General features: G+C 39.4%; 5 protein-coding genes, 2 long non-coding RNA genes and 1 pseudogene across 10 annotated transcripts in view; 2 read left to right on the top strand and 6 right to left on the bottom strand.

The window, feature by feature from the left end:
• LOC146481035 (U4/U6.U5 tri-snRNP-associated protein 1-like) overlaps positions 1 to 17211 on the top strand; it is a 36337-nt gene extending 19126 nt beyond the window's left edge. For both annotated transcript variants that reach the window (XM_085108742.1, XM_085108741.1), the window contains exons 13-32: positions 53 to 99; positions 964 to 990; positions 1931 to 1990; positions 2717 to 2773; positions 4334 to 4392; positions 5283 to 5380; positions 6778 to 6859; positions 7820 to 7865; positions 8454 to 8514; positions 9016 to 9078; positions 9720 to 9769; positions 10436 to 10534; positions 10778 to 10859; positions 11728 to 11818; positions 12295 to 12330; positions 13332 to 13373; positions 14259 to 14349; positions 15033 to 15122; positions 15705 to 15829; positions 16991 to 17211. In XM_085108742.1, coding sequence (XP_084964868.1) covers positions 53 to 99; positions 964 to 990; positions 1931 to 1990; positions 2717 to 2773; positions 4334 to 4392; positions 5283 to 5380; positions 6778 to 6859; positions 7820 to 7865; positions 8454 to 8514; positions 9016 to 9078; positions 9720 to 9769; positions 10436 to 10534; positions 10778 to 10859; positions 11728 to 11818; positions 12295 to 12330; positions 13332 to 13373; positions 14259 to 14349; positions 15033 to 15122; positions 15705 to 15829; positions 16991 to 17015 — 1331 coding nt within the window. In that variant the 3' untranslated portion in view covers positions 17016 to 17211. The remainder of the gene's footprint in view (positions 1 to 52; positions 100 to 963; positions 991 to 1930; positions 1991 to 2716; positions 2774 to 4333; positions 4393 to 5282; positions 5381 to 6777; positions 6860 to 7819; positions 7866 to 8453; positions 8515 to 9015; positions 9079 to 9719; positions 9770 to 10435; positions 10535 to 10777; positions 10860 to 11727; positions 11819 to 12294; positions 12331 to 13331; positions 13374 to 14258; positions 14350 to 15032; positions 15123 to 15704; positions 15830 to 16990) is intronic.
• A 2516-nt stretch (positions 17212 to 19727) lies between these two features.
• On the top strand, positions 19728 to 24870 carry LOC146481034 (uncharacterized). Its single transcript, XM_085108762.1, has 3 exons — positions 19728 to 19981; positions 23180 to 23339; positions 24305 to 24870. Exons 2-3 carry the CDS (start codon positions 23202 to 23204, stop codon positions 24542 to 24544), a joined length of 378 nt encoding a protein of 125 aa, XP_084964888.1. The 5' UTR covers positions 19728 to 19981; positions 23180 to 23201; the 3' UTR covers positions 24545 to 24870.
• A 2201-nt stretch (positions 24871 to 27071) lies between these two features.
• On the bottom strand, positions 27072 to 31401 carry LOC146481033 (uncharacterized). Its single transcript, XR_014864525.1, has 2 exons — positions 31171 to 31401; positions 27072 to 27681 (listed from the first exon to the last, which is right to left on the bottom strand). It is a non-coding gene; the product is annotated as an uncharacterized LOC146481033 (long non-coding RNA).
• A 3803-nt stretch (positions 31402 to 35204) lies between these two features.
• LOC146481031 (regulator of G-protein signaling 7-like) lies at positions 35205 to 71953 on the bottom strand. Its single transcript, XM_085108748.1, has 17 exons — positions 71486 to 71953; positions 62714 to 62810; positions 62176 to 62226; positions 61287 to 61393; positions 60475 to 60526; positions 59849 to 59913; positions 58974 to 59050; positions 48521 to 48602; positions 47718 to 47798; positions 44738 to 44809; positions 43963 to 44024; positions 43214 to 43327; positions 41966 to 42091; positions 41574 to 41648; positions 40474 to 40585; positions 39751 to 39851; positions 35205 to 36847 (listed from the first exon to the last, which is right to left on the bottom strand). The coding sequence occupies exons 1-17, from the start codon at positions 71552 to 71554 to the stop codon at positions 36793 to 36795; spliced, it is 1398 nt and encodes a 465-aa protein (XP_084964874.1). The 5' UTR covers positions 71555 to 71953; the 3' UTR covers positions 35205 to 36792.
• Positions 64037 to 66042, bottom strand: LOC146481032 (uncharacterized). Its single transcript, XR_014864530.1, has 2 exons — positions 64980 to 66042; positions 64037 to 64614 (listed from the first exon to the last, which is right to left on the bottom strand). It is a non-coding gene; the product is annotated as an uncharacterized LOC146481032 (long non-coding RNA).
• Positions 71954 to 74625: 2672 nt separating the features above from the next.
• On the bottom strand, positions 74626 to 107218 carry LOC146481030 (mitogen-activated protein kinase kinase kinase 3-like). Of its 3 annotated transcripts, none has more exons than XM_085108744.1 (22): positions 106975 to 107218; positions 106658 to 106803; positions 102810 to 102913; positions 101166 to 101209; positions 100401 to 100500; positions 98774 to 98995; positions 97288 to 97325; positions 94649 to 94844; positions 93169 to 93207; positions 90771 to 90830; positions 89762 to 89826; positions 88320 to 88405; positions 87960 to 88043; positions 86782 to 86991; positions 85707 to 85768; positions 84147 to 84233; positions 83770 to 83895; positions 82932 to 83061; positions 82342 to 82412; positions 81749 to 81852; positions 80950 to 81114; positions 74626 to 79551 (listed from the first exon to the last, which is right to left on the bottom strand). In XM_085108744.1, the coding sequence occupies exons 2-22, from the start codon at positions 106659 to 106661 to the stop codon at positions 79470 to 79472; spliced, it is 2079 nt and encodes a 692-aa protein (XP_084964870.1). In that variant the 5' UTR covers positions 106662 to 106803; positions 106975 to 107218; the 3' UTR covers positions 74626 to 79469. The 3 variants fall into 3 exon arrangements, with proteins under 3 accessions (XP_084964870.1, XP_084964869.1, XP_084964871.1); XM_085108743.1 differs by having other exon boundaries at positions 87960 to 88046; positions 106975 to 107217; XM_085108745.1 differs by having other exon boundaries at positions 87960 to 88046; positions 94649 to 94832; positions 106975 to 107217.
• A 3012-nt stretch (positions 107219 to 110230) lies between these two features.
• On the bottom strand, positions 110231 to 111528 carry LOC146481029 (uncharacterized; annotated as a pseudogene).
• Positions 111529 to 118126: 6598 nt separating this feature from the next.
• Positions 118127 to 142855, bottom strand: LOC146481028 (uncharacterized). Its single transcript, XM_085108717.1, has 12 exons — positions 142640 to 142855; positions 137112 to 137999; positions 136580 to 136688; positions 135319 to 135861; positions 134285 to 134641; positions 133126 to 133356; positions 131425 to 131676; positions 128964 to 130657; positions 128330 to 128566; positions 125898 to 127389; positions 122579 to 122911; positions 118127 to 119586 (listed from the first exon to the last, which is right to left on the bottom strand). Exons 2-12 carry the CDS (start codon positions 137886 to 137888, stop codon positions 119300 to 119302), a joined length of 6312 nt encoding a protein of 2103 aa, XP_084964843.1. The 5' UTR covers positions 137889 to 137999; positions 142640 to 142855; the 3' UTR covers positions 118127 to 119299.
• Positions 142856 to 144179: the final 1324 nt, after the last annotated feature.

Below are 144179 nucleotides of genomic sequence, written 5' to 3'. Positions count from 1 at the left end.
ACTGTATATTAAAGTTTGAGTTTCTATTTTCTAATAAATAATGTATTTTTAGGTTCCAGAGGAGAATATGACACATCAAAGGAGAATGAAGTGAAAAAGGTATGTACATTGTGGAAATTAATTCTAGTTTCACAGCCAAAGAAAAAAGCCATCATTACAAGCTACTTAATAAGTAGTTGCAACCACAACAGGAAACGCTATTCACGTTGATGGAGAAATTACATGTTTGATTTAAAAAAAACATTGTTAATAATTAATTAAACATTAACCCTCTAAGCCCAAATATCAACATCAATAATCTCCTTATTGTGCTCTCCTCATTTCTTATTATACCTACTAGTAGGGAGAATTTGTTGAAAATCAAGACATGTCCTTCTTGGTGATCAAATTTTGTAATCTGTATGTTTGACCAAGTAGTGATGAAGGAGAAATTAGATGCTGACCAGTCACTAGTTATTGGGGCAATATGGGGAGTGTTACATGTTACATAGCATACATGTATTTTAATTAGTACCTCGAGTTTACAAGGACATCATTTTTAACCTTCATTTACCACAGAAAGTGGACAGCTGTGAGAGTAGCCTGAGTATCAGGCTTTTCGGGGGGGGGGGGGACCTCCCTTCTCTAAGAAAGGCCTGATACTCAGGTTACTGTGAGACGGGCCCACTAATACAAAATATTAATTACCATTGAAAATTGATTTGAATGAAAAAGATGAAGCTTCTAAAATAAGCAGTTGCATATAGGGAATTGCTGTAGTTGCTCGGGGAGGCTAAGCTGTTTTCAGAGTGCTTTCCTTTGTTTTCATTCATCTACATTGAACAATGCGCTGGGAAGCAGTTTCTCTTTCAAAGTAATTTCCATCAATCAAAGTTGCTAAAAACCAGTGTTTACGTTACTTAAGACTATTTTACTTTAGACCGTTTCATTTAGTTAATTCACTGTGTCGTTTCTTTTCAACAGATACAAGCCAAACTTAAAGCACAGATGGTATGTATCAATCTGATGTAAAAATAAAGTATTCCTTACTTCATTAATTTTGTCTTACAGCTAGTTTTAGCCAAAGGAGTTGAAAGGTTCCTTGGCGCCAGAGAAGCATCAGTGATGGCTTTTGCCAAACAACTTGAGAAAAAAACAGCTTCATTAAAATTATATACGTAATGTGTTTTGATCCATAAAATATTAATAATTATATTAAATTATTTGATTATTTCTTTTTTTGGCTGAAGACTGAGTTTGACAACCAATTCTCAACCTCATTAATAATTCATCAAAAGAAAACAAAAAAATCACTACCGTGACCGTGGTTTGGATATGTGATCATAATTACCATAAAATTTTGCCAACTTTAGCCTTGAATTTTTCCAAGAACTATTGATCATTTGAGAAGCCACATCTTGAAAGCACTTGAAAGAGTGTTTCATCAGATATCCAAACACCTTGAAGTCGTTTAAAAAAACTTGGCTGCGCCTCGTTTTTCCAACCTACTTCTCAGTGTTTGGATATCTGATCAAACACACTTTCTCGTGTTTGATATATTACCTCCACAATAGTGTGCAGATCATTACTGGTTTTTCAAAGTCAACAGCTACATGACTTGTATATATTGTGATTAACCCATGCAAAGAAAATTCACAGACTTTCTTTTTCTTTACAGTTCTTTGTATTTCATGAAGGAAGTTTGTGTTAATTACTCTAACTGACTATTAACTCATTTTATGGGAACATTTCCTTTACCATTTTCTAATCATGGACCAATTCATGATAAGTGAATTAGAAATACCTAAGTCTTTACAATGCAGTGAAATTTACCAGAAAGATGGTAATCCAGTATATAGCCCAGGAAAGTGTCCACTAACTTAATGTGTTATACACAATGTAAGCCGAAATATATGAAGTAAATTTTTCCTGTCTTGAACTTGGTTTCCAGGTGTCACTAGAAATGGCAAAACCTCAGTTGGCAGCAGAATATTATACTCAAGAAGAAATGGTAGGCAGTGTTTTGTTTGTGGTAATGGTTCTGATTTTTACGAAGCACAAACTCCAAATTCTTTATAAAATCAAATTTTCAAATATTATTGTTTACAAATTAGTACATGCAATTTAAAAAGGAGATAGGTGATTAATGGAGAATATGATGTGAAATCTGCACATGACAGCCCAGTATCTATGTATTAATGATTTCAATTCACCATGCACTCAACCTTCAAAATGGATCTTTACAACGTACATGTATACTATGTACAGTTACAAGGTAATCAGTTCTGTCTTACTGTCTGTCAGCACAATTTTCATGTGGGTGTAGGTTTGAGAAACACCACTAAAGTTCATACACTTTTGTCGTTGTCAATCAAATTAATTTTTTAAACATTGTGTTGTTGTTGGGGAGGTTGTAGGGTTTGTTTGGACAGGTACATTTCTGTGTATGAGTTTTGTCTGGTTTTTTTTCCAGCTTTTCAAATCCTTGGTCTCTCAGAAGACTACAGAAGGATTTTGAAATTCCAGGGGGTGGGGGCGGTTCCAGGCCCAACAATTTTGAAGAAATGTATGAAGCTAAATTGGAATTTCCAGAAGGGTAGGGGGTCTTACAAAAAAATCCCTTCTGTTCGCGGAGAGGGGAATTAATGTTTTCTGGAAGTATACAGGTACATTTACCCCAAGGTTATTTTCTCCTGTATAAAATGTAATTGTACTGACTTTATTTCCTCTTCAACAGGTGACATTTAAAAAACCCAAGAAAAGAAGGAAAATTAAGAAGAGAGAAACATTGAAGGTGAATGTCATGAAAACATAAGGTTCAATTTACAGTCTTTTTAAACCAGTAATTTGTTCACAGGCAAATCTGTTACCCTATTGCGTTTTCCTTGGGATTGTGAAGCAGGGCAGTAGGGGTACAGGAGGTGGGGGTTCCCCTCCTCTCTCACTCCCAGGGTATTAAAGTTATGGCTAATGAAACTTCAAGGGTGTACAGTATACTGTATTATGTCTAAAACTGTTTCCTTTTAGATTCATCGAATTTCAACCTACCATTAAATTTATGCTCACATGGCTTCCTTGCATTATCAGCGTGTAAATAGCCTTCTTAGTGGGAGTGAATGTACATTACTTGCAAAAAACTTCGGACGATTTTAATTCCGGACAAAAATAGTGTCCCATAATAAAACCGTCCGAAATTTTTAAGCGTCCGAAATTTTAAGTGTCCGAAATTTTTGCAGTATAGTATAAAACTTTAAAAGTACTCTCTGGGCGACGGCATCACATATTCAAAGCCAATATATATACATGATTTGGCTAGAATTCGGATTAGGCGGCTTTGCTCAGTCGTTCTTTTTATCACTGGAAAGTAAAATATTTGAGACACTGCTTGAGGCATAAGCTTGATTGAGTTTGTGTTATTTTCTTGTTGGTGTATCCGGCTGTAAAACCTTGAAGGTACAGTAAAACTATCATTTTCACAGATTTTATTTCAGTCTAATTCATGTTTTTTAGTCGTAAATTTACTTTAGGCATGTTTCAGCTCAGTGTCCGAAATTTTTGTCCGAAAATTGTCCGAAATGAGGGAAAAAGTGTCCGAAAATTTAACGTCCGAAATAAAACGTCTGAAATTTTTTGCAAGTAATGTATAAGGGAAATAAATAAGTGAGCAAAGCGAACGGTGCAAAGCAACTGAAACAAACTGAGGGCGCGTTCTTTTTGGGAGCTATTCCGTTTTCGGAATGAACGGAATATCATTCTGTTCATTCTGCTGCCGATAACAGAATGAACAGAATGGAAGCTAGGAATACGCTTTACTCGGTATAGACAGAATACACGTTCTTTGGGGAAACTTTTGGCGGGAAATTCTACGCGGCCGCTCGCGCGCGCAGAGATAGTAGTTCTCAGGTCACCTCTGCTATGGGTATTCTGTTTCCAGATTTAGGAGCGTTCTTTTCGAAATTGAAATTTTGTGTATTCTGTTATTCCTAAACCGGAATAAGAATGGCTGGAATAGCCCCAAAAGAATGCACCCTGAGTAGGCCTTAGAAATCTTAAACTGACTTTTTAACATTGCTGATATTGTAATACCAAAAACAATTCAAGTACCTGTAAAGGCTGTCAAAAAATAAGCTCCCCTTCCCTCCCCCACTCTTGAAATCGCAGTCACAGAGATCTTTCCTAACAACTCGACCATCTGTTTTTAGGCTTCAAGCCGTTTTTTTCAAGCTTAATCCATTTCAAATTTAAAATACGCAGCACTAATAAGCAATGACAAAACCTCTCCAATGAATATTAGCCAATGGCTTATATTTCAATTTTATGGGTTTAACTTTAAACATTTTGTTTTTCTCCCTAGGCAGATGATCTTGAAGTGTTACCAGGTCAGGCAGACTTAAGAAGTGATCGTGGTTCAAGGTACAGTGTGCTTCGTTTGTCCCCAATCTTGAGTGAAATGGTTGTATTAATTTCCATTCACATGTAAATGGATACATAATTACACTAGAACTTACGGAGCCATTGACAATAGATATGCATGCGAACAGTTTGATGTAGACACTTCTTAACATGGAACATTGCTGGTGTTGTTATAATGTCTTCTAGCACAACAGACTCTGTTCCTTATTGTCTCTCTTTTCCAGAAAACCATTTTATTCAGGGAAAATCTAATAAGCGTTGTGCATCTGATCACCCTACAGTGAACTACAATACTCATCGTAATACTTACACTTTACTAAGTATGCGCCTCAGAATACACTAATGTAAAAACACAGCTTTCACTTCCCCTCGATATTGAACCAAACAGTTTTTGTTTTTGTGAAAGAAATTTGATGTTTTTTTTATTATGTTTTTTAAGCCTGGTGAAAAAGTGATATATAAAGTTGTCAGTCAGTTACACACAGGTATACTTAGAAAAGTAAAAAACCGAGTTCATCCAACTGAACCAATCCGAACCGGTAAGGTTCGACTCCTGTTGGGAGAACTCGCATTCCTTTTTTTTCCGAGTATGCCTGCTGAAGAAGATACGTCAGTTTTGGTGTTGCGAGTGTTTGTTATCATTATTGGGGGAAGATAGGAAAAGTGTTCCAGCAAATGTACAGGACTTTAACATCACGTTTGGGAAAAATGAGTCACTTCATATTCAATAAACCAGTGCTCAGACAGTGGGCAAAGAGACTGGACACAAGCTTTTCCTCAATGTACCGCCTATCTACCCCTGCCCTCCCCTCCCCTAACCCCATCTCTCCTCACCCCACCTGATTTTACTTTCCTTCACCTCACCCCCACCTTATCATATTTACCGACAGAAATGTCAAGTCAATCCTGAAGAATGCACCAAAGAGACAGGAACAAGAAGACGCCGATGACATGATGGAGGTTGCTCCACTGGAGCCAGATGATGAAGGTCTGTTCTTACATTTTTCTTTTCTTAAGTCTCAAGTGAGCGCCGTAGACCAACCATCAATAATATCTTAAAGTTAAGGTCCACTGTGAATACTAACAGTGCAGCAGTCCACACAGACGGCAGGTGAACGCAGCAATTTTAGGATTAGGCACAGGGTGTTCAATACAGCAATTGATAAAATGCTGGCCCACAGGCATGTTTTCAGTATGAAATTGAACGGTTCAATGCATAACCGACTTATAGTGCTTTAAAGTTTTCTAGTTTTTGTTGCTTTAGCTCTAATTTACCGTTTCTTTCTGTTTATTATTTTCCATGCGGTCTTCAGTTCAAATCCTTCAGAAAATGTTGCCCCAATGTTTCACCCGTTTCTTTGCGCTTCGTTTGCAATAGAAACCCATGATTCTGGGCAAGATTTCCGTTTTTATCACAAACGAAGCGCAAAACTGCGGAAAAAACGTTTGAGCAACGTTTCTTGAATTCAAGGGCACATCTGAGCTAAAACAGCCATAAGCGATCTAAGAGCACTAAAGGTTGGTAATGCACCGAACTCTTCAACTGTAAAAGCCTGCAAGGTGCTTTTCCATGAATTTCGCAAGAAAGGGCAAACTGTAGGAATCTGAATTAAAGATTGGGCAGGTATTGCACTTGAACACTAGGCCTTTTATGGCTATGAGGCCACGTGTATATGATATTACCAAAAGAATATCCGAAATGGAAAAAGCACTTCTTCAAAATGGCCAAGAGATAGCCTCTTGGACAGTAACAAATGGCTTTTTATGATGGGTTGAATACGTTAAAATTTTAAACGATGCGTAAGGCAAAAGTTTCCGAAGCTTAAGTCCCAGCTGTTGCCATGCCAAAAAAAAAATAATAATCCTTTGAGTTGTCAAGGGCCCGGTTGTTTGGAAGCTGATTAACGCTAAGTCACGATTAAATGTTACCGAGATTTTCATCCGCTCGTCAAAAAGTTATTAAGAGCTAATTTTAAGCTAAAAGTGAAGGACATAACTCTCTTTGAAGAATTTTTTATTGACTTTAAACTGAAATCAAAGTTCACGCTAACCCAGGATTAGCTTAATCGGGCTTTGGACAACTGGGCCCAGAACTTCAAACCGTTGCAAAAGCTGTCTTTAACATCATGCACCTAATTTTCTTGTGCCTCGGGCGACTTATTGAATGTAATATTGTGAGTTATGTAGCACCGTGTGCGCTCGTTCTACAGTCAACTCTCGTCTTGCGGACACCTCGCTATTATGGACACCCCGATGATACGGACAGCAGCTGAATCCCCGGACACTAAGGACACTAACTCGTGGTCCCGAGGGTGTCTGCAATAAAGGGAGTTGACTGTATTTAGTGACAAATGTACTAGCACTGCTTCTTTTTTTCCACTTCAGAAGTCCTTGTGGCTGACACAGAAAACAGTGCGATAGTCGAAGAAGACGAGGCTCAGCTGGAACTTCAGCTGGCGTTAGAGAGGTGAATAATTCATTTGGTCAATACTGGATGTGTGAAGAGAGTGGAATCACAGAGATCAGAGACGTTTTTTTCCAGATGGCCTGTATTGTGTGACATGCACTACCAACAAGTGACATAAGCTTTCCTCTTCCTGTGCAAAAATGGCTGACATTTTAATATTCTTTTGTCTGCATTCAAATTGGCCTCACTGGCCTCGTTCACGAGTTTTTGAACTCAAGAACGAGGTTAGTTATGCTAATTTGAATGCAGGCAAAAGAATATTAATATGTCAGCCATTTTTGCGTAGGGTCTATAACGTATTTTGGAAAATCATAGTGACATATGTCTTAGCTGCAATTTATTGGTCCCATTAAGCGGCATTTCAGTCCCATCCGTTGTATTTGGTCTCCAGAAAAACTGGCAAAATCGCAGTAAACTAACGCAATAACCACAAAGACAACAAGCGATACAACGGGTGAATGGCCAAAACGTCGTACAGAGTGCAGATTGGATTCTGATCTGTCTTGGATGTGTCTTGAATGCGGCTAAAATGCGACTACATTACGTTTAAGACTCAACATGTGTGGCAAATTATGCAAATTATGACATTAGAAAGAAATGTGGTGTCATGCTTTAAGCCGGTGAATAAATGATGGAGGGTTTTTTTATTTTTGCCAGTCAGTTGTGCAGGCACACTCGGAAAAAATACCCGCTGTATCGAGATGACAGTTTTTTGGCTGGGCAGGTGTGTCATGAATGAAACAATGAATGAACTCATAGAAAGGACAAACTTTATGTTTCAGTGAGCGCTTCAGACAAATTTGTTGGTAACAATTGCAGAAATGTACTTCGTAATTGCCAAGTCATCATCGCATGACGTATAACATTATACTAAAGTTTTAAGGTTCAACTGGGTAGAGAAGTGCCTGAATAAGCGAGGCATTGTAGTTATCTGTCCAGTGATTGGTATTTTTTCTTTAGATCGCGTCGTTTGAAACGGAAGAAAGAGGCAACAGGCGTAGAGAGGGTCTGTATATATTCCATGACTGAGAATGACTATGTATTCCGTAAAGGAAAATGTTTGTGTGTTGAAGCCCAAACGGTATGTCCATTGGCCATCCTCCGGCCCTGGTAGAATTGACCCCATTTTAGAGAGATGGCCGGCTTAGTGGGGAGGGGAACAAATCAGCCAGTTGGGAACCAAATCGATGCGACTTGTGTTGGTATTTTGGAAGCTTTCATTGCTGATCGTACAAACATGTGAAATGATTATTATTGTGCTTTGTACTGTAGAGATAATTATTTTACATGGGAAGAAGGTAAATAAGAAATACCTAAGAAGCAGATCTACGAAAGAACCCCTTCCCCCCCTCCTAAGAGGCTAATTTGTTTGTTTGTTTGTGTTTTTCAACATTTGTCCCTCACCCCCAGCCCCCTTGTTGGTCTGCTCCCCACCCCCCAACTTCCAGTAAGAAAAAGTCGTAAGTGAACCCAAGTGGTTTCCCAAAACCTGCTTGCAATTCCGAATTTTGATGATATTTAGGAAAAAAAATTAATCGTAAACTCCAACGATTTGTAATGTTATAATAATTAAGACTTAAATTATGATTTGCAGGTCCTGGAGACTCTTGCAACCGTTGTAAAGCAAGAGAAGGAAGATGAGAATGGAAACAAGGGCAAGTTTATTTTCTTGTTACAGTGGTGCTCTTTGCCACAGGAATAATTGCCATGTACTGAGACCTTTTTCATAAATGGCGGCCGGTGTCTTATTCCTTTGGAAGTATGTTAATTACAGGGTTTGTACGGGTTCTGGAAATCCTGGAAAGAACTTGAATTTTAGTCAAGCATTTTCCAGGAGTGGAAAGTCCTTGAAAAAGGTACGAGGTCCTGTAAAATCCTGGAAATCAGTTAGTTCAAGTACTAAAATGTTCTTGAAAGACATGGAGGAGCAGCCATATGGGAAGATCCAACAACCTTGAAATACTTAACGTGCATATTGAGTACTGAAAAGAAACCTTACTGTGGCGTGGAAAAGTCCTGGAAATTTGTTTCTGAAAAAAAAAAAAATAAATAAATAAATAACGAACACTGTAATTATCTAAACTAACCTCATTTGAGCTTGTCAAAGCAGCTGTTTCTCTAAGTCCAAAACTAATGATCTCGCTTATGAATTTCAGATTCTATCATCTTGAACTCAACATCCGAGTTTTGTCGTACGCTTGGGGAGCTACCGACCTTCGGTGAGTGTATTGTGCTGTTTATATAACTTTTTATTTCTGTGTTGATCCTTAAAGGCGATACATACACAAGAGCTGAACTCGATGGCTTGTTATTCACTCTGTCATTCTAGTTTGGTTTGAGATTGAGAGTTGTTTGCATGTAGTATTTGTTGTGTTCCTTTCGTGAGTTTTTCCACCGTGCAGTGTAGACTTGCTTACAAAGAAGAGTAGCTCATTCTTTGTTCACTTCACAGTTGCTCCCCTAGAATGATTGCAAAACAGATTGCCCCTCCTCTTAACAATGTTGTTTATCGAGAGAAGGGCTTTTACTTGGGAAACACAACTTTTTGAAGGGATTTTTTTGTCCGGGTGCAATTGATTTCTTTACAAAATAAAATAAGAATTCGTATTCTTATTTCGTTTCTTTTAAAACCGTTGGGTTATATTAACCCCCCCCCCCCCTCCATCCATTGTACAAAATATTCAAAAAACCTTTTAGTTATTAACGATGACCGTTACAACATAGTTAGTAGAGGGAGACTAATCTACTAACCTTGTTTACAATATTGATTTTTTTTATTTGTTGGTTTGTTTTTTAGCCTATCTGATTGCTTTATTTAACGCTGCTTTCCTTTAACATTTTTTATGTTTTATTTCTGTAGATGCCCCTGGCGATCAAATGGAGGAGGAGGATGAGGAGGATGATAACGAGGTATTACAAGCGCGAGAAGTTTGGGCTTAACATTTATTCTCCACCCATAAGTGAAATGGGTTACACACTGTGTAGTGCCATTAATATAAGTTCCGTTCAATGTTAGAGCTTCTTTGTTCGCTGATATTTACTGAGGATGCTCAAGCGTTTTGGCACTACTGTCCGTTCATTGGTTAGACTGAAATATCTGCTTGTGATGTTTCGTTGCTTCGATAGCAGAAATTTCGGATATTTCGGAAATTAATTGAACTGGGTGCCGGCGCCAAAATGCTGCAGGTAACCTTTCGATGGATAAGCATCTCATTCTGATTGGCCAAGAGCTTATTAGAAGCTGTTTTGATAGAAGATTAAATTTGTAATGTAGCTTTTTCAGGTTCCAGTGTCTCTAGTGTCTTCCAGTGTCTCCTGTCAGGGAGACTGCCCCTATGAAACATCGTTGATCCCCCCCCCCCCAAAAAAAAAAAAAAAAAATTCCCCGTGGGTCGCGTACATGTGGAGAGACAGGTTTGAAAAAGAAGCTATGCTCCCACCCTACGTAAACAACACATTTTTCTCAAGCAATAGCTTAGGAAGTCTCCTTGTTTTTCATGTCTACAAAACTCATTACTAGAAGTCTCGTTGCGCTGTGATGTCATAAGTGTTGATTAGTGGCTGTTTGCTTTGCAGTGGCGCATGGATGTAGAGCGAGAAGAAGAAGCTGAGCCACAAGGAGGCTGGGAATGGGTCAAGACTCAAGAGGAGAAAAGGAAAAAAGAACGAGAAGAGGTTTGTGGCTTTGTTTACCTTAAGGACGGTGCCAATTTTGACTGCGCATACTGCCATGACTTCTGCGATACCAGTGCAGTGCTCTACCAACTGAGCTATCAAGCCAACTGGGAGCTGGTCATTTTGTGAATTCGTAATATACCCGTTCATTTCACTTGCAGTTTGATTGAGTCTTTTTCCTTTTTTTCGCCTGCATGTGTAATGAATGCTGATGTGGTGGTTGTTTTTTCCTTTTTTGATCAGGAGACAGAGAGTAGCATCCTTGAGGCCGAACCTTTGGTTGGAAAAGGAGTGGGCGCTGCCTTATTTCTTGCATCTAAGAAAGGTAGCGTATTGCGAAAACAAGTTATGGTTGCCGTAGCAGTTTTAATCTGGGCAAGGTTCGCCAACCCTTACACTTCACTAGGTAAATTAACCCTTTTTAGAGGTTCAGCTGGTACGCGGTGCAACCAAGGTCATCGGTTTCTTCTTTTGAAAACAGTCATCTTTTGAATAGACAGGTAACGGGTTAGAGCGAAGAGACTCGTCAACTGGGTGACATTGTCTTCATGCACCATCAGATTCAACACTAACAGGCAGCACACACAGCCAAATCTTAACTCGGTTTTTGTAGTATAAAACAACTAGAAGGCAGGATAGTCCATCGCAGGGTAATCATTGTGAGTAGTTTTCGCCTGTACCTCACTGGTTGGGGAAAAGTCAAGAAAAACAGATTCTTTTCAAAGTCAGTGAAAAGTCAGGGAACTTTCTTTTTGTCCAACCACAAGGTTTGCAAAAGAGTTTTATTCTTGGCCAAGGTAATGTGTCAAAAAATATTTATGAAGGAACTGATTACTGCGACCTCATCGTCAGCTTTATTTGCAAAGGGTTAGTCTTGGATGGATGGTGAAAATTGGTTTGTGTTCAGTAAATAATCAGGGATGAATGGCAAACTTGAACAGGGTGGAGAACAGTTTCTTGGTTTAAGAAAGAACACGACCTGCGGCAAGGCACCAGCTCGAATGGTCGGTCCCAGATCAAACGTCTGGGCCTCCGGTTACTATATTTGTGTTATTATTAAAGTGATTTCACTGAGATTTTTATATGATTTAAAGTATCCAGATTCGGCGATTCTGAAAGGCGACGTACGCTCTTCAGTCTGATGGAAACATTTGCTGTGAAATAATAGCTCTCTGCCTTTAAATTCCTGTCAGGTTTATTGGAACAAACATCGAAGGCAAAGATTGAAGGAAAAGCACTCCCTAGCTTACCCTCAGTTGGTGTTGTGGATGAGGAAAAAATGCGGTGAGTAGAGTTTAATTTTAACCGGTAAGTTTAAGCAGAGGCATGGAAGAGCTTTGTTCCATACTTACGTAGTATTTTTTGAAACGTTGGTATTTTATCTTTATTTGGACAAGTTTTTTTTTTCTAAGAGAAAGACTTGAAAAATTAAGATTTCAGGATTTGAAAGTCACAGATACTGGGCGTAAAATTCTGGCTTAACTTGTTTAGGGCTGGAGCTGGGTCGGCCCATGTTATGTGTACCATTTTCCAATCCTGGACACACTTGTTCCTTGAGATATTTGTTAGTTGTTGTCTTGCTTCTTCCTCCACAAAATCCAGCGTTTGCAGGTTCGAGTTACGTAAGATACAGAGGGCCTATATAACACATTGCTTACAGTTGATGTGAAGTTCAGCTCTTAACGGCTAAATGTCTAATATATTTGTTTTATTAAATCGTCGTCGCTTTAGGCTGATCATGTTCTTTTTATTTATTACAGCGAGGAGGAGAGAGAACGCGGCGGCCGACCATCAAGGTGAAACTTTCATTCCATTATATTCACGTGATCTGTATTTGCTATTTCCAATTGTAGCAGACACAGGAAGTAACTGATTGGATTGAAAAGTGTCCAAAACGAAAAAAATGAAAAATAAAATCTCATGTTTCGTATATATTGGGTTTACTCCTAAACTATAGCTTAAGTTACAGATCTCAGAAGGGGTGGTTAATCATGTCTCGAAGAGGGCGGGGGGGGGGGGGATTTTATGGCCTCTCCAAGATCAGTTTGGCGTCCAAATTTTAACCAAGTTGACCCCATATTGAGCGAAAATGTCGCGCCCAAAGTATGGAACCGACTCCCTTTGGAAATCAGACAATGCCAATCATTGAATACTTTTAAAGTTTTACTAAAGACACATCTTTTTAAATTAGCTTTTTATTAGTTCTCTTATTAACTCATATTTTAATTTTATTGTTTTTTCCGGAGATTGTAAATTATTGTTGTTGTTATTATTTAGATTAGCCATTTATTACTTCATATTAAGATTTTGTAATGCGCATTCGATCATATCTAGCATGTTAGACTGCGCAATATAAGAAATAAACATTATTATTATTGTGACGACTTCTTACTGGCGTGTGTCGGACTGTCTGTCGACAATAACATTGAGCTATTCGACTCATCAAGTAAGCAGTAATGAATGAAACCTCAGTAAAAATTTATCGTGGCTTACATGACCAACAATGTGAACAAAATTGCGTGGACACGTTACTGGGCTCGATTATCAGCCGCTGTTCGGAAAATGAGCCCGTGTTCGCCCCCTTCCCCCCCCCCTCCCCCCCCCCCCCCGAAGAGGAAAGCCGGACCCGAGGGAGCGGAAATCGAGCCTAACAAATTACTTGACCTTTCCTTCATTTCGTTGATCAGATCAAGCACAACCCCTGAAATAAGAAGCACATTGTTCAAATTCGCGCGAACCGAATTACGATTTTACTTTCAGAGGAAAGGCTGAAAAAGGATTTTTTTTTCTCTTTCAGGGATTTTGACAGGGACCGTGATCGAGATCGCGATAGAGACAGGTAATTACACACTGCGTCCATAAATCGGCGCCCTTGTTAGTTTGTGGTATTTTTTTTCTTCACTCTTTCTTGTTTTCCTATCTCATACACATTAAAAAACACATAAACTGTTAGTTTAACTGCAGTCAAACGCAAAAAAAATAAGAAAAGTCCGTCAAAGAGAAGGTTTTTACTTTGACAGTTTACGGATGGTGCCTACTTTTGTTACTGTGCTTACGTTCTACGCATCTCGAGATACTCGGGTTACCTATGGAAGGTGCTTACTAATGCAGGGACATTTTTACGCGGTTTAAAACTATGCGGAGAAAGCAGAACTTAGCAAGTGCTCCTGGTATCCAAAAAGAAAATTGGGGGTAACCATGCATTTTTCAGAGATAATAAATCTTCAATATGGAATAAAATGCCATACATTGATTTGTATTGTACGGCTTTTTAGAATAATTGTTGCTCGATTATCTTTGAAAAATGCGTGGTTACCCCCAATTTTCTTTTTGGATTCCAATAGCTCTTGCTAAGATCTCCCTTTCCCACATAGTCATAAACCACACAAAAATACTTCGGTATTAGTAGGCACCGATCTTAAAGCTCAAAGTGTTTTGTGAGTAAATCGTAAAATGATTATTAACCTCACCTAAAGGTAAAAAATTAATCTTTAACGGAGGTTTTTTATTTTTTACGTTTGACTGCGATAAAATGTTAGCTAACTCATTTCCAAGGTTAAAATACAAACTCCCTCTACTATACGGATTTCCATACTTTTGTTTAAATTTTGGTTGCGATATCTTCAGTGGATAATATTCTTAATTCTCCTTACCTATCCTTGTCACATTGTATTGACATATGTCGGGCGAAATAAGTGTCTGATCGTTCGTTTGCGTTTCCTAGATATGGATCATCCAAGAACAAACAGGACTACAAACCAGATGTTAAGCTGGAGTATTACGATGATAACGGCCGCTCTCTCACGCCTAAAGAGGTACTGTAGGTCAAATGTAAGGGCTGTTCACACAGGCGATGTTATTGCTTTTTTAGCAAAGGCAAACTGTTCACACCAACGCTCAATAGTTAGTTAAGTCTACCGTGTATGGATGGTCTCTGTGGGGATTTCATATCTTGTTAGTGGCAGTTTCAGGGCTGGTCGGCCAGTTCTAAGACACGGAAAGCACCCTGTTTCTGACTGGTGTTTCTTGTTGCTGTCTCCACTTTTGTCCAGAAATGCACTTAATCCTGAATTTGGGTACTTTACGTAAGACAGACCTTTTTGTCATTTTCGTATGACTTCATGTTTGACCAAATTATTTGTGTTTTAGTAAAAATTTAGGATAGAGGACACCTTGTGATGTCTATCATACAGCTCATGCATTTCATTAGCGTGCGATTCTGGGTATATCTCCACTGCTGGACCCATCCCCTTGGTCTCTTACAACAGACCAATGTATTAGCTCTTAGATGTGACGCAGTTAAATAAAAAGTGGAAATGTATTGCCCTGCGTTGCGTTGCGTTGCGTGTCGTTGTGTTGAGTTTGTTGATGGTTCTCAACTTCTCTTAGTGCTTTTTCCAGTAGTGCGCTCGCGTTCGCCCCACTATTAAGAATGCCAAGCGTGAAGCCTGATATCCTCGCGCGATAACAACACTTGACATGTGCCTTCCTTCAACAGGCTTTTCGCTATTTGTCGCACAAGTTCCATGGTAAGGCATCAGGCAAGATGAAGTCAGAGAAACGGAATAAGAAACGGCAGGACGAGGTGGTAAGTGAATAGTGACAGAATATTTTACTGTCCTCTTTCAAGGTCCAAAGATTTGGAATTCTCTACCCAAAGATATCGCGCCATCTGAGACAATATATGTATGTATTTATAACATCAATAGTATGAACGGACCAGCAAGCCGCCTTTCTCAACTTTCTGCTTGTGACTCGCTTTTCTCGCTGGTATTCATCACGTTACATCAACGCTAACGATTGTCAGGCTGATGGAGCCTTATTATGGGCAGTCCTGATGTCACACGAGATAACTTTTAACGAAGATTTTTAACGCAACATAGGGCGCGGACGACTTTTAACGCGCTTTGTGTTGCGGGAACGTGTTACGTAGTTTTGAAGACAGGTAAAAGGCTTGCAACACAATTGTTTCGTTAAAAGCTGTCCGTGCGCTGTTACATGACAACATTAATAAGGCAACAATATTACGTAAAAGTCGTCCCGTATAACGTCATCTTTAGTGTGGTCAACATTGACCCTTTTCTATGTATTTATTTATTTATTTATTTATTTATTTATTTATTTATTTATGTATTTATTCGTTTATTTGTATGAATCTGTCTCAACACAGGCGCTTCAGAAGATGAACTCAGGAGACACGCCACTCAACACCACCGCGCTACTAATAGAAAAACAGAAAAACGCACAATCACCCTTCGTCATCCTCAGCGGAGGAGGACAAACATTCTCCACAGGGTGGGTGACAGCACTATTTTGTCCAATTCCACCTCAAATGAAAACTATACCTTCACAACAAATAAACGTGAATTGTTGGACGTTCTAATAAGATTGAATTTAGAAAAACGGTTGTCGCACATTTACTTTTCTGTATAAATTATCTTTTCTGTTACCGGCATTCTTTACTTGATAATGGTGCCAGTGCCAAGATGACAGCAAAACGTCGTTGCGTTTTTTCACTTATTTTTGTAGTCAACTGTATTGTTGGAAGTAATGTCTAATTTCCAAACTTCAGTTGAAGAAATGTGAATACCGTATAAGTGTACAAGACATAAGATGTGGTTCTCCTCTATTTTCGCGTTTAACCTTCTCGCGTGCCGCCATTTTGAATTTTTTGACGTCATACCGTTGCTGCTGTTGTCAGGAAACAGAAAATAATTGGGTGGCCGCATGGCGTCCTGAAAAATCCAAAATGTCGACGCGCGGGAAAGTTAAAGGCAAAATAGGCGATAACAGGGTTGCCACACCCAGGGAAAGCTAGGAAATTCTGTATCAAGTCAGGGAAATACTAAATTTCTACCTCAAAGTCAGTGAAAAGACAGGTAATTTTATTTTTTAGGTAGCCATTAGGTTTGGGAAAGGGTTTCCTTGTTGGCAAAGGCAATGTTGTTTTAAAAGACATTGACGAAGGAATTGATTTCTGTACCTTTTTTGCTGGCTTTATGGGCAAAGGATTTGTCTTTATGGTCAGTGAAAAGCCAAGGAACTTAAAAGTCAAGGAATTTTCATTTTCGTGATGAGTGGAAACCCTGGATAATCACAACTTAATATGTCTGACACTGAAATATCAATTAGCCTGTGTTTCCACCAATTTAAGGTCAGTTTATTTCAAGAGTGGCGGTTTACTTTCCCAGTTGTCCTTGTTATGTAGAGATTAAGCGTCAAACGTCAACCTTGCTGTTTGAAGTGAAGTGACACTTGCCAATCAAAAGTGGTCGTCTTGGAAATGTTTTCACGTTCCTCCATAATTCTCGTTAGCCTCTGTAAAATTGACATTCAAACGACAATTTATGTTTTCTAGTAGTTTTGTCTTCATACTCGTGTCAAGGAGAGCGAACGTTTGATGAGTCAGTGAATGTCTTCTCTGTACTAACGTGCTTCTTTTCTATTTTCTTTCAGGACAACCATTTCGAAACGAAAATAACAATATGGACAATGCCAGACTTGCGCGGCCGTGTTAACACGCGCGCGTGACTGAAGCTAAGAGCTCGGAGCTGGCCAGCGAGGGAAGCTGAGAAATTATCACCTTGGAATCGATCGTAATGAAGGTTATAGCTATCTGTGCCAATGGTACTTGTTTGATAAAAATGTTACTTCAATAAAAGTCTTTTTCAAACAAAGCGATGGCATTGTAGTGTTTACGGGGAGACGCAAAAAATATGGCGCGCAGAACTGCGCGAAGGAAGAAAAAGCGCTTGACTTCAGAAAAACCTGAACCAGTTTGCAAGCCAAATACCAAGTCAGTTATTCGTTTTGCATAAGCCATGCGAACGTTTATTCGTTTCGCTTTCTGAGTTTAGTTTTTTTTTTTTTTTTTTTTTTTTTTTCAGAATTCCAAGTAAGGTCAACTCGGTCCCACGGAAACTGGTCTTGTCTCCTAGGTGCGATATCTTTAGTCCATTATCTCGCTCCTTATCTCTTTCCGTCATCTATTCGTGCTTGAGTTAATGGTTGGTTGCTTCTTTTGGGACGAAATTATTCGTTGGGCTTAGCGTTGCATAAAAACCGCCTCAGGAAAAACTGACCAAGCTTGTGGTTTATCGGAGGGACTTCAACGTGGGAGATTTTGGGAACTTATATTCCGAGGCGGGTTAGGGGGGGGGGGGGGATGGGAAGGGGGCTTCCGCTTGGTTCTTCCGTGAATTGAAAACGTTTTTCTGCTAATGACGCGGGAAAGTTGGGGCGTGAGCAAACATGAGAGAGGCGAGGAGGGAGAAAATGGCCTGGATTACTCGTTCCGCCTCTCGTACTCCAAAAAATACTTCTAAACAGGCCACGAAAAACGTCCTGTTTGTAATTCAGTTTGTTATGCCTGGCCTCCCTTTTTAATCCAATTCCTATCACGGAGCCAGTATTGTGAATGTCGAGTTGTAAACTATCAGTTTGCCCCCTAAAACATATTTTGAAAAAGGCAACGTTCTGCGCTTTTCTTCAGAAAAACAAAGTAAAAATAGCGTTGAAACGGTTATACAACCCAACCGTCGGGCTCATTTTCCGCTTTTGTTGGGGCACGTATGCACGGCGTTGTTCGCGCGAACAGACGGAAAAAATACCGTGGCTGACGCCTGTTTGGCCCTTGTTGGGACTCGTTAGCGAGGTCTAGCACGCACAAAGGGAATCAATGACACTTAACCTATCCCATATGTACCGCCAAGTTCAGTAGTCAGTTTTGGAAGAACTTAAAAAAAAAAATAAGAAAAGAAGGTAAGAAAGAAAGAAAGGAAAAAGCTGACAGTGCAGATCGATTATCAAGCACGCCACAACTGACTTAAAAATATCTGTGATGTGTGCAAAAAAAAAAAGAATCGGGTTATTGATTCTTCCCCTTCCTAATAATAGCAACGGGAACTGATGAGACATAATTACCCACGCGTTTATGCATGGTTTTAATAACACGGAACTTTTCTGGAAAGTCCTGCACACGGACGCCGTTTTTCCTGTACAGCTATATCCAGTTAGTGGTGAGGAAAGGTCGTTCAAAAAATTAACCCTTGCGAAATGGCACTAAGTTTTTGGTAATAAGTTTTTGTGAAGATGATTTGGAGGAAAGCCGATTTGAGTATTTTAAAAGTCTCTTCCTTACAACTTCCCCACAGTCAACACCTGTCTTTTAGTTATTAACAACATGGGTTTATCCCTGCGATATACTCCCACCTAAAACTGTGATTTGCCCCAACACGGTTCTGCACTCCAGTAGAGAAACACCAAGGCACGCCCTGAAGTCCTGAGCGGCAATTATGCCCTGTACACTGAATGATCAGTAATTCACTTCCTTTGTGGTCTCTAGCCATTTTGATGCCAGGAGTTTTCTGAATGCCTTTTACGATTTTCTGCCTACTCGGCAGTATGGAGACACGATGGAGGTCCTCTGGTAGCAGAGTCCGGTGGTGGAGGGGGGGGGGGGGGGGAGAAGGGGGCACGGTCTGCATAAGATCCCGTCAGAAAGTGCGAAGAGAAAGGTTGTTAGTTCGAATTTAGGCTACCTAATAGGGTACAGGTTTTGGGAGCTAGTGGTGTTGCCGTACTCACCTGCAAAAAGGGGAAAGCTTAACTTTTTAAAAAGAGGTTTGGATCTTGAGCCCTTGGTCACCCACCCACCCCTCCCCCCTTCTCAAATATTGAGAGTTCCGCCGGAAACCATGGGGTAATAAAATACGCATATTTTTTTCTCTTGACATGAACTTGCCGTAAAAATTAATTTATCATTTACAAGTCGCTGGACTCCTTTTCTATTTCAGTGCGTGGCTGTTGTTTTGCTGAATATAGATACGGGTAGAGTACCAAGGCAACGAAGATTGCTCTGCGAGGCAAAAATAAACTGCCATCTCGTAACGTGACACGCTGACCCACTATCAGCTTTTAGCTAATTGCTTTCAGTTTTAATAACTAATGAAATGACATTTAGTGTTAAATATTGCACGAATTTGTGCTTTGCAACTTTGACAAGCCATTTATTACCTTAAAGTAAATTGCCTGACTAAAAAAAATGATTCGTGTTAACTCCAAGTGTTTTACTCTGCCCACAACTCGGCAGGTATCCAGTTAATCTTATTTTTGCCATTTCCATAATTAATTTGAGGGCAGACAGATGAGAGGTCAGTGAAATACGAACCCGCGTTTTAGACAAGTCATTAGCTTTGTAATTAGATATGTAGACTACGGGTGAACCGGTAAATTTGGAAAGTTTTAAACGGTTTTAAACATTTGGTTGACAACGGCAGCACAGCTATCCGCGTGAAGGCGATCGGCTAAACCAACGCACAGAATAATTTGAAAAGATTTCACGACTGGGTTTTAAAAGGGAACCATTCCTGTGATTTTCAGGTCTCCTGGAGCTACATCAACTTGCTGCAAATTTATACTATCGGAAACCGTTGAAGTTTTGAAAGTGTAAGTATTTCATCATTTTGTCAAATTTTAAACTGCGTTAATACTGTCCTTTCATTCACATGGTAGGCCTCGTAGTACTACGGCTCAAACACCCTTTAGACAATAGCTGTCTTCTTGTTTGAACTCCAGGGCCATGTATTGTACGGAAATTTAAAAAAGCAGTTAAACACATTCGTTAATCGTTACTGTAAAAGGAAAGGAGAATTTTATTAATTAGGACCTGGGATTAGAAAGATATTGAGCAACTAACCCTCGATCTTTAAATGTATTTTATTTTCGAATTTGTATTTCTCGTATTTCTTGACTACGCAGTATCGCGAACTGCACGACTGAATGCAAGACGCTTGTCCCGAGGACACGCGAGGGGCTCGCGCGAGGAGAGAGGAGAGGCGGCGCGCGCCTTTCCCCTCTCGCAGGTTCGTCCGAACCTCCAACATACTCAACTGCATACAAAAATAGCAGCTCCTAATTTAAACAAAAAAAATGCAAGGAGCGATTAGTTTTCAGAGCTGTTTGCTTAAAACAATAAAAACAAAACGCCAGGCGACCAGTTGTACCAAGCATTTTGTCGTTGTGACCCTGTTATGGCTTTGGTAAAGAGAACACAAAGCTTTTTTGTTCTGTTTGTTTATTTTGTTCGTCAGTTACCGTATTTTATACAACCCTTTGCCACTAAAGTAGTCATCGGCATTGTCGGCAACAAGGTTTCCTCTTCAATGGCCTTGAATTAGTATTGAGAGAGAGATACACACCCACGTGCGTGGATCCCAGCCTCGAATCTCGTTTCGTGCTAAACGTAAATATTAGAGCGATTGAGAATTACGCTTATGGCAAACGGCAAACAACAAAAATAACCCCGCAACCATGTTTACCCTTCCTTTGCCGCTCGCTGTTTTTGGTTTCTCAACAAAATTAGGAAGTTTTTGTCCTTTTTTTTTTTTTTACGTAAACATAAACGCGAATCTCACGTGCCGTTTGCCGTAAACGCGATATAAATGTCTTTATTGCTATTTTAAGCGACGATCAAAGTTGGCAACTTTTCTATCTCCGGACGATTTTGCGACCATTGACTGTAACGAGTTTTCGGCCGGTTTTAAAACGATCAGGCAAGTATTTTCATCACTATTTTAATGACTTGTTACGGTTTAGCGAAATCAGTTAAGGAAGTATTAAATTGTTTCTTAAATTAGACTACAGGTGCCTTGCGTGGGATTCATTGTGTTGCCAGGTTGAATAACACGCAAATGCGTTATGTAATACCCAATAAGGGAAGTCCATGGATTTAGGAAACTTCCTCTGAGTTCTTCAAATTAACAATTTATTTGGAATTTTCATCCTTTCTGGGCAGAATGCTCATGTTACATGCACTTATCCCTAAATTGGCTTAATTAGTTGTGGTTTAAATACCTACTCAGGATCAAACACAGAATAAACAGGCGATGATTTTCGTCTTCCGACAACTCTCAGCTTAAGAACTGCTTTATAATTGGATACAGAGCCCACAAAGCATGTGAAGCCTCACGGAGAATGTTCCCCATCCGAAACCTTTTGAGGTTTGAATTTTCGAGGACAATGAGTTGTCTTGTGTTTTTCAGTGAAAGCTGATTTTTATAATCAGTTTACAATTTTTAAGCAACGTATTGGCAAGTTTGAGCGAAAATTTCACACCATCGGTGCAAAACGGATTTTCAAATAAAATATTTATCGGACGTGGAAAGTTGCCGGGAGTTTCGAGAAACGGTTCCCTTCGAGAGACTGCAATAGCAAGAATTATTCATGGTTTCAATAATCTCTCTTACAGGGATTTAAAAACAGGATTGTCCCTACTATATAACGCGGTCATGAATAGCGGTGTTGCCTGTATCAAGAAACTGACATGAATTTATCTGTATTTCATGAGGGCTCTTCGGGAGGGTAAAGGGATAATATTCACTAAAAGAAAGCTAACTACTTTCGTTTAATAAAACTCAAAACTTGGGTTTGAAGTGAAATTTGCTGAAAACAGGTAAAGATGTTCTGACGAATTTAAAATACTACTTCATAAAAGGGGTCGTTGTCTTTGGTAATGGCTGCAGTCGAATGAACTTTGTACATACTGTGGTCTACTGTCAGTATCAATACCTTACGCTTAAAGTCCTGGGTTCTACTTGGCAGTGTGTTCAATCATCTTTGACACATCGACAGACTGTTCCACACTACAGCTGGTCGATTTCTTATGAAATCCCTAATCATGTTATCGTGTTCGTATCGGCCTAAGTAGAACGAAGTCTAGTTCCTTCTCCTTTCTCCACGTATGTTAATCTCAGCGAATAAATTTTCAAATTCAGAAAAAGTTTAATCTCTCACGCATTTAAAAACAAACTTAATCAGCCTTTCTTTCCCCCAACCGGTCTGTTCCCTGTCGCATGGGAGTGTCCCATGTTAGTTTGTATGTTTGTATATGATACTTCCCTCGCGTGCAGCTTTTCCAGATTGTTCTAGCTGCACAGTCCTCATACCAGCAATGTAACCCATGCGTCACAGGTGGCAAAATAACTTTGGTACAAACTGAAACCTCGAGCTGCTTTAAACGCAAGAGGTTTAATGTGGATACAAGAGGTACTTGGCCCTCATTTTTCCCCGCCTTGCACTTTGTCAAAGTTTTCGCGCCCCTTCTACCTTCAGCTTGCGGGCATGCATAATATAATTCCCCCACGCAGATTAAGTTTTATATTCTCTTAAAAACCCGCAAAGAAGTTCTTCCTAACGGCGCAAAAAAGTAAATAAATAAATAAAAATGCGATGCAAAAGAATAATAAAAGCGAGAAGACTTGCGAGAGTAGGCCACCTCTCCCCAGTCTCTCCCGTTCGCACGCATCGCAATTTACGTCACGCCGCTCTCTCCACTACCAAAATAATGTATTCAACTGTACTGTCGGCCAACTTGTTTGGGTTGAAAATAACTACCAAATGAATTCAACGTCGTATGTCAACTTTGAACAAACCAAAACACTTTTTGCTGATGACATTGTTTTCCTTAAAGCTGAATTTCGCCCGCGTGCGATTCTCTGGCCGTTCTTTGGATATTTCACACCTTTCCGTCACGTTTTTCGCACGAAGCATGCCAGCCTATCACACGCTGTTACTTGTAATCCAAATATACAGACCCTGATACGTGTCAAATGCAGAACTGTAAACTGTATTTTTTTTTCTTTTCAGTTTCTCGCTCCCAAAGCTACACATGGCAAAGAATTCCAGAATATTTTTCATCCTCTCCATAGTAATTGTGTCTTCACTGCGCAGGTCAGAGGCTGATCCGATGCAGGATGCACTCAACAGCGTACATTGCGTGGTCAAAGGCTATACATTCGCCGTTAAGGTTATTTATCTACTTATTAACTCATTTATTTATTTATTTATTATTATTTTTTTTATAGTTGTTAGCTATTTGCATATATTACATTTTCATCCATTGCTTATTATCGATGACATTTTCCCCGCTCTTCTCAGAGCGTCTTCGGAAAGTTACTGCCAAAATGCACGTCAAATAAGCGCCCTTATATGTCCTCAACTATGAGATAAGTTTATGTAAAGTGCTCAAAGTATTGGATGGGAAACGTTGTCACATTGAAATAGGTAGTCCATTGGCGTGTACATGACAGATTGAGCAAAATCTCTATTTGCATGACCGAAATAAAAACCTGAAGGTGGTTCTTGTAGTGCGCCTTCCTTCTACTTCACAGGGAGCCCAATGATTCCAAGGGTCGCGGCGGTGCAATTAAGCATTCCTTTGTATCTTGCACCATTTCTTCTCTCCCTCTCTGTTTGTTTGCCTGTACGTTTGTCGCTATGTCTCTCTTTTATTAACTGTCTCGTTTGATCTCTGGCTCTCGTGCGCTCGCATAAAATTTAACACTCGCTAAAACCGGCTCTGTCTTTGCGCTCCAAATCTTTGGTTTTCTTACTGACTCATTCACTGAGTTTGAATTAACTGGTCAACTATTGCTTTGGCTTGTTCTCCCCAGTCAAAGAGTTTCAATTTTCGTCACCGTCTAGCACTCATATTGATGGTTTGCATGTGACGTCATGGGGGCCATGTTGGTGTACAGGAACAATAAAATTTTTCTCCTCTGGGACTAAACTTCCATTTTTATGCAAACCATATGAACAAATTTTCTTTTGTTTTGTACCCCAACATGGCGGAAATGTAAACCACCTATCGTCCCCTAACTCTCATTTACTCATTGAGCCTTACACGTTCTTAAACACCTTGGACCCTCGTCCTCTCACCGACTCTTGTTCCCAATTTATCCAGGTCTAACAGTTTATTCTCCACCTTTTAAGGTTGCAGGATGTCAGGAACGCTCAGTGACTATCAACACCTGTCTGGGGACCTGCCTGTCGTTTTCTACACCAACCGGTGCACAATATGAGCAGGTCGAGTCATGCACGTGTTGTCAGCAGATTAAAACCCAAAAAGTAGACGTGGGGCTCTGGTGCCAAGACACAGCTGATCCATCCAAGCTTGTTATGCATTATCATCCAATCGAGACCGTCACCGAGTGCGCATGTACCTCTTGTTGACACTGCTGACTGCAAACATTGTAAACGTTTCTGAACACGCATACATTCCATGAAATGACTAGCTACCGGTTCGGTGTATTTAATTTTTTGTTTTCTTAAGTGAACTTGAGGCTAAGACTGCGACCCTTTGTATCAGTGCAATGATGAGTTACATTTTTATTTAGGAAAATCTTGTTAAACATCTAAGCAAAAACAAGTAACCAGTTTAATGTGAAATACTTTGAAATGCAAAAAGGACCTTTCTATGTATATATTGTTAAGTTGCAAGCAAAGTTGTGAAGTAACTAAGACGTTTTAAAAATAAAACAGCCTTTCCATTAACTAAACAGTTGTATCCTCTCAGCTACGAGGAGCACTCGTCTTGTTAACGTCTTCAAATTTAGATGTAACAGATGCCACTCATAGCGGATTTTGCGGCTTCTGTCGTCCAACGTATCCCCAGATTATCCGCGAAGCAAATCTACTCAATCCTGGGATTACATCTAGTCGTTCCAGGAACTTGGATAGCCCTCCCACACAGCCGTTATTTGACTTGTCACGCAACGCTTTTCACGGGAAGGAGCATTGCGTGACGAGCTGAGTAGGAGACTAAGATTTGGGAGACTGATTGGCGGATGGGTATTCGGGATGGGGCTTATACTTGAAATTTTATGGTAAAGCTCCAAAAGTAACGAATATCGTTACTTATTGATTTAACAACCCTTTACTTCTTTATGTAACAGCTGCAGATTCAGAATTCTTGGTTTTCACATGACGTCATAAAAATATGAAATTCATAACTAAACACAATTTTGGGTTTTTATCTTCATCACATATAAGAAAATCTAAATTTCCATCGGCTTGCTTGTTTTCAGCAGGACAGCATTCTTTGTTTTGAAAATAGAGCAGTTTGAATTTTAGATTTTTGCGCAGTGCGTGACAGAAGGATCATGTCACGTACATGAAAACATCGATTCGCCTCGTGTTTTTTTTAGGTCTGATCAGCTAACATGTAATAGAAGCGTTAATGTCAATGTGTGAAAGTTCAGCAGGGAGAAGAAAGGCTTTGAAATAGCCAAGGTAAACTCCAGATGTTTTTGCTGGTTTCCGGCCGCCATGTTGGTGCCCATCAGACAGGGCACCAACATGGCGTCCCATACTAAACTCTGTAATTTTCCGTGGTACATTTTCTCGAATAACTCGATTAGGAGATATCGCACAGCCCTGTAGCTTTCACACGTTGTTTATGTATCACTCTTCTACAACATATCAATTTCTTGACTTTATCTATTGAATGGTTGAGGATTTTATTTTTTCACTTGCGTGACGATGTGTGTGGTGAAAACCACCTATTCCACGTGAGATGGAAGACCGAACTTCGCTCATAGAAAAAAAAAACCTCCTTAGTCCAAACATCCTTAAAGGGGAAGTATCACGAAAATTTGATGTCATTTCAAAACCCAAAAATGTTTGTCTGACAACAGAAACAAAAAATAATTGTCTTGTTTTGTTATAAATTATCATCCCGGTGCAGTAAATCTATCAATTAGTGCCTCTGGCCAGAAATAGACTAGGTCGAAATGGATTGAAACTTGAAAAATGTTCAGGCTAATGTTTTTCAAGTTTTCGTATTTTTGTTTCCAAAATGCGCTAGAACAGAGTACGAGTTGCTCCTGTCAAGAATTGAGTTGATTTCTTTCCTCTCGTTGTTCTAAAATTGTTTTGTAGCTATGTGAAGGTCTTATTTCACCATTTTAACAAAGAGGTCAAAAACCCCATGATACTTCCCCTTTAAGATCAAACAATTGACAGGTCCGTCAACAAACTTTCTGAACGCTCAGCGAACCAATCACAATGCTCCTTGACCTCGGCCAGTAAAGGCATAAACCTTATTCCAAAATGACTTCTATTTTAATATTCCTTTGTTTGTATTCAAGAAAGCCCTGCTTGCCGCGTTAGAGGTAAACTATTCTTTTGATTTATAAGCTTAAGAAAGAGACAAGAAGGGCTAATTTAAATCCCAACAAAAGAATATTGAAAAAGTAGCCATTTTAGAATAAGGTCTACATATAGAATAAAAGCATACAGTAGAATACCGATTTTTCGAACCTTCTAGGGAAACTGAATTTGGTTCGAAAAATCGGGAGTTCAAAAAATCAGGCGTAAAAATCTGACCGAAGCAAATCTAAGGGAAACAACTTTTTGTTCGAAGAATTGGAAGTTTCGAAAAAGGGTCCGACCCTTGGGGCCAGAAAAAGTGCCCGCTTAAGAGAGGTGTCCGCTTATAGGAGGTTAAAAATGCAGCATTTGTATGTAGCTGAGAACATGACCAAGTGTCTGCCTACGGGAGGTGTCCGTTAGCGGAGGTTCGACTGTAGTTCGAACTGTATTTTCAAACTTTGCTAAATCGCTGGTCAGCGGCTACAAATTCTCGTTCCCAGGGCTTCCCTTCATCTTGACAGGAAGATGAGAGATCCTGGGAACGAGGTTGCATCTAACAGACTTTTGCAGATAATTACAAATACAAGAAAAAGATACAGTGGAACAATTTTATCTATTTCAAGCGTTACGTATATTTATTATGGCTTCAAATAACTCACGTCTTGTGTGACACAAAGATGGCGTGAAATTAATATTGATGTTGAAACTGGTGGCGTCACTATACAAAAAATTCTGAACTGTGATTTAAACTTCAATTCTATTTGCTTTACACGCTTTTATGTAATACAATCAACAATTCATTCGTCTATTTATGATGCTGTTTAACAAGTTAAATGTCAATCATCTTTTATCAATTCACGTGCATCCCATACATTTGCAGTTCACGGCAGATTCCACTTGTACTAAGGGGGAGGTATCTGAGTCGCAGTTTTGCAGACTAAAAACCTTCCATCGGGTACTGGATGGCTTGCAGCATTCGCACACTTTCTTGAAATAAGGCGGGCGGTCCAGCGGATGCGCATACGACGCGCATGTGCCGAGGCAGGCTTTTACCCGGATGTACTGCGAATCGCAGCCTTTTCTTTTGACAAGTTGATTGTAAACCTCTGGTTTGCAATAGACGCCGAACTGGTCAAACGGGTTGTAGGACTGGTTTGTCTGGACAAGGGTGAGAAGCACAACACAACAGCAAACTGCTACCACGCGCATGATTGACACTGGAATAAATAAAACAATTTGCGACTTGAAATTCGTCATGTATCGTCCCTGTATTTGTTGTTCAGGATGCAGACACTAAAGTACGGTCTGTGTTGGGGGCAAACATGGTCAATTATGGTCCAACGCAATCACATTAATTTATACGTTTTGTGTAATACAGTAATTCGATACGGTATAGATATCTCAATAAAAGCTGAACAAGGGACAAAATAAATTCAAATTATTCTTTTGCATAATACAGCAATGAAACTGGTAAGTTTCTTTTGAAAAAAAAAAAGACACTTACAAGAACTTTTTTGATCTCAAAGGAACAGTTTGGGAAAGTTGGAAAGAAGAAAACACGAGTCTAGCAATTACAGAGCTGTCTTCGAAACAGTTTAATACGAGGAAGAAATTGTCTCTACAAGTGGTTCAAAAATTGTAAATGAAACTAAGACGAAACCCCGGAACAAAGGTGAAAAGAGGCGATGAATGAATAGTAATCCCATGTCTGACAACAGAAATGATAACACTAATAACTATAAAGCGTGTACATAGCGGAGGCTACTTTAAGCACGTAAAGTTGCATAGAACTCAAGGTAGTCCATTTTGTCCAGTACCTACAGCAGGTGTAACTAGCTGCCTCCCCCCCCCCCCCCCTCCCCTCGCGGATTGTGTAACTGTTCGTCATGGGGTTACCGGCCCCCACGATAGCTTCACGATATTTCACCGGTACCCATTTATGCACCTGTAGGTAAAAACCCCATTTTACACGACATTCGTTTTGGGTCCAGCGCACCTAAATTTTGGTAGGCGGGCCCATAGTTTAGGGTACGGCCCGCTTGATTTACATGACACATAAATGGTCGGTTTGTTTTTTCAATGTTCATTTCTGAACCGGCACCCCTGAACTTGTGCGCCCCTATGCATATTTAACAGCGATTCACACGACTTTTCTTTGTTCGTTGAAAGTCAAAATGACAGATACTCCAGTTCAAAGAGCAATTAAATGGATTTACACCTTGAGAAAAAGAAAACGACTAGCAGCACAACCTCGTTCCCAGGGACTTTTCCCTAGCTTGGGGGGGGGGGGGGGGCGAGCCACACACAATCAAAAGCTCTTCAGTGTGTTGGAAGGGACTTTAAAGGGACAGTATCACGCTATTTTTAGTAACACATCGAAAGTCGGAAAGACGCTATTCGGTTGATAGCAGCCAAGATATAATGACAAAATTCCATTAAAAGACTATCAGAATGCAAAGAAACTATCCAAGGATATTTTCGCCGGCAGATGACCAAGAAGATAAAGAGGGGTTCAAATTTGAAAACGTCTGGCGGACGTTTTCAAATTTCGCTTTAGTAACGCACTAAAAATCGCCGGTTATACTATATTTTGGTTCAACCTTTCGTCTTAGAATCACTATTAACATTTCTTTAAATTAGCGATTAAGAAATTAATTAACACAATGTTCAAAGTTTAAATTTAGTGAATTTTGGCCAAAAATCACGATATCTCCCATCGATCTGCCCCTTTAAGAAAGTCTAAATCCAGCAAGCGCTGCATAAATGAAGGGAAGAAACATACGCTATGAGCCAATTTGAGGAATAAACCCTGAACCTACTATCTATTTCATCTACAGCCTAATTCAAACCTAAACGACCAAACAAGCTGTACGCTTCGGACTCGGCTTTAGCTTTTATATCATTAAAGGGACAGCGATCGCTCTCCTGCCGAGCTTGAGAGGGTCTCGTGTTTTCGGATGTAACTGTCATGTGTTTTCCAACCACTAGACAATTGTGAACAGATTATTGCGGAATAGTCCAGAAGATTGATCCGGATTATGCGCACGCGAGAACAACATCAAAGGGTTTACAAGTTCGTCAATGAAATGCATTCTGTATTTTGTGCCAGTAATCTCTCAGTTTGGCAAAATGTCAAACTTAGATACTAGGTTGCATACAGCGCAACGTTTTTTAGAAACCGTTGAAGTTTGCTCAGAAAAAAAATTGAAAATATATCGATTAAATAACAGAAAACTGACGCACAGTTACCGCAACTATTTGCTTTAGCGAGCCGTTATAAGAAATTTTTTATACGAAAATAGATAGGAAAACATTTTCCTCAGTTTTAAGCTAACTCAGCTTTCATAACACGAGAAGCGAGCTCTCAAAACAGTTTTCCCCCGAGGGATTGCATATTTTAGCTCCTTGTGTGGTGTATATTAAGCTTTGTTTATTTTTTCCACAGGTCTATCATAGATATATAATTGGATATTTCCTAACGTTGACAGATTTTGAGGCACAAAATTATGCTCTTTATTTTAAAAAAAGGCTTCTTTGTGGCCGCGACAAAGGTCAACTGCAAAAATGTGATGGGCTATCATGATAACCTCTTCAAAATTTAAAACAAAATATTTATTTAAAACTTCATGATGGAAAGTGAAATAATGAGGAACTTTAAAGTGGAATTTTAACGGATGATTCTAGCTAGCCTCCCACACATAAATACGAGTCCCCTAAAAACGACTGCGTGGGAGGCTAGATTCTAGCAGACTCTTATAAATCCTTCGGTTTGATTCATTTCGAATCTTGTCAGCAAATTTTGATGTGGTGCAGAATTGATGTTATATCTCTGTACCAAAGCGTAAAATATGTTATCCTCCGCGCAATTGCCAAGAAAGATAATAAAATATTTCGGGAAGTTTAAAAATGATACTAGTCTACTAGTTAGTAAAAACGAGTGCTGAAACGATGGGAAGTATACAAACGGATGATGTAAAGTATTCTTATGTAGCACGCGTTTAAACAATTCGCTAATAAATCATGAAAAGTTTACATAGTTTGCTTGCACCCACAAAGACAAAAATTCATTGTCTGGCTTCCTATGTAACCTCTAAATATTATACAGACGCGTTAATAAGCACATTTATGCCTCTCAGTTCGGCCAAACCACGGTTTCGCGGTTTTCGAGTAACCGGGCGCCACCGCGTGCGATCACACGGCGACATACAACAAAGGAATCTTCAAAAGAGCTGATGGCAGATAATTCGATCCCTGAAGCGAAGAGAAGTGGTACAGTCCACAGCGCAAAGTGCCTATTAAATTATATAATATTGACTGTCTCCCATACCCCAGTAATCTGGATAATTGCTCAATTATTTCGTTACCGAGATAAATTTGAATTTCAAATGAAACGGTTCTGGAGTTGTTTATCGTGACGATAATGGGTTTTTGTAAAACATTTCGGCGAAAAGTTCACATGGCTTTCGCATCTCCACTAGAGAATTGAACAGCTGATTCAAGGAACAAAACTGTTTTAAACTACCGGCATTGAAGAGTTCAATTTTGGCGGGCATCGCGTATAGGATAGTATGACCGTTTGTCACACACAACTGTTGCGCAGCTTTTAGTCAAAACGAACAAACAGGCACAAACAAGCGAGTCTTCGCATGGAACTAATCGAGTAATAAAGCAAAAAGAGCGTGTTGTTGACAGCAGTGCCTACTCACCAGTATGAAGAGCTTGCCTGAAAAAGGAAAATTCGTTTGATAACCACGCTTATATTGCGATGCCGTCTGAAAAGCCCGCTGATGACACTTGATCCTTTAGTTTGCCTCAAGTGAACCTCTTAGCAATACGATCCTTGAAATCCTACTCCCCGGCCCCCGAGACGGGTAGATGTTTGGGATTCCTGTTTAGGGGTGATGTTGGGAAGTACCTACCTAGTCCGGAGTGTAACCCCGGGTAACAACTACCGGGGCTTATTGTCCGTGTGCTGTGCTGTCTTACGCCTACCCGGTCCGAAAGGGATTATTGTATTATATTATAATCCTGGAATAATAACTGAAATATCCTGTTCGTTCTGCGTTTATTTTTCAGCAAGATCAATATTTTGTTCGAGTGTGGGGAGGGTTTAACAACCCTTTTACCAAGTTTATTGATTTTTTTTTAATTCAGCCGTAACGTGAGCTTCTTGGAAGCGTCTGGCAAAATCTTAATTGTGGCTTCAATATTGGCCTCATTAATATAACCACCGGGGCAGCTTATTAAAAAAAAAAAAAAAAAAAAAAAAAAACTTGTCATAAAACAAAAATGTCTCTGAAACTTTTACCGCCAGAATCTTACTTTTGTCCCCAGAATTGTGGAAAGCAATAATTCACTCACTATTACTGTAAAATTTACAAGCCATTAGGTACCCTTCTATGCCCACGCCCTTTTGTTTCTGCAGGGTTTGGACTTCTCAGTAGAATGAGCTGGTAAAATTTCAGGGCAACATTACTAACATTTACATAACTCGCTGAACTAAAGCGAGAACAACCTGATTTACACGAGACCAGCTCGGAGTCGCGTGGAAAGAAGACCGGCTCGAGTCTTTGCGTCGCGTGTTCACACCGCTGATAAATAAAATAAATCAGATTAAAATAAATAACAGTTTATTCACCCTCGGCAGTGTTTATAGCACAAGTCAGTAGTGGGCCGAGCACTAAACTTCACAAAGAAATGATTTAAAAATCCCAACTGGCAGAAGGCAGACCAATTGGCTATTTACAACCTCGGGGCTACCAAGCAACAACTCCAGCTAGCGGTCAGAGCGGGACTTGAGCTTGGGGAAAGTCCGGTGCCTGATGATGCTTCGCGTTTTCTTATGTGTTGAATCGCGCACAAAAACTGAATCGTTTCGAGTTGAAAAATTGCTCAAGTTAGCACTGGTGGATGAGACTACAAGACGTCTCTTATTTTGCTCGGGGGTGTTTGAGCGAGTTAGTTGCATTTTCTATCCGCCTCGACGGCCCTCGTGAGTCACGCGTCCTCGCGTGTGTCAATCGGAGGGGTGATTCGCTCGACCACCCCTTAGGGAAATAATGGACTACTTGCGGATTTTTTTTAAACTCGGAGCGTACAACTCCCATACCAAGCGTGTGTCAAGGTAAAACAAATAATCTAAAAAAAGAGCAAGGCTGATTTCATGGTAAGGGAAGTATATTTTCCAATATTTCGAAAGCCACGGCCTTTCTTGTTCAGGGTATGTTTAAGACTGACCCTGTGGCAAGAGACGTTACAATTTTAAAATTAAAAAAAAGATTAAAATTTAACAATTTTAAAATTTTTATTTTTAGGTAGTTTTTAGTATACTATTTTTAGCGAAAGTTTAAATTCCGGTCCGCATAAGAATTAGCTTCTGTTTGGTTTACAAACCAGGAACTTCATTCTAAAAATAACAGCTCCGTGGAAATGTCATGATATAAATACAGCATCAGCAGTTGTATGTTCTGTTAGTGGACTCTTAGCCTCTCGACTAACAGCTTCATTCACACTGAATCTCAGTAGACATTTTGGACTATCAGACACTGAAACAATCAAACGTTTTCCTTCTACATTATATTACCTTATCCACGCCGCGCTTCCTGTGCACGCCAATACGGAAGTCTTTGAAAACAGATATTTTTTTCCGTTTTGTCCTTCCGCCAACGAATTTTCCTTAGTCACCAAAACGGGTTGTCATAACAAAGGACGACCTTTTCCTGTCCACACTGAACCAGGACAAATGTCCTTACCCTCTCCCCACAGGGGCGACATCTTCGTAAAACAAGTTCCGTTTTTGGTAACTGAAAACGCCGTTTACCGGGAGCGTGGAAGGAAACGAAAACGAAAAACATCAACAACAAACTGCTGTGCCGTTTGTCGCCAATTACCGAATTAGTGTGGACGGCTGTACCGCAGTTAAAGAGTTTCAGAGGCGAAGCGAAGCTTTGAATTATAATACTGTATGCTTGTTTCATAAAACATCCACCTGTTTTACAAGTGTCAGCATTTTTCATGTAACTTCCGTTACCAGAACAGAATGACTCCAAATTGTAAATCTGATCGAAACTACAGCGAGCTTATCTATACAAGTAAATTATATTATTGACTTTTTCACTGCATAGAACAGCAGCAATTCCACCTCTGTGTTGCCAAGATAAGGATTTGTTAACGGGATTCGAAAAGGTAATAAACTCAAGAGAGAGCCATGCAATCGGGTTTTTGCTATACAACATACATGGTCTTTAAGTCTATTAAACGTTTGAAATCAGAGAAAAATTCCGTTGCCAAACATTCACAGAATGTTAAAACGTGGGGTAGTTACGGATATTATGCAAATGGTCCTTTGCAACTGAGTTTGAAACCCGTCTTTTACTTTTACCTGGCCATTTTGAAAGAGTTTTCCAATGGTGTAATGCGTCGCTTGCGTGAAAGGCCTTCTTTCCTAATGTTCTGAGGAATTTCAAAAAACACCGCAAACAATTTGAATACAAAAATACTTTAACAAAGGGAATCATAACCAGTTTTGGTAAACTGTACAAATGAAGTCATTTGCCGGCAACAAAATTAATAAAAATTTAAACTCTACGATCTACGTACATCACTAACCGAAGTTCCATTCATGAAGGGAAGTAAAGAAACATTAAACCGCCATTTTAGTAAGACTTGCACGCGTATGCTCAATGCACTGTGTTTTATGCTGGCTCAAGGAATTTTGTCGAGCATCAGAATTCGATCAATATACAATGCATGTTACTTGGATGGAAGAGGAACAATAATCTGCTAATTTTTAACAGTTTAATTTTCATAAATTTGACTGCCTAAAAAAGGTTTTGTACCGGGAAATTAAAGGAAAGGCTGTAACTTTTTCTCTGATTAGAAGTTTGCTGAACAAACAGATCTGAAACTCTCAAAGTTGAGTGATAGTTGTTCTGGGCCAAGGTATTTGGTTCCTGGTTTGATGACTTTGATCAGTTTGTCCCGAAGTCTTGATCCCAACTGTTACCCACCTCACGAGTAATGGAGGCTGAGTAGTGTTTTTATTACTTAACAAACAGAAGACACGTATGTATGTATGCATGCATGCATGCATGCATGCATGCATGCATGCATGCATGCATGCATGTATGTATGTATGTATGTATGTATGTATGTATGTATGTATGTATGTATGTATGTAAGACACATTCATGTTCCCATACTTTATAATATGAGTAGAATTTTGTGAGAATGAGGAAACATATAAGGAAAAGTGATAGTTAAAACGTTTGTCTGGTTAAAAATATGTAAACGTAAACAAAATCATGTTCTATATAACCAGGAGCCCATCCTGGTAACCTAACCTTTCGGCCAAAACTTTATCAGGGAACGTGAAATCGTGGATACAAGAGTCACAAACAGCATGTCTCAAACTTTTTGCCAACTTCAACAAATGCACGTCTGTTAAATGTCTGTATCAGAGATGGCTTTCACTTGTTACACCTGTATTATCTATTATCTCATTAGTATTTTGGTTTTCTGTGCTACTTTCTAATGCCACTGCACAGACTTACCATTCCGCTTAGTTTGTGTGGTGTGCGGACTTTCATTTTGTTTATAAATGGGGGTGGAGTAGGGGTCCTCATCCAAAGAGGTGTTGGGGGTAGGGGGTGTGGAGCTCTCAATCCGTCACGCTGCGATTGAGCAAGGCACATTCCTTACCCGCTACAATGTTTGTATTTTATGGAGAACAAGCAAGGCGTACTTAAAAAAATCGTTTTAATTCAATTCAGTTAAGAATATTTCTGGTAATAAATCACTCTGTGTTATTCCAATAAATTTTATGTGTCAGTTAAATAACCAATTTAATCACTTCAGTTCGAGAGCGTAGCGTCATCCCGATAGTTTAATAACTATTAATACAGCTTCAAATGTTTCCATTCACTTTTTAAAATTGTACAATCATTATATTAATCTCCTAACTAGTAGGGAATGCGCTATTAAACCTTTTGAAGCCGGTTTGTAGTGCATCACGCTACACTTCCCGTGACCACCAAAATAACAGGCTTCGGAAAAATGAAGAGAGCGCAAACTATTTACAATTATCAAGCATCGATCGCGATACAAAATTAAAGGAACTAAAATTAATTAACGATAGAAGAACTAGCTTCCTATGTTGCTTTCAAATAAAACATTTCGCACTAAAGATTTTGCTCTGAATTGCTTCAGAATATCAAGGATATAACATATAAGTATATAAGTATATGATATTCAGAATTCATATGATGACTGTATTAAACGGTTTGGAACAGTTTCTGAGAAAACCGACAGAAAATTCATTCAAACAGCAATTAACAAAATCTAGAGTCAGCTTCTTTTCCAATCGAGAACTTCCGAAAGACAACTGAAGGCAAATTATAAGAAAACCAAATTGAATATTAATGCCCATAAAAAGACTCGAATCTCCCCATCTCTCAGATGATACACTGACATTTTCAAAGGTCCACATCAAATTATGTCACGCAACGTTTGTCACGCAAATAACTATCATACGTCCAGCGAAGTCACGCAAACCATGGCAAACTCCCTTGCCTTGTTTGTAAGCTTATGTAACGTAAAAAGTAAAATTGCTTTTTCTTCTAACAACAGAGGGGCCAACGGAACGGAAACTTAAAGCAATTTTCCATTCTTGCACTGTGTATTTGTTTTATCCGCAAAATAATTTTGATTGACTAAACATTTTTTTAACCGATTTCTTCAGTTTTGAAAGAATTTAGCTATTAAGTGAGGTTTTATAAGAAACTGAACCAATGGAAAACCAGGTTGTTAAATATACCAACAACTTGGCCACCGAAGACAAGTTTTCTTCCATTATTTGTGCTAATAAAACTTGAATTTGCCGTATTTGCGCTTTAACATAAAACCGCTAAAATATTGGTCAAAACAACAGCTCCTTCAACGATTTTCTCGTTAAAAACCCTTAATAGTTTTGCTTCTGTGTTTTTAAGCTGTTTGGGCCTCTTACATTCAAAGACGGGGTTTTTTACCCAAATTTTTTTTAAACCCCATCACAAAATATGTAAATTCATTAATTAATGTGATTTGGCTCTTGAAAGTAACATTTTGTACAACAGAAAGGGCCAAAAAATAAAGACCCTGAGACTTGGAAACATTCGACAATAGTACTGGTTCATATATCGAAGACTATCGAGAATTTCAAAACATAACATAAAACAAAAACAAAATGTGAAAGAAAAGAAGGCATACGCGCCTCCATCATGTGCATTTCACGAGGTTCAAATTTATCACGTATTTGAACCCCGCGTGAATTCAGAACTGTAAGCGTGACGTCATGTCTTGCCAGCAATCCTCGCCAAATTTTGCAACGGTTTTGTGGGTAGTGGACTGAAAAGAAATGAGATCAAGTCGCGTAAGAGACGAATATTAAAACAAAACATGATAGAGCGGTTTCCAATTGAGTGTCGTAAAACCAAACCAAAGTAGTTACTCTGACCAATCGTAACAGATGTAAACAACACAACGAGCCAATCAGAATTGGAAGCAAATGCATGTAACTGGCGCCAAGCGCGGGAAAAACGCGTGCGGCGAAAACACAATTGGTTTTGGTTTGGATTCCCATTGGCTGAGAAAGTGGCGTGTGTTTTGTTAACCAGTCGCAGAGCGTAGTAATGCAAAATCAAAGCAAACGCAGAATTATTTTCGACACTCAATTGAAAACCGCTCTAATGACCTTATACTCTACACTTATTCTTCAGATACAATCAACATTAACCAATACATCCCATCCCAAGAACTAAAGACGGCCTTAACCCCTTAAGCTCTAACAGTGATCAGCATCGAATTTCTCCTTGTAATATCAATGCTTATTCAACCCCTGAGGTCATGAGAATTAAGGACATGATCCCCCAAGATGAACTTTCTTGATATCTTAATAACTTCTCCCCAGTACATTCATAAGAAAAACATGGGGACAAGATAGGAGAATTTGTTCTTTGGTACATGTATAAGGGGTTAAAGGGCTACCCACGACTTTTCACATGCTTCCACAGGTTAGTTTCTAGAGAAAATGTTCTACTGCCAATTCAGACGATTTTACGAAGTAAACAGCACGCAGAGTCATTATCCTTAACAATCGATTAGCACTGAAACTAGGTTTCCACAGTAGCCACAAAAATAAACTGAGCAATCAGAATTTACTTGGGGGTACCCCTCGGTCGTTTTGGTGGGGTACAGTAAAAACCTGCAACTAAGAACCTACACTTTTGGGAAGTAGCCTAAACAGGTTCTTATATAAATGGTAGTTAACACAATTTTAGGCTACTTACGCTAAATAGGTTCTTGTTTATAGGGGGTATAAAATCCAAATTTTAGGCTAACAGGTTCATAATTTTTAGGTTCTTAGTTGCGGGTTTTTACTGTATGCCCTCCCGGATGCATGTGGCATGTGTTAGCAAATGCGTATTCAGTGGTAATCGTGGGCAAGTGATGGATGTAATTCTCCTTTCTCTCACCGTAATTTGAAATTTTGATGTAAGCCGGGAAAAGATGGCGGCTGTACATTTCACCACAATACCTTCCGAACCTAACACAGCCAATAGGCACATAGAAAGCCATATTTTCGCGAAATTCCTCCCTGTGCTAACAACATTGTGTATGCTAGGTCTAAAGTTTTAAGAACTTTTCTGTAATTTTTTATGAGCGTTTTTAAGATTTTCGTACGCTAAGAATCATGGGTAAAGGTACCATTTGCCATCTCTTTCAGAAGGGTAGATTGACACTGCCGGGAAGAGCAGCTTAAAATGAGTAGAAAGGACAAGTTTGAAAGTCTCGTCTTTTAAAATAGCGAAGATAAAGTGTCGAAAAAAAAAAGTCTGAAAAATTTATAGACGTTTGTATGGAAACGGACAACTTTTGTCCGTCTTTACACAAACGACTGCAACAATTCCTGAATTTACGGAACTACATCTTCGTTGTTTCAAAAGACACCCCTCTAAAACTTTTTTTTTTTTACTAATTTTACTAATTTTAAGGACGGTGCCTACTTTTATTACTGCGCTTACGTTCTGCGCATCTCTAGATACTCGTGTTTCCTATGGATGGTGCCTACTAATACAGGATATTTTTGAGCGGTTTAAAACTATACGGAGAAAGCAGAACTTAGCAATTGCTCTTGGTATTCAGAAAGAAAATTGGGGGTAACCATGCATTTTTCAGAGATAATTAACCTTCAATTTGGGAAAAAATGCTATACATTGCTTTCTATTTTAGCACTTTTTAGAATTATTGTGTCTTAATTATCTCTAAAAAAATGTGTGGTTACCCCCCAGTTTTCTTTTTGGATTCCAATAGCCCTCGCTAAGATCTGCTTTTCCCACAGTCATAAAACGCGCAAAAATACCTCTGTATTAGAAGGCACCGTCCTTAAGCTGCTCTTTCTTGCAGCGTCAGTGTTTCTTCGTTATCTGACCTGCATCAAGATTTCAAATTACTGTGATAAAGGTCTATAACAGCAATATTAGGGAGCTTAAGCAACAACAACGGCGACGGCAACGATAACGCCGCAAAATAGGTTTAATGAGCAAAAACAATCGCTCTGCACGGGCGTTTTACATTTTGGTACATTTCTTTGCCGTCCTTTGCAAACAACAGGGAGTTTAAGAAACGAGGACGGCAACGGTAACGAGAACGTCATTTAAAAATATAACTTCTCGTTTTTGTAACTCTTGCGCAATCATTTAAATTTGTTTAACTTGGAAAATGCTGGTGAACTCTCCAGGAACTAAATTAGTATGAACGACGTCAAAGTAAGGAAAAATAAAGAAGATTTTGCGTCATACGTTCCCGTTCTCGAGAAAACCTAAAATTTGGTCAATTCACATTGTTGTTTTGCAGAGGACGGCAAAGAAATGTACCAAAATGTAAAACGCACGTGCAAAGCGATTGTTTTTGCTCATTAAGCCCATTGTTTTGTGGCGTTCTCATTACCGTTGCCGTCCTCGTTTCTTAAACTCCCTAACAACGTGAAATGACCACATTTAAGGTTTTGTGGAGAACGTGAACGCACGACGGTAAATTTTTCATTTTCTTTCTTAACTCCTACCAATTTTGAAATAATCGCGAAGTAGCACAAAGGAAATAAAGATATATTTTCAGGTGACGTTTTCGTTGCCGTCGTCGTTGCTGAAGCTCCCTATTGTTGGCAGTCTTCAGCGCTGATGAGGAAACAAGCTGTATACAAGGTCACTCAAAATTTAGCAAAGCTTCTTTAATTCTCATTAGAAACCAACCTTTTCTGTTTATTCGCAGGAGCTTTCAGAAGTTCTTTATACTGATCACAGCGGATGAAACGTCGATAGCTGTCTGACTTCATCAACTGAAAAATGTGATCCTAACAATCAACCAAAATTAATTATCAGTAAAGAAATACACAACTTAAACGAAGGAAAGATTTCTCAGCGACGCCTTACTGCAAAAGAAGCAGTTCATTTTCAGAAGTTGTTGTAACTCCATTTAAACGAAATGTGAGGGAAAAAAACCCAACAAAAACAGACCGGTTTTGATTAACTTTTTAAGGGTTAAAACGGCAAAGTACACATGTAAACACTGTAATTAAGATAAACACACTAAATAACTGTACACCATACTAGCACCAAAATTAAAATCAATCAACGTTCAGCCAGTTTAAAAGACCCAATCAAATAATTATTCATTCTAACCGTCCACTATCAAGCAGCGGGAAACGCCGGGCGGCCTACCATTTCAAACCAATCACAACACAGTGAAAACAATGCGTCAATTGCACTCGCCACCAGCTGGCGGGAAATTATTTGAACAGTTTATTTTATGAACCAATCAAGTTATAGATGATTCCATGCTTGACCAATCAAAAGCTGTTTCTCAAGTGTGTACCTAAGAGGGACGAAAACTAACTATTCTCGTCAACCGGCTCTTTTACACAACAGCATAGTTACAGTTAACAGGAATTGTTTCATTCTTGTTTGGTGGCGTACCTGAGCGGCGTCAAACATATATCGCCCCGGATGTTTCAGATTTAATTCCACTTCTTCTCTAGTCTTGCAGTCCACGTTAATTGGAGACGTTGCACTTTCAGATAAGTATTCACTAAAAAATACGAGAAATTTCGATCAAAGGATAAAAACTAAGTTTTAAAGTTCTCCTTTCTGCACAATGATTACTGCTAAAAGGCAGAGAGTAACGTCAAACTAGCTACAATGAAGAGAAGACACGTTTCTGTTCTTACTAACCATACCCACCAGCACAGGAAATAGGCGTGAAGCACCTACTCTTTCAGGGGGGGGGGGGGGGGGGGGAGGGGGTATGCTTACATGTACTTTCCCCTCCCCCTCCCAATTCACCTTTTAAACAGTAAACAAATGTATTCAGGGTACTCCAATGGTTCAATTCGGTGGATATCTGTTTGGAAGGCTTTAATCCCCTCAGAAATTCGGATTTGAAAGAAAATCTAAAGTTTTCATCGGCAAAAATGCCAACTCAAAATTTCGTAACACTGAAAAACTAATTCCTTTCGCTTTTGGAGAGGGAAATTCGAAGTAAGATCAGCTAGCATTTTCGTAAAGGCAACAACCTGCGTAAATTCGGGGAATAAGATTCCGTCCCCCAAAACCTTCCGCGACTTACATTATCAGCTAAACATCCCAACAGATCAAACTGTGTTAGCTTCCCCACATATTCCTTTAAAAGGCCTCCGAACGGACATGGAAACACAGGAAAGAACGTTTAAAGTGTTTTACATGTTCTCGTTGGGTGGCCGACTTTTTAAACTACGCTTATAATTACAGAGTTTGAGAAAGGTGGTCGAAACCAGTCGTAGGCAGGTACAGCATGACTACCTATAATCATTTGGAACTCTCCTTTGAGCTTTGACACGAGGCTGTTGTATTCTGTGGCTCTTCCAAATATATTCCCAACATTAAACTCGATTTACCTCAAACAAAGCCTTCCTTCGTAGACGTATGTTTGAGTAATCGCCTTTCTGTCTTTAAAGAAAATCCTAAGTACTGACCATTTTAACAGAAGACGTAGAACTGTATTCTAATGTAGTGTAGAGCTCGTTTAAGATGAGACTTACTTAAATATTTCCTGAGCTTTACTCGGCACATTACGTACGGGCGTTGCTTTGAGCTGCTCGCAAGCTAACCAGAATCTGAAAGAACAAAACGGGTTTGAACTTAAAACTTACAAAGTGCATGATACACCCATACAGTTCGTTTAGAAATGGTGGGTTCTAATTCTAACAGTAAACCCAGACTATCTGCGGTCAGAGGCGCTCATTGGCAGTTTTAGTACACTAGCACCGGGATGGTAAGTTGTAACGAAACTGAACCACTATTTTATAGCTTTCTGTTAATAGAAAAACGTTTTGAAGTTTTGAAGTGACAACAAATCCCCAATTCCCCTTTAAAGCCGCAGTATTGAGGGCACATATTAAATACTGTTATTCAACACAAATACATTTCTCACCCTAGATTTTCAGCACTAATTTCCTTCTCTAAAAATCTCGTGAAGTGCCTTCTCCCCAAAGGATCGGCAAGAAGTTCCGATAAAGAAAATCCCCATTGTTTGACGCGCCGCGGAGGTACGTAATGTCTGGAAGGGAAAACAAGAATCTCTTGTGAAACATGTAACATCACAAACAAGTTACAACTATTCAACTTTTGTTTGAAGATGAGAGGATTTCCAAAGCGATTTTTCACCATTTTCCTCTGCTGCTACCTCTGTAGGAAAAAAGACGACGACAACGGCAACGCCGCAAAACAATAGGTTGAATGAGGAAAAGCAATCGCCCTGCACGTGCGTTTTAAATTTTGGTCAATTTTTTTGCCGTTCTCTGCAAAACAACAACGTGAAATGAGCAAATTTAAGGTTATCTGGAGAACGTGAGCTCAGAACCGTAATTTTTTTCCTTTTCTTTCTTATTTTGAACGCCGTTCCTACAAATTTTGTTCTTGGATTGTTCGGTCACATTGTACAATTTGAACTTGTTGGAATAATCGTTACGTAGTTGAAATTGCGTGGAGTTACATTTTCAAGTGACACTTTCGTTGGCGTTGCCGTAGGCGCTGCTTAAGTTCCCTTGTATCGGTGGGTGAAATCTGCCCAGTGCAAGGTGCTTCTAATTTGAGTCTGGATAAAATCCGTAAGTGTAAATAACTCAGATGAAAACTACTGAGCAGCATTCTTCCGGGACACAGTTTGTTGTCCTTTACAAGGTGGTTCTAAATGTTGTGCCTATTGCGGAGCGCTTTCCTAAGCTCTAAGTTATGTTGTACAAGGCGGTTCTCCTTTGGAGTCCGTGGATGAAATCATTAAGTGACCATTCGAATGAAAGCTAAGCATTGTTTCTCTGTGGTGCTGTTTACGCTTTACAAGGTGGTTCTAACTCTTGAATCTGTGGATACAGTCCTAAAGTTTGACCATTTAAATGAAAGCTATCAAGCAGTGCTTTCCTGTGGTGCTGTTTATCATGTTGTACAAACTGGTTCTAACTCTTGAGTCTGTGGATGAAATCCTAAAGTGTGGCCATTCAAATGAAAGCTACTGAGCAGTACTTTCCTGTGGTGCTGTTTATTATGCTGTACAAGGTGGTTCTTAATTTCAGTCTTCGGGTCCAATGAAATCCAAAGTGGTAGGTGTATTGTTCTCCTGTGGTGCTGTTCACTTGGCTCTACATTTTGAGTCTGTGGATGAAACGTAGGCAAAACAACGTACAAGCTCTTATCTTGTTCCCAAAGAGTAATATCATCTGTAATCCATGGATTTGAAGGCTCTGGAGACCAAATGAATGCATCGTACTCTGCATACTGGTCACATCTTTGTATTAAACTGCAAAGAGAAAACAGAAATATTATGTTTGAGCCAACACTGGAATCTTTTCCACTTGTACCCACATCCTCTGTAAGCTATTTGGAGAGCAACAGGCCCTGTGATGTGGTGGTTAGCCTGTTTGATTCTCAGTCAGACATTTGGTCGGTGGTCAGAGGTTAGATTGATTTCTGCATTGTTGCGTGTTTCCTTCGACAAGAAAACTTTTCTCCATATTGTCTCTTCTCACCCAGGTATAAAAGTGGGTACCGGCGATATATTGTTGGGCGTTACCCTGTGATGGACAAGCATCCTATCCAATTGCTTTATGCTGCAGAAACCGGGTAAAGCTTCGACCCTGAGAGCCGCGTAGGCTCATACAGGCTGTAGTGCGACTTAACTTTGACGACAAACATAATATTCAAAAGTGCAAATACACAAAAAAAATTGAAGCGAAGGGGAAAGTAAAATTTCCAAACGTCGCTTTTAGTCACGGCAAAAATCATTGATGACTCCAAACGCATTTTTGTCTAGAAAACGTTGAAATGAATGTTGATGAGAACAGGAACTACAAGTAATTAGCAAGTATAAAATTTACGCGGATTTTTTATTGAATGAACCGTTAATTTCGTATAATAGAGCATGTTGTTGCCTACCTCTCTGAAGCCTGCGAAGTCTTCATTCGTCTTCTATGGAGCTGCTCTCTTAATTCTTTTACCTAAAAGGCAAAAAAAAAAAAAAAAAAATGAAACAACATCCAACAATGTGTTGCAAACTCAATGGGTTTACTTTGCTTTAATTTGTATTTTGTAAACTCTATCACAGTTCCAAGCCAAACCATGCAAAATGATATATTAAAGGGGCTATGCCAATTTTTGGGGGGACACTTCGAAAACTCAAAAGTGACAGTAACCTTGCACCAATGCAAACCTAAAGATAACCATCTAGTTTTGTGAAAAGTTGTTATTGTAGTGCACTCAAACCAAAGTGTCTTTGGCCACGGAGGGACCAGATGGAAAAGTATTGCAACTTGAAAAAACTGGCCATCAAAGACAAGTCCTGTCGTTGTGTCATGCAAAAATCGCTGAAACTTACCAAGGCTTGTTCCTCCTTCAATAATTAAGTTCTAGTAATCCCCCTCATGGTGATCTGTGAGTATTTAGCATGTGAGGAAGGGTGCATAGCCCCTTTAATGAGAATAAGCAGTTGTGGATAACAAACTGTGTGACAGGAGTTACAGGTTCAAACCAAAAATCCTTCCATTGGAGGAGGCTGGGAGGGAGGTATGGAGATTTTCTTGTCCCAATAAGCAAGGCTTGTGGAGGAAAGGTTATTCTCAATCCGCTCCTAGATCAGCAGATACTTGGTAGTTTGTTTGAGTTTTGAGGGGTCAGGGAAGAAAATAGACAACAGCCATTACAACAAGTTTACCTCCTTCTTGACGCCATCCAAAGCAGTTATTGATGACGAAGATAATGGAGATTCCTCATTCCAAAAGTTGACCTGTAACAGAGGGGTAGCAAATCAGCACAACAACAATGACAACAAAGTTTTATTTACAGAATCACAGTACAATCTGTCAATTAGTAAATCGGGAAAACAATTCAAAACAAAGCACAGCATTTATATCAACAAATACATGAAATCAATTGTCACACTTTCTATGACAGTTACAGTGCGATGAACTCAACCGGGCTCACCGAAAAAAAAAAAAAGCCAATAGTTTGAAATTTAAAGAAATTTTCTCATTTTGATTGGTTTACAAACTACCAAAGCCAGACTCCTTTGTTGTAAGTGTGACCTGTGATTGGCTGATCAATCAGTGGGTGGTCCCGGTTGTGTTCGTTGCATTGTAAAATCTGAACAAAATATGAAGTGGAAACTAAACACACTAATAATGTAAAATATAATCATCTTTAAATCGGTATGATTTAGCTGAACTAGAAAATGTTTAACTGTCTTTCTAAAATTTGTCTGTGATAAAGAAAACAAAACCTCTAGGGACAGATGTAACCAATGATGATAGGCACTCAAGGTTTGGTCCAGCAATAATAATAATAATAATAATAATAATAATAATAATAATAATAATAATAATAATAATAATAATAATAATAATAATAATAATAATAATAATAATAATAATCTGAACTAGTAATTAATTTGAAGAAGTAATAATTTGAAGTAGTAGCCTGAACATTGCCAGAACTTTCAAACTCCTGTTGCATCCACCTAATAGCTAGATTAAGCGTAGACTATTTTAAGATTTTTAAAATTTAAGTTTTTTTTTAGAAATATTTTTCAATTGATTTTCTTTGGTTATCACATGATTTTACTGTAAATTTAGATGCAGGGCTAGCCACGGGTTTCCGCCTAGCTCCTCGTGTGTTTTTTATTTTACATCTGGCATTCAGATGTTGATATACTGTCTTTATAATAATTATGGTGTCAATCTTCTAGCTAGCCTATAATTGGCTTATTAATCGGGGACACTATCCTAATTAAAACATACAACAATCCTTAAAATTTGCAACAATAAAATCCTAGGCTACAATAACTATAATTATACAATAATAAAATACATATCCAGTAATTAATACTGACTTAATTCAAATCTGTATCTATAAAATTTACAATCTACAGGCATCTAAAACCTAGCAACTACACGCGGGGCAGTTGCTGTTACAAAAGCCATTCTCCGCCAAGCTAGTGAGATCTCTTTTCCTAATATTGGCCATGAAGGCCACTAACGTCTGTCTCTCTCTGTCTCCTGGGCTAAGTTTGGACCAAAGTCCTGGTCCGAAGAACTTCAATGAGTGCTTCCCATGCCTGATGCTGTTAAATCGTGGGATATACATGTATTTCTTGAAGTTTTGCTACAAAAATGTAGACTGCAAGCAGTCCCTTTCTGGTCAGTCGAGATGGTGCGCTCACAGCGCAGCGAGACTGGAGCGAGGAGAAATAAACGAAAAGAGACTGGGGGAGAGAAGGAAAAGAAAGGGACTGCGCTGCTAACTGTAACAAACGCGTTCGAATTTCCCGTCGCTCCAGCAACGGAAAATTCCGATTGGTCTATAAACAATAGCTGCTGTCAAACAAGTTTGATGTGTAATTAACTTCTTCACACGTTTGATGTCAACACTTCAGATCACTAGGAAAATGGTTTCAGTCGTGAAAGAGAGTAGCAGCGATGTCTTGGTAAATTTAAGCGATCAAGTCGGCGGCTTAGTTCTCAAAGAGGGACAGAAGCTAGCAGTAGAAGCGCTCTTGTCGGGAAAAGATGTAATAGCCGTTCTTCCCACTGGTTTCGGGAAATCCATTACATATCAAAGCTTTGTAATAGCGAAAAACTTTGCCATCACGGCTTCGATCGAGGTTGTTGTTCCGCTTCGCAGTGTTATCGAAGACCAGTTGCAGTCAAATGACTTTGGTTTAAAAGCAGTTGCTTTCGACAAGATCACAAAATTATTAAAAGACATTGGTGCCAACTAGTAAAATGTAATTTTCGCATTCGCGGAACAAGCTTTGTCGGCAGATTTCACCGCAGGATGCTTACATATGATATTAACAACAGCTTTCCAATTGTCCTGTACCACGTTCTTAATTACACTTCGGGCGTTTGTGTGGTCGATTTCTTTCACTCTGGGCCTCGAAGAAAAATTCAAATGCACCACAACTTCTAGCGATTTTGGCTTTTCAGAGATGCTTGGATCAATGCCCAAGCTCGGCGATTCTTCCTCTTCGCTCCTATATTCTGGTGATTGAATAACAATGCGGAGTTGTTATTCAGTTAATTGGATTTTGGATTTTTAATGGGTTTAACGAATTGTGGGCGGAGTTACCCTGAACGCATCTGTTACAGCTAAGAGCGCAGTCCCTTTCTTTTCCTTTCCCCTTTTTCACGCCTTTCCCCAAGCCCCCCTCCGCTCGTTTGCTCCAGTTTTTTCGCGCTCGGCTATTTCGCGCAACCTCTCGACTATCCAGAAAGGGACTGCTTGCAGTCTAACAAAAATGCTTTACCAGGTATCTTAAGTTATTTGACAACGGCTGCTGGTTTTTCGGTGCCTTGCATGTTTGCTGCAAAAAGGTCTATTGCTTATCAAAATACGATAACTCACTATTTGTTATCATAAATAAATACTATCAGGCACTAACAGAAGACAAACATGGTAAAAAAAATAAAGATTCAAGCTTGAATAAATGTAAATCACATCATCATTGCAAATACAAGCAAATAACTTCCAGAATGTCTTCAAAATTGGCTGTTTCAGAAAATGCCCATAAACACACCCACCCCCTCTGCCACCATGGAAATTCTAAGGGTAGGGAGGGCTCAAACCCCAAAACACCTCCTCTGGGAGGGGTTGGATGTTTTTCTGGATCTCATCAACACAATAATTCCAATGGTTACCTTTCTTTTACTAGTGGGTGATGCATCAACTGCTTTGCAGGCTTTTTTAATGTCTATTTCAGTTACAGACACACAACCTGGCTAAAAAATAAACAACAATGGATTTAGTAGGCATGGCCAGCACAAGTTCAAGAAAACACATTTTACAGCCTGTCACAATGGCAAAACTTTTCTATTCAAATGTTCAAAGCAACCACATTAGAGGGAAGTTCTTGCATAAATCAATGTCAATCTAAAAATTATCTCAAACTTTATTTATTCCTTCAAAATATAGTATAGCACAGCTCTACCAGCAAACACGCAAACTCAACTGAGTAAATTACTTGAATGTGTATAAGTCAATTTCATTACAGGGCAACAAGCAAAAAGGATGAAAATATGCCAACTTAGTTTCTGAGCTTATAAGAATTTTAAATATTGTGTAGTTTCAGAAAATATCTATTTCCCTCCTCCTTCCAAGAAATGATCGTAAATTCCAGGGGATACGGGTCCTCAAAGGTCAAAAACAATTAAAGGAAAGTATTATCCAGAGGGTAGGGTCTCCAAGAAAATCCCTGCCACGGGGGTGGTATGAATACTTTTTTCTGGAACTACACATGTTGTCTTAGTTACAAGGTATAGAAATCTTTCTGACCAAGTGTGGCATACACACTTTGTCAATTTCCAAAAAGTGGCACAGAAATTAATTTGTACTAGTGGTTTTTCTTTGTTGGGCAGGAATTTTAATACCATAAACTATGCCTTTTGTGAATTTGCCATTCAATATCATGCAAACTAAATGAATCACTGTAATGATGTCTTACTGGTGGCCTGTGTACATTCCAAAATGCTCTTTCTTGACTGTCTAGTATTTGTCTCTCCATTTTATCTCTCTTCTTATCAACTCTGTCAGAGTGAAAAAAACATGACAAGATAATACCTCATTAGGTTCCAACAGTGACCAGCATTAAATGTATCATGTGGCTAAATGAAATTTAGGCTAAGTTAAGCTCGAAACAATGCGGGTCAGCAGTCTTCCCTCACAGTGGTCACAGGGGCGGCCCAGGAGTTCTAGCAGGGACACGCTGTGACGCTTTCATGCAGTTGTTTTCGTCGCTTCGCTCGCTCAAAGGTCATTCGCTGTTTGCATTTGCTCCGCTGCAGTTAGCTGTTTGTCTGCTGCTGTGATTTTGCTCGATCGTTCTTCTGCGTTTATTCGCTCTGTCTTTTCTTGGAGTCATGCCTTCTACTCGGACCACGAACAACAGTTTGTCCAGTGCGACCTTTTCTCCAGAGCCTTCGTCGTCCGCGACGACATCCTCTCTGGCGTACACGTCGAGCGCACCTTCGCCGCCATCTTCGGTAGTGACACCTTTGGGTGGTGCGAGCGCGGTGGATCCGAACTTTTTGGCGGCTGTAGTCGATGCCGTAAAACTGGCTCTGTTGCCTGAGAGCTCCTCGTCCTCGTCGCTTCCTGCTACTGTTCCTGGAGTCGCTGTTTCGTCCGCTACGGCTCTGCCTTTGCCGGTTCCCGGAATTGGGGGCGTTCCCTCCCAAGCTGCCAACTTGGGAGCACGTGCGACGGCCTTGTTTGCCTCTGGCGCGGGATTTTCATCTCCTTTTGCCTCTGCTGCTCCCACAGCGTCCCAAGGTAGGCCTGCTTTTGTAGTTCCTTCCTTTGTGACCACGTTTAGTGCGCCGCTTAACTCAATTACGACTCCCGCGACTGGTACCTCTCACGGTTCGTGGCCCGTCCCATTGGGGAATGTCGCCTCCTCGTCTAGTCTTCCATCAGTACCCATACTTAACCAGCCTTTTGTCGTCGGTCCCGGTTTTTCCCCGATCCCTGCCAAGACTGTGGGGCAAATTCTGGCAGGCAAGTTTGTCGACCTGAGCGATTTGCTGTCGGCCAACATATCTCAGGCGGAACCGGAGGGCCAAGTCCTGCTCGACGGGCGTTTAGTGTTTACTCCCTCGACCAAAAAGCAGCGTCGTCGGGTGGAGGATATTGTAACGTGGTCCGAAGCCTTCACAATCTATTCTATGATTGTTGCCTCTCACTTCCCTCATCGCTGGCAGGACCTTACACAATATAAACTGTTGATTCTTCGCACCTATCGCCAGTTCAACGGTCGCGTTTGGCTCGCCTACGACCAGGCTTTTCATGAGCATGCTGCGGCTGTGAACTTGACAAATTGGTCTTCAATCAATGTCCAACTTTTTAATTTCCATGCTGCGGGGGCATCAGTGCGTGGCGGACAGGGCTCGCTCGCTCGCGATGCCACAGAGCCTTCTGGTTCCTCCACTTCGCAAATCATTTGCAGGTCGTGGAACGCTGGGCGTTGTTCTGCGTCATTTTCATCTTGCCGGTTTGCTCACCGCTGCAGCATCTGTGCAGGATCGCATCGTTCTTCTTCATGTTCTGAGCGCCCTGAGAGTCGACCCACGCGTGAGTCGAAACGCCGTTCAGCCTCCCCAGCTCCATACTCTGCATCCCAAGCCAAGTCCAAGCGCTCCTAGGGATTTGCTGACGTCAACTGTGACGTGACTTTGTTTTTCGCCTATCAGTTCCGTTTTCAGCCCGTTTCTGCTGTTGCCTTTAGCATCTCGTTAGTTCGCTGGCGTACGTTTCTTACTGGACTAGGGCGGGCCCCCGGCTTGGCTGACGTGGTCCAGGGCTGGTCGTGGGCTAGTCTTGCGTACTGTAGGCTCTTATTTGGCATTTCGCTTGCCTTTGTTGCACATTGTTTTGTTTCCCAATTGCCTGCGCTGCAGTGGTAGCTTTTGTCACTTTGCAGTGCCCGTGTGCTCGGCACTTAAGTTTACGCAACGCACATTTATTCGTGCCGTAGTGGTTTATGTTTAGATGCTCGTAGTTCCATAGCTTATTAATAAAGTCTTTGCTTTCATGGTTATTGTTGTGAGTCATTCCTGTACCGATTTTTCTTTTTTTTTTTTTTCTCTCTTGTCTCCCCAGCCGAGGCCATCTTGCCCCCAGTGTCCATGGTGTCCCCTCTCAATGTGGAGGAATTCGCTCGGGAATTGGCGGGTCACCCCATCCAGCAGCTGGTCTCCTTTGTCCTTCAGGGTCTTCGGCGTGGCTTCAAACTGGGCTTTCATTCCTCCCAAAAACTCAGGTCGGCCAAGAAAAACAAGCCATCAGCTTACCTCCATTCAAAAGTCATTGATGAATACTTGGCTACTGAAGTGTCAATGGGCAGGGTTGCGGGCCCTTTCAGCTCCCCTCCCCTTTCTAGGCTCCATATCAGTAGCTTCGGGGTTATTCCTAAGAAGGGCCAACCGGGTAAGTGGCGGCTGATCGTAGACTTATCCTCTCCCGGGGGCTCCAGCGTTAACGATGGTATCGATCCTGACGAGTTCACCTTGCAGTACATTACAGTTGACCAAATCATTCAAATGGTTTCGCGCTATGGGCCTGGAGCCCTCATGGCGAAATTTGATGTTGAATCTGCCTACCGGAACATTGCCGTCCATCCTGACGATCGTTTTCTTTTGGGCATGAAATGGCGGGGGCAACTTTATGTGGACCTTGCTCTTCCCTTTGGCCTCCGCTCGGCTCCGTTTATTTTTAATTCCGTGGCGGACATGGTCGAATGGATTCTTTTGAACCGTCATCCTGTTTCTGACCTGTTACACTACCTGGACGATTTCATTACCGCTGGTCCTCCACATTCCAGTCAGTGCCTTGTTAACCTCAGCACTGCCTTATCCGTTTGCAAGCGGTTGGGTTTACCCCTACACCCCAAAAAGTGCGTTGGACCGTCCACGTCTCTAATTGTCCTCGGCATTGAGCTGGATTCCCTTCACCAAGTTGCGCGCCTGCCAGCAGATAAGCTCGCCGCTCTTCGGGATCTGATTCGCTCCTGGCGTCCTCGTCGCTGGTGCAGAAGGAGAGAATTGGAATCCCTCATTGGGCACCTGCATCACGCGGCCAAGGTGGTATGGCCTGGGAGAACATTTATTCGCCGCATGATCAACTTGTTGTGCTGTTTTCGTCGGGGTGACCATCCCATTCGCCTCAATCAGGAATTTCAGCTTGATCTCCAATGGTGGCATGAGTGCTTAGACTCTTGGCACGGCGTCCGTCTTTGGCTCTATCCTGGCATGGATTCAGCTACTGATCTTGAGGTAACTTCAGATGCAGCCGGCTCCGTTGGCTTTGGTGCCTACTTCCGGGGTATGTGGTTCTATGGCGGATGGGCTACACCCCAGGTTCAGCAGTCCATCGCTTACAAGGAACTTTTCCCTGTTGTGATCGCGACTCACCTGTGGGGTTCTCAATGGACCAGAAGGCACGTACTGTTCCGTTCTGACAATGCCACCGTGGTTGCGATACTTTGTGTGAGGTCTTCAAAAGTCCCAGTTTTAATGCATCTCCTTCGTGAGCTCTTGCTTTGCGCTGCGTGTTTCGGCTTTACCTTTACTTCATGTCATGTCCCAGGCCTACAAAATAAGATTGCTGATGCCCTTTCCCGTTTTCGTTGGCAGGAGTTCAGGCAGCTTGCCCCAGAGGCCCAGCCATCTCCCTGCCAGATTCCTCAGCCTCTCCTCGACCGCTTGATCTCAGTCTGCTAGAGCAACGGTGCTGTGAATTTTTTGGGCACGGCCTGGCTCCCTCGACTCATCGGACATACGCAACTGGTCAAAGGAGGTTCTACACCTTTTGCTGCCAGGCAGGGAAACTCCATGCCAATGGTTCACCCTGCCCAGCCAATGAGTGGACACTGTGTTTATTTGTGTCTTTTTTGGCGGACTCGGTACAGCACTCCTCCATTAAAGTTTACCTTTCCGCCATTCGTTCCCTGCATATCGAGCAAGGATTTCCTGATCCGTTGCAGAACTGTTTGCGGCTACAGCGGGTCCTCAGGGGGATTAAACGGGTACAGGGTTCCCCTGTGACACAGCGCCTCCCGGTCACAGATAGCATCATGATGGTCATTTGGAAGGCCCTGGACATGTCCTTGTTTGACCACTGCATGTTCTGGGCTGCTTGCACCCTGGCTTACTTCGGTTTCCTTCGTTCTGCGGAGTTCACCGTCCCTAGCGTAGCTAGCTTTTCGCCTTCTCTGCACCTGTCAGTTCGTGATATCGCGGTCGACTCCTCCTCATTGCCTTCTTGTATGCGGGTGAGAATCAAGGCCTCCAAAACAGATCCGTTTCGCAAGGGGTGCGCGATACATATCGGCAGAGGTAGTTTCCCTTTATGTGCTGTCCATGCGATGATGGCGTACCTTGGCCTTCGTGGCAATGCACCTGGTCCCTTGTTCCTTCTCCAGAATGGTCAGCCTCTGTCGCGCGCCAGGTTGACTGATTGGCTTCGTCAGATACTCTCGGCAGCGGGCATCTCTGGGAATTTTTCAAGCCACAGCTTCCGGATCGGTGCAGCCACTGTCGCTGCTCGTAGTGGCCTACCTGATCATCTGATCCAGGCACTTGGGCGCTGGACCAGTAGCGCTTATCAGTCTTACATTCGTACCCCGTCAGAAGCTCTCGCCAGCCTGTCAAAACATTTGACTTAGCCGCCTGGCCATCTCAGCATAGGGGTTGGCCCCCGTAAGGTTCTCCATATGTGTGGTAAGTTTGGGGTAGGCTTGCTCAGTTGTGCGCTGGTGCTTGGGTGGGTGTGGAGTAGGAGGTCCCATTTCCCCCTGCTTCTCGGGTCCCTCCTTTTCCAAGCACCTCTGATGAAGGAGGGGTTGGGTGGTGGCCGTTCGCAGGGTTGCCATGGATACCTCCTTGCCGCCAAATTTCAGCCTGGCTCCACCACCTTTAGGCACCTGTTCCCAAGCTCATCTATTGATGATGAGTTTAAATGTGGCTAAATGAAATTTAGGCTAAGTTAAGCTCGAAACAATGCGGGTCAGCAGTCTTCCCTCACAGTGGTCACAGGGGCGGCCCAGGAGTTCTAGCAGGGACACGCTGTGACGCTTTCATGCAGTTGTTTTCGTCGCTTCGCTCGCTCAAAGGTCATTCGCTGTTTGCATTTGCTCGGCTGCAGTTAGCTGTTTGTCTGCTGCTGTGATTTTGCTCCCGCTCCCTCCCTCCCTTCTCTATGGTAAGTTTTAGGTAAGTATTCCACTGATTTATTCAGTGTGACGGTGCCGGGTGGTGGCCGTTCGCAGGGTTGCCATGGATACCTCCTTGCCGCCAAATTTCAGCCTGGCTCCACCACCTTTAGGCACCTGTTCCCAAGCTCATCTATTGATGATGAGTTTAACTTATAATTTTCAGCTGCCTGATCAGACATTCTGGTTATGAGTCAAAATAAACGAAGTGATCACCAAAGGCAAAGTGCCTTCATGTTGATTCTTAAACAGCTTCTCCCAATCAGTGCCTTATGGAGAACAGTCAGGAGAATGTCCATTTTGATCTTTGGGCTCAAAGGTTTAAGTGGACCTTATTAACAAGCATAAATAATTATAGGACGTTCCTATGGGGTTTGAGCCAATGACAACATTTCTGTCATCTACATGTATCAAGGAGGAGGCTAATAATAATAATAATAATTATAATAATAATAATAATAATAATAATAATAATAATAATAATAATAATCTATGTCACTGCATGATATTATATAAAGGAAAATATAGGGAGATGTAAAGAATCAACCATGCAGTGACCTAGGTTGGTTGGTTGGAGGCTCCTTCATGGGCGAGACATTTCTTGCGATTAATGTGACTGCGTGATGCAGTTAAGCCTTAATGTGTTGCTTGTGATGGACTACGTGACCGCGTGATGCAGTTTGTAAGTCCAACCCACAAAAATGACCCTTGCTCGCCAACGAGTCCTCAGTAGCTCAGAAGTTAGAGCATCTGATCTAGAACACGGAGGGTCGTGGGTTCGAATCCCATCTGGGGCTCAGATTTTTTTCTGTGTCCTCTTACAGTGTATGGTTGATTCTTTACATCTCCCTGTATTTTCCTTTAAAGTGCCTATGAACCAAAAATTGTTTTCATTTAGTTTTGAAGTTTACCTTTAAAAATACAGGTTTCCAAAGTTTGAGAACTGTAGACTTAAAAATGACGATTTTACAAGCCTTTAAAGTCGTGCTATTTTACTCTCAAAAATGGTATTTGAATCGCGCAGTCAAAATACCACGTGATCTCAACCTCTGACGTCACTTTGTTGCCACATTCGTTCCCGCAATATGGAGTAAAAGAGGCAGCGAGGGCGGTATTGCGTTGCTGGTACGCCAAACCAGCAAAGCTGCCAAAACAGATCGTTTACCCCGGGTATACGAATGGACCAATTTCCCGCTGATCCGGCTGTGAGGGCCAAATGGGTCAAGCTTGTCCGTAGACATAGGCATCATTTCAAGAACCCAACGTCAAAATACACTTCACTCTGTTCGGCTCATTTCGAGGATTCGTGTTATGAACGCAATTTATCCATTCTAAGCAGCATGGAGGCCGCGGGGATGAAAGTAAAGTATTGCCTGAAAAAGGACGCGATCCCAACGAGGGATACTACTACTCCACCAGGTCAAGAAGAACTTAGCGAGCGAAGTAAACGACAGGTGAGACAAGCCTCATGCTTCTGTTTTTACACCTCATGGTCATTGTTTCACGACCTTCTCTGCGATCGCCGTCACCAATATTGTTGGGAGAAAGGTTTTTGTTTTGATACATGTTTACAGGAACTCTTTTCTCATATCGCGCTTCCAGCAATGTTGGTGTAAGGCCATCTTCATCTAATTCTTCGTCGACTTCGATTTCCTCTCCCGTGTTCTTGTCGCCAGTGTCAACTTGGGCCAGAGATTCGTCTTGATATGGCGTGATTTCGCTATAAATTACATCATAATCTTCATCGTTTCCCTCTTCGACATCTTCGTCCTTGGGGTTACCGGACATATCTGAAAATTCGCTCATTTCTGAATCGCTAGACATCTTTCCTTCCAAGCTCGCTCACTTCCCAACAAGGCACTTTGACAACGCAAACAAACCCCTGGCAACAAAGTGACATCACGGTTTGGTGAATTTGGAAAAATCTCGGCCCATTCCCCTGACCATTTTTTAGGGTAAAATAGCACGACTTTGAAGGCTTGTAAAATCGTCATTTTAAAGCCTAGAGTTCTCAAACTTTGGTGACCTGCATTTTTCAAGGTAACCTTTAAAACTTAATAAAAACAATTTTCGGTTCATAGGCACTTTAAATAATAATAATAATAATAAAAATAATAATAATAATAATAATAATAATAATAATAATAATAATAATGATAATAATAACATGTAAATTTACCCAGGATAACTGCATCAGTTATAAAGAAAACTGCTATCAATGCAGGTCCTGCAAGGTATACAGACTATTTACAAGTCTTACAAAACCCTTAGACAGGGCTTCTGATATTTCACACGGTCGTGGAGCCACAAAATTCAGGTATATCCGCGAAATCCCGTGAAATTTACAAAAACACGCGTAATACCGCAAAATTCGCTAGAAATCCTACCAAATACATATCGGTACAACATATTTGAAACTTTTCTTGGCTACTGGGGCTGTTTACTTGCCATAAACTTGCAAATTTATCTTGAAATTTCGTCACTGCCACAAGTAAACATAACGTACCAAAACTACTAGGCGTTCTTAGATTAATGTTGTGAAAACCTGGGCACAAGAAATGAGAATGAAAAGACTTTTCGTTGACACTATACGGAGTGGGAAAGGAAACTGCTGTGTGTAGTAATGCAGGCACATGTTTAATCGTGCGTGCAGGACACGATCGAAGGCCCAACAACGTTTTGATTTCATAAATGGATTTGAACCTTTGATCACGAACAATCTTGCCTTGTAAACTGCAAAGCAACACAAGAGAGCGAGGAGAGAGAAGAAATTTATTGCGTTGCTGCGTTCAGCTCTAAATTGCAGCTGAGAAAGGAGGTTAACCGGCCGAGTGTTTTGGTAAAGCTTATGTTTTTCTTGTAGCTTGAAACAAGTACAAACAAAAGTACTTCAAAACAAGTACAAGTACAAACAAGTACTTCAGAACTGTGTTGGATAAACTTTGTGTTTTTTTTTCTTGCCCTGAACTTAACATCCTTCCAATATATATTTTTTTCTGGAATCTTTCTTCTTGCTTTCTTCTTTGTTTTTCAGTAAAATTTGCCCTGAAAATTCCCATGAAATTCCCGCGAAATTGGCCGTTTTTTCCGCAAATTTGTCTCTGCAAATGCCGCGAAATTTGACTTTTTTCCGCAAATTATCAGAAGCCCTGCTTACATCATTGGACCAAGGATGGACTGAGGGTATTGTGAAACCAACAAAACAAGGTGGAAAAGTCTACAAGATTCACTGTGAATGAGGCAAAGTCTATAGTGGAAGATTGATGCATGGCTCGATTAAGGTACACAACAGAGAGTCACACACTCAGCTTCCACAAAACACAGACCTCAGCTGTTTCAGAACACGTTAAAGGAACTGGACACTATCTGCTTTGGGACAAAGTTAAGTGTATTGACCACAACCCACATTGGTACATGTACACCTGTAAGGTTAAAGAGGCCATTCACATATAAAGACTTCACCCTAACCACATCAATAGGGATAATTTGGAATTAACACCCTAGAAACATGGATTGCCATAAATACATACTAGTAGTAATCAAAGATTATAGAGTGCGTTCGACAGCCCTAAGTTGTGCGATTGTACGGCCTGCTGCGTGACTTTTTTTAGGTAGCTCTTTCGTCCTTTTATATCTGTACGTAATGTGTAACTACCAAGGTGAAATATTTGCAATAAACGAAGCTGAGTTTAAAATTTCAGCGGCTACGTTGTGGAACTTTTAAAAAAGAAATAGAAAGTATTTTCGGTCTGCCTGTTGCGTGACACTGTCGAACTTTAAAATGATGCACATCATTTTCGGTATAACGCTTATAATCTTTGAGAAAAACGAAACTTACAGGCCAGCATACTATTTTGGTCTTCTACTCAAAAGGTATTTTACCAAAATGCCGCGAAACTTACGCGTCTATAAAGCCGTAAAAATGTCGAACTGAAGCGAACTAATTTGCATACAGTTTTGAAAGACATCTCAGGGCCAAGGTTTATATTCAAAGAGCGGATAACTCTATCCAGTGGATAAAATGTTCTCCAACCAATAGATTTTATTCGCTGGATAGCGAATTATCCGCTGGATAAAATAATCCGCTCTTTGAACAACCGGGGCCTGATGTCAGTTTCTGATGTGTGTATATTTCAGATATTTTTGTATTTTGATTTTATACTAACGTAATACGTGACTCGCAAAACCTCGCGAACCTTGGGCTGGGTGAAAAGCCCTCTTTACTCGTATTGTAGCATCAAACGAAGAGATTAAAAGGTTTCTGAACATAGCAACGATTTTGATGGGCGTGGTCTTGTCGTAGTTCCAGAGGCTAAATCTATTTCTGACACGACGAAATGTACAACAGGTGCGCAGCGCTGTCGTGTTCGATGAATTTATTTCCCACGGAAAATTATTTTACCGCGGCCACAAAACGTGTAATTTCTTCAATGCAATCTTTCACAAAAAAGATTTCTGGAAGAAAGGGAAAAGATTCTGTAGAGATATTTCCATCCAGTGAATATTGATGAACATTGCAGTTGAAATGTGATCCCGTACACTGAATGTAAAACTTTTCCGATGTATGCAAATTCAGGCAATGGCGCGAAAACGAGGGGGCGACTCTTATACGAAAACGAGACTAAAAGGATGGCTCTAGCCCGAAAACGAGGTCAGATGTCGTCATAAGTTCGCACCAGTTTCCCGGCCGACACATGCCCCTGCAAAACTCAAGCGGGGGGGCCATTTGGGTGTCCTTACAGCAATCTCGAAAAATCCTGCATAGCCGTACACAGGCACACCAACTCGAAAGACACAAGACCCAAAAACGAAATTCCTCCTTCGTCGAACGCAATAAACAACACAACAGCTGACCAGTACCACAACAGATCACTAGGGGAACAGCATCTAGTCTACTGATGCTACACAGCGCTACTTATGATGACACAAAGCCAGTTGACACCATCGCATGATAAGGACCAGAAGAACACTAAGTAGAAACATTAAAATTTACAGCAAAGCTAAGTGTATTGACCACAACAAGTAAGTTGTGAGACAAATGGTTCACTAATTAAAGGTGCCATTTGAATCAGATATAGTACAAGACCACTGAGTAAAACAATTTAGGACTACAAAGAAACAACCCCAAGTTACCAAAAAAAAAATAATAATGCAGCAATAAAGTACAATGGATTGATTAGTAATCACTCACTTTGCTTGTGCTTCTGCTTGCATAAATATAAATTCCCATTTCCGTGACAGTGTTCTTTGTAGCTTGGCTAGATTTTCCTGCAATAAAATAAAACTAAAAACTTTAAACAGAGCAAATTCTTGTGTACTAGAAATAACATTTCTTGCTTTAGAGCAGGATACAGTATGTGACTGTTTTTCCAACTAGTTTTGATCAGAGATCTACATTATAAAGTAATGATTGACTGGACACCTGCCAACACAAAATGTTTTGTACAAAAGTTAAACATGACTGTTATCATTTATAATAATAGTTATATTATACCAGATATTTGCAAATGCAAATTTATGAGCAAGCCCAACTTGCCTGTTGTGACCACTTACAAGTTTTAACTCAATCAAATCAAGTTGAGACTGAGAGTGTTTTAGTTACCACAAAATGACAAAGAAAGGTGACCGTATATGCAATGTAGTTAACCAGATAGTCAAGTTTTGAAGACAAATGATTTACAATAAATATGTACCCGGTAATATTGATATGTATACATGTTTTGAAGCAAATGATTTCTACCAATACATATTTAAATTGTGCACAGGCTCAGTGGCTACTCAAAATATTTTAAGCCAATGGTTAAAAATGCCAGATGGCCAGAAGAGCTTACACACTCAAAGACACAACCTGAAGAGACGAATAAAAATATCAAAACTACCAGTATGGCATTCATAAACATAACACTTAACAATTCAAATATTGCATTGCGTTGTCATGAGCAACCTTCATCACAGACGAAAAATGACAACATTTTATAGAATTAGGGGACTTGGGTGGGGCAAAACAGCCTGGAAGAAAAACCCCAGCCTTTCAGCTTCCTTGTATTCAACAAAATCAGAACTTACCGCTTCATAGTCATCTAATTCTAGTCTTGATTTATTTTGCATAGTTCTTTTACACAAATAGACAGCTGAAAATCAAAAGGAGAATTGAAAAGGAAGAGTTTATAAAATGCAGTTCTAAAAAATGGTGTACCTGGTCCAGCTGTACAGTTGGGCTCAATATGCGGAAATCAACCGAATCAAAACTACAGGAACTGTAGGAAGAGTACACTACATTTACGACACTGTTAGTTAAACCTGAGAATGGGTACAGATACCTGAGAATGGGTACAGATACAATAATCAGCCCGGGAGGGTGATTAATAAATTCAAGAATGTAACACAGTGAGATTGACAGAGATGTTTTTTGAAAGGCAAGACTGAGACTTTGGAGTAAGAAATATCCTACAATCCTTGAAAAAAGTAGACTCCAAGATGGCTTAGTGAAAAGGTCAAGACTACGAGACAGAAAACTACCTTAGTTTGAAAAATGTCAAGACTTCATGAACAGTAAAATTTGACCACAAGTTTCTGAGGGCTTTAAGCCTTATGTTGCTCTATGAGTAAAGACTAAATTAAGCCATTTTATAAGTACAGTAAGTCATATTTTATGAAAGACCTCTGAATTGTTTCCCCTCACAATGTCTTACCATAATCAACATTCTCTGGTTCCCAGTTGTTTGACAACCAAAAGAAAGGAGTCTAAAAGAAATAAATGTTGATTTAAATAATTATACACTGTAAATATCAGTAATCATTTCACTTCAGGGCATAAGAAATACCATTGGTCAACATGAAATTTTTCAAGCCAGGGGCTTTTTTGAATTACAGTTTGGTGGTGTTGCATTTTGCAGGTACAATTTTGGAAATACTATGTTTTCAGCAGGGATTGGTTGACATTTGCTATACCAAATCAAGTCAAATATGTGATTTTGAAGACTATTGCAGCTAATAATTTTAAGCTCTTTTCCACGCTGTTGAAGTTCATGATTGTGTTCTCTTGTATCAAGTGAGACATAATTTTGGCGTAGGACTGTGGAATGAGATACTGCATCGTACAGCTGTATAAGAGATTTACCTAAGAACGAATTCAAAGGAGAAATTCGCCGGCTTCTCCTCAATTTTTGGGTAAATGAAAATGACTATATTGAAACACCTATTATACTACAGAAAATAGGTCTCACCAATATTAGTTATTATTAGTATTTTTTAATATTATTAGTTGTAACTTGTTAATTTTTGTTTTTTGTTAATTTTACTTGTGACTTCTTCACCACTCCTAAATTCCATTTGTTCTGTCTTTGATTGTAATAACTGTAATAATATTAATTTTATCCTTAAACAGTTGTGTGTCTGGACCGCCTAGATTAGCTCTTGCTACCTGCGGGCCAGTCTCTCTTTTTTGGCCAAATTTTTGAATTTTTGAAAAACATTGAAACTTGAATAAACTTGTGAGACACACCTGAAATCTGTAATACGAAGCATCATCTTTAACCATTAAATGGTGATCAGCAATGGAAAAAATATATCCATAAGCAGCAAGAAGAGAAGCTAAATGAACCGCAGCACCTGTGGGAAAAACCAGGGAAGTCTTTAAATCTGGCCAGTTGGCATATTTTGCAGAATTGGAAAAATGGCCCAGGGCCTGGTTGTTCGAAAGCCGATTAAAAGTTTAAGGAGGTTTTCATCTCGCTTGTTAAAAATGTTTTTAAAAGCTAATTTTAAGCTAATGATAAAAGAAATTATAAGTTATCCTTCATTGATTGTTTTCAGTTTTGCACATACAGAGGGTGTCATCACTGGTTTGAAAAGGCTGGAGACACCAGGGCCCGTTTGAAACCGATTAATGCGAATCCATGATTAAACATTAATCGAGGTTTTCATCTTGCTCCTTAAAAATGTTTTTAAAAGCTAGTTTTAAGCTAATGGCCAAAACAAAAAAAAAAAACAGTCTTAATCAAAACTTAGCCCGGGCAAAAATCTTCTGGAATAATTTTTATTGATTGGTAGCTCCACTCAAAGTTCACGTTAACCCAGGATTAGCTTAATCGGGCTTTGAAAAACTGGGCCCCAGATGTAGGAAATTGATCTGTCCTTCCATTTCAACCTAACGACAAGTGCTTGACAGAGTGTAGTATTTATGCTCACTGTAAGGTAATTAATTCCGAACTAAAATAACCCCCCCCCCCCCCCGCGGTCATGTTTACTACCGATACAGTGTACATAAAACATTTGAGATTGAATAAACATGGCAAGAGCCATTTTGAAGAACTTCTCCTTGATTAATCTCTACAGTATGAATTCACAAAATGACACTTTGTTCTTCAGTTAACAGTCCCACATACACATACCTCTGTCTTCTATTGAAAGGTTAGTCATGACCCAGTCAACAAGATCACTGCCTAAAAAAGGACAAATTAGCAAGCAATGTTAACTTAAGGCAATGCTAATTCTCTTGAGATTTATTTGTTAAGGATTTTCATAACAGATTCTGGCAAGTGAGGCTCAATTTCTACTGGTCCATCTGGGCTCATCCGAGCAGCTGGTACCAATGCGATACCATGAGAGCTCTGTAATTCTTTGGAGGCTTATCACAGAGGAGGGTGGGGGCTGAATTATTTCAAATCATAAAATTATTTCCCTGAAAACCAATAAATTTATGGATTTTTCTGGGCATTGCACTTCTTACAGTATAAAAGCCGAAGAAATAAGCTGTACTGTACCACAAATACAAGACCCTCTCTTCCTTGTGCAAGAGCAGAAAACGATCATGTAATACAATTTTATTACTGTGTTTCTTTCATGTCATTTATTACAGTTAATAGTTCATTAAATGCTTGATAAAAATTCAATTAAAATTCATTTGATATCATAATTTATTTTGATCACCTGTAAACACACTAGGAATCTTGGACATAAAACCCTTCACTGTTCTGATGAGCACTCCAGACTTTTCATCTTGCATCATATGGATAAGTCTCTCCATCTGCACAAAAATAAAACACTGCTTTCACATAATTATCTTAGTGTTTAATACTTGACCCTGTATGAAAATAACAGGGGTTTCTGCTATGTTGAGAGCAACTTATTTACCCACAAAGGTAGCCTGTAATTGAAGCCCACACCCAACGCTACACCCAAGGGATGCTGACCTCTAGTAAGTTCCCAAAATCTAAAGCTAGATCTCAAGATCTCAAGTTTATCAGTTTAAACTGTACCTTACAGACTGTGACATACATTGACAGTAGGAGTTATAAATGCAGGGTTGTTTTGGTTCTGGGAGGGTGGGAGGGGGTGGGGGGTTAACCTCCCACGCAGACGTCCTTGAGGAAACGCGTGACGAACCCCTAAGGACGTCTGCGTGGGAGGCTCTTTTATATAAGTTTAAATAGGTCTTTGTGGGGTATTGAGCTGTTTCTGCCTGGGTATAGATTTTAACTTTTTTTTAAGTCTGAAATCTGAAGGCCTCAAAACGGGTGAAGGAAAAAACACTGTGTTTTCTTCAGGTACAGTATTGCAGTAAAATTTTACTTGTAAATCAATATTAAAATTATCAAAGGCTCCTGTGAGACAACTCATGAATGCAGAAGGGAAAAGTGGTAAACATAATGCAGTACTCGGATCAAACTATGTTAAAACTAACAATTTGTGGACGACATGCGGGAATGAAGTGTAACCTGAAAGGTAAAAACATTGTTTGCATTCTGTTAGGTTGGCCCAGGACTCAAAATATAAATTGTATTTAAGAAGTTTTAAGAAAGTTTAAATTTTGAAAATTCTTTGGGGCCTTTTGAGTGGTTGGCTTCTAAAGGCTTTTGACATGTACACTGCCGTATGAAGGTTCAAACCGGGACCCTCAGCAAACCTTCAGTTTCAATGACCACACACCACATCACTGCGCCACACGTGTACACTTTCCAATGCACTGATTAATTTTTGTATTTATTACATGTTTAGGTTGTCTAACTATCTAGCACCCGTGGCGCAACAATTTTAACAGCCAAATGACTTTGGACTGCCAAAGAAGAATAAGCAAATGAGCACAGAACACCCTCAGACATTTTCCCATCGTATTTTCTGTCTCCATTTTGCGTGAAATCCCTGTTGACTTGGATGACCATCTTGATCTCCTTGAGTGGCATTCAACAGTGCACTTTCCTCACCAAAATATAAATGTATGAAGATTTTATACATTGGTCAAGTGTTCTTTAGTTAATTTCGAACTCCAAAAAACATGAATTTTTATAATTGAAGGAGGACAGAACCTAAAGCAAGCAGTGAGAGTACTCCACATTTGAAAGTTTAAGACCAGCGACCAAGTGACATTTTCCCCACATTATAATAACTCGTTCATTGTGCATGCATGAAATTTTAAAACAAATCGACCAACCGATTGATTGAGTGACATTTCCCCCACATTATGATAACTTGCTCATTGTGCATACATGAAAGTTTATGACAGATCCACAGACCGAGTGACATTTCCCGACATTACGATAACTTGTTCATTGTGCATGCACGCATTCACAAGTTAAAAATGAGTAAAATCGACTAATATATACATCTCACTGCCTAACTAATAAACATACTAAACTATCAATAAAAGAAATTATAATGCAACTGCTTTACAAGGAAACCATGTGTAAAACAAACAAAAATATCTGTGAAAGCAGCTACAGTGTATGATAGCTCACCAAAGAATCATGATTTTTTAGCTTTGCTTTAAATGCATTAAAGGAGAGCATGGGCCAAGGTATTTGAAAACTGAAGAAAGGGACTTGTAACTAAGACTTACAGTCAACCCAGGTCGCGCGTGAACAGTATTTCCAAGAATGAAATGAACATTCGAATTTCTCTTTGTAATGTCCGACGTGTGAATGGAATGTTGGACATTTCTCTGGAAATCGTTCCGAAAAAGACGCATTAACTGAAAAAAAAAAAAAAAAAAGATTCAAAATACTTGGGAAACAATTGTTATTCTTGAAATATTCAATTTTGCAGTGTAAAGAAAAATTCATAGGTTTACACCGTCAATAAGCTAGGGAAATTTATACGGGAACTCTGAAATCTCGTTGGCGATTTTCAAAACTGACATGTAAATTTCAAAACTCCGTTCAAATTTCAAAAATATCGTTCACGCGTGACCTGGGTTGACTGTAAAGAACTAATGGTATGGATTGTAGACCCTATATTTTTATATGACTTGTCTGAAAATGGGTACAGCTGTATTAAACAAAATTTTTACAGTGATAAATTTTTAATAATCATTATTTTAGTTTGAAACAGGGTAAAGGTGTGCAGAAACCAGACAGCACCATCCCACCAAAAATCCTGTGGGGTGGCCATTAGCACCCACCATATATCGTTGGCAAGCTCAGCAAAGATGCATGACCAACAAACCATACTTTAAAACACAGAGACTAGGTACACTGTAGTCAGGTTGGAAACGGTGATTCCTATTTTTCTATTCCTATTTAATTATTTAATGTGAGAAAACAAACAAATTGACCAAAATAATAGCTACATGTAACTTAATGGATAACCAACCAAATGTATTCAATAAAATTAAAATACTATTTCATATTAAAAGCTGCTTTTCAAGGATGCCATGACATACCACTTTGATTATGAAATCATTCAGTGATGTTGGCAATTGCAGTTTAGAAGATAGGCTGGCTCCACTGTAAGAGAAACTTTTTCTTTGCATAATCACTACTGGGCTCTGCAAGAGCCAGAGCGAGTTTAATTTCAGCATTCCTTAACCAATAAGACGTCACTTCATCTCTATAAACACCAATCTAGTTTTCCAGTATAGTATTCAAGAGTCTGCCCATGTAAAGTTTTATACATCATATGGCTTTTGATTCCAATCTTTGATGACTGAGTTTACATCACCTTAATACCCGGAACAATTCATCGACACTGCAATTATAGAGCTCTTAAGACAATAAAACGCAGGCTTCAAAATTTTGTCCATGGTCCAGACCTGTATAAGATTTTAATCCACAGACCCAAAAGGTGGAATCCTTTACGTTGCACAACAAACAGCACCACAGGTTAAAACGTTCCGCTCAGTAGTACCCTATAGGATTTCATCCACAGACTAAAAAGTTAGAACCCTTTTGTGCAGTGCAATAAACAGCACCACAGGTAAGTTCTGCTCAGTAGGCTTCATTGAATAGTCACACTACCTGTATATAGGATTTCATCCACAGACTCAATTAGCATGATATTATTATGAACAGCATCACTGACAAGAAAATACTGCTTAAGGTTACCGTATACCTTTAGAGGTGTCTTGCGTCCAAGCGATGTAGCGCATCCGGTTTAAACTGTAGATAGCTAAACCTCTATGTCAAATTAAAACTTACAGAGCTGGCTATCAAACTACCAGTATACCAAGAATTTTGAAATAAAATGAATTGTCGAATTTTTCACGACTTCTAAATGCGAGTGTCCAAATCGCCTTCTGAAAGCTACAAGTCAAAGTGAATTTTGTTTTTCGCTAATTTAATTTGCTCCTCAGTTTCCGGACCCAAAGTGCTAGTGTCTGCATTTTGGCATATTCAATTGCAGAAATAAAGTTACAGAACATTTTCGAAACAGGGTTATAAAAATGTGGAGTGATTGTACAAAAATCGCCCTCAAAGAAAAAATATTTTTAAAGACAAAATTTGCAGAATGAGGTACTGTTCAAATTTGAAGGCAAACGAACAAATTCCCTTCAAGTGAAAAAATTGATTCGAGAAAACAGCGCCAAAAATTCGACAATTCATTTTATTTCAAAATTCTTGGTACAGTTTGATAGCCAGCTCTATAAGCTTTAATTTGATATCGGGGTTTAGGTATCTACAGTTTAAACCCGACGTGCTACATCGCTTGGTCGCAAGACACCTCTAAAGGTGTACGGTAACCTTAATAGCTTCATTTGAATTGTCACTCTATCAAAAGTTAGAACCCTTTTGTGTAGTACAATAGACAGCACCACAGGAAAGTTCTGCTCAGTATAGCCTTTACTGAATGGTCTCGGTATGGGGAGGATTTCATACACAGACTCAACTATTAATAAAAGTTCTAAAGAGCTACCCTGCATGGCATATTAATCAACAGCACCACAAGAAAATAATGCTCAGTAGCTTAGTTTGAAATGCTCACACCATAGGATTTCATCCACAGGTTAGAACCACCTTGTACAGCATATTAATAAACAGCACCACAGGAAAGTTCTGCTCAGTAACTTAATTTGAATACTCATACATGTACTATCGGATTTCATCCACAGGCTCAAAAAATTAATGAGAACCACTTTGTACAGCATATTAATGAACAGAATGAAGACAAAATTATTTCAAATCAAATCAGCTCACACAATGTGAACAAACATGTACTGTATGATGGAATCATCCACTGGCGGCATGGGTTGTTATAAACATGGCACAGATAAACGCATCTCAAGACAAGTTTTTTTTTTTCTCATGAGAAACTTTAGTTCGGTAATATTCCAAAATTGCGGCTTCAGTGACTCTTGCAACAGTCAGAAGTCAGAAGACAGAAAGACCCAAATGTTTTGCTATCAAATAATTTTTACTTGATATAACAGCACAGCTGTGAAATAAAGAACAGGATACGGTAACTTATACGTGTATTTACAGCACAACTGTGCTGGTATAACATTTCACTGACACAGCTGTGGTTAATAATTATTGTTTTATACTAGCTGTGACTGTTGCCATCCAGTGGACTCTGAACTTACTGAGTCTAGTGAAAGCAAACTTCTGTCATTTTCAACACATGCATACATACATGCATGCATGACAAATAAAACAAAAACTACTAACAATAATGCAGGCATGGCAAACTGGATAGCAGAAAAACAAAAAAAAAATTACTTAAAAAGGGGACCCGTTCTTTTTTTCTCTTCTGTGGAAAACACTTAAAAAAAGGGGCTAATCAATGAATGAGTGCTAAAGAGACAAGGTGATTGATTATGGTTTTCCTGTTTTTTGTTTTGTTTTGTTTTGTTTTTCCAAGCAAGGTTAATGTTTAAGACTTCGAACAAAGAAACTCTGGAGTACTTGTAACGCATACCATTCAGCATTTATTAGGAATTTAGAGACAAATAAAACAAATTTGCCCTGCCTAATCACTGATTTTTTAACACAGCTTTTGCTACACTGGAGTAATACATGTACAGTACGTGTAGTTTGTGGAATGGCCTTCAGCTAACGTCAGAGCAACTACATCTTAAGATGCTTAAAGATGAGAAATTTTGTTAATGTCCTCCTTGCACTCCCAAACAGCAAACACGTTGATCAGTTTTACTTTCAAAATCTGTTTTGCAACTTATGTTTTCACCATGTTTTAAGTTCAGTACGTACTACCTATATAAGAATATTGCTTCTTGATCTGGTGTAGTAACTATGAAAGTTAACATTGATTGAAGTTGGAGACTGGGATCCATCAAATAGCAGAAATTTACCTATAAATAATTTAAATAGCCCAAAGTTCCATCCTACACTGTACAGTGCAGTGACTTCCAACCATTCCTCTTGAGTGCTTCGGATGCAGATGAATGAGCAGTGTAAGATATACAAATGTACAATTACACAACTATGTTTTGTAGAGCCTGCAATTCACCCACAAATAATATGGTCACAGTCAAAGAGTGGTAAAATAAAGCTATTCAAAAGGAATTCTGCCATCTAGAGGGAGGCATGACTTAATTTCCCTTATTGTAAAGCGCCATGAGCGTACGGATATGGCGCTATAGAAATCCTTAGCATTATTATTATTATTATTAAATGCACCTCAGAAGACCTAATTTTTTACTGATTTCGGCATGAATACAGGGATTATATACACTTTAATGTGGTCAAACCAGGTGAAATGACTATTTATTACAATGTCCAGTTACTGCCTTTTATAGCTGCTGCATTCTGCTTAGTGGGAATGAGAGTTATTAAAAGGTTGTTTCTTATGTGTCAAAAAACTGTCAATAACTTTAAAACAGTCTGAAAACCTTCACAGCAGAACTGGTAAAACTTTCGAGTGACAGCAGGATGTGGCACTTCACTAAAGAGCAGTTTGCAAGCTGTTATTTTGGGTAACAGAGTCGATTTAACAGGAAATGTTTACAAGATACCAATAGGATTTTATTCCGGTACCAGTGTGCTTGTTTCATTTTTCAACAAAATAGTTGAAACTGAAAGGAATTTGAGACAGTCATCATAACAGTTTAATCACATGACACCAACTGGAGTGGGTTTACACCTGTACAGCTGTAGCAGTGTGTGAATCACTATCCAGTACATCTCCTAAGGTGAGCTTGCACCAGAATGACTCATACTCAACTGATATCAGATTTTGGATTGGTGACATGGAAACAAATACAAAGCCGCAGGAGAGAACTGCAATGAACCCATACATCTACCAGTGTGAAAATCATATCAGTACTGTACCATGTCATGAGACCCTAAGAACTCTGAAACTAATCAGAAATGAGTGGAGAAAAGTCCAAGCCTTGCCAATAATTATTCATGTAGTGTGATCTCCCATCTGATTGCTCTGAGTTCAACTCAACACATTCATAATCAATTCAATAGTGAATACATTATTCCTTCTCCACATTTGGTGAAAGGGTTACCGTACACTGTGATACACTGGCAGGTTACAGTACAATGAAATGTCAAAAACACATACTTTCCATTTTCTTTGAAATTCAGACAGTTAGGAAACCTTAATTTAGTGAAAGCTTGGGTAGAAGCTGATTTCACAGCTGTCAGAAACTTGGTTACATAGATCTTGTTTCCACAAAATCAGCAGGGAACAAACACGTTCCAAAACTAAAGTTCTTGGAAAATAATATTATAGTGTTATAGTCAAAAGTCATTTCATTTTAGTCCCCTTTTTCAGACTGATACGCTTGACTGCAGTCTGAAGGTTTCTGAGAAGCTGCTAAGTGGGAGTCTCAACTTGTTCGCAAAGCTGTGGAAGTTTCATTAATCTGTTGTACTCAATTCTACACTAGATTGTTTTGAAAGTCTCCAGTGCTGGTGCTGGTTCCACCTTGCATTTTAAGGAGGGCAAAAGTTTCAGGCTACCAGAGAAAAGTACTGACCAGTGTTACCATAGATCTCACAGTCTTGAATTCAGTATTCACTAGTGATCCCTAGTAACATACTTCTTCAGCCAAAGCTGCACTTGTATTATTACCATAATGCCACAAAACCATAGAGAAATTTGTTAATTATATTTTAATGTTAAATATTCATGCATTCTAATAATGCAGCCTAATAAACGTACATTACTCATTCAAGGTTGTATACATTACTGATTTAATTAACCCAAGGGTTTCATTAGAAACTAATCCAGCCAAAACAAAGGAATCACAATTAATGAAGATATTGCTGATGTTAACAGTCCAATTATCTCAACAGACAACAGCAACAAAGCACAGTGGTTGTGAAATCAATACATTATAACGACCTAATCCCAATTCTAATAAACCAGAAAAAATAAAAGCCGTGATGTAAAATGTAGTGCGCATTAAAGTGGGACATTCAGAGATGGGTTTCCCCTAAAACAATATCACTCTAGCTACAGGAATTGAATATCGATATTTAAACGCGCGCCTTATTAGTTTATTGGAATGCAATTGCCAAATAAGTCCTCTTCCAGTTCGAAACATTTTCACGATCTACAAAGATTTCGGTTTCCACACTGCAAAAGAAAGGCGAAAGTTTATTTCAGATTTATCCACACTGGAGTTGACTTCCGATAACGATTTAATCTAACACGCTCATTTTCTCACTTTGAAAGGTTGAGTATGGATAACTAAAACAATAACTTGAGTATCGTCGACATGAAATGATGGCGCGCACGAATGAAAGCATATTTCAATATTAAAAAGCTTAATGTTAGGCGACTGCAACACGCAGATTAACAGGTCTGAAAACATTAACTGAGATAAGAATTCTACCAAGCTTCGTGTAGATTTTTTTAAACGCTTTTGGGTAAAAATATTGAAGCAACAACCGAGGAAGATCGCGTTCTGTGCTTTCTGTAAACTCTGTCAAGGCACATCAAGATGGATGTATATTGCCCAATGCAGTCACTCAAGCCATTGCCCTCAAGTTACTGAAAATGTTCGTACAGGAAAAGAGAAAAACTAGGAAATTTATAAGACGAGACCGACACGCGTCACTACATATTTTTCTTCGTTTCTCAACCGCGATTGAATCGAAGATTTCAATATCCGCGATCTTAACTTGGAAACCGAAATATTCACAAAGGTTCTCGAGTGGAAACCACCAAAGGTACGCGTTTCTCTGACGAAATTCGGATAACGCCAGCTCAAGAATTCCACGTACAGGCACCTTTAAAAACAACATGATGCTTTAACTACGAAATGTCAGTTACCCAGTTCTATGTAAGACCAATCTTTTATAACAAAAAAAAAATGGATTGCAGGACGCGAGACAAAAGTCAAGTCGGGAAGTCGACCAGCGGAAAATGAAAGTCATGTGGAGGCTTCCTTTCTCGAGGAAAAAAAATATTATTTTTTTTACAAGGGCGAGCCACTGGATAAATAAATTATTTAAAGCATCAAGTTAAATTCCCAGATTCCTGCCTCGACTGCCATAGAAAAATAAAACTGCCCACCTTTTTGCATACTGCTGCATGGTGTGGTTGCTCGTCGCTTATAACCCCATCGGAGGTCTGGTCGTCCATTTTTGTCAAGAATTTCCGAGGACACCATTCATTCCAAGCCGGCGTTAGCGAGCACTAAAGCGTCCTGAGTGACCAAGAGCATGTCCTAGTTGAGTTCTGCAGTCTCGTAAGCGAGAGTAAACAACGATGTCTAAACGAAAAGCGTCTTTATGTTGACAAGAATTCCCTCGCTCCGGTGCGGGCCGATGTTGACCAATGACCACATCCGTATGCAAAGAGGTCTTCGTCAAAACAAACAATCCGTGAATCGAACAGTTCGATTTCGAAATATTAGATAGTTTGGTTCACCCTTTTGGTGATTTTCATTAAAACTCTTGGTCCTTTACTTGCAAAGCGACAAGAACAACACGCGAGAGTTTGCAAAGCAATGGGCTGACTTCAAGATTTTGTTTACTAATGAACCCGAATAGGCACCTGGGAAATTGACTCAGAGTTCGCGCGCGCCTGGGGCGTATCACTAATTTTCTTCACGTGGGGCCCTTCACGTGTCATATCATGGTCTGCCTGTCATGTCACTAAAACCCGTCCATACACCAAAAGTCTCATCCCAGTACATTTTTGTTTAACCTACTGCTGTTTTTAATTTTACGGGAAAAGAAACAAAGTTATGACTCAAGCCGTAGTCACCCAAAACCTGGCTTTTAACAGGTGGCTGACATTGGTTTCCAGCACTTTCCAGCACTTTACATTTTGACGGATCAATACTACACTCTTTATCAGTTGATACAACAATAATGGGATCGAGTTCCGGTCGTTTTCTCGACATGATATGCCACCATAGCAACAGTCTAACCTGCTAAAAAACATCCTTTATCAGTTAGCTTTTAAAAATTGGTTATAACCAAAAAAGGAACTTCGTGATCCCTTATTTTTTAATTTAATTTATTATTTTATTTTTTGATCAATGAACTGCGATTAGCATGTTCGAGTACGAATCTTAAAAGTTAAGAGTAAGAGTCACGTGGCTTTTAAAGGTACAATGTCGTCTGCACATGCGCATAGAGACCAATTTGCATACAACTCGTCGCGAGATTTTTGCTTTTCCGCCATTGCTAAACCTTTAAAAAAAATCGCAACAAACAGCTTCTGTCATTACTAAAGAACGTATGTAAATAAAAATTTCAGCCAGCTTTCCGAAGTTGAACGCGATTGTAAAGGATAAAAACAGATTCCTGAACTCTCCGACGGTATTTAAAAAAAGTTGGACCAAGTGTGGCCTGCGAGCAGTCCTACTGTTCTCTTCAGATCACGCGCGGAAAGCGACGGCAAAATTATGCAAATTAGAAAAGTGATCGGGAGAGGGAGAAAAATTTGAAATCGCGCGATCCTGGCCAGGACTGGCCTATTTCTCGCAGAATAGTAAGCTCTCATCCAGAATAAGAATATATTTTTATGTAAAGATCTAGCCATCCTTTTTCAGGCGCCATTCGCTGTCAGTGCTGTGTTTGTGACATCTGAGCAGTGGTTGCGTGCCACAAACCGAAAACAAAAGTCAACTTCTGGCCTAAAAAGTAGTCGCGGTCGCTTCTTAAAAAGTTTGAGCAGCGGTCGCTTAGGAGAAAGCTTTTCAAACGATGGCTTGAGTGAGAAGGGTGAAAATAGCTATCCGCTTACGAGAGGTGTTTCTAGGGGTTGGGAGAGGGGGGGGGGGGTCTGCATGTATAAATAAACATGTGATACACCCCCTTGATTGAAGGTCATTGTATTTCAAATCCGGTGCTCAATATCCCGGATTCTCTATTCCCATTATCTTATGGTATCTCAATACCGGTTTTGTCAAATATCCTGTTAACTGTTGGATCATGCAGTTTCAGAGTTTTTCGCTGGTTTTAGCGGAGCAATTATACCACCCCTCCCCCCCACAGACAAAAATGCTAAGTGTCCGAGATAGTTGACGTAAGGAAAAAAATATCCCTTAATCAGCAAGATGTAGCGATATTTTGTGATTGTTTTTAATAAAGCTTTTATTCCACTCGCGCTTGCTGGATATGAGATGATTGTAGCAAACTCGGCGATATGCACCCCCCTGGATATCTTTCATCTCGTGAAATAATTGTTAACTATACAATTTGCATTTTAATTCGTTTACAGGAGTTTATGCATGATTATAGTTTGTACGAACTTACAAATGAAATCGTAAAATTGTACCCAAGAGGATTGTTAGGCGCGCTGAAATCTACACTAAATTATCTGACGACGATTTTGAGAACATTTCTAATATTTTTGCGGGATAGCCAATATCAAAAAAGATTCCAGTTGGCCGTGCGTCTGCACTCTGATAAACCCAAAACATCAGCCTTAGGTGGATTGCATTGCCGCCATATTGGTGGTAAAAACAAAAGAAAATTTGCTCACGTAGTTTGCATAAAAATGGAAGTTAACTCCCAGAGGAGAAAAATTTTGTTGTTCCATACCACCAACATGGCCGCCATGACGTCACATGCAATCAATACTCCAACCTTGTTCCCTTGAAGGAGGAAAAGAGAGAACCCTGGGAACGAGCATTTTTCACCTTGTTCTTACCGCGTTGTGACGTCATCTGTGCATTATCAGTGTATACACGCACAGCCCAGTGGAACCTTTATTCGTTAAATAGGGTCTGGTACTGAATGAGTCGGAGAGATGTCAGATACCTTTTGAAGTCTCAGCCCACCAATAACAACGAGAGCAAGCTACCAGTAAATAAATCACTAGACAAAAAATAAAACAAAAGAAACAAGCAAACCCTGCGCGAAAAAAATACAGCTGGTGAAGGCAGCAGAAATTGAGAAAGGAAATCAGAGTCACTCATGCGCGGGAAAAGAAACAACCGATATCGACCATCGGGCTGATGTAATTTATGTGAAGCGCGAGATATCTGGGAGAACCTGCAACCGGCGTAAGGCGGGAAAATATGCAACCACTGTCCAAGACGGGAAAACACGTGGTGTTAACTTTGTTTTGGATTGTAAAGCATTCTGCACCACAAACGAGCTCAGAGGTTAATGCCCAGAATCAGATGACTTTGACCAAGAGCATCAACTCTTGTTTTGACACCCCATCCAACAAACCAGTATCAAAAGACCACACTATTTCAATTTCCATACTTTATTTATTTTCTTTCTTCTTCTTTTTGTTTTTCTAAAGATGGCTGACAATATATTTTAGCTTCTCAAGCTGCTTGCCCAAAACCAAAACGCAAACGAGTATCGGCCCACAGAAATTCTACTTTCCATATACATCTCTTATTGAACGAAAAAGGCTAAAATAGGACTTTTTCCGGAGAAGTAAGACAATTTATGGCTCGTTACCACTTCCTGAAATTTTCTCTTAAGATTATGCTTGCATGGGGATGAAATATTTATAACGGATGGCTTTTGAGTTATGCTTCCTTACGGTATTGTTTATTATGCTTTACAAGGTGATCCCTTCCTTTCAATCTGTGGATGAAATCCTAAATACAGTCGAACCTCCACTAACGGACACCTCCCGTAGGCGGACACCTCTCGTAAGCGGACATTTGGTCACGTTCTCAGCTATATACAAACACTACATTCTTAACCTTCTATAAGCGGACACCTCTCTTAAGCGGACACTTTTTCTGGTCCGGAGGGTGTCCGCTTACGGGAGGCTCGACTGTAGAGTGAGACCTTGCCAAAGAAAGCACTCAACAGTAGTTCCCTGTGGTTTTTGCTACGTTGTACAAGGAGTCAGTGGATGAAATACTTAAGTATGATCATTCAAATGTATCTACGGAGGAGTAATTTCTGTGGTTACATTTATCCTACTGTGAAGGTCGTTCTACCGTTTGGGTATGGTCTGTGGACAAAATCCTTAAGTGTGACCATTAGTATATGAAAACTAAATGAAAGCGTAACGAGGAGAAAGTAAAGCCCCCTTTCTTCACTTTTTCAGACGCCGTGCTTTCCATTCGCTGTACAACGCCGTATATGCCGCAAGCTCTGTGATACCTTGACATTAGCTAATTCAAACTGACCGAAAAAAAATTCATCTAAGGCTAATTTACACGTATTGACTGATCAGGTCGATTTGGCACAATTCGAGAAAGAAAATGAACGGACCAAAATCGGGCGGCCGGTTTATAAAAATTTGTGGCATTGCCACACATTTTTCTCATCGGGCCAATTTTTACCTCGCGCTACACCAAAAGATAAAGAAATCGGCCGACAAAGTGTAAGGATGGACCGATTTACATGCTGTAATCAAACCGATATATTGGCACGTGTAAATTAGGCTTTAGAGCCCGAAATAACGGTACCAAAAACCATGCCGGCTGCAGAGCGCAAGAAAGTTACGGCGTCTGAAAGCGGAGTCTACTTTTTGTGACCGACAGTTCAACAATTTGTTTTTGGGTAATTTAGCTTGGTAGTATATCAGAGATTGAAATTTATTCTTTAAAACATTACCCTATCTACACCTTCAATACCCTAAATTTTATCTACAACAGTATTGCACAATATACATTTTTTTTTTGTTCACCGCATGCAACTCATTCAGGCGAGCTGTTGTATAAAATAGTACGTAGAAAACAAACTGAGCGTTGAAACAAACTAAACGGTTTCGCTTGATCAGCTTAAATATTTACACGTCTCATAAAAACTCATTTTTCATTTACATGCCTTTTATATAGAGATTTTTTTCAGAATCAAATATAGATTCTCTGTAAATATGTTCTTTTTCAATTTTTCATCTTCTTTAACCCTTAGGCTCAGCTGGCACATAAACAAAAATACTAAAAAATATGCACACGCTTTAAATAGCAGTATCTTTCGTGCTATAAAACCAAACTCAGTACAAGAAACTCTTACCAATCACGACGAACACAAGCAACACAATCAGAACTCGAAGCCAAAATATGTGCGCTAAGCGCGGGAAAACGCGTGCGGCTTCTTGAAATGACATCAGCAAACCGAGGTAAACGCAAAGTTATTTTCAACACTCAACTTAAAAACAGCTCTAGTGCTTCCGCGCGAAAAAACTGGTAGTGGAATGCGCGTGAACAATCGAGCGCCTGATTGCTTCGATCACGTCAGTATATGAGATCACTAAGATACTGAGCTGAAAATGTTTCAATAAAAAAGCGTCAATTCTTTCATTTCTCGTCTTTCCGAACCTCCAACTGTGTGACTTTGCAGAAACAATAAACTTTTTTTTGAAAACTTACACCTAAACATTTTCAACTTATTTTAAAAAACTTTACTACAGAGACAATTCAATCGAAGTTGTGTAAATAACTTTGTCTAGGAAAAACAGCTTACTGGTATTACCCGCAACAACGAGCGCTTCATGTGAATAGAAAAGAACAACAAAAACTTTGCAAATAATAAGAACAAAAAAACAACAACGTCTTTAAAGAACACTTTCGAACAGAGCTCGATAAATTGCATGAGTTACAGTGTTGAACGCCACAAACTTCGGAAAAACTCGAAAACCTTTGAAGTTCAAAACGAACATTTTCGCGACTACAGATGAAAACAATTAAACATTGATTGCAATATAATTACGACCATTTTTGTCAATAACATGCTTTCGCGACGTTCCAATCAGGACTCACCGAAAGCTCTAAGGAAACCTACTCAGATGCACTTATGCATTGAGTTGGGTTCCCCGGGGTATGCACGAATGTGATTGGATGAATGATCGCACGAAAGTATGCCATACCAATCTCATACTCAGATTGAATGGCTGTCCGGTAACAGCTTGCATTGTTTTACCGCAGAAATCATGCGTTTATACATTTCCAGTTCCCCAAAGTCTCTTCTGAGGGCGACCAACCGATGGCCAAAAAGCCTGAGGACTCTAAGTACGAGATTGATGCCACACTTGTGCGTCTCGCTTCACTGGTAAATTCGCAAAGTTTTGAAAACGGAGTCTTCTTTACCGTTCTGGTCTTACCTCCACACCAAAACAACAACATGACCGAAAAAACCTTTTAACCACTCTCCAATGTGTGAGTGGTTTTCTGTTGTTGTTGTTGTTGTTTGTTTGTTTTGTTTGTTTTTTTCAGTCTTTTTTTAAACGCCGTCTTACTGGTCTGCCTTCTTTACCGTTTTGGGCTTCCGTCCACAACAAAAACAAAAACAAAACCAAACGAAAACTTTTTAAACCTCTCTCCAATTTGGGTGTTTTAAAACGCCGTCTTCCTGGTCTAAAATTGGCGGGGAAAACGAAAGTGGACTGCTAAAAAAGATGTGGGACTACTCTAGTATACGGAAAGAAAATTCTCGATGTGTTTTTGACAAGAAAACTCCGTTTTCAAAAATTTCCGGACTTTTTTCCACTGTTATAAAATGCTAAGTAAAAAAAGATTCTAAATTCTTTCGCATCGTTCGCCTGCAGGGGATATTTGTTTTACTTTGTATATACAGGCACCACGTTAGACGTGGTATAAAAATAGTATTTCGGTTGCACCAACAAGCGCATGGTTATTCAACTATCCCACAGATTATATTTCAGTAAATCTTTCGCGGTAAAATCCGCTATTTTGGAAATCTGGGAAAACATGTCGAGAAATACTCGTACTTTCACATTAAAAAAAAAAAAACCACTGCGATGTTAACTTGCCAACTGAATTATTTTCGCAAACTTTGCAATTCCAACAAATTATGAAAGGAAACTTACGATACCATAAATTTCCAAATGTAAGCCGACGGCTTCTATTTGCACAAAGGACCTTCTTTAAAAAGGGGCCTACTTTACTTGGGGTGGGGGGATGTGGAGGGATAGGGAAAAGGGGAAGAGGGGAGGGGAGGGGAGGGGGAGGCTTGTTATTGGAGGAAATTTTGGGGGTTTGCAAATAGAACAGCTTGCACAGGAAAACTGAAACAGTGGTTAGCTACGTTTTATCCTAGCTACATCACCTCAAATCTTGGGAGAAAACATTTCTGCCTGTCATCTTGAGTTTAAGGGTCGCAATTTTCCCAGATATTTATTTTTCCCATACAAACATATTTCGTACCATGCTTCCCCTTTTCTAAAATGACCGATTTTACCGCGTTAGGTTCTCAACAATCTCTGCACTAGAATATCTGTGTACTGTAAAAATGACTAATTAATCAAATCCTACAATAGACTGTGAGAAGTCTCCCTTTTGCTCGAAAATCTGCTAGAAGAACGCAAAAAAAAAAAAAGAGCAACTTGCTCATTTGTTTGCGTTCTTCCCGCGGATGTTCGAGCAAAAGAGAGACTGATCGCGGTCTAATCCTACAACAGAGATTCATAGAATTACTTTTGTAACAGAGAGAACACTCACTGAATTATTTAAAAAATGCCGAATTGTTCACCTTTGTCGTGACATTCTCAATCCACCTCCATTATCGCACATTTCTCCACAAATGTTTCAATCATGCTTCAATTAATTGTCCTTCTTTACTTTGTGACTTCTTCTTCTACATTGTCTTTAATGATGTCGACAGGAATTCGTCGCTGTCTCTTCTGTTAAACTTAAAATGTCTCTCGTCTTCCATTGAAATTAGAATTGTCCATTGAATCTTCCTTCAGAAATCATCAAAAATTCTCTCACGCCGACAGAGTTGCCTCTCAGAAACGTCTGGAATCGCTAATTGAGTATTTATTTGTCGTGCTCAAAACACACATTGTTCGCGACTGTACTTGGAACTTGCCCATAAACTGGATTTGAAAACTCGTCGAAAAACACGATGACTGAAATGTAGCTTCTCTCTAGCTAGGTGCCTTGATAATATCGACAGCAACAGGCTACATCTTTGACTTCTACGTCAACACGTCGCAATGAAAATGGCTTTTGTGATTGGCTTTGCCCCGCACAGCGTGTGCCATTGTAATCTTGCCGGAAGGACAGACGCCATTGAAGCTGATCACCTACTCTGTACGCATCCGGTTGGACAGCCCTGAAGAAATACTTCGTTCAGTTTCCACAACTCATCATCGACTATCGTCATAAGCACGTCGTCACCGCCGAGTTCAACACGAAGTTGAAGTTGAGCAGGTCGTCTGCCGAAGGGCGTTGTCTTGAATTCCTATGAGAGCAGGGATACAATTCAACCACAGGCCAACCAATTCCACCACCACTACCTGCCTTGTTACTATAACGACTGCCGCTACCTACCCTGTCTGCCAATGCCTGTCAATAGCCTTTACTAATGAAACGGAATACTACTCACAAAGCGGGATAACCAAATGCCCACCACAAACTCAATATGCCACTACTTAGACAATCACTAGCTCCATTTTATGATGAAATCGCCACTGTATGCGACTATCACTAGGATTAATACTGATGACGATGTTACTGCTTCTCTCCTGACTATCATTCCCTGTACTGAGGTCTAGTGCTTGTAGCTTGATCGACTGCTATTGATCGTTCACTCCTATTGTTACTGTTGCTGCTAAGGGATAAACCTACCTTGACCACACTCCGACCGCTGCCTCTCTTCCTGTTAAAGCTATCAAAGGCTTCATGGACGGCCACTTTTTCCTTCATAACTACTGTTCCTGCATCTACTTCCATTAGCACTGTTATTGCCTGTCACTAACTCTGCTCACTCATCTTCACCAGACAGTGTGGATCGTATGTTGAAAAAGTGGGCATTCACTTGGCCCTTTTAAGGCCTAAGTAACGAAGTATTTTGAATTGCAGAGGATGGATTAAGCAGACGAGACTGTAGACTGCGAGCAGTCGTACTTTTTTTCCTCAGCTCACGCGCGCAAAGTGATTGTAAAACTATTAACGAAACTGTCAGGCTGGAGCTTGAGAACCAACACTTCAATGAACGAAGGAAAAAATTAAATTCAAGAAAGTTCATTTGTAGCAGAGTCGCAGTAGGCACGATGCGCCGACACAAGGCCTTTTTAGGTTTCATAAAGATTTTTTCCTCCTCCGTTAATCAGTAGATTGTGAGAAGTTCTCTTGATTGCGAGTATTTCAGAAATCACATTTCCATTAAATACCGTATAAAAGAACAAAAAACTGGAGTACTAAAAAGTGTAGACATTCATTTGGCAAGCTGGATTGACCTTTTTAAGATGACGCCGGACAAAACCTGAATATCGTTCTATCACACTGCAACTTACCTACACTGTATACTGTAACTCGACTGTCTCATTACTCTAGAATTCACACTATTTACATTTTGTACCTGTCTATGTCGGTAGACATAGATAAATTAATTTTGCTTCAATTCTAGACCTCTGAGCAAATCAGTCTGTCGCAAAAGACTGGAATGACTTTGAACACTTTCAATTCACTTCCCTTTTCAGTAACGTGTAGCGTCACGCATACTATTTTGTGATGCAAGCTGCTGAAACACCCGCCACTGATCAGGGATAAGAGAAAGCAGTGATATTGCATGACAAGGGAGATTCGGTGAGAACAATAGCGTGACCAGCCCAAAGAACTTTGCACATGAAGCACTCACTTGGTAAGCGTGGATTGCACAAACTCCCTGGCGTCCTCTGACAAATCAATCGGTAATGTTGGTTCAGTAGGCTGTGTTGCAATCTTGAACAGAGCCGCCATTGGCTCAAATTCCGACCACGGAGGCTTTGTGGTTAACATCTCCACAACGGTGCATCCAAGACTCCTTTGAAGGAGAAAAGGAAAGATCAGTATTGCGACAAGAATAATTAGACTTAGGAGAGTTTGGCGTTTGGACCAGATGTCCTCGCAAAAACTGGAAGGTCGAATCAAGTGACTGCTATATGACTTTGTTGCGGGGAACATGGATAACACATTATTGCAACGTAACTGTTCAACATTTGTCAACTGCGAGATGTCACTTTTAGAAGAGACCGACAAAGTATTGATGAGCAAAAAAAAGTCTTATTTTGCGAGCACCACTACAAATTAATTCATGATAACAATACTCTGAAATGGAATAATAAATTCTTACAAGATATGAATGGAAACATTATCCTCAAGGTAGCTACAGAGTAAACGCCTTGTTCGACATCCGATTTCCCTTTCCTTATGAAAACTCTTCTTGAAAATATCCACAGAAATGAAGCGAGGGGATATTACACAAAGCTTGTTGACACGAAAAGTAGCGATACTCGAGGAAATAAGCTCGATGGATGTGGATTATTTTCGCTATTTGGTGCTTGCTGGTGATTTCCTGATTTTCCGTCTGTGCGGAGATCAGCTCGGCGCACAATGCCTTTTGGGTGAACATGGGCCTTAAGTGATTGTTACAAAAAAGACTGTTGTTCCCAACTCACCAGATGTCTGCCTTTCTTCCATAGCCTTCACCATTTATAACCTCTGGTGCCATCCAGTATGGTGTGCCATGTACAGACCTAAAGCCTGTTTTACTGCGAATCGTCTGTATAGAGATAACACACAATCAGAATGACCGACAGAAACAGAATAACTGTTCGTGATACGACCGTTTGTCTCACGACTGTGTCACCTACGTGTGGACCAGGAACCCATTACTCTGAGCGAGCAACTGCCTTACTAGGCCTTTGCTACGGCGTTTTCACAGATCAGTCTATTTTTAGATACGCATGGGAATACTATCTCCCGCGAAAATATAGATTCAGGTTCACATGAGAATTATGCAAATCATGAGACCGGTTAGTAAGACTCCCGTGGGAGATTGGATTTGTGGGAGCTTCAATCTAAGGCTATGTTCACACGGGACCGAAGTTAAAATTTTTACTTGTCACGTGGTCCGCGCGTTACAACACTAAATTTTTTCCAAGTCTCATTGGTTTAAACTGATCACATGACAGGAGATGTTAGATCAGGAAAACAATACCTACAATCTACTCACTGCAAAGACAGAGCTTGGCTTTTTGCATGTGCGTACCTGTAGTCGTTTGGATGCTCCAAAATCTGCCAGTTTCACATTTCCACGGAGATCTCTCAAAATGTTTGCTCCTTGACATGAAATACATGACAACCATTAGTTATGTGATTGTTACACAAGGTAACGTTTAATAGTTTGCCCAACAAGTTTCTGCGACAAACGTGACAAAGATTGGTGTCCAGTGTAATATAAGTACATCATGACACTGATCACAATGCTCCTGGATGGAACTCTGTGAGAAGTTAACAAAAATCGGGTTTTGAATTTCTCGCTGGACCAACACTGAAGGTGTTATAATAATTAGATAAGTAGGTACTGCCTTTGTCAACAGAGCAAATTTATGTTTGAAACAGCTCAGATGACCATAGAAAGGGAAATCCCCCTTTGGAGACAACAGCCACTGAGGATACGAGGTACAGTGTAGATGCTATCACCGCCGCCGCCACCATCACCATCATCATCATCACAGCAATGGATGCTCAGGTCTCTAGTAGTGACCATTCATTTTGCATTTGCCCAAGTCCACACCAGACGCCCCAAATTATTCTATCTAAACAACCACTTAATGTATAAACAACAACAGCAATTACCTTTGATGTCTCTGTGCACTATAAGAGTTGTGTGCAAGAAAGATACTCCTTCAAGAATTTGTCTTGTGTACTTTCTTGTTAAGCTCTCATTCAGAGCTCCATGTTGCTTGATATGATCATGCACCGAGCCCTAACACATTAAAAAAAAAATAGAAGTTATTACGCTGTGCTGGGTGGGTGGGATAAGTCTTGAGTCCTTCATTAAATCCTACCATGCAACCATTCAAAAGCTATTGAGCTGTTCTTCTCAGTAATGCTGTTCACTTTTGAGTCAGTGGATGAAATCCTAAAGTGCCATTGTTCAAACGAAAAGCTACAGTACTGAGCAGTACTTTCCTGTGGGGCTGTTTATTGTCCTGTACAAGGCGGTTCCAACTAACTTTGTGGATGAAATCCTAAGTGTGGGCATTCATATGAAAACTACTGAACACCACTTTTTTGCCGTCCTGATTATTATCCTGCACAAGCTGTTTCTAGCTTTTGAGTTTGGTAATTAAATCTTTCAGCGTCCATTGTAATCAAAGGAATCGAGCAGTACTTTACCTCTCACGTTTTTTGCCATTAACTTAACAGACAATGGATAATTAACAATTATTGAATATTCCACGAGCACGTGTTGGATATGGAATGATAAATAGACAATTTAATGGTTGCTATTTCTTTGGCATGGTATAATGGCTCATATATCATGGCCACTAAGCCAATCAAATCCCTGGAATTGCATTATACAATGATCCAGTTTTTTATAATATCCATTGACCCCTAACCTAAAAGCTATTGACTTCTACTTTTCGGTGGTGTTGGGAACTTCAAAACTTTAAGCTAAAGCAAATCTTACCCCAGGCAAGTATTCCATAAATATATAGACATGGAGGTCCGTCTGTTGTGTTCCATAGTATAACACAATCCTCTCATGCTGAAGATTCTTCAAAAGATCAATCTCTGCTTCGAAAGCTTTTACTTCCTGTAATATTGACATCAATATTAATTAAACTTGTTACTTAATCGCTGGGGCATGTAGTAAGCAGAATTAAATCTATCTATTCTCTGAGAGGGTGACCATGGCAACCGGGGAAAGAACTTTGTCGGTAAAATTTAACGTGAAAAAATTGGGGGAATGTTGCCATACATAGATGAAAAGTCTTGGCATTGGACACATGTTATTGTCCTGCCTATTGGCTGATCTCTTCAGAAATCAAAAGATTACGAACATACCTTTTGTGTTGCGGAGTTTAAAAGGCCGACTTCAACTTGTTTGACTGCTAACTCAATTCCCGTGATGTGATCGTGACACAAGTACACCTTCAAAAAACAACCAATGGAGCTTATTTAACATGACTAAATTGAGCCGTTCACTATCAAAGGATTGCTGCTAATCATTCACAAACTTGAACGAACTAGCATCCAGAAAGCAAACGTCTGAGACTACTTTAAAACTGAACATCAGGACCCAGCTATTCAAAGCCTGATTAAGCAAATCCTGGGTTACGTGAAGTTTGGTTCGAGATTAATTACTAATTAATAAGCACTTTTCCAAAATATTTTCCCCCTTCATTTAGACTCTTCTTTACCTTTAGCTTAAAAGGAGCTTTTTAAAACATTTTTAACGAGCGAGATGAAAACTTCGGCTAACTTTTAACCGGGCATTAGCGTGAATTGGTGTTTCAAACAACCCGGCCCCGACTTTTATGGAGTGGCAGATAACGAGTCTGAAAGACAAAGAAGTTACAGGGATATTTTCTACTTTTCTTGCCAAATATGCACTCCTCCATGTCTGTTGTTCTTGCTATTTTCTTTACTGTTTTGCTTTTTTCATGCCACCAACTTCATAAACTTTCATGCGAGTCTAAGACATCACTTTTAGATTGGCAAGGAACACAGAAGGAACAACACTCCAGCAGGTGAAACATAAGAAATTCATGAAAATAATTAAACTGCTGATGAAAAATTTAACTACATGTATTAACAAAACTAACAAGAGGCCATTGCAGTTACATATTCAACTAAGGCAGCTGCAGAAAGAAAACCTGAAAACAAATTCAGGCTTGACTGGGATTATTTTCAAGCTTTCTTGTAGCAGCCACTTAACTTGCATAATAACTATGATGGTCTCGCTTATTAACCTTAAAGTCATGTAGGCTAGATTGTACAGTGTAAGAAACCAGTTAGACTTGAAATGACAGGTGGAGACCAAATTCCAATGATGCATGGACTAAGCCTAATGCTTTAGCTTGCCTAAAAAGAAACCCCAACTAGGGTTAACCCTGTAAAGTCCCAATAGTGACCGGCATCCGATTTCTCATTACAATATTCACTGTAGATCAACCACTCAGGTTATGAGAATAACGGAAATGATCACCGAGGACAAGTTGTTTTGACGTGTAAACAAATTCTCCTCACTAGTACAGTCGAACCTCTTTATTACGGACACAAAGGGGACAGAGATGGATAAGCGTCCGCATTATAGAGGTGTCCGTTTTAGAGAGGTAGGCTTTATATGGATTTCAGTCTCTCAGGGACCAAGTGAATTGTCCGTAATAGAGAGGTGTCCGTATTAAAGAAATGTCCATATTAAAGAAGTGTCCATAAGGAGAGGTTCCACTGTACCATAAGAAATATTTGAGAACAGTTATGAGAAAATGAATATTGATATCAGGGCTTAAAGGGTTAAGTGCTACAACATTGAATGTGATAATCAGTACAAAACGAAGTAGCAGCAAAAAGATTACGTGTAATCATTGTTACATGAAGCATATTAATTAATTCACACCTTACCTGACCAAAAGCTCCTGCTCCAAGAAGTTTCCCTTTTGTCCAGTTTCTGGGAACTTCAGGCACTGGCAAAATTTAATGGAATTTTAATGAAAGAAGGACAATTAAGTTACCAGTGGCAAAGAGTGGAGGGACAATCACTTACATGCAGGAATTGTTGTTTTCCAGTGAGATTTTTTGTGAGCACTGGAGAAGGTGAATATTTAAGGACGTTGCGTACTAATACTGAAGTATTTTTGCGTGCTTTATGACTATGCGGGAAAAGCAGATTTTAGCAAGGGCTATTGGAATCGAAAAAGAAAAAGAAAAAATTCTGCTTTCTCTGCACAGTTTTAGGCCGCTGAAAAATATCCATGTGGTGGTAGGCACCGCCCATAGGAAACCCGAGTATCTTGAGATGCGCAGAACGTATGCGTAGTAACAAAAGTAGGCACCGTCCTTAACCCTTTAACCCCCAAGGCAAAACAACATTTTCTCCAGATCCAAGAACACAGACTCAATGTGCATGTATGATATACCATTTTAAAGCTACTCATGAGTGTAGTTCATAACTGATATAATTATGAACGAGAAAAGTTATGGCTTTGAGATAAATGGCTTTAAAACGTAAAAATTTTAAAGTTCAAAAACGTCCCAATCCTTGTGTATATTAGGTATACCTCTAAACTATAGCTCATTTTGCAGTTCTCAATATGTTCATTAATGTGAGAGATGCTTTAAGACCACAACTTCTAGGGGAAAAAAGTTGAAAAGTTATGGGGGTGGTCAACCATATCACATATGGGAGGGGGTTAAGTTTTTATCCTTTTAATGAGTAGATCTTCACAAGATCATCTCCGTGTCAAAAATTCATAGAAATCTGTCAAATATTGAAAGAGTTATGGAATTATGTGCCAATTGGCACTCTTGGGGGCTAAAGGGTTAAGGGCAGATCATAATGCAGAAACTATGATATTAAACGACAGTCATCTTCACAAAAGGGTTAAAGATTACTTGGAGCATTTCCACGCTTCAAAACAAAAAAAAAGACATTCTGGCCTATAACCATTTACATGTAATCCAGCCATTAATCTATCACCTTTTGTTGTCGTTGTTGACATTTCTTTCAGCTTCTGTACAGCAACCTCAAGTTCTGACTCTCGTCTGGGCCTTCTTGAACCCATGTCAATGTCAGCAAGCAGGCCACTACTGCTGCTACTGCTACTCGCAGGACTGATCTGTTGGTCTGTTCTCATGGACGGAGGGATGGGTTTGCGGGAATTCTGAGTACCATTGTATATCTGGTTTCCTGGGGAAAAAAAGACACTGGTTACCCTTAATTTGCCTGTTTTTTAAGTTCCTGAGATCCTCTTTTGTAATTTCAAAGACATTTACGCTATGTCTTAAAAGAGGCCAACATTTTACCTATTTTAAAGCAAAACTGAAAACTTTTTTAAAAGACTTTACATAACTAATTTTAACCCTTAATGTGATTTTTTTCAATTTTTCTACTCAAAGAATTTGACTCTTTTTAATATTAGGAATATTTTTTACTTAGCAATCGGAAGGTCTTAGGTTTGACTCCTGATCGAAGCAATCGGATTTCCTTTTTCCGAGTATGCCTGTGTCATTCACTGAATAATACATCATTCTCATATTTCACTTTTTAACCATTTTCATTTATCTTGTATTCAATTAGGTTATTCATTAATCCACTGAATGGATTCCCTCATTAAATATTGTTGTTATTATTATGTCACATTGTGTAAAGACTTAAAAACATCCAAAGAGTTTCCTTTGAAGTAAGAAACTGGCAGAAACAATGTTGTAATATGTGGGAAATGGGTGATTTGTTCTGAGCAGCCACCATTACCTACTGTATTTTCTCATTTTCCAAAACTTCCAGAAAGTGTCAAAATTGACTCAAAAATAATCAAAAGCACTAAAGATACAATAAAATGATAAAAAGATGGATAAGTTACATCACCAAATTTAAAATTTTTGATTTAAAGAAAAAAACAAAACACACTACAAAATGCCTGTCATAAAGGTGTTGCCATGGACACTTAACATCATGTGAGCAAAGCCCTCTCATACAATATTTTTCGAGTCACGTAATGTTTCTGTAACCCAGTCAGAATTTTTCAGACTTTTTCTGTGCAGTAAAATCCCTCCCCTTGAAACAAAATATTTAGTTTTCATGTATGTAAATTTAGGTGAAAAATGCGTAAGCTCTGGCACACTTGGCACAAGGTAAAGGAGGATTCAGGCTTTTACCGTCATGGAATTCGCTGTTTGAGCTTCCAATTGTATGACTTCTCCGCCTGGGATATGTGTGTGCTTTAGAATCTGATAAATCTTCTTCTGAAAATGAAAATGGAAAAAGAATATTTACACTGTACATTAAGTACTCCATATGTAGACTAGTATACTTATGTATCAGAGATTATCATCATCAGCCTGCAACTGGAAGCCAGCTTTTATGGCTTCCAACTACTGTGCAGGTAACTGCTACTCAGAGTTTACAAGCTGGCCACTTTCTTTGAGCAAGCAATACAAGATTTGAATCGTGACATACGATTCAAGTCATCAGTTATTCTCAAGAAGGTTGAAATTAACTTCTTAGCAGTACCGTACCTGAGGAAAACATTCCTGTAGCACGCACTAACGAGCTGTTGGAAGCAGATCTTGTTGAGTTTTGAAATGAATGCATTTCTCCACCGCTAAAAGAAAGAAAAACAAAACAGGTTTTAGTCTGAACAGTGAGCACCTTTCAATATTTTCCTCTCTAAAGTCAATTATGCCAAATCCACCTTTTAACTAATTAACCTAATTAACTAAAGTCAAACCTCTTTATTATGGACACCAAGGGGACAGGAATAAGTGTCCATATTATAGAGGTGTCTGTTTTAGGGGAGTAGGCTTTATATGGATTTCGGTCACTCAGGGACCAAGTGAACTGTCCGTAATAGAGATGTCCATATTAAAGAGGTGTCCGTAAGGAGAGGTTCCACTGTAGTTAATTATTAACTACAATCGTGGACGAATCTCGTTAAGAAAAGTGCGAATTTTGCGCATATATTCCAATCTACCTTAAAAAGAAAACAGTGCCTGGAAAGTACCAAACCTTTACTCCCCCCTCCCCCTAACTCGATGTTGCTTTCAAGGCCGGACGATGACCCAGCCTTTTTTTTCAGCGGCAGAACAACATTGATGATGGGGAGGGAGGGGCTGTGTTGTTGACGTATCATTGTAGCGCTCGAATTTGGAGATTGACTAACAGTTTCTTAACCCTTTCATCCACGATTGTAGTTAATTTACATGTATTACTTTTTTTAAATTTCCCTTCTCCTGTTTGTCTGTGGTAAAGAAATCCGACCTATAGTACGTATCACCACTAAAACAAGCACTTTCCTTTGGTAATGTTTACAAAGTACCACAATGGAATTTAACATGTTTGGTTTGTGGGACAAATCTTTAAGTGGATTCGTTACCTGAACATATCAAGACAAGTGTATAATTATCATGTGATGGTAACTACATGTAGTGCTTTCTGGTTTTTGGCATTATTTTGTCCAAAGATGTATGGAATGATTTTCAATTCTGGATTTGAAGTAAGGTTTTCTTTGGCATGTGCTAGTGCAGAAAGATGTTACAGTCAATTCCCGTCACGTGTGACCGGCATTTTTGAAATTTGAACGGAGTTTTGAAATTTACATGTCAGTTTTGAACATCGCCAATGAGATTTCAGAGTTCCCATAGAAATTTCCCTAGTTTATTTGTGGTATAAAGCTATGAATTTTTCTTTACATTGCAGCATTAAGTATTTCAAGAGTAACAATTGTTTCCCAAGTATTTTGAATCACTTTTTGTTTGTTTTTTTTTGTCTTTTTCGGAAAGATTTCCAGAGAAATGTTCAACATTCCATTCACATGTCGGACATTACAAAGAGAAATTAGAATGTTCAGTTCATTCTCGGAAATACTGGTCACACATGACAAGAATTGACTGTAAACCATTTATGTGGGCCTTTTCTTATTCCAAGGTTTTTGGGTAGTAGTGAGCATGGCACAGTATACCTGTCAACGGAAAATGATGATCCTCTCCATGAACCTTCAGAGCTTGGACTGGAAACAACCCTGACCTGGAAACATGATGACAGAGAGGGGTCAGAATTATAGAGGAAGAGTTTACAATTTATTATGACCAGGAGCAAGCACCAACTGAACCAGTTACAAGTCTGTTACAAGTAGGTGCTCAGAGTAAAGACGTACTGTTAATATACTGAGATCAAGTCAAATGCCGTCACAGTTTATTGGGATATAGGAGATTTAAGTCTGTCAGTGAGGAATCCATGTCCTTTAATCCCTAATATCAAAGAACAAAATAATTCTCCTATCTTGTCCCCATACGTTTCTTATAAAAGTACTATGGAGAAGTAAAATTTAAAATTTCGCTGATCTTATCCTTAATTCTCCTGACCTCAGGGGTTAAAAAAGCAGTACAAGGAGAAATTTGATGCTGATCGCTGTTAGGGCTTAAAGGGTTAATTTAAGTCCCCACCAAATGTACTTTGTATGCTCCCCAGATCTTAGACACTATAATCCTTTCAAGACAGTGCAACCCCCCACTTTACAGACACCTGCTTAACACAGACACCTCATTTTAAGTGCAGTTTTCGTGGTCCCACCCCATACATTTCCTTTAAAAAAGAAAATCGTCTCTAAATGATGGCCATACAAGCGCAAAAGATGTGGGTGCAAAGTTTTTGGGAAAAATTTTTGCTGTAGGCCAGGCACTAAAAATGATCGAAGAAGAAGAAGAAAATTTGAGGGAACATGACAAATGACCTTACTATAAAATTTACTTTTGATGTTCATAAGCCCATCCCCTCAACCCCCCAGTTACATAGATGGAGTCTCTTGGATATGAAACAAATCTGCTGGTCTCTTGCATAGGTTATGAAATCTCCCAAATAAAAGTGACTTTTGATCTTTTCTCTAGATCTACACTGAAAATCAATGCAAAAATAAAATCTCCAAAGGTTGGTACGTATCTCTGCAAATTCATTGAATTTACTTGTATTACCCGACTGTGTGAGAGTGGGTCATACCAAACATCAATTCGTCTCTGCAATCTTGGCAAGACCTTAAAATTCACAAATGAAACAAAAACAAATGAAACTAAAGGCACTTTTTCATATTACCAGATTAAAGCATTGAAAAAAAAAAAAAACAACAAATTATTGTTCCATTTTATTTTGTCTCCCTAAACTGCAATAACCATAACCATAGTAACATTTTATCCATGAAATTAATCCTTACTGAACTGGCAAAAACAGACATCTTTGGATCGGAATTAAGGAGGAAGATAATTTAATAGACTCTTCCATTGTTTAATGAAAGCCCTTCCAAGCCTCCTTAAAGCTAGCAGCTTGCTCGTGAGGACATGTAAAGCAAACAATTAAACAAGAACACAAGAGCACAGCTGTTTAAGAATCCAAACTGGTAGGAGGCTACAGTACCGCTCGAAACTATGGGACCATTTGCCGCGAATTTGCCTCGGTCGATTCCCGGTTTTGATCTGCGGTTTCACCTAGGCAAGACCTCGTCTAACCGCAATAAAAACCTCGGTTTCACCTAGGTTTTTTTCGGTTGACTTAAGCCGCGGTGAAAGGCAGGACGCGGTTGGGTTTGAATAGGCTATTGTTCGCTTTGTTTTCATGTTCTTCGAGGACAATAAGCGAACTGTCGGGTTTTAGGTGTGATAAATTTCACGGAAGCGCACTCGCTCTCAAGGGAAATAATCAAAGCGCTCTGTGAGCGAACTCGTGAATTGAACTGGTAAATGTAATAATATTTCGGATTATGCCAAAAATTATTTGCTTAACGTGCAAAACAATTCATTAAACTTCACTCGCACAATTCCTTTCGATACGCGAAGCAACGCAAAGGTCAGTGAAAGCTCGAATGCTAGTCGACTAAAGAAGATTGCGCTTCCAGGTCTTTTTGAAGGAATTACAATGGAACTAGTTGGGCATAGGTGAAAAGGCACTACTACTCCCGTTGTGGCTGAATAACAAACTGCAAGCGTCCAGGTTTCCTACCAAGAATCGCCGTAAATTAACTTACTATAATTTTTTTTTCCGCGTTATGTTGTTGCGGAATGAAACTTGATACACGTGAAGGAATTTGGTTGCCTAGCACGTGACTGAAATCTTCCCGGTGTTTTCATCATGGCACGGTCCTTTTTACGTCCAAACGACGGCTTCTCTCAACGCTTTAAAACATCGGAAGGGGCTTTTCGCTTTTGCTAAACTTGCTGTTTTCGTTTTATCCAAAGTAAATATTAATAGTATTACATTAAGCGTTGCGGTAATTTTCCGCGTTTGTGTTTGCTCCAAGTGAATCGATCTTATCGCTCACACTCGATACCGAATCAAATCTATTACGAAGTTTTAGTTTATCGAATCCGGATTACATTGGCAATACATTTGGAGGGATTTTCACTTTGTTTTTCTCCGCGTCCGTACTGAAATCCGATTGCATATTTTGAATTCAGCGTCGCTATTTTGATTGAACTTTGTTGCACACTTTACTGTTTACATCAGTAGGAAGGGTTATCAGGCCTAGGACGTTTATCAAACGAATAGAATATCTTTCTTGACTGTGTGGCGAAAACAGTAAGAAAACTGAAACTATGTCTTTTGCTCTGTGATTATTGCCTGTAGCGTGACAAAAACTGAACATGCCCCAAATGCAGAATAAGAAACTTTCGTCGGTGACTGCCAAACGGATTGTTATCGGTCGTTCCGTTTCCGATTCGGTGAGTCTTACAAATTCTTTTGTTTGAGGGCTTCTTTAGGATGAAAGGTGAGATAATGTTTGACAATACCCTGACAATAGTAATTAGTCATTATTGCATTTTTACCGAGGCATTGCCGCGTCTAATTCCCCGCGGCTTTCGGTTGCTTTCGTCTTTGCCGCGGTTGCGGTTTTCGTCCCACCGCGGTGAATTCGCGGCAATCACGTTCGGCAAAGACGAGGTTTTACCGCGTGCAAATGGTCCCATAGTTTCAAGCGGTACTGTAGCTATTTGGCCTCACTTTCAAAGTTCGTGTAAGTTATGTCACAAGGGATTGTATAAGTTCAGGGCATTAGTACCCACACTTGCCTCCTACAGGTCACACTTCTGGGCTTTGATTGGTAGATTTTCATTCAATTTCTCTTTGTTTCTGAAGTGTTCATCGCTTGTCTTACACTTTAGATGAGACCAGTGTCAAAGGTAATCTGTGGCTGGGTTTTGGACTTTCAGATTTTTAATTTTGCATGTTGATGAAGCTCACAATATTCCAAAATACAGATATTTGGGGTCTAATTAATATTTTGTAAATCAAGCAAGTTTGCCTATATTTTATAACCATGTTAAATAATTACTAACTGATTAGTTTTTGTAAAAATCTTTCCAATTAACTTTTGTTACATACCACATGATCTTGGCTTTCAGGAATGAATTCTCCCTCACCCTTTTCAGAAAAGAAAGAACTACTGTTCATTATAATATTATGATAAATATTAGGTACAAACTACAGTGTACATGTACATGCACACCTTTAACAACTTCTCATAACTGAAGCCCCAGGTGCTACATAATTTGAGATGTAGTGTTACTTAAGGTCATGTTCTACAGATTTTGGTTGATTGGCATTTATTATGTTCTATTTAAAAAACTACAGTTGCTTTCATTGATCACCTTTTTCAACTGATTCAAAATTCAGCTGGAACTGATGATAACTTCCACTAAGGCTGTCAAAACGTCAGTGAATGCCACCTCTAACAGTCCTTCACAGGACTACATGTACACTCACCCGGATGATCATAATTTACTTACTCAAGACATGACTCCCACAGTCAAGCCATTTACAGTTTCACAGTTGAAAATGATGGACACAGATGCCAGACTGTCAAAAATGTTTACCTATGTAGCTTCAGACATTTTCACTATCACCTTTACGTATTTATGTGCCCTTATTTGTAAGTATTTGTCCATTTTTGCGTAACTCAATATTTAAAAAAATCCAATTCAACCTGGATAGTGTCCCAGGCTACAAGTGCTCTGCACTAAATACATTGACACTTAAATAATTATAAGTGATTTATTTTTTAAATGCCTTTTGGCAATAGCTACTCTTTTCCAATACATGTATACAGCTATTTCAATTAACGTTGTCGGATTAAAATCAAGCTAAAAGACAAGACCGCAATGTTTTCTGGGATTATTTTTTATGAATAATTTCATCAAAATCATCCCTGCACGTGCAGGTCATTGTACTGCTAATTACAACATATTGTTGTCTTCCACACATGACTGATTTTGATGAATTTATTCATAAAAATCCCACGTAAACTTTGGGTCTTGTCTTTTAGCTTCATGCTTTGCACCGACAATGTTAATTGAAATAGCTCTATGCATAATTAGAAATTAATTCAAACATTTTTTACTTAAGGCTTGGGTAGTCATTCATCATTTCATTTAAATCATTAAGGTCAGCCAAGAGATACAATGGATTGTTAAAAGCTGATTTGAACAAAGGGATAAAAATGAAGCTAGGGGCTAATCACAACTCAAAAAGTAAAGGCGGCTGGGAATGAAAAGAGCCAAAAATGGATCTGGGACAAGTTGTTCAAAGCCCAATTACGCTAATCCAGGGTTAACTGTGAACAAAACCTATAACTTGTCATCCTTGTTTACCAGGATTTGTGCTAATGGTGCTTTGAACAACTTGGCCCTGGGAAGTGATCTCTCCTCCACTGTAACCATCTTTCTCTCTATCATTCCCCTCTTCTCTTACAGTTTCCTGCAGATGAGGTTAATCACAGAAAGAGGTTTTATGATATACGCCGCCATTATGATATTTCTCATTGCTCACACATCCTTTGCACTATCAAACGAGAAACAGCCCTTACCCTGACCATGTGAAAAGGTTGGAGTGGGATCTGATCATGATGGAATCCTGGCGGAGGTGAATTGCGCCCCGTGGTGTTAATACTGCTTGATGACATATACTGGATGTAGTTATATCTTGACAGACTGGGTGTGTTGGGTGGATCCACAGCCATGTAAGCAATTTCATCCGGCGTTGACTGTGATCTGGAAAGATGCCTAATTTATTATTAATCAGCAACTTCAGTGAATGTTTTCATGACTGCAATCATAGCTATGCTGAATAACAAATGCTTGATTCTAATTATTGGTTTCCTGGTGCATATTATTGCATGATGAGTGTACCCTGTGAGAGTGTCCAATTGCGATTCGTTTTAAACCAGATACCTGTAATTGGACACCTAGGGCATGTCATTCAAGGGTAATCAGATGGGTTCTACTGACAGTATTTTAATTTTTTTTTCTCAACTGTTCCGAGGTGAGACTGACAAAATAAGTCCGTGCATTGATGCTAATGACTAACAAGAAAAATACTATTAGATTCATTTCCTATAACCTTAATAATCTTGAATATTTTCAATGATACAATCAATAATATCAATAGAGGTATATTTTTAGTTAGTGACACAGGCATAATCAGAATCCCCTAAAAACAAAAATTACTTTAGAGTTGAATCTACATGCATGACTGCATACTGAATGTCGATGTGTGGCATTATGTGAACTAAATGTGCTATTATGTTTTAAGCCTTGTCAATAAATGAAAGATGTATTTTTCAGATAATAAATTAATATTGGAAATGGACTTCATGTCATACAACTCAGGGTAATCTTGCTCAAAATTGCAAATCACTCTCATATACTATGCGTTACACTAATTTAAAATTACTCCTGACTGACTCCCAATTTTTCACTCCTGGAACTGTACTTGATTCAGTCCAATTACCATTATGATATGATCATAACAATCATTATAATTATATAATAACTTATTATACTATAATTATGATTTTGTTTTTTCACGTGTAATTACCCACTGAAGTGGAAAGTTCTGGTTGGCAAATGCAGTTCAAAGTTTAGATGCTGTCAATGAATTTACAGTTTTTAGTTGTTTTATTCTGGAGTTTGGGAGATGTTTGGGACAACAAAATTTAAACCCAGTAATTTTTGTTTGCTCACGGTCATACAGTGTATTAAATAAAAAGACTTCTGTTGGGTCCTAAACTGTACGCCATTCATATCACCTTACACCATGTAAACAGATAAACAGATGGCAAACAAGTCTTTCCCGCACACATTTCTAGAAAATTCTATGGATGTACATGCAGAGTGTAGGAGAAAAAAAGCTTTTTTGCCTCAAATTCAAGGTGACTGATTGAAGAAATGTGTCTCATTTACCATTTCATTCTTATACCTTTTTTTGTTTTTTGTACCTACGTAACTCACATGATTGTGCAACATTCAAACATTCCGGCAACAAAAAATGAAAATGAAAAAAAACTTGAAAGAGGAAAAAAACATTGGTCAACAAAATGGAAGATTCACTCATAAATTAAGCATTTTTTTACAACACTGGCAAAAAAAACTTGAATTATAACATAGCGCGCGTGCATCCCAATCTAATTCCTATTGGCGTCATCATGGTACATTTCTAAACATACGCACGGCCATGCGTCCATCCGATGACGTGTGCAAGTCAGATGGGGGAAGCACGCGCGCTGTGTTATTAAAAAACTTTTACAGAGAGACAACACCATAAAAAAATGTATATTTATAAGATCGATTTTGAAGCCTAATGAAACGTTAAGATTAAACCAATATGAGAAACCATTTTTGTCTTTTTTTTTTTTGTACAGAGAATTTTGTAATTAATCAGGAACAAAACCTGTTTTCCAGGAATCATTTACTTTATTTTCACTATGTTATAAAAGAATTGGTTCATGCTTTTAGCTGTGCGTATATCGAGTTATGGATGCACTTGGAAAGTTTGGAGAGCACTCAAGAAGCTAGAGTAGCTCTCGGCTACGCCTCGACTTACTCTTACGCTTCTCTCGTGCTCTCCAAACTTCCTGCGTGCATCCATAACTCGATATATGCACGCTAAGCATGAACCAATTCTTAACTCTACAGATGAAGATAATTATTGTACTAATACTATATCCCACAAAATTATGGAAAAACCAATAATGAAAGCACTGCTCATTGATTACGTTACCTGAAAATCATCACGACAAATTCTGTTTCCTCAGCAAGCACGAATGCCTTGCATAACTACATTATATTTTGTCATATATGATCTTCAACTTTCATTTTTTTTAATTTCTTTCTGCTCCAAAAATTACACCACTATAGAGCTCTCAAATGAATACTTTTTAGGTCATTAAATTATGTTGAAAACATTGTCAGTGGTTTTATATTTTGACTGATCACAAACAAAATAAAAATTTGACCAATCTTGTGATAAACACGTGCTGAAGTTTGACCCCAAAGGGATTAACATTATCTATTTATAACAATAATGTTTATCTCTAGTGAGTGTGTGGCTGTTAGCCAAAATTATTTCAATTTAATATTTAATTTATCTGTTTATAAATTAAAGCCATTTCTCAGACCACTACCTACAGTGTACAGCTGTAGCTGATTCTGGGGACTCTTAACTCACCTATATCCCAAGCCGTATCTTGTAGGTCGTCCTCTTTTCTGTAATCACAAGAACAGTGAAGAACACTTTAACACTTTTGTTACTGTATGAATCAACAGATAAAAATTCTCCAACATTAAACCACTGAAGAAAACTACAGTTTACCAAGTAATAATTTTAATTATATTTTATCCTTAAACAGTTGTAAGTCTGGCCCGCCTAGATTAGCTCTCACTACCTGTGGGCCAGTCTCTCTTTTTTGCTAAATTTTTGAATTTTGAATAACCTTGAACTTGGACTTGAACTTGAACTTGAAACATCTGAGGCCTTTGCCCAAAGTTTACAAAGTCACTGTGAATAATTCACATTTGGAGGAGCAGGTATGGATATTTTCTCAAAGTGCACAATACCTCTCCTCTACCAGAGCCCTTCTACATATACAGATATCTAAATTATTTAGATATCTGTATATGTAGAAGGGCTCTGGTAGAGGAGAGGTATTGTGCACTTTGAGAAAATATCCATACCTGCTCCTCCAAATAGGGGGGTACTGAAAATTCTGAGGGGAAAGGGTTCCAAAAGCCAAACTTATCAATGAAAGAAATGAAGCTCAATGGTAATTTTCATGGGCTAAGGGGGTCCAAACCAAACAAACCTCCATGGGAGGGGAGGGTTATGGACAGTTTCTGAATGGACACATTGTAAATTGGACTATTCCCTTTCCTTTGCCTGTTATAGTGATTGGCAAGGTTCCAAATGACTTAATCCAAGCTTTCATCACTCCATATCTCCCCTGAGAGATAGTCAAAAGAATTTAAGGATGCAAGCATACTTGCTCTGATCAAAGTATTCTACATGTGGACTTGGAACAACCATGGAAAAATCCCCAGCCCCATGTATGCATGTATAATGTAGTTTGGTATGAGTTAAGAGACAACCTGTTAATGACGTTAACTTAGTAACCAAGTGAGAATCATAAATTTAAAGTGCATAGTGGCTCTTGTTAAGTTTCTCAAACACATAAAAGAGGGTCATACAGGGGGGTCTCTTGCACGGTTCACGAACAGAAAAAATAGGAAATCACGGATCACGGAAATGAAAATTTCATTTTCAAGCTCTCCACAGGTCACGCAAATCCTTCAGGTCACGGATTACGAAGAATACATGTAATTGATTACAACAACGTTTCATGGGAAATAAATTCAGCTAATCACGCATCACGAAAATACCCCTGTACGGCCCTCATAAAAGAAAAGACAACACCATGTTTCCTTTCCTGAAAATAGAATTTCAGCAGAATGTACAGAAAGTGAAACTGAAGTCACCATATTTTTACCCATTATCTAAACACGGATTTTGAAGGTTCTACTCTAAAATCATTTCCAAAGGTTTTCCCTATCGGTCAGACGCTGTGCGTATGGAACACAAAGGACAGTTTCCATTTCAAATGAAAAGCATCTGTGCGGACAAAACCTTCATGAGATTTACACTAAATAATCTCACTCACATAAAATGGCTTGCTTGCAATTCCAAAGAGAGAGCCAACTTTAGGGTTACCAGGAGGCAACATTGAAGAACTTGTCCCCGTCTTGTGTTGAAGGGTATGCTCAGTAACTCCATTAGGCAACGACAGCAGTATTCTTAAACTCGTAAGGTGCTGGCTTCGGTCCAAAATCTCAATAGCTTTGTCAAGGTCTGACTGGTTCAAAATAGGTATTGCATTTGCAATCTATAGAAAGAAAACAAGAACATTGCTCCTGCAGACATTGTACAAGTTTTTATTGAAATAAGTCTGATTTGTTCATGCTGCACATATGCAGCACTACTTTGTATTTATTGTGTTTTTAAGGTGACTTCTTAATATAAGCCCGATGGTTTCTTGAGGTCTCCTTGTCATATCTTCATTGCTACTTTTGTATTGGATTATTGAATGTGTTATTAATAGTGACATTACTTTTTTAAGCATTTCCTTCATTTCTTTATAACAGGGATGTCTACACTACCAGCCCATGCAACCGTCGTGGTTAAATTTTCCTTAATTACTGGCCATCTGGCGACTAACTCCAGGGTTTTAATGCTACACAATTATCAGATAGAATGATAATATTAACATACATGTATACAACTTGTAGAATTGTGTCAACAGTGGTGCACCTATTTCATTCACTATTGCAAACTAAGAGATTATTTTTATAATTGCATTCCCTTTGCAGACATGGTCATTTACATGTAATATAGACATGGTTGTCTGCGGCTACTATCCCCAACAAATCCTCCAACTCAAATTTTTTTTCAATAGCCATAAGGCACCAAACTCGTTTGGTTCGGTAGCAAGATTTGGCAACTCTTCGAAACTCATTTTCCTCCTTTTTTTCTAGCGACTCTCAGCTTACCAGGACCAAAATGTTTGCAAGGTAGGGTCCAGCATCACTATTTCAACCAGTGTTATTTTATAGAAAAAACCCAATCCTGCCCGTTTTTGGTTCATCAAGGCTTACGAAAGGAGGGAATGTGAAAATTGAGACAATGGTTCTTTAAGGTTATGGAGAGGGAGTGATGACGACAGCTGTTTCTTTGCTAGTGAAGATCAATGGGAAGGTCTGTCAGGTGAGGGAGGTTTAAGTCCATTTAAGATGTAATCTGCACACGTGAAGCTTAATTATGACATTTTGAACATGGAAAGATCCTACTACTGTATCTAATGCATGAAGAGTTGGAGTATATGGGAAACAGATATGTGTAATACTAAACAGTCAAACGCTTCTCTATCAAAGTTTGTTTGTCTCAGCCCCACTTAGCTGTACCTTATCCATTTCTTCTCTAATGAACCAATGCCTATCTCAAAACCTTTAACCCCCACCCCCCATCCAAACCAGGCTCCCGGTGTAAATGTACTCCACTCAAACTATGAGACACCGACTAAAGACAGTATCTAGCAGCACAAGGCTTTACATCTAACACTTGAACATGGGGAATGCCCAAGAGACTTTGAGGAGAGTTCTCATGTGCTCGCTCAGGTAACATGACCTTTGCTTGCATTCTATGATTCCACATTACCGTTAACCAGTAAAGCTGTCAAACAATGCAGCGTTAGCACAAAGTACAGAATGCAAAGTACAGTTACAATACCGTACCTCATTTCCGACATAATTCATAGAAAGCTCCTGTCCATAAGCTGTCTCAACCTTAATAAGCAGCTCCGACAAAATGACTGGCCTGGGGATTGGGATGATTCTGTGAAAATCAATTATAACAAATCAATAATCAATCTACACATCACTGAAAAGGAAAGCTTGCAGCATTATAGTCTTATCTGGGGATAGAATAGTAGTTAACAACTTTACCCTCTGAGAGTTCTCACTCTTTAATTGGCAATGAGCCAACAACTAGGCTTAAAAATGTCCTCGTTCTAGACTACCATATGTGTTTGAATTAGTTCCCCCTTCAGGCAAAAAATATTAAATAAGTGCCCCCCCCCCCCCCCACCCATCCCCAAGGGGAAAAAAAACAAAGAATATACAGTATGCAGTACAGGCATCTTTAATGAATAAACCAAACAGTAGAAATCTCAGACCATTAAAGTCATTCAGGTTTTCTTCTCATTTCTTCGAGGGAAATATCCATGTGAGTGCATAGGCACTTTTACTTTAGTACATTCCTCGTGAAACTTTGCACCCATTCTCCTTACAGATTCGTTTCAGTTTTCTTACTTTTTGTTACAGTTCATGTTTAAACTCGAAATAAAGACAATATTAGCCTGAGGCCGAAATTTGAAAAACGAAATAAGGGCCTCCCTTCAAATAAGCGCCCCTCTTCAAATTAACGCCCCCCTCTTGACGCAGAAAATTAACTAAGTGCCCCGGGCACTAATTCGAACATTTAAGGTATGTTAATCCTACCTTTTCTCTCCCTTGAACTCGAATTTGATGCGTACCGTATTGGACTGCGAAAAAGAAAGATATTGACTTATGTTATTATGAATATCACATCCTGGACAGTATCCATATCAGCGCATAAACATACCCTCCTCATTATAACATAAATTTTCAAATTATTTACCAGGTTATCTTCATTACAGAGCAACAAAGACCAAAATTACATTTTTCAGAGATACCTTATTCTCCTTAATTTTCACAGGTTCTTAAATTCGCGATTTTCGCGATTTTAAAAAATTCGCGAACTTAAAGACCCGCGAAAAATGACGACCGCGAAATCTCGCAAAATTTAATGGACATGTATTTGTGTTTTCAAGGGTCCTAAACAATTTTTAACACAAGGTGTTAGTACAAGGAGCTATCATCTATCAACTTTAGATGTTAATCAGTGTCAAGATTCGCCTCAAGTTCTTCTGCTTCGGCATCTGAGTAATCATCTTCGCACAGTTCCTCCAATACATCCTTTTTACAGTCACTAAGGGGTGGGAAAAGGCTGGCATCGCCCAACTATTAGATGAATCCTTTAGTCTTCCACGTGAGGATCCATTTGAAAGGATTGAAGGTTCTATTGAGATCTCCTAGAAAGGACATGTAACGATACTCTCGATACTCGATAATGACTCGGAAGAACAAGAAGACTTTTTTTATTACTGTAACACTGACTTTTAGAGGAATACAGCTGCCGCTGAGGGACAGCATATTGGTTTTGCTTCGCTTGTTGATTAACGTACAATTTTTGTAAAAAAGAAAAAATAAAGTCACTTAATCGTCAATTTCGCGAAATTAAATTCCCAACAAAAACAATTTTTCTCCACAATCGCGAAATTAAAGATTTGCGAAAGGTGCCGAGAAAATTTTTGCGAAATTTAAGAATAAGGTACACGGTTTTAAATACTGGCTCTTAAACTTTATATGATTGCACACATACAATGTACATTGAACAGCATAGCCCATTTACCAGTGCTTAAGCTGCACTTGCAAAGAAGCCATGCAATTTTAACAGAATTGTATTGAAAAAGTCAGATACTGACTCTTGAGCAGGGAACAAAAGAAATATTAATAGAGGGATTTGCCTGAACAGGGTTCAGTTAAGACCAAGAGTTATTTTCAGCTCACTATCACTGAACCCAGACCTTTTTACGCTACATGACATTATAATATTTATAAATCATATCTTACACAGTCTTCTACAATCAACTGAAGAACTGCATAACCGTCCCTTTGAACAGCAGTTTTTAGATAGCTTTTGTTGTTTAAGCTCCGATTTGCATTTCTTGCATGCTGCCGTCAATTCCTTCATGAAACATTGCATCCATGTCTAAATTATCTGCTGCTTTAAGCACTTGTGGTCCCTTTTGTTTGAAAAATAGAAATCTTGCCCATAATAGGGGTTTTTCCTCCAAATGAACCCCATCAAAGCGAAAAGATCTTGGGCACGCAATGACTCCGAAAGGAATTGAGGGTCTTGTACAAAAAATCTAAGAAATCTGGGCCAAAACAACCAAACGTGATCTAAAATGCACTATTAAATACAGATTACGTTGGTTATAATGCCCTGAGCTGTTCAATTTATTTACATGTAGCACAATACACTGACATTCCCCTTACCTTGTTTTCAAGCATCCTCAAGTTATGAACATTTTGCAATCTCTGTGTCTGTGATTTGGACGAGTCACTTTCTGGGCTTAGGTATCCACTCTCAAGATCATCGTCTGAGAAAGAAGCAAAATTGACAATAAACTAATTACCGGTAGTATTAATATTTGCCTCCAAACACTGCCAAAGGACACTGTACGGTGTATCTTTAGTTACCACAACTTCATCTTGTAAGAATGTGCCATATTTGTGACCCTTATTATACATGTAAAGGTAAAGGTAAATTAAAGTCGCACTCGAGCCTAAGTGGCCTATGCACATGGCTGGAGCATAGCATGGTTTCTGCAGCATGAAACAACTAGAAGTATTGCTATCCCACCCCCCCCCCCCCCACCTTGATGGGATGCTAGTTCATCGCAGGGTTACCCCCAGCAGTGTGTCCCTGCTGCCCATTTATACACCTGGGTGAAGAGAGACAATGTGGAGTCAGGTTTCTTGTCTAAGGAAGCAATGATGTTATACATGTAGATTGTGTTAAATTGGCCATAAAGGAAGGAATTGGAATATGTGTACATGCAGCTCTTTGTTTCCATGCACTGAAAAACTCAAACAAAAGCCACTGATCAACTGATCTGAGCAGAACTTAAATCCTATTGTTGTGATTGCATAAATTTTATCATGCTGTACAAGATGATACTAAGTAAAGTTTTCAGTTTGTAAATAAAATCCTGATAAGTGTGATAAGTGTGACCATTCAAATGAAAGCTACTGAGCAGTACTTTCCTGTTGTGCTGTTTATTATGCTGTACAAGATGGTTCTAACTTTTGAGTCTGTGGATGAAATCCTAAAGTATGACATTCACATGAAAGCTACAGAGCCATATTTTGCTCTGATACCTACTGTTTACAGTGTAAATTCCAGCGTTAGACTCAACTGTCAAAAATTGCCTGAGCCTTTCAATAACAGATGAACCATAAACTTCAAAATTAACCCAACTTAGCAACAATCAAACATCTTTATAACTGATCACCATAACATGGCAACAATTACATGTAATGAACCACAAAAAAAAAACAGAAGAACATACAAAATGGATCCAAATACATGCACCAATCACCAAGTACAAAAATGAACTTTTGAACCTGATAAGGTATATTTTCTGCTTTCTGACTGAGAATCTCACCAGAAAGATTGACAGAAGTGATAAGTGTAACCTTGGCTGAGTCCTGAACTTTAGAGTTTGGACATTTAAGAAAAATCTAGCAAGTTTGAAGTTAAAGCTACGTACACTGTACACTGCATGTATACTTCAAGCAGCTTTTCTGCAATCTTGTTTACTATACAGCTGTATGTTTTGAGTCTGTGGATGAAATCCAAAGTCACTGCAGGGGCTTAATTCAAATAAAAGCTGCTCATTAATAAAAATGATTAATTATAAGTTTTGAGTCAGTGGAGAAACTCCTTCACATGAATGGACCATTCAAATGAAAGCTAGGAGAAGCAATTTCCTGTAGCACTATTTGTTTACAAATCATGTGGAATTTTTTCAAGAAAATTCTCAAATTTCTAGTTTGTATTAAGTTTTAAAAAGAGAATGTAAACAACTTCTCATATTCATAATTATCTACAAACACTGGTTCAAGGTATAACACTAACAGTCTTGATTAAAAAATTTTAAAACATTCTCTGGTTAAAAATTGAAAAGATATGAGCTTTCGACAACCGTTCTGTTGTCTTCAACTAATTCAACTGTTGTCTTCAAGTAATAGTCCTTTGGTCAAAATTGAGGACTGACAGAAAATTACCTTGGTATCAGAAACTCTTGCTGCTGAAATCCAGAGGTGTTTCTAACACATTAAGTGGTATCGACATTGCTCAAACAATAGTTTAATATCACACTTGTGAATATAAGTAATAAACACTATTCAATTTTAACATTTTTGCATTTCTTATAAGCCTCAATAATGTGACAAGCTCATAATTTATGATATAATAAAACCAAGAATTATTATTTTGCTCAATATACTGAGTCTACATACAGCTGGATTCAAACAGGAAAAACTCCAGACCAGACAAAATTATTATTAGTGATCAATGTCTTTGTTCCTTAAAATTTATTCACCCGGATAAACTTCTAAGACATGGGTTCATGTTGATCTGCTTTGATCCGTTTGTGGCTAATTAATCCTCACTGAGATAAAGTGACTGTGTTTTAGGGATCAGAAACAAGGTAAAGGCAATTTTCAAAAAGTGGAAAACATCTATTTAACTTAAGATGAGAGCTGAAGAAAAAACCTCGTGATCGAAGTATCTATGTACAAGAGATTCTTGAATATATTGACCTCTCTAAGGGCTAATTTCAGTCTGTCAGCCATTCTAGAAGGTACTACAAGAAATGTTCCGATCCAATAAAAAACACCTGTACTTAGCATACATTTTATACGCTGAAAAACCATTAACACAGTTTGGCTTAGAAAATTTAATAACTTCTATAATATTTAAATCCAGCTAAGTCTTCCTCTCGTGACATCACCGAGCTAGGGCACTTCACGATAGAATTAAATCCATCAATGTAAATAGATGACAGAATTCGCAGAACACTAATAACATACATTTTACAGCGAATTATTATAATATGCAAGCCAAGGCTATCGGCCATTTACCTGAAATTCACCTATAAGAAGCGTTTTTGCCTAATATGGAAGTAAAAACCTCTGTCCGGAAAATAATTTTCCTAATGGGAGTTACACATCTAGCGACTGAGTGGTGATCTCTGTGTTGTTTGGACAGTTTATACAAACAACGGACACAAAGGCTTTGATGCATTTTAGAAAACAGAACACTTCGGTTTAAAGGCTGTATATTTTTACTCAAATTACTACGATGCTGGAGGTAGCCTGTTAATTCAAGGTTTTGATCGTGCCTTCGTCGATTACAATCTCTCGACAACTTTGGGAAATAAAATGCTCTTGACAGCTATGTTCGTGATAATCCGCGAATAGTTATCTGAGAAACTCGGTAATTTTACAATTTAACGATTGAAAAGTTGTCCTCTTTTTTGTTCTTTAAAGCTTAAGTGGAGTACAAAACAGCAAGAAACCTCTTCAACATAAACGCGCCCGGTAGGCAGTTTCATTAATCATTTTACATTAAATTTGCTGCATATCGTGAATTTCGATCGCTTTTACAAAAGAAAATAATTGTGGATTGCACTATAAACTTCTTTCACAATTTTCGCATTTGATACGGTTGTGGAATCGGTCATAGAGCCAAATCGGTGTAACTGTTTTTTCAAGCAGTTTCCTAAAGTTCTCCTGTACTGATATTAAACGAAAACTCACTTCTGATATCGGCTCAATCGATGGGAAATACAAATCTATATGTAAAACTTTGTGACGGTTTTACACATGGTGCAACGCGCAAAAAAAAATAAATCAATAACCAACAATTCTGAAACAGGTCGACACAGAGAGGACAAATCTGGACAAGTCTTCGGGAAATAAATTTCACAAGATAATGAAACGAGCTGTTTAAAAACATCGTGGAAGACGAACTATTTCGCGTCTCGAATTCCCCGAGACGACTTCTTCGCTCGAAACGGAAATTTCAGACTTCGTTGCGTGCTATCAAAATTTCGAGAAACCTGAAAGGAGATAGCTCTCTTTGTTTGGAAACAACTAAAGAATTTTTTCATTCAAAACGTTATAAGTTTAAGTTTACATTCCAGGCGAAGGTTAAGTTTCAGCTTGCAGTTAATCGAAAGTTCCGACGTAGCCAGTTCCCGCTCTTCTTGCACCACTAAAATATAATACAATGCACTCTCGTAATTATGAGCCAGGAAACTGGCAAAAATACTCACCCATTTCAAAACTCCTGCTCTTCCCTGCGATTTGGTTTATTCGCAGCAAAATTTTGAGTCCAACACACTTGAGTGCACACACAATTCACTTCATTGACTTCGATTCTCTTTGACTCGTCGTCCGCCGAGTAACTTCGCTTAAAAACCTGCGTGCGTGAGGAAATTCGCCATCCGTTACTGTTGTAATTGATATTACTTTTTTCCTTTATTTGGAAAATAATAGCTACCGTGCAGAAGTTTGCAGCGGGACATTCTAAAGATCACTCAGTGACAAAGCAAAACAAAAAATATATACAAACCGAAATTGAAAAGCTTACCTTTGTGAGACCCCAACAAACGAGACGTTCGGAGCTCGATGACTTCAAATACAAACATGCAAAAATGGGTTTAGCACCGAAGGGCCATGAACTGTACGTGAATCAAATCTAACATCAAAGAGAGATTCGGACAATGTTTCCAAGTAACTGCTGTCGCCAAGCAAAAATATAAAGAACCCATGACTTATCGTGGGAAAATACTGCTGAATGATTTTAATAGTCCACAAGATTCATCACAGAAATCCAATCATGTCTCGTGCCAGTCTCAATGCCACGCGGCTCGAACGCGAACGCCTTGTCGTTTTTAACAAAGATTGTCGTAACGGAGGGGGTATTGGACCATTATCGCTGTGTCACTGGATCGCAAAACATCCCATCGAATAAGCTTCGTAAATGTCCTTGGATCGTATATGATTGTATTCGATCGGTTATGTTCTTGGTGTCATGATTGCACTAGGCCATGTTTTTCATGTCAATTGTTATTCGATCGTATCATTTCAATCGGGGCATCCGCATGTTTTTCGTTTGTATCTCATGTCGTTGATCGTACTCATTTGATCGGGGCGTTTTTGACATTTCCAGTTTATATCACTAAAAGAGACCGTTAAATATGTAATAGAGTCAGTGCAGGGCTGTCAACCTTTGAGAATATGAATTCCCAGCCAGCTACAATAAAGCGCCTTTAAACGCTACATTAAAAGGGGGGGGGGGGGGGGCAGGGGGGGATTAGTCTTTTAAGTTTAATTGAGACAGTACCTGAATCAACGCTTACCATTTAACATTTTAATTTTTTTTTTTCCGGAAATTCGAACTTCCGCAATTATCCGGAAAATTACAGACATAAATCTGGAGAAAGGGAGATACGTTGCAAAATCTGGAGATTACAGACACAAATATGGAGACAGGGAGATACGGTTCAAACTCTGGAGTCTCCCGGATTATCCGGGAGAGTTGACAGGGTGAGTAGTATTGCATTGAACTACGCGGCCCTTATCATATGGAACGTAGCTAGTTGTAGCTAGCTGATTTTGGTTGATGTCATTTTTTCAGTTGTCACGAAACCAACCGGAGAGTACGTTCCGAGACCTTATTATTTGTCAACACGTCACGAAATCCTATCTAACATCGACCGACACCTATAACCGGAACTCTGTCACGGCTCCGAAAAAAACCTAAATAAAATAAATCGCGCAAGAGTGCGAATCTCATCCTAGTTTTATTGCCGTACTTAGAGTCGACTCAAACAGTTGTTTTCCAGCTTTTCGAAATATAAATAATAATCCGGATTCGGATATTCCCAAGAAAACGCAACGCACCCTATAAAGATCAATGATCCAAGATCACTCGGATCATGGTGTATCAAAGGAACCGACCAATCCTTACCCAGAGTGGATTCGTCGGTTCCTTTGATGCACCACGATCCGAGTGATCTTGTAAAGAAACGCAAAATCCGTTTTAGGATTCAAACATCCGGATTCCAATTTTCCCAAAGAAAGTGTCTATATCTCTATTTTTATCAGGGCTTCTGTACACGTTTCTACTTTCTATGTTTATCAACCAATCACATCTCATCTTTTCATTAATATCATTTTAAATAACCGTTTATTTTCAATTTTTACTTAGCTTCCAGTAGCCAGGTTCTAAGGTTAGTTTTGTCCGATCAACCTTGCATTTGGAGTACCATATTTGAAGTACCTACCAGTCTTAGCTTGGCCGACGCTGGCCTGAAACGCACGCGGGCTCTGGAAACGAGACGACCAGCAAGCTCTGCGAGACGAGCCTGGCCTTTTTCAGTTTTTAAACGGCGGGAATGATGAGTTTTCAGTTTTGTCAGGTTTTGTTCAGTTGTGTTTTTACATGTTCTTTTTATTCGCCGGTTACTACCATCCGTTTGTTTGTTTCAAACACTTTTTTTCTTTAACCTTTTTTTTATTTCATTCATCACAAATACAACAAAATTACAACACAAAGTAATAACATATAGGGAGTAGCTAAAACAGCCGCGAATTTGCTGTTGTTAGTATTAATTATCAGTTAATTATATGTGTTCGCAATAACAATTAATTATTGATTAATTAAATTACAATGACACTTACTATTCTAGAGTGGAAAATTATCTGTCAATTTTCAATTTTCTTACATGGACAGGTCTTAGACATTCAGTACCCGAGCCGGTCTAACTTAAAAACATTGCAGTACAGGTTCGCTAAAGGTAATCCTTCTTTCATATGCAAAAATGATATTTTTGATATAACAAAAGTAAAATCAAAAGATTACTATTCCTTGATGATTAGCAAAAAAGGTCAACTACCAAATAACGTCCAGAAACTAAAACGACATTTCAACTCAATTGAGGAAGATTTGAAACTTGCTTTCACTCTTCCCCACAATATAACTTATGAACCTTATGTTAAAACCTTTCAATATAAAATATTAAATTCGATACTTTATACGAACACGAAATTATTTAAAATTGGATACAGTGAGCACGATAAGTGTACTTTTTGCAGCAACGTCAATCAGAAACATTGTGCACCATCTCTTTCTTTTTTCAGTACTGTCCATACTCAAATCTGTTTTGGAAAAGCTTTGAAAAATACTATTTTACTATATCAAAACGACTTAAAATTCTAAACCTACACGGGGATATCATTATAGGAATTACAGCATCATCTTGCCCCTTGCTAAACTATTTTGTTTCAAACACTTCTTGGACACCCACAGGTACGTATAAGTCTGGTTATTTTCAAATACTTGAGTGCTCGAACAGCGGATCATCGTTAATTTCAGCGCAGTTTAATTTCGACGACTCTTATAAAAGCTTACAGTCGACTCCCGATAACTCGAGCCCTCGCTAACTCGTACCAAAATCGATTTCCTCTGGATTTCCGTCATTCCTTTTTGCGTAATTTTACCCTCGGTAACTCGAACCTTTCGTTAACCCGTAGTAATTTTCGGTTCCCTTCAGGTCATTTTAATTTTCTATACAATTTTACCCTCGTAAGGGATGGACCATTTTATTTTTGAGGGGGGAGGGGGGGTTGGGCAATTTTGTCCTGTTAAGAATTTTTGTTTCGCCTTTGGGCTGTCCAAGAATTTTTTTTTAGCACCTTAAGGTTGTGCACAAATTTTTTTTCCCGTCAATTTTTAGTTTCTTATCAATAAAGATTTGGTAATGCAGAGACATGCAAAAATTAACGATAAAAACCGACGTTTCGGTGTCTTCATGACGCCATTGTCAAGGAGAAATAAAAAATTACATAGTCTGCGGCAAGGTGTTACTGTAACAATAAATTAGCATATAGTGTTTGAGGCTAATTAAGTAAATACTTTTGCGCGAAATAGAGTCGTTTTGCACGTTCAGAGTGGGTTTTAGGTCTCTGATGAAAAGCATTTCGTTAACCAAACAACCGAACTTATTTCTACACTTTTTCAGAATGCTAACGCCTCAGTTGGTCTTTCAAGACTTCGCCATGCTGTTCGTGGTAGTGTTTATACACTACATATGTAAGTGTCCGCGCGTATAGCCTACATAACCCGCATCACACAGGTCACATTGAAAATGGTAAACGACGCGTTGTTGGTTGACGATCTGTGGCTTGGTTTCGCATACTTTTAGATCTTGTTCAATTTTGCGGCTAACGAATACTGGCTGGACAGTTGTCTGCACCTTTATGCTGAGATCCTTAAGTTCTTTTTTAACACAATTTGCCGATTCCTGGTCTTTAAACGGTATGACTACACAAACAATGGCTCTTGGTTCTTTCGGCGTCTGTGGGGGCTGCTGGTCAACTACTCTTGAGTGTAGGAAGGTGTTAATGGTCGAATTTATCAAGCGTTCAGGGTATTTAAGGTGTGCGAAAACGTTCTTTAGGCGATCACACTCTTCAGAGAAATAGGCCCAGGAGGAAGATAATCGGTGTGCGCGATCAAGCATTGTTGTCAGTAAGCTCCGTTTGTAGCGATTGTCTACAAGGCTGTGATAGTGTAATAATAGACCTGTGTTTGTTGGTTTCACATTAACCTTGGTTTCAATCCGCGGTGCATGGTTGAGTAGCTCGGTGCCAAGGAAAGGTAGCTTGCCGTTCTTTTCCACCTCCATGGTGAATTTGACCGAAGTGTGGGCACTGTTGAGGGTATGCAGGAAAGTAGTTGTTGTTGCTAAATCAGGCATTACAGTGAGCGTATCATCGACATATCGACGGTAAAAGGATGGAAGTTTTCCTTGCCGCTCAAGGGTATCTTCGATGGATGACATGAAGACGTTAGCTAATAGGGGCCCGAGAGGGGACCCCATAGCAACGCCATCTGTCTGTTCGTAAAGAGCCCCGTCGAACTGAAAAAGTTGGCCTTTGGTGGCTACGCTTAGGAGATCGGAAAGATCCGTTCTGGTAACATCAAGATTGTGCGTTGTATTGAACCAATTGTTCGTAAAGGCTCTGTTGACCAGGATCTCTATTGTTTCCTCCAAAGGCACGTTTGTGAATAACGAGGAGACATCATACGAAACCAAGATTTCCCTATTGTTGATCTTCAACTGGTGAATCTCATTTGTGAAATTTTCAGTTTTCGTATTTATTAAAGTATCACCAAAAATGAGCATTATGAGGTATGCCTCTACAAGAATGGAACAGAAAATGATACATGTCCTGACATGTACCTCAAGCACTGCTTTCTCTTCAGGCTGATACAAGCTGCATTTAGTCTATTCAGTGTTACATGTTGGGTTACAAAAATAAATGAGAAATTCTATTCAGCTGAATTTCAATAATAAAGGCCTGGATCTTTTCATCCAACGCTAAAGGACAACTAAGTCCTATAATATACATTAAAGACTGTGAACACTATTCAACAACAGTTATTGTTTATTTAATTAAAAGATATCAGATATGTTGAAGTTGTATTTTAATTACAAGAGATGGTACAATCGCTCTACCAATAATTGGTAGAGTGGTTGTACTTAAACCCATTAAACGCTAAAAGACAATTAAGTTCTATAAAGGACATTTATCGTCCTTTATAGTTGTATACATTAAAGACTGTGAACACTATATCAGATGTGTTGAAGTTATATTTTAATACAAGAGATGGAAAGTGATATTTTATAAAATGAATTTTATATTATACCGGCCAGATTCGGTGAAATGGTTCAAATTTATGTTTTAATACAAGAGAAAGATGGAAATGATGTATATATGATATTTATGATATGAAAAACAAAGAGGTGAAAATAATTATACTAGTTTGTCTGTTGAAAATAAATTATGACATAAATTACAGATCAGTTTTTCATTTGGGCGTCGTCCACACCTATCCGGAAATTTGTGAAAAAAAAAATTTTTTTACGAATACGGCTTGCGTCCACAAGTATCCAGCGTATTTTCCGGCCGTATCCGGAAATTTTTAAAACGCTATCCAGAGAGGACGATGAGAAGTCCAAAGACTACTGCAAAGCTGACACAACGTAATATATTTTAAAGCAATATTTCGGCTGGCCAAACCAGCCTTCTTCAGGTTTAGATGTTACTAAATTATATAAATGAAATTACAATATTATATTATGGAGGATGTTGCAATACATAGGAGCCTATGTATTACGTTGTGTCAGCTTTGCAGTAGTCTTTGGACTTCTCATCGTCTATTTTTCAAGTTTGGCTGATTAGATCTCCTGTGAGATCCAACGTGCAAGCAAGCAGGATTTTCGTTCACGGCTTTTGCAGTTTTTAAAATTTTCATCCAGAGTGGAAATTTTTTTATCCGATACGAATACGTATACGTGTGGACAGTCGTATCCGGAAATTTACGAATACGCTTTTGTCATTCTCTTGGATCCAGTCTTCACGGCGAGCATTATAAACAAAAATGGCGTACAGCAAGGTTGTAGCTTCTTTGTTAGTTGCTCTGATTTCTAGTTTGATATCATGCGTTCAGATAAATGCAGCTGTGATAAATTTACAGGTCTTTACACAGCCAATACATTAGAGATCGACAGGATGTTTTGAGATTGTTATCAATGAACAGTGAGCATCATCAAAAAAAGAGCGAACCATCCAGGAAGGACAAGCGCCTGGTGGGACAATTTTATCAATGGCACAATGATCGAAGAAGAATGGAGAGAGAATTTTAGAACTGGACACTAGAGCAAATCAGAAAATTTCCGGATACAATCGGATACGTGTGGACGGCTGAAAACGATTCGGATACGCTGCGTGTGGACGCGAGAATTTTCGCATCCGCAAAAAAATATTTGCGGAAAAAAAATCTCCGGATACGTGTGGACATGCCCCCCCCCCCCCCCCCCCTCTAACATGGTCCTACGAGTAGAAAGGCTAGCTCGATTTTTTTCCCTCGGCCCACTGTGCATGATTTTTTTTCTCTACTTTTGCTGTGCAAGAATTTTCTTTTGGTAATTGCCCAACACCCCCCCCCCCCCCCCCATCTCAAAAATGAAATGGTCCATCGCTTAACTCGAACCATGTTTTTGAAGCCGTGACAGGTCAGAACAAATAGTACTGCAGTCCAAAGCATTGAATTTATTGCAAAGCAGCCTTTGTATTCTTTGTCTTTAATGTTTCAGTCCACTTCAAGTTCTCATTACCTACATGTAGTCTTCCCCTGCTGCTTTGTTTTGTTTCGTTACGTTGCGTTCTGATAATTTTAACCTGCGATCAGGCGTTCTTTTTTTCGGTCGGGAGAAAGAAGAGAAAAAGAACACCTGACACAATTACTGTACGAGTCGTCTGCCGCCCCTTGTTTGCCTACGCGATGTAGTTGTGTCATGCTTTTAATGTAAGCCAATCAGATTTTACCGGAAATGAATACAGCTTGGAAGGCGCCAATTCTCAAAATTCTAAAAATACTTTTGAAAACTCAATAAAATGCTACGAACAAATCTATGATTTTTTTAAAAATGCCAATTCTAAAATTTCTAAAAATACACAACGGCTTTCTTTAATCCGAGACGAGGCAGCTGAGCTCTCGCAATTATTATTATTTTTTTTAACTTTGGAAGACGAGGAGACGGTCCACTTCATGTTTCAACATCTTTTAAAATACTTCAGCTTCATTCCATGCGAGCATGAAAAACTTCAGCTCGAACGTCGACATTATCATGCTGTATCAGGTTGCAACTGTGTGAAACTTCATTGCAGTGACCAAAACCTTTGTCCGGTGAAGATTGCCACACCATAACAACTTTCTCCATCGATCACTCAGTAAGTAAGTGAAAAAGAGTAAGTAAAACTTTATTTACACAGGGTAGCCCATTCAGCTCTAAGGCTGGTCTCCACAGGGGCCCTGTATCTTAAAAAATAATTTACATCAAGAATTTTCATGAACTATTATATTTAGAATGCCTAATAAAAATATATTACTAGAATATTAGAACTACAATACAAAGCCTGAAAATACAATGCAAAAACACACTCGAAGCCTAAAATAGTAATAAAATATCAAAGTTAAGATAAAAAGAAATGTCTTGCTCGGCGGCAGAACGTTTGAATGTTTTCACTCTTCACAATGCTCAAAGGGAGTTTATTAAAAATTTCTGCGCCAGTAAAAAGGAAGGTCCTTTTCCCAAAATTTTGTTTAACGTTTGGTAGGGATAGCCTCATATTTTGCCTTGTGGAATAATTGTGAATGTTCGAAAAGCTAGTAAAATATAATGAAAAATAACTAGGAACTAATGAGTGAGGACAGAGAAAAACGAGTTTAGCCTTGTGCTAAGAGCGTCTGCTGGAAAGAGTCGTCTATTCTGTAGGCGCTGTAGTCGATCTGTAAGCTGGAGAAAGTTACTCCAGGCAATGTCACAGTAATCAAGTAATGGAAGAATTAAAGCGTTGTGAACAAGTGTTGCTGCCTCTTTTGTGACGAAACTTCTAACACGGCCCAGAATACTAAATATTGACACCACCTTTTTACATACATAGTCCGCGTGAGCCTTCCAAATCATAAAGTTGTCGAACACCACGCCTAGGTATTTAAAAGTAGTTTCGCAAGGATATGGATTTTCCGAGATGATTAATAGAGATTAAGTTTTTGAAACATTGAGAACAAGATTATTGTCTCCTAGCCATTCAGATAAACATTGAAGATCCTGGTTAATGTAAAAAATTAAATTGTCTACAATTGGGGCAGCAAAATATAAAACTGTGTAACCAGGGTACATATTTACACAACAGTGTTTGATACAACGTGGTAGTGGTGTAGACAATGAATAACAGGGTCCAAGGATGGACCCCTGCGGCACTCCAGAAGTTATGGCAAGCTCTTCAGATGACTAAAAATTAATGTGCCATTGTTCAGCACTGCCGTAAACAATGTCGACGTTCCCTGTCTTGAGCAATTTCTCTGTCGACCTCGACGGATTCCCCAATTGTGGTAGCAGGGATTCCACAATCCTCCTTTTTAATATTTTCGACTTGTTGTTTTCGTATGTACTCCAGGGGACTCACTACAACAACAGAAGATTTGAAACCACTAGAAGGATGCAATTAATATCACTTTTGGAATCCACTGACATATGACATTCTTACCAAATCCCGTTGGGAGCACGGCTAAAATATCTTCTTCTATTAAATGGCGTTTTACCAATTCAAGGTCAGTAGATACTGTACCTCGTCCTCAGTGGCAGCAATTGTCTCAAATGATCCGCTGTAACGTATATCAGGTACTATACTAGACTTGTGCAAGCTTTCTTTTCTACTTTAAAACACGGCCTGTATTGATCATGAGATCAGTAGAAGACATTTCAATAGGCCCATCTTCATGTTAACACCCCCTCTCCCCCTTCCCCTTTAAAAGGGGTACGGTATTGTTTTATAAGTAAGCCCTGGGCTTATACAATAGACCATTTCCGATACATTAAAATTCTAACTTGGCTACGAGGCTTGTGGGAATATAACAACAGAATTTACATTGAGATTCAGAAATGAATAATTAATATCTTGTTTTATTCCTCCAAGCCTCGTAGCCAAGCAAGAATCTTAATATATCAGAAATGTCGTATTCAGTAATGGGTTTTGGGTGGTCTTATATCCAGGATGGGGGCGGCATACGGAATTATAAAATTGTTTCCAAACAAACTGATAACAAAACACACTATTTCGTTACAAAACCAAATTCGAAACTCTAAGAGACTGGGCGCGGAGGGTTGCGGGGGGGGAGGCTTTGGTCCGAGAAAACACATGGCCCCACCCCAACCGTGTGGGAGGTGGGGGATTTCTCTTCTCCTTTTGCATGAGTAATGAGTTTTCGAAGAAGAGATTAAGAAGACCGGTACCTTTAAAGCACATTCAAAAACAAATTCACAAAATTCGAAATTGAGAAAAGCATAAGTGTTTGTGTGCCGTTTTTACTTTTGTTGCATGATGTTAGGGGGGACTACAAAATAGAGTTTAAGTAGCACTCACTGGCTTGGATGTGTGTTATCCGTTTTCAAGTACCCAAGAGCGCGTTCTTTAGGAAGATATTCCGAAATTAATGGGAATACACGGAATAGACGGCATTCATCGAATCAGTTCTTTATTTTTGGAACCTGGACTGTTTTCGGAATAAATAGTATTCTGTCCCATTCTTCCTTGGTAGCAGAATAAATGGAATACAGTTTACTCAGAATACGAGGAATTGCGTTCGTATGGGAACTGATCTGTATTCTGTGCATTCTGTTTTTCCTGAACCGGAAAAATAATTGATAGGTTATTGAATCTTGTTAACTGATTCTTTAGCGAATTTCCAGTATAACCCTGTAAGTGGCAAATAGAGACCGATTGCAGTATAAGTGTCTCAATGCCACTATGTTCTCATGATGCCAAGTAAAGAACTGAATTAAGACTGATCTTGTGCATGGTTAGATTGTATAGATGTCATTTTTAAATGAACACGTTACAAAAAGTAAAAGCTGAACCAGTCCTCTCGTAGAACTCCGTCTTACCTACCAGGGCGGGTTGACAGGGAGTTCTCGGATTGGACTAAAGTTGACCTGATCAGCTCATGCAAAGGAAACGTATTTAATTGTGCACAATTCAGCCAAATCTGGAGCATGGACAGGATCCACTAAACACCAAGTATTTGGAAACAATACGCCTTCTATTTAGTAAATACAAAGCAATGAAAGGCTTGTAGAGAAAACTGTAAGAACCCTGACAGTGAATCAAGAAGACTTACGACCAAAATGTTAGACCAAAAACTAAGACCACCCCCCCCCCCCTTATTTTTTCATTTATTTTTGAACCAAGGTCGCAGCAGGTGCTTCTGACGAGGATTTATCCGTGTCTAAACAAATTCGCTGTGCTCAATGTTTACATACCCGGGACATTGCTAAATAAACACAAATACATAAATAATAAATCAATCAACTTTGTTTAATGAGGGTGACACTTAGCAATCTGTTACGACTGACAAACCTGTGGCCCTCAGATTCCGAATCGAATTGCGATTTGGAGTTTGCTAAACAAACGCCTGTAGCGGTAAAGGATATATGCTGTCGATAGGATGTACTTCGAGAATAGCTGAAAAGGTGTAAAAGTTTTCTGTGAATTTAAAGTTTGCCAGAGAAAAAGTAGAAACTGCAACACTTCCTAGGTTATGGTGTCAAATTTTGCTCTTAGGTCTTAGTTTTCACCAAATCCTGTCAGTTTTGTTTCTGTTCTATCCAAAAGTTTCAATTAAGCAACGTTCTAAACTTGCCTTTCAATAAATTCTAGCTCGCCAGATGGACAAAACATAAACTGTTCCCAGTGTAACGGCAGGGCTGTTCTTTTTTGAACACAGAACGTATTATCCTAATTGATTAACATTAGTGAAATCCTAATTGTCGACGTAGATATGTCGAACAAACCCGCCACACTAATTTCTACAATTAGAAATCACATTCAAATTTTCTTCACTTTGTAAAATTACCGTTGAGATCACGTTGAACCTTTTTGTTGGACGAGCTGCCCAACCACTTGAGTAATATAAAATTGAATAGAATTGATGTTCGCGGGCGTAAATATGTTTTTGGCCCGACTCCGGCTCAGTTTAGGTGAGGGCTAAAATGAGTTCTGAGAAGAGCGAAAGACATATTTACGCCCGCAAACATCACCTCTATTACAATTATAATAATTTGAGAGGGCATTCAGAAAAGGAATCAAAGACAGTACAGTAGGCGATGTCTTGACCGCTGCCGGCGTCGGGTCGGCGTTTATTTTATTGTATAAAAACTTACATTGTACACAAGCTTAAAACAGAACACCGCAAAATTTGTCAAAACAATCTTTACTCCTAAGTTTTCAAAAGGAAAATTACAGAATTCTATAAACAGCGAAGAAATAATCACTTATCATACATGCATTAAAATTAATTGTGCAATTACTAAATTGGGCCCAGTTGTTTGAAAGCCGATTAATGCTAATCCGCGATTAAAAGTTAACCGAGGTCTTCATCTTGCTCGTTAAAAATGGGGACAACATCTTTTGGAAGAACCGTTATTGATAAGTTATTAAATTCGAGTCAAAGTTCACGTTAATCCAGGATTGATGTAATCGGGCTTTGAAAAACTGGGCGCTGACTAGTTTGTCGTAATTGAATAAACTGAGCGGGCTTTCCTTGACGAAGGAAACCTTACATTCACTTCGTCGCTGGGTGTGAAGCTACTAGAGGCATTACTTCCACCAACGGCTTCATTTGAAGTAAACGGACAACTGACAATTTTCTTCTTCGTGAGGATTTTTAGCCATTTTGTTGCTCAAAACAATTTCTTTGCAGCTGGCAGACTTCCACTCAAACAAAACTGTCCAACAAGCAAGAAAACGGCGCACACATTTTAAAAATGTTTTTCAGTTCTGGCCTCAGTTGTACAAAGAGTGTATAACTTTATCCAGCCGACAACTCGCTATCCAGCGGATAGAATGAATTAGTTGGAGTACATTTTATCCGCTGGGTAACGTTATCCGCTCTTTGAACAACCGGACCCTGATTGGCTGGCTAGGTTATTTTCTTCTTTCTTATTGAATTAGAGCAGCGGACTTCCGCGAATACATTTTAGCCCGCAAAATGCGTGGTAATGTCTGATGAAATTACTGTACTGTAACAATGTTTAAACGTACATAACTTTGCATTCTGTGAATAGTCTTTATAATGCTACGGATCTCTTTTAACTGGGCTTAAAGTCGTTTTTGTACAGTCGACCTCCTCGCCATCCTCTAGTTTTCCACTAGCTAATCTAACATACCGGTATAGGTGTGTAAAAGAACTCGTCGCTTTAAATCTTTGTAAAAAAGGCATGCCTTCAAAATCTCTAAACACTTGCGCCATTTACTCTTTTAAACTAATCAAACTTGACAGTTCATTCATTCTTGAAAGTTATTAGGTATTCAGGGTAGACATGAAAATCATTAAAAATCACAAAAATCATTGGATCATCCATTTTGTTAACAACCGAGTCGAAAAGTATTTCTGGTTTGCTCGGATCAATGGCAGGGGGCGTCTTCATTCCTTTTTTGCCAGCGGTGTACTTGCCAACGAGTACTCTTGCTAAGTACATACAACATTCCCCGTGAGAGGATGGTTGTGAGTAACCTTTGGAATAAGAAGCATCTTTTGCAAAGTAGACTCCGTCTCCGTACGCGGCACCTGTGGGAGGAGAGGGTGAGGAATCTTGTAAGGAAGAGGTATCGGTAGCTGCTGAAGAACTAAACTTGAGTTGCAGTAGTGATTTTATAATGACAATGTGATTGGCCACAGTGATTGTATTGCTTACCTTTTCACCTCCGAGTTAACCAGTCAGAACGTGCGAAAAGCACTATTCACTTGTGTGGCATATACTAATGCCGAGGGTGAGAAAAAAAGCTACCTCCTCTGACCCTGCCCGAATCTGCCTATGGAATTTTCTTTTCAAATTACATGAAACCGTTGATCAGAAGTGAGGATTTCTACTATAGGAACATCCAGGTTTCGTCTGAACATCCACATTACGAATTAGGTTGGAACAATTCTCCATGGTGTACTAACCCGGGTCATCTTTTTGGAGAATGGGTGCATGTCGACCTGGGTAAGAATTGTAGCTATTATAAAACAAGCTTCGGGTTCAGTTATAAACCATAATCTGATATTATCAGTACCAACTTAGCTATCAAGCCAACTGCTAAAGTTGCGTATGTAACTGCAGGGCGGGCAGCTGCCCCCGCCAGGAAAACTAATTTTTTTTTCTAACATAGTGTTTGAGTTTGTTGAGCTTTTTCTTGTAGGTTGTTCCAAAATCACAACAAAAACGACTAATTAATTAACTGCAAAAAAAATTCCTTCAATGAGAATTCCAAATAATTATTTTGGAAAATCTTTCAAGGCAAAAGCTAGTACGAGTTTTCTTATGAAAATAACGATTTTGTAATTTGGGCTGCCTGTAGTTTAGAATTTGGTGTGTAAATAAAGACTAACAAGCTTATGCCACTCCCTTATGCCACTCCCTGGCGCGTGTTTTAGCCTTTTTAAATCTAGCTTACACGAGTATGTTGTTTCAGAGGGATATTGATTTTTAAAGCCTGCGCAACTCCCAAGTATTTGTAGTGGATTAAAAGGATTTGATAGATCCTTGGATTTAACCATCGTATGTCCAGCATCACAGGTCATTTATGACTGACGAGTTTTGATTTTCTTCCTTTGAATTCTCTTCAGTTTCAATATGACCTCATATTTTGTCTGTTCAACGACGGTGTTTTTATGCCACTAGGGCATTTCAGCTGGGTTTGGTTTGGCTCGTTTAAGTGCCGGATAGTTTTAACGGCCTTTCTTGTTGAGATTTGTGAAATTTTAGGACAGGAATTAATTATTGCTTGTCGATTGAACGTGCTATAAATTTCATTCTGTAGTTGTTGTAACACCGGGCCCGGCTATTAGTTTTTGTCACAAGGTGTTGTGTTTCTTGTCTCGGCTGTTTGTTTTTTTGGTTCCTGGTTCTCTAGTAATCGTTGCAGCGTGTTACAGAGCTATGCAACGTATCACAGTAATAAAAGGCTTGAATTGTACTAAAGTCACGACACTCACTGTGTTTCTGCAAGTGCTTCGCTTCACTGTTATAGTGTGTTTGAATTGTGGGGCTCAGTGATTTTCTCCATATATTTACAGCAGTGCATCGACTGTGTTTTAAATCTACCATTAAATGTGAGGCAATGTTTGGTTCATGCTAAACAAGGTGTTTATTCCATAAAAAGTCATGACAATTTAAGAAAAAAAGCATTAATGTGTTTTTTTCTTTAAAGGTCTTTGAGACAGCTTACCGTGTAGGGGTGAAACAAAAGCGTCCAACTAGAAACCCTGTCTGTATACGGGAGACCCCTGTGAGGGTGTGCGGAGTTTGCCCCCGCAAACAAAAAATCCTAGGTACGGCCCTGCTGTGACAGTGCCTTGGTTTTGTTATTCTATACCAAATTTCACATTAGCCCCAGAAGCTTACAGCAGCTCCGATTTACATGCAGGCGTGCCGGCGTTTCTCAAAACTCCCGAAAACATTTTGGGCCAGAAAAAACATTTTACATACAGAATTTCGTTCCCAGAAATTCAAATTTTAACCATTTTGAAAGCTAAAACGTTGAAAACTTTACAAGATTAAGAAACCCATGGGGTTTCAGTTGTTTGTTTTAAAAAAAATGCCACCAGTCTTACACAACAAATTTGAAACTTCTTTTCGGGCCGGAAAACGCTGAGAAGTAAACCCCACACTCTTGTTAAAAGTCAGCGCTTTGGTACAAAAGTTTACAATTGTCGGTTTAGTTTGAATGAAAACCGACGCAACAAGCACAGCGAAAAAGCCAATTTCTCGCTGACAATATTGTTGCCAGTGTAACGAGCTTCAGTTTCCAGAACGTTCTTAGGTTTGGCGTGAAAGTGGAGGATTCCTCTTTTCTTTTTTTTATTTTGCTCTGCAAAATTATGGCTGAAGCTACGCATGCGGCCCAGATTTGAGTGCTTCGTTCAATACAAATTAGAAAACTTTGACTTCAACATCCGAAGGCAGAATATCGTGGAGGAGAAACCAACAAGCTTCTGAGTTATTACCCTCACGACTTGTGGTGCTTAACTTTGTATCTCCCTGGTTTTTCTTTGCGACATAGCATAAAGTCTGTACACAGTCGCCAATGGCTCATGGCACACAGACAAACTTAGAATCTTCTACATTAGGCTTCAAACTATGGCCTGATAAAGAAAGCATTTACCATCCGCCAAATTCCGTGTTCGGACGTACATCGCTCATTGATTGGCAGTAAAAGAGACAGCAGCACTGCTAACCCAGCTATTTCTTTAGAGTCTGTCACCTTCGAGGTGGTCGATTATAATTCATTTTATCCGGTATTGAGATTCGTACATGTTTTTTTTTATTTAATTTACATTTAATTTCTATCGATGAATTAAAGGTGCAAGTCGGATTGTTTTATCGTGTAATCAAGCTATATAAATTTATAAATTCTTACTTTGAGAGGCGTGTTGACGCCGCCCAGGTGCATTTCTTTCGAGAATTCCTGTCATCAAATTTACGCTTACACCTTTTAGTCATATTTCAAAGAATATCTCTCCAGAAAACTGCTCACGCGCAAGGCATTAAACCGCCGTGCTATATGACAATACTTACCATGCTGACCACACAAACTCCTGTTAAATCCTTGTACATTGATGGCTTTCACACTATCGTACTTGGTTCCATGGAAAAGTTGCATCTCGTTTTCAAGTGTCCCGTTCTTGTCATCCATACTTTGCTTCCTCGACATGTATGAGAAAAACATCGACGGGTTTTGAATTCTCTCAATCATTGTGATGGACACTTTTCCACGCAGCGACTTGAGGAACTTTTCCTGAACTGTTTTGAATTCTTGGGATTCCCGTGCAAGGCTGACAAGGTGAAGGATCTCTTCTTTGCCGCGTTCGTCGCGAGGTTGAGCGTCCCAGTCCTTAGGATGCTGTGAAACTGTTAAATAAGCAACGTACTTTTTGTAAGTCAAATGTTTGTGCAGTGGGATCAAGATTTCATCATAAATGACGTTTGATAGTCCGATCACCGCGTCCGAGTTAGAGTGATTCATTATTGATTCATTATATTCAAGCATACAAACATAACTTGTTTAATGTATATTCGTGCAAATTACAAATAATCTTACTGCATTTAGATTAAATATGCTGCAAACCGCAGGTAGCTTAGGCTAATTATGACGGGTTACTAGCTAGGTTGATAACAAATTAGCGGAAAGTAAATGAAATCAGGAATTGATACGATTAAGTGCTGATCAGTTTATTTACATAAACAAACAAACAAAAAACGACTAAAGCGAACAAAGAAACAAACTAAATGGTTATCCGGCAAATTAACAGTTGAATAGTTTAACAGATCTGAAAAAAGTGGGCAAATCAGCATAGTCCTTACTCATCTCTTAAAATATGCAGAACCAGTAGTTTGTGCATTTTTCCCTAGACGATAGATATTTTGCGTGTTCGAAGACTTAAGAGGATTTCATGCCATAGAATGCAAGAGAGTAGTTGTTTATTTAATCTGAAAGTGAAAGGTCTGCTTGTGACGGGATGATGTTGATCAATACTAATTGAACAGTTCAGTGTGTTGGTTGTGGAGGTGCAACAGTGAGATCTGATACGTTTGTACAAAAATTACACAACTGCGTCATTGTTGCTACAAATACAATACCCCGTGTATAAGTGTTTCCTAAACACATGGAACGGGCTATCAAATGTTTCTGGTAGTTCAGAAATTGAACATCATGCTATGAGAAAGAACAGAAACTATCCCTATGCATGTCTCTGGCTTCCGTAGGAAAAAATTCGGAATCTGAGAATGACGTATTATTCAGTGAATGACACAGGCCATGATACTCAGAAAAGGAAATCCTGAGTGCTCCAATCCTGAAGGCGTCGAACCTAATACCTTCCTATTACTACACCTTTTGCCCTTCACTATCAGGAAATAAGTTTTCATTAGCGCGAAAACATTGGTCAATAAAATTAATGTATAATCAGTTTAACTAGGAAATGAAACATTTCAATTTGTGGCAGAGTCATTAAGGAGTTTTGCATCGAAAAGAAGATTCATTAAGCCCAATTAGAATATCGTTTTATCGAAAACAACATTCTTTAGTGCGAATGAAGATTCATTAACCTAGGGTTAACGTTCCATTGCGCGAATAAAATTTCAACTACAAAAGATTTTTAGTTACGTGGTTTCTGACTAATTTCCCAATGGATTTATATGGATGCTTAAATTTAAAAACGATGCTGTACATGTGCACACTGGTTTCGCAGTAATGGAGCACAGAGTTCGTCGAAACGAGTTGATTGAAGGATAGAGCATAGAGCTAAGACTTGTTTGAATGTTACGCTGACTGTATCTCTGTTGTAATGAATTTTTTTCCTCGTTAAAGAACATTAAGAAGTGTCTAATGTTTGTTCATTAAATTGAACTGATATTCGCATAAATGAACGTTCTTCTCTATGTAAAACGCCTTATTGACGACACCGAAAATTAAAACGTTTGTCTATTTTCACACAATGATTACACATTCGCTTTAAAGATTTAATTTTTAACACTAATGAAAATGTATTTCCTGATAATGAGGGGAAAAAGGTGTAGTTCGGACGCTCTACCACTGGGCTACGGGAGACTCGTGGGAGCTAAGGCCATTAAACTAGGTTCATGGGACAAACATCCTGCATACCGCTTGGATTGGAATGTCAATGTCTAGCATATGCACAACAAAATAAATGCGATGGAATATTTTAAGCCTGGTGAATAAATGAGAATGACGTATTATTTAGTGAATGACACAGGCAAACTCGGAAACCGTAAGAGAAAAGATAGCCTGATTCGGCTCAGGCAGTCTGAGGTCGCTGAATACAGCAGTCAAATAAACAAAAAGAAGCGTTAATTTGGCCCTTGATTTTCTTGAATGATTGATTTTCAGACACACAGAGCAAACTAAGTTAAGGTCCACAATTATGGTGCCAAGTATTTTGGCCATTGGAACATTAAGGCCCGTTTGCACGTGTGAGTTTTGATGCAACTTTTGCATGTCGCAACCTCACTGCTGATAGCACGTGTGAAGCAGCTGCGATTTCAGTGCGATTTCGGGGCGATATCGCTGAAAAACCCTGAAAGTTTGCATCAAGTTTCACTCATGTTCGAGACAGCTGAAATGTCATGGCGATAAAGCGCGCTCAAATCAACTCTAGTTTCACAGGCGATGAGAAACTGAAAGCAGAGTGGGACAAAAGTTAAACAAAAATCGCACGTGTAAACGGGTCTTTAGTCAGACTGCGGTCATTTGGTACTCCAAAAAAAAAAAGACAATAAAAGTAACCTTTACAGTTGACTGTTGTATCGGGAACAAACTTTCTGTCTAGTTGGAAGTAATAAGAAGTAAACGTACTTTTCAGTCGCTTTTAAAAGCGACTGAACAGTAATACTCATCTGCCCATCGGTAAAAACCGATCCCCTTATTACACATTACGCTTAGAGAGTCAAGAAAATTGATCCGTTATACGATGTTCCACTTTGAATATCTGACTGGCTCAGTGGCGTACCGAAATCACTGTTTCATCTGTGAACAAAAGCCCAATCTGGGATAGTTTTCGTGCATGCCGCCACAAAATGCTATCTGGTATTTTGTGAACATGGCCTGTAACACTTTATACTAGAACGGTTTTGCTGCTGCTCCAAGCGTACGTGGACAGATAACCTGCAAGACTGAGGGCCATTTAGTGCCGTTTCAGTCTGTTCACATTCTGCCCGGCGCCTACACAAAAATCACTCCAGTGTAGTGTGAACATGGCCTAAATTGGTGCTGGTGAAAAATTAAAACTGAATCTTACAAGAAAGCGAAATGGCAAGATTATATCAACGCTGATTGAAGAAAAGTTGCATTACTTATAAAAGGAAATTCAATTCTTACCATCTCTCCGACGAACGCTTTTGATCTTTCCATTTCTCAGAAATGTGACCTCTTTGTTACCGAAGTTGATTTCAATGTTCAGTTTGTCGTGTGTAAATAACAGAGACGGTTTCTTAGCTTGATATGCTGATTCTATTTCATAATTAGCTATGTTCTCAAAAGGTTCGTCGGCTTTTCCTGAAGTGCTGATCATGTACCATCGAACCGTTTTGGACATCTGCTCGGCCCGCTCCTCCTTGTGGCCTCTTTCCATCTGTTCCTGTATAATGTTGGATACTTCAGTGTTAACGTCCATCACATCCTTGGGAAGTCCTTCTAGACTGATGGTATCAGACTTTGGTTGATCTAATTTCACATCTCGAACACGACACATTCGTTTGAGATCCCGTATGCACTGTTTGGATAGGCGACTTATGACATCGTGCTTTATAACGTGTGGTTTATTACATGCCCTGGCGACGCCATCCTTCAGAGCTGCCATAGCTGCATCAAGAGACTCTGTCCTCCCATAAATGATCACGTTTCGGTGGAGAAGGCTTCCTTTCGATCCATTGGTAGAAGCTTCTAACGATCCTTCTCCATAAACTGTTTCCGCCTCCTCGTCTTTACCCTCACAGTAACTGAAGTCGCCGTTTTCTCTTTGAATGGTTTCTAACTCGGTCACGAACGCACCAGTGACGGCATCGTTGAAAACTACAACTCTCACCTCACGAATAGAATCGCAAGGCTTGCCTGCAATAGCGCGGATTGCCTTGAAAACCACGTCTGCTGATTCTTCAGCTGTTAATCCCAATCCTCCACTGCCAACCGCTGGAATTGACACTGAACACAAGCCTAACGAATCAACTTCTTTGAGAGCTTTCTCCAAACATGTTTGAAGATGCTGCTTGTTTCCAGAACCTACAACCATGTGCACTATGTGCTTCACTGCCAAAAGTCCACCTGAAGTTGTCACGACAGATCCTGGACGTTGTAGCATTTCTGACGCCAATTCTTCTTGCACCGTGCTTCCACAGACTTCAGCAATGGCTTTGCTTAGGTTTCCAGATTTCATGTCAAGGTCTTGGGCAACGACATTAAAGATTGCATCAGAGTGTTCTTGGGTTATGTCCCCCTTCACTACCTTCAACGTGACTTCTCCGAAGCCAACTTCTTTGTATCTAAACTCTGGCATGAGAGGCACTGCTTTTTTCTTTGGGACATTTCGTCTTCGATGTCTCGGCACCAGCTGGTGCTCTTTCTTAAACTCTCGAAACTTCTCTTCAAAGGTTGTTATTCCTTTTTGGTCAGTTCCAAACACAATAAATCTGAACTCCTCCAAGGATGATTCTGGGTTTTCCTGACTGTAGTTAACAGCTGCCTCTATCATGATCTGGACTGCGATTCGATACGGGAAACCAAGGTTACCGGTCCCTATCAGCGGTAAGCCAATGGAACACGCGCCTAGCTCAGAAGCTTTGTCAAAGCATTTCCGCAACAACTCTCTGAGAATCTATATTAGAAAAATAAAGGTGAGATAAGTTTTTTGACGAGGTTCGTAGCTAGGCTACCAGTAAGAATTGCTGTAAGAATTGCAAGAATTGTGAGGTTGTAACTGAAGAACGGTCCTTATCGTAAGATTTCTCGAAGGTTCTCAAAACAGTTAGCTAACTATCTATTGGTAACCATAGAAAAAAAGGGAGTGACGGTATTGAGGGTGAGGACACAACTAGAGGCTCCAGTCTCCAGTCCAATGTTATCATTCTCTCTATATTCAGCTGGAAGAGAAACATACCAGCCATTAAGGCGGTTGTCCCTTTTCTACATTTGGATTTGCCTCTATTAAACTGAGAAATTGCACCAGCTTTCATTTTCCCGAACAAATCAGCGTGGCCCTGACATTTAACGCCGTGTTACGGTAGCACGGCGTTAAATTTCAGGGCCACACGGATTTCTACGGGAAAATGACAGCTGGTGTAAATATTTTCTTTTCTGGAAACTTTGACCACTAATCCGAACAATGAAGCTGTTATGGTCCACTGGTGGTCGTTTCAACGAGGCAAGACACTGTTGCAAAGTAACGACTGAGATCAGATAGTAAGAAATTCCATATAAGTAAACTGCGGATGAAAGATATAATAGGTCAAATATCATCTCAGTAATCATGCACCGGAACTGCATTTAGAAACCGCTTCAAAAGCGTTCATCACTGCAGTGGTTTTTCATATATCAAATTTTCTATGTACAGTTAACGTATTTGAATTTCATGATTTCACTTTCCACGGGAATGTTACGAAACTTAACTATTTACTATCTTTCAGTTGGCTTCATAGCTTAGTTAACTGAGATATGTTCTAGATAGAGCACTGCACCGGTAAGTTGCGTTCCTAACTGCGATGACATTTCATCGTAGCAGCGATCATCTGAATGACATATCTTTATTGTTACTTAACCGTTTCTTGCTCGGTACTTCCTTTCCAAGGACAGCACACACAGTGAATCACGTGACGGCAGGGCAGTTTTCCAGGAATGGTGTGAATAATGTCACCTTCACCAAGGTTAGCTGTTACATCTTTTAATTGTTTTAACGCCTCTTGTAATGCCGGACCTGCTGCTTTGCTCATGGCATTTGCAATCGCACCAATGGAAAGATTGAAGTTTGATCCAACAGAACACACTAAAATGTCGGCCTACAATGGATGAAAGTTTGTGTTTTTAAGACTGAAAAGTATATGCATTATATGATTATCAACAGAAGTAACAGCTGCTAACTAGTGGTGTCCGTCATTGCCTTCCTTTTGTTGCAACGATGTACACTGACTCCAATTTCTTTTTACAACAACTATATCCCTGGGCCCAGTTGCATAAAGCTTTTTAAAGATAAGTGGGAGTTTTCTGTAATCCTTCCCTGCATTCCAATGGTTTTCGGGCGCTATCTTTATGTTCTCATCCTCAGTAAGCCACCTTCAACCGAGTGATTCAATAACACGCTGGACAAAATCCTTCGGAACTTGGAGAATTATCAAAAGAAACTTTTACTTATCTTAAGATGCTTAATGTGACTCAGCCCAGCAACAAAATACAAACCTGTTCGTTCTCGATGTTCCCAGTCTTCCAGACCACCTTCTTTCCTTCTGATATAGAAATGGTTTCTTCATTTTCATCAATCTCTCCTTCACCATTAGAACTACTGCTCAATGATTCATAGCCCTCACTGTCGTCCTCCTCACCTCTCTCTTCGGTCTGTTCAGTGACCCCAATAATACACTTGTGCTCTTGTTCCACAGTTGCAATTAAGCGGATTCCTTCTTCTTGGACTAAGAAGTTTTTCATGCCTGGTTTGGAAATGTTAAATGTCTTCTCTTTGATTTTGTCTCGCATAGCGTACAGCCGTTCTTCGACTTCTTTTACGCCATCTTCAGATCCGGAAAAGCGAATCAGATTCCCATACTCTTCAAAAGATATCGTGACTGCGTAACATGTAAGCTCTCTTACCAGTTCCCCAAGTTCGTCTTTGTAGAACTCATTGAAGAACTTTCGGTAAATGGGTGAATCAAGTCTAAACTCTCCTTCTGTTGCTTTCCTCTCGTTAAGAAAATCTCTCATTTTATTGACGGCTTCGGTGACGTCTTGCTTGAATCCAAAGACAGCAATGCATTGTAGTTCACGTTTTTGGCGGATATTCAGTCGTTTCTTCAATTTCTTGCAAAGATCTTTCCACTTTTCTGAGGATATAAGAGAATTATCCTTGTCGGTCACGTTTAGACTTCTGTTGCTCACTAGCACGTTTTTAGCTTTTTCTCGGCCTTGACTGGTTTCGGAGGGCGTTTTTCCAAGAAAGATGACTCTTTGGGTCTTCTGGTCAACGTTAAAGGCACAGCCTTCTTGCAGCTCGGCAGCCATCTTTTTCTTTCCCACTTTTGTTTTCAAGATGTCCAAAATCTCTGGAGAACTAAGAATTGCGTTTTCTTCGATTTCGTCCAGACGCTGCTTAAGATACCCCTGGACAGATGACAAGAGTCCTGTCGGCGTCTTTATTACAAGACTCCGATTTGCTAAGTGAACCTCGGCTCGAACATCTGGATGAATCTCTTTCTTTAGTATGTTCTCAATCCTGGCATTTTGAAGAAGCTGCAGGTTCTCACTGGAAATGTCGGTCTTTATCTTCTGTTCCAACTTTTTCTCAACCTCCTCTTTCTTGATTTCTTCCAAGCAACTCGTTAAAGTCTCTTCAAAGTCGGACATATTTGACGTTAAGCAAATCAACTTGAGCGTGTGGGATTCCTTCACAAACTTCACTTGTGCTGTGAACTTTGGAAAGAGTCTTTCCATCCGTGGTAGCTGATCGGCTACCTCCTCTAAAATCTCCTCATCAACTGGAAATTCGCTTGTACTGCAATTGTCCAGAAAGGAATCAACTATACTAGAACAGCGTTTCTTCCAAGCGGCCTCATCAAGTTCCTTGTCCACTTTATTCGCACCGTATTTGATCATCACGTATGTATCCCCGTTGTTCCACCTGATTCGAGCACGTTCACGCTCTTCTAAAACTTCCCTGAGCTTTCCTTCTTGGTTGGACTTCATTATAAATTCTATGATGTCCGGTTGGACTGGTTTGTAAAATTCTGGCTGTCTGCCTGCTTCTTTGTCACCCGATGTGGGTACCGATAATCCTTTTGGTTCGTCCACCGGGTTCACTGTTCCCATAAAGGGGTAATACGCCTCAACATGCAGTGCTTTGCTATGTAGGAAGTGATCATTCTTCACTGATTTCCACACACCTGCAACACAATAGGAAAGACCTTTTATAACACCAGTTCATGATCTCTGCTGGCTCAATACCATTTAGGCAGAAACTTTCACAGTGAACCGATCGACTACCCCAAGCTAGATCAAAAGCGCATCAACCATGGGCTATATTTGTCTTCTAAAAATAAAGTGAAGTTTTCATAAAATTTGTTTACATGACAGTTCAGTCCGGTGTTATACATGGCGATTTTCCGGATCAGCGTTTTGTTTTGTTATTCGACCAGCGGCTGTGGACGGCCATGATTCTTACTGTTCGCCAATCCGCTCATTAATGCAGAAATAATGGAATACTAACGGTGAACTGAATGATGACAGTGTAAGACAAGCTCTAGATTTACTCAGCCACTGAAACTCAGATGTACGCTTTCGAATTGGCGGCGGTTGTATTACAGGTCACCGTGATGAAATATTTGCTCACTCATTTGGCCCTTTCTATGTATGTGTTCAACATGTGCTCATTTCAGGCCTTCCACAAAATTCAAGACAAGTAAAGCTTGAAATATCTTGAACGATGGTAGTGGGCGTGGTCCACGTTTTTGCAAACGCACAGCATAGAGGGGAGAACAACACTAATATAGATGAAAAGGTTGGTAACCCCATAAATTTCTTGGTCCTCGTATAATCTATCTTAAGTGGCACAGAAAACTTTTAAAAACCCGGTGAATCGGTGAGGATCAAGTCACACTATTATATGTAAGCAACCTGGGATGTTTTCATCCACATTGCATACTTTACTTACTTCTTTTGTGTTTGAAGTACACAATAGCTCTTTTGTACTTCTCATCTTCATCCCAGCGTGGGTTGAACGCCACCCCCCGAACAGGATCCAGCTCACCAACTTCATTATCAAAATACGTCTGAACGTCCTCCATTGACGTGTTTTCAGAAAATCCGGTGACATATATGCTCTTACATTCAGGCGCCCTTTCAATTAATACATTCACACCATCCAGCAGCCTCTTGTGAGCTCCTCTAAGAATCTCTGGAAAATCTGAAAACGATCGATACAAATTGATACTGTGAGGGCTGAGAGAAGATGGTCCATGGTAGATTTTAAACTTAGCTGGTAACGCGCATTAAAGAAAGGAAACCCAAAACCCTGATGTTGCGCACGATCGAATGTAACACCATTCGCTATTTTTAGGCATCCGTTATTCAACTTTAGTAATTCAACGTGATCCACTGCGAATACCCAAACCTGAAGCGTTCAATCATCATTGTCTATTTACTGAAACAAAACGATCGCGTGTACTATGTACTTAAAAAATGAAGTTTCTTTTGATTTTGTGTTCCAGCTAACATATCAAAATCGTCGCTAGTTTTCCAATATTCAGTCATCTAGCTGTGTTGCTAAAATTTCGAAAGATTTGTTTAGAACATTTTAGAACATACCTAAGACCTCAACGGGAAGGTACTGATTCAATGATATCAAGTGAACCTTAGTAATTTCCTAAGAACGGTAAACAATCTTGAACTAATACTAAAAGAGATTACTGAAGCTTCAAAAAACATTTGTTAACAATATTTTGTAAATTTAAATAGCGGCCATTTTTCCTATTTCCAGGGTTTAAACACAAGTAGTTTACTCAAGCAGTTGACTAGTAGTGCAAGCAAGGCATTTAAATATTCTGAACGTAATAAGGAGGCTATGCTTAGCTACGAGAAACTGCTCGTTCTCTTAAATCACGTAACAAGTTGTCTGCCAAACTATATAATGCAACTCGTTTGCAGTTTACTCAGCCGCACTTCGTTCTTTATCATCTCTTAAGTAAACCACTAAATTTTCTCCGAGGATGACGGGTTTAAATTCATCACGGGTGTTTAAAGTTTCACCTGTGGAGAGACTATGTCAGCGCACAGTGTCCATCCTGCTAAATAGCCGGATAGAAAAACCTTCCAATTCATTAACAGATAAGTTGATTTCATTATACTTTTAGCGGAGCTACGCGAGCCGAATTTTTGTCATGCCACAAATTCACGTTCGCCGGTGCCCCTCATCAGTCGACGGCGCATCAATAAACACCTTTGTGGGGAAGGTCACCCATAAATACAGAGTAGAGCCCGAGTAGTATTAAAGATTAATTTTTACGCGCATTTCCAAAGTTTTCCTAAATTTGATCATTTATCCTTTTTATTATGAAACTTTAATTTCCCCTTCAAGATCAAATAGGTAAGCCTTAATTCGAAATACCTAGTCTCAGTGACTTTTGAATGGAAGAAAATTTAGTGGTGAACAGTAAAAAGCAATGCGGTGCTTTTTTGTCAAACTATCGGTCTTATAGTTGCCTCTTGGAAATTCGATGTTCTCGAAACTTGCAAATAAGCCCCAGAGGCTAATATTTGTTTTGAGAACATCACATTTCCTCGAGGCAACTATCAATCTATAGTCCCTTCACATAAACACTCTGTTGTTTAAATATGCATTGTAGAAGGTATTTACCTCTTATTTTGTCGGTTTTTAGTGTCACGATAGCTTTACCATTGGGCTTAAACCACTCCACGTAACTTACTTCGTAGCCACTGATTATCTCGATGTAATTCTTCACGCTATCTGGTGATGTTCTGTAATGTAGGCCCAAAACATACAACTTGTTCCATTCGTACTTGATGTCAGGATGTGTAAAGCCTTGGGAGACTGGGTCGAAACGTGGGCGAGACACTACCTCAGGCCCTTTGAGAAACACAGCAATAAGAATTCATTGTCTCTCGCTTCCTTAACTGTGTGCAGTTCTTAATGTTACCTTTGGAGCACATACGAAAACTGTCTAATACTCAAAGTTCACTATAACAACCTTAGTAGCTGCTTTGGTGTTTGAGGAAACGCCAAACGTTTTATAAAGGTGCACAATTAAAGCATATGGTGGATATGGCTGCTCGTCAAAAACTGAACATGTTCTACAGAAAATGATTCAACCTTTTATAGATGATCTGAAGAACTTTAGACTACAAAGAGCAGTGCTTTTCTCTTAGAATTAAAACCACGTCCATCCTCTGTAAATGGTTAAATACGAGTAATTTGCAGTCTACAAGAACTTTTCATAGGTCGCACAGTCAAACCAAATCTCAAGAGAAGCTAGAAAAAGTTCCGTTTTGAGGAAATATTGTTGAGTTCGCTTTCCTAAACGGTTCGTTGCTGAGTCTTGCAGCCTATTACGCATCTTCCTTTTGGCTAGTCACTCAGCAGCCCAAATAATGGCAAGGTTACTGAGTATTACGAGATTCGTTGAAGGGAGGGGTTTGTTTGTAGAGTGAACTCAGGATTGTCGGTAATAGCAACAAGCAAAAAAACTTTCAGCTAATTTCCAGCTCAGACATATTCAGGAAAAATGCTTATTGAGTACAAAATAGTCAAAATAGTCAATCAACGAGAAAACGGCCCCCTCGGACACTTAAGTCGCCGAGAAAAGCCGCTCACAGTGCTTCTTTTCATCGTGGACCAGTCAAAGTTTATGATAATAGAGAGCGCTTAAGGAGGTTTAGGAGGGAGAAAAGTGATTGTAGATATAGGAGGACTGGATTTAGCCATGTTCTCACTTGCACCTACATCCAGATCATTCAACCACTTTGTTGGAAAAAGAAGACATAACGCTATAGCTTACCGTCTTTCTCTTGGGGCCTTCCACGCGCACTGGTAAGGCCACCTCGTCTCTGCCTCCAGTCACCCCTTCCACGAACATCCTCATAACGTGCTCGGCCTCCAGCTTGAATAAACTGCCTTGGGTAAGGAGCCGATGGATTTCGTGCCCTTCCTCTTTGACCTCGACTCCAACGAGTTGTTGCATGGGTGGAATTACCATGTCCACCTCCTCGTGGTTTTGTGTGGCGGCCTCGCGTGGGATCTGTCTGCCGAGAGGCTTGTTCAGTTGTAAAAATGGAGTTACTATTTCGTGGATTCTCGGCAGTGGCAACAGCCTTATGTTGGTCTTTTTCAGGGGAGATGTCGGGTTCCTCATCGTCTGAGAGATAAGGAAAATTACTGCTCAGCTAAAAGTCGATACCTCAATTCACCTACACCTTAACCCCTATCTAGAGCGGGGGGAGGGGGCTTATTGTGTCCGCGGCGACTTTGACCAAACACCCTGAAACTCCAGGATTTTTTCAGAAATTTATCTGGGAAAAATTTGATGTGGTCCGTTAGTGTTGATTGAGTTTGATATTACTATGGCAAATAATTACATGACGTCATCAATTCGCGATGCGGACCTCAAAGGAGACATCTTTGTTCTATCGTATTATCTATCCTCGAAGTACCACTGTCATAGCTTGTATATTTGCGAGGTTTTGGAGGGGGGACACAATCAACCCCCCCCCCGGCCCCAGAAGAAAAAAATCCCAGTCTAGATAGGGTTAACACTTAGTTTTCGTCACTCATTGTGACTACTGAGTGTCACAACTATTTAATTTGCCTTTATTGGTAGCTATTATTGGTATTTATTATTCATTTCTCATTTTCGCCTTTATTGGGGACTATTCGTCACTATTTTTTACTCTTGGGGAAATTTACTGTCTCGCACGATCCTACACTGCCTTGCTATGTACAGCTTTAAGTTAAAACGCAATGGGGCACAGTGGAAGATAACAACGTTCTTTGTAATATACTTGAGAAACAATTGTTACAATCTTCCCTACACACCTGGACTTTTTAAGAAATACTCTCGACAAGCTCTATACTCTTCTTCATCGATGGTTGTCTTGAGCCTCACCGAGATAGGACAGATAGGGTCGAACTCCCTCAGGATGTCCTCTGTAACAAGAAACTTCTGTGCCATTTCATTTAGGTGACCTGTGCAATAGTCTTCCCACAGTTCATCAAGGATCTGCAAAGATCTACATTGAACTGTCATAATTAAGCTTCCTTGGTGGTGTCCAAGAAACAGCACTTCACGCACCTCTTTGAGATATCGTAGAAAACCATTTAACTGCTCCATATTGGAGGGGTCAGCTGTCTCAAAAAACCTGTAGGCAATCAAATTCAGAGCGTCTTGTGCAGAGGGACTGCTTCCTCTTCTAACATTTTCCTCTCCAAAACCAGTAGTGACTTGAGGCTCGTTTGAAGTGTCAGCAGTGGGCTGAATAGCTGCTTGACATTCCTGCGGGTGTACCGTTGTCCCTGATACGTCCCCTTGTGGGCTAACTTCTCTAGAAGTTTCGCATTCAATCCTTATTCGAAGACGAGCTGTTGGAAAAAAATACTTTGATTTGAACACTCAAAGGCATTTTCAATTAAATAACATGCAGAGACGTTGAAAAATTACTCTCCCGAAGTATGTGCCGACTCAATCAATGCCTCCTTGTATACAGATACTTAAGATTAATAAATATAGTGTCATCCCAATTATGGACGCAACTTTAAAAGCAGCTGCGAAAAGGAAGCCTGAAAAAAATCCAGGATTCAACGGGACTCGAACCCCCGATCTTTGCGAAGCCAGTGCCGGGCTTTACCAATTGAGCTATCGAGCCATTCCGGAGCTGGTCATTTTTTCAGTTCGTAATATACCCATAAAGGTGAAAAGATAGAAGTAAAATATATAAAATTCATATATTTCTACTGCGGACGGAGAATAAAAAAAAGGGAGACCATCTTCGACAGTACGCAACTAAAGTACCCGTAAAAAGAAACCAGGCGTAACTGCCTCGGTCTTTCATTTATTAATTGTCCATTTTATATCCAATAACTTTTTTGCCATCGCCCATGTTGGGACTCTTTTCTGTTGTCTTAGTGTTTCAACTTGTTAAGTACACAAACTAAACCATACATTTGGTTGAAAAATTAAGATCCATTAATAACTAATTTTAAAACTTTCGTACAACGTCCATCGCGTGTCTGCCCTTGGCGGCACCGTTCCTAAACGCAAAGGCTGAATTTTCTTACACTTAAACAAATTTTAACCCACCTCCAGCAGAAGACGGAGAGTTAGCAGCCGAGGAACTGAGTCTGTCTATTGACTGATGCATCTCTACCAGCTGTTCCTTGATATCTTGAGCCCTCTCTTGAACTGTCGTCTATAAATATTGAATTTTCTCATTAATTCTTTCTCCTCTTGATTACTTGATTAATTGATTTGTTTATTTTATTCCTTGTTTGACTTTTTTAATTAATTGTTACGTCTATATTAACCGATTTATTGCATAGGTAAAAAAAAGAGGATTAGAATTTTTTTCTATAATTTGTTATAAGTATTTTTAAAATGCATTGCACCGTGCGTCACAAATACCAAGCCCGAAAAAGAAAGGTTGGAGAAACTCGATGAATCAAAATTAATCAAGACTACTCTCATTCAGGCGATCTTCATCCAGACAGATTACTCTAACGCTAAACACACACACACACACACACACCTAAACCATTTAACTTCTAGAATCGCGTTTAATTCAAAACGATAAATAGAAGAAGAAGATAAGACGACATAATGAGCCACGTCCCACCTCTAATCGGCAGATCCCTTCTCGGACGTCGTGGGCTTCCTCTCGAACTACTGTCTGTAGGACCTGAACTTTCTCTGTTACCATATCGGCCGCTTCTCTAACTCCTATCTCCAAACGGTTGATTCCTTGGTGGACCTCCTCCATAGATTTCTTTACCTCTATGTCGTTGTGATACCACGCCAGCAGTTCCTGTACATTCCTTTCATCCTCCGCTGTAAGGGGATCCTTCAAAAATTTATCAATGGCCCGCTGCCATGCCGTTTTCTTTTCAGGACTGATCTCCCCCGCAATTCTCACTAAGACTCCACTAATTTCTTGCCAAAGTGATAGAAACGTGTCATCCGGGATCTCCATTTTATGCTGGACATGACCATAAACTGTGTTACGGTAATATTTGATTCTAACTATGTCGGCTGGCAAGTCAAAATCAGAAGCGTCTGGTAGATCATCCCAGCCCGTGGCAGGAGGAGTGAGGTTGCATATTGTCCTCAGCAAACGGAAGACCAGAGTGATATCAAAATGTGTTGACTTACCGCACACTCCTGGAGAGGGGTAAAGACAGTCCCACTGTAGCTTGGTGAGTTTGGCGCTTCTGAGTAGGTTCACTGTAGCGGGATTTCTCAGTATTGTAGGAAGACTACTCGGTGGACAAAAGGCGTCAAAAGTATCCATAAGTAGGTTGGTGCCTCCACTAATTAAAAGTCGTGCAAGGCGCTGAAAATTTGCTTTACCTTGTGTTGAACAAAGTACTTCGTCTGGGTCTGGGGCTGCTGCCATATTAGATGGTAGTTGGTGTACTCTATCTGGATCTATCGATCTTTCCTGATTCAGCTTCTCAGGAACCTGTACTCAGTTAAAAGGGTACCAAGTCCATCATCGTTTGCCTGACTGTTGGAAGACATTAGAGTGGTTATATATACCCATAAAATACTTTTATACCTTACATACTACTTCACTGGTGCTCTTTAACAAATAAATGATAATATGCTGACTGTAACGGTTAGTGTCATCTGGAACATAGGCCTCAGACAGGATTAATTTTCATGGCTTGTAGTATGTCGCTTTCTTTCATTGTTTTCCCGGACATACAAGAGCATTGAATTGTTTTCGGTAGCAGTTTGCAAGAGCATTAAATTGTTTTCGGTAGCAGTTTGCAATAATGAGTTTTGGTATAATAACAATAAGTGTATTATCGTTCGTCTCACGATGTAGTGACTTGGAGATGTAAATCGCGACGTTTCGACTGCTTACTGCTCGTCTTCATCAGGCGATGAGGTCAACTGGTTACGCGGCACCATTTATATCACGATCGGGTCGGCTACATTGTATCGACCACGATGTACAACAACAATCTCTTTCTCGACGTGAGTTTTGGTATAGATTTAAGTTCTGCAGGCTGCTGAGGTGTTATAATGCTGTTTAGTACGTCAGACAAGGTTTCCCAAGCGAAAACGCTTGCAAAGAGATTGATAAAAACGTGCTCAACTAGGATTTTTGACACTTGCGTTAAAGGGGTTTTGGTTTTCTCGTTTTTTTTTTTTCAATTTCATCCAGCCGACCAGTTTTCTGTTGAAGCAAGTTTTGAGTTTCTTCAATTCGATCCTTCCTCGGACCAAGTCGCTGACGAAACTTTTTACATCCATTCATGTTCCACGTTTAGAATCTCGAATAACCTATAATTCGAATTTTTCTGCGTTTTTGAAAAATTAGCAGAAAAATATCCTCTCGTCGTTATGAACTACCTAGGGAATTGGTTAGAGTATTTAAGGAGTGTTGTATGTAAATTTAGTCCTCTTGGTGTTCTCTCTGGAGGCACTCGCGCTTACTTTTTCTGTTCTTTCTGATTTTCTAGATTCTCGGCGAGCAGAACCCTTCATCGTCTTCTTCCATTCCTCCTGATTTGAATGCCATTTTGGAGGCACAGAAAATCGCTCTCTTATCCACCGTGGATTCGCAAATTCAAGGTTTTTAAAGCGACTGACTTGGCGTCGCAAATAGCTTCGGAGGTGCAACCAAAACCACGTTTTCGAGAAGAAAGGAAATGAACGTCAGTTTAGCTTCAACCGAAAGGTGGTCAGGACGAATACTGCCGCGGTAAAAGCTTTGAAGATTGGAAACATTGGCAGAACGAAGGAGGAACTGAATGGAGGTATTTCCTGTCTGAATAACAGGCAGAAAACAATTTAATTAGCAGACAAATTTGAATTTGGTTGGTTCACGGTTCAAGAATTCTTATGTGATGATTTTGCCGACGATGACGCAGATGCCTCAAAAATTTATGAGGCCGAGAAAAGAAGCGCAGCTTAGTTTTTATCTTTGGTCAGCACCAAAAACCTTGGTGATTCAGTTCGCCTAGATCTTGCTTCGTCCGTTTTCACACCTTACGATTATTATTCGGTATTATCCTTTAGCTCAAATCTTCCCTCGTTTCTTGTCTTCAGTAGGGCCACATTTTGGCCAGAGACCTTGAATTGTTTATTTTTCAGGGCAGATTATTTACATGGCATGTGCAGTAGGAAATGTTATTAGATTGTTTACTAGGAACTGCTATGAAGCTATTGAGTGTAAGCTCCTGGGATTAACCCTTGAATGTTTTCCTCTGGGTTTTTGTACGAACTTTCTTTTTGACTAGCAATATTGACACTATCATGGGAAGGTTTTGTCACACAAGTCAAGCGCCGTTGGTGTTGTTTATTCCGATGCAAGTGACACTGGTTTTGGTGGCTTTTTTGTGCAGTGTGGCGTAGATTTTGTTTACCCCCGCGTTTCGATTCCAGGTTTTTGGAATCCGGATGCTGAAGGCATTGATGCCTTTGTTATGGATTGGACCGGGAAAATTTTCTATGCTTGTCCGTCTTTATGCCTCATTCTGCGCGTTTTGCTTCATTTGCGTAATCGCAAAGCTTCAGGGTATCTTCTTGCCCCTATGTGGCTCCCCCCCCCCCGTTTTTGGCCAATGATTCGCCCAGATGGGGATGAGTTCGCCAATTGTATTGTTGATTGGATGGAACTTCCGACATTCTATGAAGCCTTCATTCCTGGTAGTTGCATTAGCGTGTTTGGAAACAAAACTTGAACTTCAAGATGATTGCCTTGAGAATCTACTTCGTTTGTTAGGTATTTGTTATTCTTTACATTTTGTATTTTTAGCGGGCTTTTCTTTTTCTTTCTTTGTACTCTTGGGGCCGTGCGGCCTCCAGTGAGCACGCGTTCGAAAATAGTGTGTCACTGTTTTTGTCTTGCACGGGTTTGGTGGTTAGTAGGGAATTTACACGAGAGTACCTCTTTCTGCTACCACAATCCGCAGAGGATACTAACATAAAGCGATTATTCAAATAGAAAATCCTACCAAGAAAACTAAAAACCTTTAACTCAAGGGCCAATGTACAGATTAAAAATTGACTGATTGCTTACTGAGCTCGAGTAAGGCCCACTCTGGCATTTTTTTAAGCCAATACAATCACCTTTGTTCCATGCTGCCAGTTAAGCACACAAAACTGTTATTAGTATATACACACAAGTGAATAGTTCTTTTCGCGCCCGCTTGTTGGCTAGCTCGGAGATGATTAGCCAAATACTATTCACCTTTGAGCAGTCGAAGAGAAACAAGATGGCTTCCCGTTTCGCCACGGTTACTTAAGAGGAACTTATTTTGATAAACGAGGCGGCTGTCAAAAAAATACATAAATGGTCCACTGGTTATTCAGCTTATGTGGTGTATACTAAAACAATTATTCACCTCAGCGTCGGTGGAAGAGATGGATATTTACCTCGCCGTGCACTATTCACCTCCACTTCGGTGTGAATAACAATTATTCACATTTTCAAACAGCTTATTTTATACTTTTCAGTCGGAAAGCGTTGTCTGAGTTAATCCAAAAATAAAAATTTACCTCGTTACGACCCTGATCTATTGTGCTCTCACGTGGTATTTCATTCAGTTCTGTCATGTTTTGTTTCACTGATAAGATTTCTAGCCTTAATTTCACTCCTCAGTGCGTAACAATGCACGGTGACAGTTGCGCGAGAATATTGATCATAATTCAATCATCTTGGCGAGAATAGAGTATGTATAGAGTGTACACACTTATTATCCACCATTGTTGATTTATAACAGCTTGAATGTCATGATATTATAAGAAGAAAAAAATTTTAAAAATGCTAATGAAATGATCGGGTACTCAGGCGAGAAGCGTAAATGTACCATGGTTCGATGATTTTTGAAAGAGACAAATGTCTGGTTGTTGTACGTACCAAAATACTTTGCTATATCTTCTCTCTACACCTGCTTGCAGACAGGAAGAGTAAATTATCTAATGACAAAATTTGTAGCATTGAAAACCTAGTCGGTATTTGCCGGCAGGGTATTTTGCAGAACACCGAATGCCGAACGCCGAATCCATAGAAGTCCTTTTATGCAATGGCTGCCATAACAACAACTTAAGGCTAACCGTCTGTATAATCAGTGCTTAACCCTTAACAGTATAGAGAAGTGCTTAGACCTAAAGAACTTCGTTCGTTGCTAAATATTAAACTGTTATAGGTGGCGTAAAGTGCGACGTTCAGCGTTCGGCATTCGTAAAATACCCCTGCCTGTTAAGCAACGAACCATATTATTTAGGTCTAAGCACTTTTCTATACTATTTAGTATATTATTCTATACGATTAGCTTTTAGTGTTGTTATTGCCAACATCCGACATTATAGGACTTCTATGGATTCAGAATTCGGCGTTCTGCAAAATACCCCTGCCGGTTATTTGTTGTTTTCTGAGACAAAGCGGAAGTTAGAGCTGAAACATAACTCCACAGATGATTGGGGTCGGGTAATATTTGGTAAATAGAACCTCCATTTCTTCTTCAGATCTATTTACTTTATTCACATCTGTTAACTATGTTGACTATTTGTTTCTGAATTTGGAGACAATATACAATAGAACCCGGTTTTTTATACAGACACCAAAGGAACAAGCCAAAGTGTCCGTGTTATCCAGTTTAAGCGGGTTCTCAAAATATATGTCACGGACACACGTCTTATCGATCATATCAAAAACTAAAGCATGCAATGTAAAAGCAACAGAACGGTGCTTAATGTCTTTACTGTAACCTCAGTTCAAACTGGCGAAACCTTACCCTAGGTCAAATACTCTCGTACTAAAATTAATGATTCTCAAAGCCTCAAACGCGACTGACAACGTAGTCATTTGAATTAGTCTGTGACTTTGCTCTGCACTGACATTTTCAGTTTGTGGTTCAGCTACTTGAGGGACTTAAAATTTGACAATTTTATACAGCGCTTAGATAAACAGTGTCAATAAAGCGAGGTTAAATTCGTATGAGAGCGTGTCACTCTGCCCATGGAAATGTGTCTGTGCTGTCTGTATTAACTGGTGACAGCATTAACAGAAAATATATCAGCTTTTCTGTGGGAAAAGCGCAACTGTCCGTGATAAGCGGGTGTCCGTAAAGCGGGTTTCTACTGTATATGTTTGAAAAAACTGATATATAGCCAGCTCTGTTCAACACTTACCGAGGTTCGGTCTGGATCCCATCGTATACCCAGAATACCGGCGACGGTTCCAAAGCATTCGAATGCAAGTTCTGTTCAACCAAGATTCCTAAAATATTTTCTCGCTGGTTTGACTGTAATGTCCATTCAAGTTGGATTCCACAGCGTTCTAAAGGAGCCTCGATCTGTGTGTTAACTAAGTTTAGTTGTCTATGGAACTGAGTACCTACGCAGTGAATAGCAATAGTGTCGTGTGTTATACATGGGCATGCGCTCTGGATGCATAATTGAAAGAACCCAGATAGACTGGACTCGATACGCGGACCTCGCAGGGGGAGGGGGGGGGGGGTGGTGGTGCGCTTAACCCTAGAAAAATACATGTCTGTTTTAAGTTTTATCTTAATTATAAAATAAGAAATCATTTCCAATAATGACTTAAATTTTATTGCAAGTAATCTAAAAAAAGAGCAAGGCTGATTTTACGGTCAGGTAAGTATATTTTCCAATATTTCGAAAGGCACGGCCTTTCTTCTTCAGGGTATGTTTGAGACTGACCCTGTGGCAAGATACGTTACAATTTTAAACAGTTACAATAGATACCTGAAAAAAGGCTAAAGTTACATAAACAAAAACGTTACAATTTGAAATTTGAAAATACAACTGGTAAATAGGTATAAGCTAACGTTACAACGCGGTAGACGAAAACAAAATACGTAACGATGAGTTAAGTACTTAACTTACAAAGATGAAAGACGGAAAAAATCTTCATGTCTCATCTCTCCTATTAAGACCTAAGGGTTCAATAGTTTGACCTCTGTCGATGAGGTATGCCTCTCTAGCTTTGCGTACACTGTCACGATTAGATTTGATGAGTTCGAGAGGAATTAGTAGCATGTCAGACGCGTTATGGTCGTTAGAAAGAAAATGTTCTGAAACTGTGGTGGGTTTGGAACTGTTTGTTTGTTTGTCGACTGGTCTACGATGTTCGTTAAAACGGTCTTTAAGTCGTCGTTTTGTTTCTCCTATGTATTGTTTGTGGCAGCGGTTGCAGTGTACAATGTAAATAACGTTTTTAGAGTTACAGTCTATATGATGAGTAATATGTCTAGTTTCGCCGGTAGAATGAAATGTGTAGCTGGTACGTCCGTCTTTTATGTAATTGCAAGTTAAACAGTTGTCTCCATATCGAAAAGATCCATGGGGTAGGTTGTTTTGTGTGGGATTACGTAGTTTGGCGCTAACTAGTAAATCACTCAGGTTGTTGGTCCGTCGAAAGGCAACAAGAAGTGTGGCTTTGAAAACGTTAGCGCAGCGGGGAGATGAAGATAGGATGTTGAAGTGTTTGTGAATAATGGATGATACATAACGACCGTGAAATCAGCCTTGCTCTTTTTTAGATTATTTGCTTTACAATTTTTTTTGCTGATAAGATCCTTCACTACAGGATCCGGTACTTCTATTTTGTCACGGTGGTCCTTGCAAACACAGTTTATCACCGGTTTTTTAATTTTATTGTTTTCAAGCTTACTAAAATAACTTTACGTAGTTTAAAATTACGGAT

This window comes from Pavona decussata, unplaced genomic scaffold, assembly GCF_977016875.1.
Source record: "Pavona decussata unplaced genomic scaffold, jaPavDecu1.1 SCAFFOLD_51, whole genome shotgun sequence".
Taxonomy (NCBI): Eukaryota; Metazoa; Cnidaria; class Anthozoa; order Scleractinia; family Agariciidae; genus Pavona; species Pavona decussata.
Note: the sequence above shows the minus strand (reverse complement) of the source record. Positions and strands in the feature narration are given on the sequence as shown.

Excerpts from the sequence above, each read along its gene's own strand:
- LOC146481031 (XM_085108748.1), bottom strand. The coding sequence starts at position 71,554 with ATGGACGACCAGACCTCCGATGGGGTTATAAGCGACGAGCAACCACAC. Across the intron at positions 48,603-58,973 it reads CAAGCAGAAGCACAAGCAAA|AGTTGATAAGAAGAGAGATA; the intron begins GTGAGTGATTAC and ends TCACTCTGACAG. Across the intron at positions 39,852-40,473 it reads ATATGTTTGACGCCGCTCAG|GATCACATTTTTCAGTTGAT; the intron begins GTACGCCACCAA and ends GTTGATTGTTAG.
- LOC146481028 (XM_085108717.1), bottom strand. The coding sequence starts at position 137,888 with ATGGCAGCAGCCCCAGACCCAGACGAAGTACTTTGTTCAACACAAGGT. Across the intron at positions 134,642-135,318 it reads GTATTTCTTAAAAAGTCCAG|ACGATGAGGAACCCGACATC; the intron begins GTGTGTAGGGAA and ends CTTATCTCTCAG. Across the intron at positions 133,357-134,284 it reads AAGGCCCCAAGAGAAAGACG|GGCCTGAGGTAGTGTCTCGC; the intron begins GTAAGCTATAGC and ends TGTTTCTCAAAG.
- LOC146481034 (XM_085108762.1), top strand. The coding sequence starts at position 23,202 with ATGGCAAAGAATTCCAGAATATTTTTCATCCTCTCCATAGTAATTGTG. Across the intron at positions 23,340-24,304 it reads GCTATACATTCGCCGTTAAG|GTTGCAGGATGTCAGGAACG; the intron begins GTTATTTATCTA and ends CCACCTTTTAAG.
- LOC146481030 (XM_085108743.1), bottom strand. Across the intron at positions 83,062-83,769 it reads TTATGGAATACTTGCCTGGG|GGCTCGGTGCATGATCATAT; the intron begins GTAAGATTTGCT and ends TTAATGTGTTAG. Across the intron at positions 82,413-82,931 it reads AGTGCACAGAGACATCAAAG|GAGCAAACATTTTGAGAGAT; the intron begins GTAATTGCTGTT and ends TTTCATGTCAAG.